A 144,179-nucleotide genomic window follows, 5' to 3' on the forward strand; every position below is an offset into this window, starting at 1 on the left:
ATGAAATAACATGAGATTTTCCTAGCACTGAAGGATAAGAGTTTTTGCAGTGAAAGGACCCACAAAGGAGCCAGCACAATGAAAAGGGGACAATCTACAACTAGATATCTTATTGTAAAAGTTCAGAAACACAAGCATAAAAAAGAAAATTCTAAAAGCTTCCAAAAACATATTGCTTACAAAGGAATAAGAATTAGATTGACTTCTCCTCAGTCACATCAGATAGTAGAAGACCATGGAGCAATGCTTTCAAAATTCCAAAGGAAATTTGTTGACAAGAGTGCACATAACATACAAAAATGGCTTCAAAATAATAATAAATGAACATCCATGAACCCTCCACTCCACTGAAGATACTTAATATCACCAGTACCTGTTATATACTTGAGGTCCACACCCTGATCCTGCTCTTTCCCCACCTTGACTTCCATTATAGTTTCACCACATATGCATGTCTTGATGACCAATATAATTTTGGTTTGGAAATATGTATTGTAAAACATATATTCATTATGTGAAATTCTATAAATATCTTCCTACCCTGTGTACTCTTCTGACTTGCTTTTTTCCATGCGTTTTTGAGCTCACCCATGTGGGGAGAGACCACAGAGGTTCATGCACTTTCACTGCATTATAATATTACTTGTCTCATAGTAATACAGTGACACTAGCTTGCTTTTGGCTAGTTGCCTGGTAGACTTTTATCTATCCCTTGACTTTTAAAGTTTCTGTATATTATGTTCCTGCAAATCTTGATTAGAATGTGTGGCTAGATCTATTTCTTTATTTTAAAAATCTGATCTGAGAACTTTGTGTTTTAACTGAGGTATTTAAAGTGAGTACTACATCTGGGGGGAAAAATCTGCCATCTTATTTTCTGCTTTCTATTTCTCTTTTTCTAGCTCTCTCTTTTCCCTCTTCTTTCTTGCCTTCTTTTGGCTTGAGTCTCCCCTTCCACCTCATTCCTCCTTCCCATAGGGGAATTTATTTTAAACATAGAATTATAAGTCTAGTTGAACTATAAAGTGTGAGGGAAGAGTAAAAAATTTTTTCAGACGTGGAAAGACTCAAAAAATGCACTTCCCATACTTCCTGTCTTAGGAAGTCACATTCAATGCAAGTGAGCTAAATGAGAGAGTGAACCATGAAAAAGGATGACTTAGAATCTGAAAAATCCTGGGGACAAATAAAGAAAAGATTCAGGTGGATAGAAACCCAGCAGGTTTAGAGAACAACTAGCCCAAACTGGGCAAGTAGATAGAGGTTTTTAGGAAGGAGCAATCCAGGGAAAACAGAATTCCCAAGATTTGAAACTGGCATCGAGAAGATGATTAAAGCATGTAATAAGTGAATAGAAACTTCAGAGAAAAAAAAAAAATCCTGACTCTTCAGTTAACTAACTCTGTGACCTTCTGCTTGTTGCTTTTCTGCCTGGCAGTTTCATCACTCATAAAATAAGGTTAATAAGAGTCCTTCCTCATAGGGCTGTCATGAGGACAAGTTAATAACTGCAGAGTGATTAGAAAAGTGCCCAGCAACTAGTAAGGGTGTATCAAATGGATAAAGAAAAATGAAGTTTGGCTCTGCCTTTAAAAATAGTCACAGAACCACAACGCCATGAGACTAGATATCAATTACAGGAAAAGATCTGTAAAAAATACAAACACATGGAGGCTAAACAATACACTACTTAATAATGAAGTGATCACTGAAGAAATCAAAGAGGAAATTAAAAAATACCTAGAAACAAATGACAATGGAGACACAACGACCCAAAACTTGTGGGATGCAGCAAAAGCAGTTCTAAGAGGGAAGTTTATAGCAATACAAGCCCACCTTAAGAAGCATAGAATAAACAACCTAACCTTGCACCTCAAGCAATCAGAGAAAGAAGAACAAAAAAAACCCCAAAGTTAGCAGAAGGAAAGAAATCATAAAAATCAGATCAGAAATAAATGAAAAAGAAATGAAGGAAACAATAGCAAAGATCAATAAAACTAAAAGCTGGTTCTTTGAGAAGATAAACAAAATTGATAAACCACTAGCCAGACTCATCAAGAAAAAAAGGGAGAAGACTCATATCAATAGAATTAGAAATGAAAAAGGAGAGGTAACAACTGACACTGCAGAAATAAAAGAGATCATGAGAGATTACTACAAGCAACTCTATGCCAATAAAATGGACAACCTGGAAGAAATGGACAAATTCTTAGAAATGCACAACCTGCCAAGACTGAATCAGGAAGAAATAGAAAATATGAACAGACCAATCACAAGCACTGAAATTGAAACTGTGATTAAAAATCTTCCAACAAACAAAAGCCCAGGACCAGATGGCTTCACAGGCGAATTCTATCAAACATTTAGAGAAGAGCTATCACCTATCCTTCTCAAACTCTTCCAAAATATAGCAGAGGGAGGAACACTCCCAAACTCCTTCTACGAGGCCACCATCACCCTGATACCAAAACCAGACAAGGATGTCACAAAGAAAGAAAACTACAGGCCAATATCACTGATGAACATAGATGCAAAAATCCTCAACAAAATACTAGCAAACAGAATCCAACAGCACATTAAAAGGATCATACACCATGATCAAGTGGGGTTTATTCCAGGAATGCAAGGATTCTTCAATATACGCAAATCTATCAATGTGATAAACCATATTAACAAATTGAAGGAGAAAAACCATATGATCATCTCAATAGATGCAGAGAAAGCTTTTGACAAAATTCAACACCCATTTATGATAAAAACCCTGCAGAAAGTAGGCATAGAGGGAACTTTCCTCAACATAATAAAGGCCATATATGACAAGCCCACAGCAAACATCATCCTCAATGGTGAAAAACTGAAAGCATTTCCATTAAGATCAGGAACAAGACAAGGTTGCCCACTCTCACCACTCTTATTCAACATAGTTTTGGAAGTTTTAGCCACAGCAATCAGAGAAGAAAAGGAAATAAAAGGAATCCAAATTGGAAAAGAAGAAGTAAAGCTGTCACTGTTTGCAGATGACATGATACTATACATAGAGAATCCTAAAGATGCTACCAGAAAACTACTAGAGCTAATCAATGAAGTTGGTAAAGTGGCAGGATACAAAATTAATGCACAGAAATCTCTGGCATTCCTATATACTAATGATGAAAAATATGAAAGTGAAATCAAGAAAACACTCCCATTTACCACTGCAACAAAAAGAATAAAATATCTAGGAATAAATCTACCTAAGGAGACAAAAAGACCTGTATGCAGAAAATTATAAGACACTGATGAAAGAAATTAAAGATGATACAAATAGATGGAGAGATATACCATGTTCTTGGATTGGAAGAATCAACATTGTGAAAATGACTCTACTACCCAAAGCAATCTATAGATTCAATGCAATCCCTATCAAACTACCACTGGCATTTTTCACAGAACTAGAACAAAAAATTTCACAATTTGTATGGAAACACAAAAGACCCTGAATAGCCAAAGCAATCTTGAGAACAAAAAAAGGAACTAGAGGAATCAGGCTCCCTGACTTCAGACTATACTACAAAGCTACAGTAATCAAGACGGTATGGTACTGGTACAAAAACAGAAAGATAGATCAATGGAACAGGATAGAAAGCCCAGAGATAAACCCACGCACATATGGTAACCTTATCTTTGATAAAGGTGGCAGAAATGTACAGTGGAGAAAGGACAGCCTCTTCAATAAGTGGTGCTGGGAAAACTGGACAAGTACATGTAAAAGTATGAGATTAGATCACTCCCTAACACCATACACAAAAATAAGCTCAAAATGGATTAAAGACCTAAATATAAGGCCAGAAACTATCAAACTCTTAGAGGAAAACATAGGCAGAACACTCTATGACATAAATCACAGCAAGATCCTTTCTGACCCACCCCCTAGAGTAATGGAAATAAAAACAAAAATAAACAAATGGGACCTAACGAAACTTCAAACTTTTGCACAGCAAAGGAAACCATAAACAAGACCAAAAGACAACCCTCAGAATGGGAGAAAATATTTGCAAATGAAGCAACCGACAAAGGATTAATCTCCAAAATTTATAAGCAGCTCATGCAGCTCAATAACAAAAAACCAAACAACCCAATCCAAAAATGGGCAGAAGACCTAAATAGACATTTCTCCAAAGAAGATATACAGACTGCCAACAAACACATGAAAGAATGCTCAACATCACTAATCATTAGAGAAATGCAAATCAAAACTACAATGAGATATCATCTCACACCAGTCAGAATGGCCATCATCAAAAAATCTAGAAACAATAAATGCTGGAGAGGGTGTGGAGAAAAGGGAACACTCTTGCACTGCTGGTGGGAATGTGAATTGGTTCAGCCACTATGGAGAACAGTATGGAGGTTCCTTAAAAAGCTACAAATAGAACTACCATATGACCCAGCAATCCCACTACTGGGCATATACCCTGAGAAAACCAAAATTCAAAAAGAGTCACGTACCAAAATGTTCGTTGCAGCTCTATTTACAATAGCCCGGAGATGGAAACAACCTAAGTGCCCATCATCGGATGAATGGATAAAGAAGATGTGGCACATATATACAATGGAATATTACTCAGCCATAAAAAGAAACGAAATTGAGCTATTTGTAATGAGGTGGATAGACCTAGAGTCTGTCATACAGAGTGAAGTAAGTCAGAAAGAAAAAGACAAATACCGTATGCTAACACATATATATGGAATTTAAGAAAAAAAAAATGTCATGAAGAACCTAGGGGTAAGGCAGGAATAAAGACGCAGACCTCCTAGAGAACGGACTTGAGGTTATGGGGAGGGGGAAGGGTGAGCTGTGACAGGGCGAGAGAGAGTCATGGACATATACACACTAACAAATGTAGTAAGGTAGATAGCTAGTGGGAAGCAGCCGCATGGCACAGGGATATTGGCTCGGTGCTTTGTGACAGCCTGGAGGGGTGGGATAGGGAGGGTGGGAGGGAGGGAGACGCAAGAGGGAAGAGATATGGGAACATATGTATATGTATAACTGATTCACTTTGTTATAAAGCAGAAACTAACACACCATTGTAAAGCAATTATACCCCAATAAAGATGTTAAAAAAAAAAATAGTCACAGAGCCACAATAATATTCATATTGATTTTTTAAACAACTAATTAGATTCAACGATTGGGCAATGTACACGTTTCTTAATTATGGGTACAGAACAGGATGTGAGTTTTATCAATTTCAAAACACAAAAGTAAAAACAGAGAGGTCATCTGAGTGCAGTGGGATGCCAGTGAAACCAGAGACACACAACTCAGTTCCTGGGTTCCTACTGAGTCATCACACAGGGACCAAAGGACACACTGGGTCAATTGTGCCCTCCTCTTCAGCATGCTTCTCCCAAGTGCCAGGCAAGCCTGTGATAAAAGAAATTTTCACATATTGAGATATACGGAAGTCATTCTGGCTTATGCATGAGTTAACTTGAATTTTATGCTAACTATAATAGCCTGTTTATGGCCTATCAAACATACATTGTACATCTGCTTTAATTAGTATAGAAAAGGGCACACTGACCAGTAGTAAAGAATGTCCAAGTGAAAAATAAAGATTAAATGCCTCTCTTCCTGGAACACTAACCGTGGTACTCCTTTGATGATAAGACTCCCTTCCCAGGGGCCAAGGCCATGCTGACTTGTGCTGATCTATGTGTTTTGTTTTGTTGTTTTTATATGTGCTGATCTATGTGTGTTTTTTTTTTGTTTGCTTGTTTTTGAAACCTTGAAGATATGTATCCCTAACTTGTTTAATGTTCTTTGTTCTGACAAGATATAAAACTGTGCTGGAAACCATGCTTCTCCGGAGCAGCTTCTCAGAGTAATCCGGGAAGCTGGCTTCCAGGCTAATCCTTAGTTTGGCTCAAATAAAACTCTTTTGTTATCAGAGATTATTTATTAATTATTTTCATTAACACTGTGCTACCACAGGTTGAATCTTTGCAGTTTCCACTCCAGCCTGTCAAGATGAGTCCCATCATTTTATATGATTTTGTCTATCCTGAGGCACACACCCACTCCCTATTTCAGACAAGGACAGTCTGCAATAAAGAAGAACAAAGATGAGACAGAAAGAGATAGCAACCCTATTCAAGTCCCTGGTTCCAGTCATTTTGAAGAGCTCTTTATATCCCTGCCCTCAGGCTCTTGCTTTCTTATTTTTATGTTTCGTTTGGGAAAAAGGGGCAGGTAAGTGGGTTCTGTTACTTGTAGCCTATACACAGCCTCTCCCTAATGGAAGTTACTACATTTCATGAAGAAAGCTGGGCCTGTCTACAAGTCTGTAGCCACTGAGTATGCAGACAGGGTCACTCCAAGAAATGGAGAATCTTCCATCTAGCTGCAGAAGGACAGGAATTTAATCTGCAGTTAGGATTCCCACAATAATATATAGGGAAACAAATGTCACAACTTCTTCCATAGCACCTCCTCATTATCATAAAACTGTGTTCTCAGTTGCAACCTTCTGGAAAGGTATTTCCACCAGATATAAACTGACGAGTTGCTGGCATGAGCTGGGGCTGAATGCGCATCTAAGCACAGAAATAGATTTCCACATATATTGGTTTTGTAATATTGATCTTCTCCTTTACCAAGCGTGTTGTAAATCATCTGGTCTTTATTGGTTCATTATCCTTCCCCAGGAGACAATGTTTGGTTAGAGAAATAACTACGTGAGCTGGACCCCTTCTCTGTGCTGCACTTACTGCATGAGCCAGCTCCTCCCCGTTTAGAGGTAACAGACTCTTAGTCTTCTCTCCACAGGAAGGTTAAAGACTTGTATACTTTAACTAAAAAACAAGAGCTCATAAACCAAAATGATCTTTGGCATCCGTCCTGTTTCGTACAGGATATGACTTCTTCTGCAGAGCTGCCAAGATTTCTAAGAACTTTTATAACAATGGGCCCAGAGGACAAGCAAAGGAAATCAAGATTCATTTACACGTGACCTGATAAAAGCCTGAGACAGAAATGTTTTGCCCTCATGTGCATCTGGAAATGCTCAATTTTCTTGAAAATTTTTATATCATGGCCAGTTTTCTGGCTAGAAGAATATTAATTATAATTTCACAAGAAACTGGCCCTCTATTCGATATGATAGCTCCAGTTATTCTAGATGCTGATTAGAGAATGGCATTGAACACAGAGCTTAGCTCCAGCTGTTTCCTTTTTAAGAATAAAAAGGATTTCTAACTCACGGCTTTTTAAAATTTGACATATGACTCACATACCATAAAATTCACCCTTTTAAAGCACAATTCAGTGGGTTTTGGTATATTCACAAAGGTGTGCAAAGCTGGGGCTGTGGGTTGGGTCTCAGTTCCTCTCCACATAAGTACAAAATAGATAAAGGAAGATAAACCAGAAACTAAAAAGACAGGGGATGGATAGGAAAGGGGGGTGAGGGGATGGTAACAGGACAGCAGAGATGAAGAGGGAGTGACCTTTTTCTGAATAGATCTTACATTACCACACCAAAGGGGACAGGAAAGAAAAGAAGTAACCTAAGTAACTTTGGAAAACAGTGTTTTGACTTGATCCTGTAAAGCTAAAAAAGCAAAAAGAACTGTACACAACACTGTAATCTAGTTGGTAAATTGGTTTCTTACAGAGGTGTCGGTTAGCAATTCTGAAAGCACCATGTGTACATAAAAGGGTTGGATTGAACAAATAAGTAAATATATTGTAGATAATGAAAGCTAAGTTTTTTACTGTCTGAAAAAGAACTTAAAATAAGGCAAGGAGGAAAGCTAGAATTAAACCTCATGGAATTGGATTAGAATTAGAGGTATCAGTGTAAAGTCACAGTTTTGATTGATAATGATGGGCATATGTATGCATATCCATATATGTACATGTACACACATTCATTCATGTGTATGAGTAAATATACATATATCCCCTCTCTTTACTGAAGGAGCCTAAAAGCAATGAGAACCCAACAGCAATGAGCCCGCCTAGCACCCAGATCTTTTCTAAATGCTGTTCTCCAATGAAAAGACCCAGGGCTCCTTGGAGAAGAGGTTAATTCCACATAGGTACTCTTCAAACATGTCAAAGTCATGAAAAGCAAGAAAAACCTGGGGCACTTCTCCAGATAGGAGGAGACTAAAGAGAGAGATGACAACTAAATGCAGGGTGGAATCCTGGATTGGATCCTTGAACAGAGAATGGAAAAACTATTAAGATTCAAATAGTTTTGTCTGTGGTTGAGTTAATGCTCTTGTACCACTGTTAATTTTCAATTTTTGATCATCTTACTATATGAGATGTTAATTTTAAAGGAAGCTAGGTGAAGGGCATATGAGAACTCTTCTATTTTTGCAACTTTTCTGTTAAGTCAAAAATTGTTTCAAAATTTTAAAAAAGGTTTACTTCACATAGAATTCACTGTCGTTGAGTGTTCTTCTCCCACTGCCCCCAGTGTAGCTCAAAGGGGTAGACTATGTAGTTAAGCTCTTTTATCCCTTACTCTGGGTAGCATAGCAGGCTAAACACAGACTTGACATGATTTGACCCTTTCTTTCCTGTATTCTTTCAGGCCTGGGACCAGGGTGAGGTAAACAAAATGCCTATGAGCACAGAATTTAAGAAGACACTCACTCTTAGTGAAATTGCTGGGCCAAAGGATAAATCTATTTTTTGATTCTGCTATGTATGTATAGCCAATACTGACTGCCAAAAAGAGAGTACCATTTTATAATGCCACCAAAAATCAATGAGTCTATCATCCATTTTGCAAAACCTTGTCAATACTGGATGTCACCTGGGTGGGAGGTGTGCGGGGGGATCATTGTTTCAGATTATAGTTGGTATCTCAACAGTCTTTCAGTGATATCAGCTAACATACATTGAACATTAAAATGGACTAAGCCTGACTTCCCTGGCGGTCCAGTGGCTAAGGCTCCACGCTTCCACTGCAGGGGGCTCGGGTTCGATCTCTGGTCAGGGAATAAGATCCCACATGCAGTGCGGCGTGACTAAAAAAAAATTTTTTTTAATTTAAAAATAATAATAAAATAAAACAGACTAAGCCTTATCAATGACACCCAATGACTTTGGTAGGTAAACCTTATTTTTCTAATTTTAGAGGTAAGGAAACCAAAGTTTAGACTTTTTAGTTGACTTTCCAAGTCCACACAGATAAGAGGTTGAACAACGAGGATTTTATCCCCTGTCAGCTCAGCTACAAACTATGGCACTTTTTACTACATCGCACCCAATCTCTTTATACCGTTTCTTTTACATTTGAATTTCTTCCTTTTGAAATACCTGTTCAAAACATTTTGATTTCTGATTCCGTAATTTGAGCCTTTCAGGCATGAAAGTGGCCAGCCTTCTCACTCCCTCTGAGGTTGTGAGGAACAGCGGATGTTTCCCACTAGAGCGAGGCTAGCGTCAGACTATAGGGTGAGAACGTGAGGCAGGATGTGGTGCAGACCTCAACAGACACAGATTACAGTCCCTTTTCAGCCAGTTCCTAGCTGCCAACTTGTAGCCACTTAGCATTGCTGTGACTCAGTTTCCTTGCCAGTTAAATGGGGATGATAATACCCCACAGACTTGTGAGGAGAATTCAATAAATTAATACATGAAAAGCATTTAGTACAGTGCCTAACACTTAGTAGGCATTTACTTAACCAATGTCAGGGAGAACAAAGGAGTCCAAAGAGGCAGAAGAAAAAAAGAAAAGTGTCTGATTAGGTATGGAATTCCAGATAGCCTGTTTTCTCCTTAACCCTACCTACAAGCTCCCCAATTTAAAAATGGCAATAAATACACACTAAATCTTATTTATTGTATTAAAGGGAAAAAGTAAAATTTAAAAATTGGTAAGCTCTGCCAGACATGTAAAACCAGTCAAATTATATAATGAATCAAATCTTCCCCCCGCCCAAAAAAAAAGATACATGAGTGTACTTAACACAATGTAGGAGAAGGAACACAATTCTGCAGGCAAGAAATGCTTTCACTTTCAAAGTAACAGAAACATACCTTGAACACTCCTCTGCCCAGACTGCACTGGCCAATGAAAAATCACTGATTATGTACTTTGTACTGCATACTGCGATGGAAACATACTTCTCTCTTTTCTGTATCTTTCACTTCTAGTGAGATTCTCTCTCAAGCCACAAGATACAGCCTGCCCAGAACCTATTTCTTAACTGTAAGTACTTTGAAATGAAGCACTTCTTTAAAAGCTTATCTAGCCCTGGGGGGGGAAAAAAAGTTTTCTTTAATAGTATTTGATTTTCTTGTTATTATTTCTAACATGCAATATTTCGAGGTCCAGCCGAAAGACCAATGTTCTCTTATCTAATTGCTTTAAATTTAGTTAAGTTAGTCAAATTCAACATGTACCAGGCATGTGTGAGATGCCATGCTTTTCATAAAGTAGTCTTGAATCCTCATCAACTATTGCTTTCAGCAGGATACATATATTAGGCATTGTGTTTATAACTTTATCATTAATTTCACTCTTTATTTCATACATAGGCATGTTTACTCGTGCTAGTCTAATTTCTTTTGAAACTATTTTGCTTGATTTTTTTTCCATTAGAAAAAGAAGACGGAATTTTATAGATTTAGCTAATGAATCATGAGAATCCTTGAATTTTTGGTATGACAGTAAGAAAAACACACTAGAAGGCTTCAAACTTAAATTCTGGTGCTTTATTTATATGTATAAAGAAAGAGACCCTTCTCATCTCACATTTGTTAACTTCTGAGATGAGAAATTAGGAAATGGAAATGTTTCAATCAAAGCAAAAAAAATTAAAATTTAACATTGATAAACACTAGAAAGAAAAGGAAAATCTAAGTGATATATTGATTAATATTAACGTAATTAATGTAGTAGATTAATACTAATTAATATTAATAAGATAGGGGCTGTCCTTCTCAAGAGTGAGGTTTTCCAGGGCAGGGAGACAGGTATAAGATTAGTTGTAACTAAAACTAATGGATGAAATTAGGGTGTTTAAAATGTGGGCCAAATCCTGCAAGGTTTCTGGGCATTGAGGTCATTCCATGAAAGGGGTCTTCTAAAGAAAGGGGTCTCAGTCTCTCTTCAAATCTTGTCCACCAAGATTCCCATTTCAATTCCTCCTGCCTCCATTTTTCCTTTTTCCGGAGTGGCCCCCACCAACTTTTTTTGTCACCTGTCTGCTCTGTGGCATCAAAGACAACATGAAACAGCTGTGTGGTCCCTCAGTGATGGGCAGAGCTACCGGCTGTGGAGAGGAAACTACAGACTCTCCTGAACCCCTACCATATCTAACACAAGCGCTACACACGTTGGGTGTCCAGTAATGTTTGCTAATGTGGGCTGGATCTGCAGTTATTCTTAACAGAAGAGAAATAAAAATGCCTAGGGCCATGGGTTACCAAGTGTCCTCTGTAAGGGCACTGATGCTGGAATCTCCTGAGACGCCAGGCCTCTGCATGGGCAGGCAGCCCAGGGGTGAGTGGGGCTAGTTCAGCCTGTGCTCCTCGGGGAAGCTGGAGGCCCTGGCATGGCTACATCTGCCTGGAGAAAGGGATGGTATTTTTCTAATTCTCACCAAGCTGTGTCTATGCAGAGGGGCCACATTTCTCTACATGACAGCACCCTATGCCATAGGGGCAGCAGCCCTGAGGGTGCTCAGTACAGATTCCTGGACCCCAGCCCATCCCACCTAAACACAGTCTCGAAGGATAGTGCCCAGGAATCTATATCGTAAACAAACTCTCCAAGTGGTTTTTACGCACAGTAAGCATTGAAAAGACGACTGAACGGAGGAGACAAGCTTGTAGACAAGGTCCCAGAAATTCTTGGAAACATTACTGGGCACTAAAATGATTTCAGGGAAGTTGTCTTTTGTTATCTTCCCCTTAACTCCTGCTGTCGATCTTTCACCTTGAATGGTTAAGGTTAAAGACTTGGGTATTTAATGGCTGAAGCAAAGAGATTTGCAACCGTTTAGGATATTTTGAGTTCGTTTTTATTTTATATTTTATTGTAACCTAAAGGATGCCTAGAATTGTGAAATGATATTTAAACCACAGAGCTGCACGGAAGTAAGTGTGCTTGTTTTCTCTTCTGTTTGATAGCTACCAGGGAGCTCTTTCTGGAGTAAGAAATCTCATGTGAGAAGTTACAAAACCTCTTTCAGAATAAGCCACATTTGTCAAAAAGAAGTCTGGGGCGCTGGTTCCTAGTGCTGTTGTTCTGGGCTGGGCCGGATAGAGTAGCCTTCCCCCCTGCTGTAGGTAACCTTCACTAGAGGTGAACCTTGAAACCTCCTGGGGCCCCCAATCTCTGCTCAGTTCTAGGTGCTAAAGTCCACAGAAACACCTGGGGTGCCCCAGTTTTCCGTATTCAAAAGAGGAAGTCAAAAGTAGTGAAAGAAACAGAGAGCTTTTGACTTTGGGGCTAAAGACTGTTGAGGCCACTACACTGAGAAAGTAAACTGTGGTACAAACTAACTGGCAGTCAGCACATGGATATTTCCCATGAAGCTGCTGGCTACAAAATGTGCAGATTACCATTGACTGAACTTCAAAGGCACTCAGAGAATGCTCCAGTCTCTGCTTTAAGGGCTAACAGCAGCCAATCTGAATACACAGATATATAAAGTATGTACAGAGTGAGGACAGTTAGGAAAAGGAAAGGATGGTTAGATAATTGCAGGCAAGTTTTTATTTTGAAATCTTCAGATCATTCTATTCAAAATCATAGCATAGACTTCTTAAAAAAATAAGCAAGTTAAATGAATATGTTTTTCCTGAGAGAGATCATGGGAAGGGTATAAATTCATTAATTCAGCAATTGGTTACTGAATGCCAACTTGTGCCAGGTACTGGCCAGGGGCAAAGGAGAAAAAAATTCAGACAGCTATAGGATAATCAGCACAACCCTTTACTTTCTTTTTTTGTTGTTGTTTTTTGTCACTGCATTTGCTTTTTGTTTCCAAAATGGGTATTTCTTGTGTTGATTATAAAAGGAATAAATGCTAATTGTAAAAAATTTTTTCAGACAATGCTCAAAATTATAAAGATAAAAATATCTACCAGCCAATCACCTAGTGATAACCACCAAACATTTTGTATAGACTTTCCTGTTTTTTTCTGATATTTGATTATTAAAAAGAAATACAAAAGAAAGTTTGAATTTCCTTTTTTTTTTTTTTTTTTTTTGAGGTACCCGGGCCTCTCACTGTTGTGGCCTCTCCCGTTGCGGAGCATAGGCTCCAGACGCGCAGGCTCAGCGGCCATGGCTCACGGGCCCAGCCGCTCCGCGGCATGTGGGATCTTCCCGGACCGGGGCACAAACCAGTGTCGCCTGCATCAGCAGGCGGACTCTCAACCACTGCCCCACCGGGGAAACCCTGAATTTCCTTTTTTTAAAGCATTTCCTGCAACACCTCTTCTTCCCAGGCCCCAAATATGGGAAGCTATCACCCAAAACTATGGTTTCTGTCATGTGAGTACTGGGGTTTGGGATATAGGATGTCTGGCAGTCTAAAGGAGTTCTAGGGAGAACTGCCACTGCGTTTTCAGGGCTGAGCACTAGCCTGTGTCTGATGTGCACCGGCTCCAGCGGGCATCACTAAGACCGCGGTAGCGGGCGTGTTAATGGGCACCTACTGTGTGCCAGGGCCTGAGCTAAGCTTTTGCGTTACATCAGAGAACACAGTCCCCCAAAATTCCCTGCCCTTGTAGAGCTTACGTTCAGGACTGGAAGCTTTCCCCCAAACCAAGGTGATTATTGTAAAAAGGGTGAGCAACAGAAATGACACAATTGCAATTTCTTTATCTCCTTTTTCATGAATCCACAGAACGAGTTTGTTTAGAAAGCTGTGGATGCGTCTTACTAAAATGAAAAACAGGCATGCGCACTAGAAGTAGAATCTGGGGACCACCTAAGAGGTGTTAAAATCATTGGGGCCAGGGGCAGGGGGTTGCTGATGATAGTTTCCTTCTGTATTACTTCCTGATCAGAAGTGAGCTAATCAGCCCATTCATCTGATGAAAACTTTAAAAAATGTATTACAAATGCCTGGTGAGATTGAGCGGCCGCGGCTGGCGGAGCGGCAGGGTGCCGGGCAGCGGCACCCCGACCCTGTCCCAGACCCCGGGCTCCCTCGCGCCTGCCCGGCCAATCTCGGCTCCCACCAAGTCCGGCAGGTCCAGCCGCGTACGGCGACAGGGACCAGCCCGGGTCTCAGCCTCGCGGACCCTCCCCGCGTCCGCGAGACGCAGCCGCCTGGAGCTGGCCGCGCCCCGACTGCGGCCGACCCTGCCCTCGGGCTCCGCGCTGCCTGCCCGGAGGGATTCGGGGGCAAAAAGTCGGGTCCCAGCAGAGGAGACGGCCGGGTACACAACTCACGTACTGGGAGGCGGAACGTGGGTGCCTGGCGGAGAACACCTTCTGCGCCGCAGCGCTGCGCGCAGTCACCATCCTGAGGGGCGAGAGGTCACGGCGGTGAGAAGCCCACCCCACCCTCCGCCCCGCCCTGCTGAAGCCCCGGGCCCTGCTCCTGCCGAAGCCATACCACCCGCGTGCGCCAGAAACGGGGAGCGAGTGGGCTCTCCGCCCCAAATGGAAAAGCGGGGGCTGCTGATGGGCCCGGATGCTTTGATAACTTGGTTCAGCCTGACACCGGCGCGCCCCGCCACCGGCGGACTGTCCTGCCCTTGTCCCTTCTCCCTGCAAGGGAGCCAGAGCACAGCCAGAGGCAAGTTCGCTTCGTTCCATCACCTGGTGATCCTACCCTTCAAGATAGACTCCTGCCTACAAAGACACCCACAGATAACGCAGGCCCCGAATGATCGCCCCCCCCCCGCCACCTTCCCTCCTCCCCCCCATTTTTGTTCACTTACTAAACCTTCTTTCGCAGTGTTTTCTGTGAGATCCACAGTGGTTAGCCTCTCATTGTAAAGAGCAGTAAAAAGCCATTATGGCGCATTAAAAAATAAATAAATAGAGCAAAAACCAAAACAAAAAACCACTTTAATGCATATAAAAGGACAAACCTAATAAATTTTAAATAAGTTTCAGCTATTCTGAATGCATTTTATGGTGTTTTATACAAAAAAGAGAAATTCTTTAGGATGGTTCCTAAGAATTATAAGTGGGAAATGCAACCACAGTTCAAAAATCTTCTTATGGCTATGTTTATATTATATACCACTTGGATTTGGGAATGTACGTTTTACAGCTTTTGTAACAGATTGCTTTTGTATTTTTCACTCTAAGTCCTATGGGGGCTCTCCTCTTCCCATATTCTCTTTTGTTTTCTTATTTTTTAGAAATAATTTCAGATTTATGAAAAATGTTGGAACAATAACACACAAAAAGACAAACAATAACAAATGTTGGCCACAATGATGGGACCCGCAGACAAAATGCAGCAGTTTTGGAAAACAATGTGAAGCAGTTCGAAATGCTAAACATGGCCTTGGTGGTATAGTGGTGAGCATAGCTGCCTTCCAAAATGCAAAACATAAAGTTAGTATTTTGACCCAGCAATTCCACTTCTAGATAGACACCCAAGAGGAATGAAAACAAATGTCCGCACAAAACCCTGTGTGGTACGCAGATAGTAATAGGAGCGTTATTCATAATAACAAAAAAGTAGAAGTAATCTAAATGACCATCAGCTGATCAATGGACAAACACAAAATGGTATATCCACACAATGGAATATTATTCAGCAGTAAAAAAAAAAAAAGTACTAATGCATGCTGTGGTAAGGATGAACCTTGAAAACATTATGCTAACTCAATGAAGTCAGTTACAAAAAAAGCATATATTCTCTGATTCCATTTATATGAAATGACTAGAATAAGCAAACCAATAGAAACAAAAAGCAGATTAGAGATTGTTTGGACGTAGGGGAGGTGAGAGGAAGTGGGGAGTGACTGTTAATGGATATGGGTGCTAAAGGATGTGTGCTAAAATATTTCAAAATTAGATTATGGTGGTGGTTATGCAAGTATGAATATACTAAAATCACTGAACTGTATCCATTTTAAACAATTGAATTTTATAGTATGTAAAATATTTCTCAATAAGATATTCTTTTAAATAACAGGGACTTTCCTGGCAGTCCAGCGGTTAGGACTGCACGTTTCCATTGCAGGGCGTGCGGGTTCAATCCCTGGTCAGGGAACTAAGGCCCCACATGCATATGGCACAGACTGAAAAATACAAAAATAAAAAAGTAATACGCAGAGTCCCCATACACCCCTCACTGGTTTTCCTGGTTAATGTTTTACATAACAATCGTACAAATACGGAAACCAGGAAATTAATATTGACAAACTGCTATCACCTAATTAATCTACAGATCTTATCCAAATGTTACCAATTGTCCCACTATTGCCCTAAGGAAGAGAAAAGCAGCTCTTGCCATTGTGGAGCTGGCCCAGTGCTGTGAGCTAGGCTTTGGTGTTGCAGCAAGCTGGCCTGGCACTCACACCAGGTCTTTTTTTATTTTTGAGATATAATTGACATATAACATTATATTAGTTTCAGGTGTACAACATAATGATTTGATATTTGTATATACTGTGAAATGATCACCACAGTAAATCTAGTTAACGTGCATCACCACACAGTTACAAAATTTTTTCCTGAGATGAGAACTTTTAAGATTTATTCTTTTAGCAACTTTTAAATATACAATACATTGTTATTAACTATAGTCACCATGCTGTACATTACAGCCCCAGGACTTATTTATTTTACAGCTGCAAGTTTGTACCTTTAGACCACCTTCACCCATTTCTCCCACGCCCTACCCCTCACCTCTAACAACCACAAATCTGTTCTCCGTATCCATGAGTTTGGTTTGTTTGCTTGTTTTAGATTCCACGTATAAGTGAGATCATCTTGTATTTGTCTTTCTGTGTCTGACTTATTTCACTTAGCGTAATGCCTTTAAGGTCCATCCATATTGTCCTTCCCACTGGGTCTTGATGTTCCCCTCTAGCACATGAACAATTTCACAGAGCATCAACATCAGATAAGACCATGATGGATCAAATAAAAACACTAACACTCTGTAATCATATTTGAACACAGATGAATTTTAAACATTATCCAAGCCACAAAATACCAGACATTTCCCTTTCCTGACTAATATGAGTGATTGCTGTTTCTTTACCTGTTGCAGGGTTAGGCTTGCTCTAGTCACCTTCATTCCCATAGTTATCTAGATTTATTAGTTAGCTAGATTTATTAATATACCCAGTCATAGCATTGTCTCCACTTTCTGGAGCACATCAGTATGTCCCATTACTGATAATATCAACTTTGGTCACTTGACTAAGATAGTGTCTGCCAGATTTATCCACTAGAGAGTTGCTGTTTTACTCTTTGTAATTAATAAGTAGCCTGTGGGGAGATACTTTGAGATGTGTAAATATGTTGTTTCTCATCATACTTTCAAAGTCTAATTTTAGCATCCATCTGTGAGTCTTTCCTATAACAATTATTACTGTAGTGTTTGCCAAATGGTGATCTTGTATTTCCATCACTCCCTCTATATTCATTAATGGGAATTCTCCCTCATTTTATTTTTTATTATTATTATTATTCTGGCCGTGCCGTGTAGCCTGCAGGATCTTAGTTCCCTGAGCAGGGATCGAACCTTGCCTCCTGCAGTGGAAACGTGGAGTCTTAACCTCTGGGGACCACCAGGGAATTCCCCCCTTCTCCCTCAGAGTAAATAAAATTTACTCTTTTATTTATATCAGTAGAGAGTTACGTATAGTTTAGTCTATGAATTATAATCAGATATTAACATTATTTGGTTACACAAATTGTCCCAGATTTAGCCATTGGAAGAGCCATCAAGTTGGCTCTGAGGTCCTATCTCTAATCCATATTTGCACCCTTTTTTACTTTTTGGTACACAAGATGTTCCAGGCTTATCTTGTACTTCCCTTTCCCAGCCCTGGAATCATCCATTTCTCTAATGAACTCAGGCTCTTTTTTTAATTGGAAAATGGTATTTAGAAACCAAGATTTGGGCACAAGGTGTGTTCATTGATAGTGGGTTGTTGTTCCTTCTAGGTCCTCTCAATGGAGAGGGCTAGGAAATATTTATGTATTCATACACATTTCTATATCTCTCTGTGTGTATGGGTGTGTGTGTGTGTACTGTAAAGTTGTTGTTTGTTGCCTCAGTGGCTTTCTAAGTGCCTGTTTTGAACTTTTACCAAGTTATTGCCCACTTCTAAGTACCCATCCCCAGTACATGTGTTCATAAGCCTTATAATGACTTCCCCATCTTACCCTTTTCCTACTTTCCACACTGACCAAGTTACATTTAAATTACCCAGTGAGAATGCTTCCTGCATGCCACAAGCTACCCCACTCATGACCCTCAATAAAGGCATTTGCCCATGAGTCCTGGCTCTGCTCTCTCGACGCCTGCTGTTACCAAACTTCAGGCTTTTAAGGGGCTTTGCATGGCCCTCTGGGCATGTCATGCCTCCCCCTTTAGGACTTGTGAGTAGAATAAATTCTTTAATTTCATATGCTTGTCTGAATGGGATTTCCGTAGCTGTGTTGGAGTGACCCTTAAAGACCCCACAAAGGAGTCTTACCCCCTCATTTACAACTGTGTGTGTGTGTAAATAACCATGAGTTCATACCACTGATTCCAACTCAATAGGACTCATACTAGCTGTCCTCCCTTCCTTATTTGTAATTTCTTTCTCTGACAGGGAAAAATCTCAATCTCATTATCCACAGTATATTATTCAAGCCATATATAGATAGATAGATAGATAGATTTCGGAATTGCTAATTCATACCTCTGTGAAAAACAAGTTTAGTAACTAGAGTATAATATTTGTCAGGTTTTTTTATAGCTTTATGTTATATAGTCAAAATACTTTCCAAGGTTATTTAGGTTACCTTTTTCTTCCTCAGTGTGGTTATAATATTAATTGTAATACAGTCAGGTCTATTTGTTACTGTTTATATAGCATTTTGGGATCCTGCCACATTCTCTTTGATTTTGACTATCTATTTATGCGTTGACTTGATATGTGAAATATTAGCATGGTTGGAAGAGTCAGAGCCATATGAAAAGGTACACTTAAAGAAGTGTTGCCCCCAGCCCTGCTACTCCATTTCCATTCTCTCATTCTTTCCACATTTACCCTGAACATAACAAGTTTCATTTGTGTCTGGTTTATTCTTCCTGTATTATTTATTGCACAATTGAACAGATACATGTGTGTTTTCTTATTTCCCTTTATCTCTTACATGAAGGATATCATACCAAAAACATTCTTTTGTGCATTTTTTTCCCACTTATATATATCTTGGAAGTTACTTCATGTCAGTTTATAGAGCTCGTCCTCCTTCTTTTTTTGATAGCTGCATAACACTCCACTGTGTGGGTGTACCATAGTTTATTCAACCTGTCTCCCATATAGTGCTTACAATTATTTTGCAAAAACAAACAATGCTGCTAGGAATAACCTCATGCATATGTGTTTTTGCATTTTTGGAGGTATATCTTCAGGATGAATTTCTAGATATGGGATTACTTGGGCAAATGGTAAGCGTAAGTGTAGTTTTGTTAAGTATTGCTAAAGTTCCTTCCAGAATGGTTGCACCAGTTTGCATTCTCACCAGAAATATATGAGTACCTGTTCCTCCACAGCCTTACCAAAAGAATGTGTTGCATACTCTTTAATTTTTGCCACCTGACAAGTGTTTAATTTGCATTTCTTTAATATTGAGTGAGTTTGAACATCTTTTTTAATATACTTAAGGTCATTTTCATGTCTTCTTTTGTGAATTATCTGTTCCTGCCTTGTCATTTTATCAACCTTGGGGCTTTTAAATTTCTCTCATTTTAAAGATTTTTTTTTAATACTTAATGTCAGATTTTGTCCTCTCTTTGTGTACCTATAATCATTTTATTAAAACTTAGAAAAATATATGTTTGCAGACCACACTCACTAATGGGAAGGGAAATACCTAGAGCTGTTTTCTGATGGTGATAAAGTTCAACAGACAGAAACCTTTAAAAAAACGTTTTAAAGCTTCTTCCTTCTTTCTAAAAAAATAAAAATAAACTCGTTTAATAGTCATCCAAAAACACTGTGTCCTTCACATGAGGCTGTTTGCTAGGACTCAGGGGACCATTTATAATGATTGACCTGGTTAATTTACAATTAGCTATGATGAAGCCTGGGCAGATTTAGACATGTTTGAACCATTGTTGATACGCTTTCAATTGTGTGGAAAAACATCCAAGATGTTGCCTTGTTTCATATACTGCTCTCCCTTTTTGTCCATGGGAACTACCAAACTAGCCAGGCATTACTGGGCAATGCAATCTAGAAAGAAACCCAGTTAATTCAAGAAATAGAAAAAGTGTAAAGTAATATGGAACAATGGAGGTAATTTGCTTGTTTTTGACACTGCCCTATGAGGGAAATAATACAAGAAAGCATTAGTATAATCACATTGCCTGAGTATCTCAAAGCACTGTATTTTCAATTTTAGTGTTTTTCTTTTGTCCTGAATTCTGAAGTGGAAATGTATTACATCTCAGTGTCTAGCACACTGTGAGTAAATCAAACATATAATAAGTACTTAATTCAAGAAGACAAGGAAAAGTACCTTCTATTAGACTACATTGAAGTTGGTGCTAAAGGAATAAATATGAAAAGAGAGTTCCAGTTCTCAAGGAGATCACAACAAACCAATGAAAATGCTACCCTGTAATAAGTGCTGTGATGGAGCAGGGCTCTAAAGCTAAGGGGCAAAGGGAGGGACAGGGACTGTGGAGTGAGCCAGAGAAGGATTTGAATTTCATAATTTACTTAAACTCTCTGAGCCTCCATTTCCTCATCAACTCAATAAATATAATAATTCCTACTTGGCAGGGCTGTTGCAACATTAAGTAGACAGTGTGAGTCTAGCACAGTGACTGATATAGGGTAGAATTTCAATGAATATTAGCTGATATTATTGCCAACAGATATTTGTGGAAATCATCAAAAGAAATTTCCTTGCTGCATTTTTGTACATTTTAGCCGTACTCCCTGATACTAATCTGATTTTTTTTTATTGTTTATTAAATTCATCCCTAGACTTTATCTCATAGAAGGTACTCATAGAAGGTAATTTTCCTTGTCTTCTTGAATTAAGTACTTATTATATGCTTGATTCACTCACAGTGTGCTAGACACTGAGATGTAATACATTTCCACTTCAGAATACAGGACAAAAGAAAATACTCTCAATAAGCACAGAAGGTGGATAGATCAGAAACCATTTCCATTTTTAAAGATTAGTAAGAGGAAATTTAAATGATTAGTTAAATAACTAGGCTGATCAATGACTAGTCCAAGATCACACAGTTTAGGAAACCAGAATTTGAGCAAAGATATTCTCACTTCAAATCAAATCAATGTTGCATGATCCCACACTGCCTCTCATGATGGAGAGAAATTAGGACTAACCTAACAAAATGTACTTCATAATAAACGTTGCTGGGGCACACCATCAGGGCTTGCCCCTAACACGTACCAAGGGTCTGTCAGCACTGACAGTCTGCACTGTCAGAGGGATACAGGCTCCAGGTAAATTTGAAGTGAAGGACCAACTTGGATGAAGGAAGATTGGAGAGGACTACTGTGATGTGGTTTTTAATAAGAAATACATATTTGGTCTTCATTCCCGTTCATGGCACAGAGCTCCTAAAATCTTTGGAATTTCTTACATGGTAAGAGCAATAAAGGTGTCTTGTTATTCACAACAAGCCCCTCTCAACTACAGAGGAGTTTATGCTAATGAAGTGACTTTTTTGAAAGCCCTTGAGGGTGCTGGTTGCCAGAGAAACCAATCTTTGTTTAGAGGGTTGGAACTTTTTGCGAAGCTCTCAGACTTCCAGGGGAGGGGAGAGGGGTTTGGAGACTGAATTCAATCACCAATGGCCAATGATTTAATGAATCATGCCTGTGTAATCAAGGCTCCATAAGAACCAAAAAGGACAGGGTTCAGAGAGCTTTGGGGTTGGTGTACTGGGAAGGTGGCCCACCCCAAACTCCACAGGCTCTGAACCTCACCCTCTGTATCTTTTCATCTGGTTGTTCATTCTTATCCTTTAATAGCCTTTGTAATATATCAATAATCTAGTAAGTAATCTATTTTCCTGAGTTCTGTGAGCCAATCCAGCAAATTTATCAAACCTGAGGAAGGGGTCATGGGAATCTCTGATCTAGTTGGTCAGAAGCACAGGTGACAACCTGGTCTTACAATTGGCATCTGAAGTAGGGGAGGGAGGGCAGTCTTGTGGGACTGAGCCCTTAACACATGGAATCTGACACTGTCTCCTATAGACAGTGTCAGAATTGAGCCAAATTGTAGGACACTGTATGCGCAGGCTCCTCAAGATGTCTGTTCTCTTGTTCTCTGTACATTCTCTGCTTACCAGTCCCTGCTTAACCTACATTCTATTCAGATGACTGACCTTCCCTAATCAGCAAATACCTACGTACTTGCCCCCTGCCCCAGCTAGTGATTGTTCTAAGCTTTAGATCAGAATATCTCCCCTGTGATAGCTTATCAAAGGGGTGGTGAGAGGCTGTGCTCCTCTGCTTGTTTCCCTGGTAACCAGTGAGCCAACCTGATGTCAATCCCCCCTAAAACTGGTAACCTCCCTCTCCCCCCATCCCCTGCCCTGGGAGCGAAGACTGGTGGGCTGTCACTCCAGGACCTTGCTTCAGAAATGTAAGATCCCCCTATCCATTATACCATTGATGTTTCTGTCACTGACTCTGGGCTCTTTCTTCGGTCTCCGGACAAGTACAGGGCTCGCAGGCCTGCAGGGTGCAATCCAATGGACCCCCATCTGGTGTTGCAGAATTTCTTGGTGTGGAAAAAAGCTACCACACATTTGGTGATCACAGGTGACAGTGTTCTGTGAGTAGACAGAAAACAGGGGAGTTTTTCCTTTACAACTGCTCATCAGAAACAAGTCCACAGCAAAAGGAAACATAAAAGAGGGGCAAGAGGAGAAAGGTTGCAAGTACACAAAAGCTTAGGATGGTGCAATTTTACAGAAGTCCGTTTCCGTAATTCACTATTCCTTCTGTCAACTGAAAAAAAATGCACAACGTGAGTGTTGTGAGTTAAGTTTTATTTGGAGCCAAATGAGGACTATAGCCTGGGAGAACAGCCTTGCAGATAGCTCTGAGGACCTGCTGCGAAGAGGTCGGAGGGGAGGTGAGTATGCACGTGATTTTGGTGAAGGGGGCACGTGCGTCAAGCACACATTTTGGCAGAAGGTTGCTGCTGGTCACGGGGAGCAGACGCCTCCGTTAATGATTTTAGTGCTTTTCTAGATATGAGAAGATGTAAGAAATGGGGCTCATAAAATCTTCTCCTAAAAAATATCTAACTCTCTGAAGGCCTGTTCTGCCAGTGTTTCCCAGAACACACAGTGCCTCATTCCTGATCACCGTGCTGAACTCCTTTCAGGGTGTGTTGAAGGTCAGCGACTGCAGTGGCGGGTGACTTCGTTCTTGTAGAACCAAACAGCGTGCAACAATTTTTAGTTGGCATGGTCATTATCACGGGTTTTCTAATTTGTTTCCCTGTCTTGTGTGGAGACCAGGCACCTGTTTAAAATAGTTCTTACAACCCTGTTACGTTCCCTAACACCAAGAGAAGAATCTGTACGTTTTACCAGTTCAGTGAATCCCTTCCCCCAGGGGCCTCTGCAGAAATTCTGTTCTTCAAAGATCAACAAGTCACTTGGTTTAAATTTCCTCACTTGCCCATGAAGCAGAGTACCTCAAAACAGGCTTCCAAGAGCAACCTCCAGGCTACTTACACCAAGTTTTTCCTTTCAGACCACTGCCACGTAAGACCCTGCATCGAAAATGCAAGCTCCATCTCCAGTGGTCATTGTAACTCAGCCTGGAGCTGGTCCGGTTCCTCAAACCTCTAACTGGCAGACGGGCATGTGTGACTGCTTCAGCGATTGCGGCGTCTGTAAGTGCTGGGGAAAGTGCGCCCGTAACTGATGCGGAGGTGAATTACCAAAGACCGAATCCTTCCCTCACTCCTCCCTTATTGTGTAGTAAACGTTCCCCACTGATGCCAAAGTACCCTGTGTGTCAGGCAATGCTTTGTTAACAGAAAAAACCTGTACGGACTGTAAATTAATTGTTCTCCACCCTTCGAAGAATAGTCTTACTCCTAAAATAAGTTCTGGAGTTAAGATAATAGGCAAAAAGCTGATAACTCTAACAGTGAACAGACTTGGCCTAATGACTATAAATAGACCATACATCATATTAAAAGAGACATTTCAAGTTTTACTTGATTAAAAAAAAGACTGCTCTTGTTACACATAAATTAAACTCATTATTTTATAGTTACACTGTGCCCAGTAAACAAGGGATAATTTTCATCCATGGTTTCAGCATGAGCTCAGAGAAAAATTATTTTATTTGTACATTTAGCTTTGTTATACACCTAAGAATAAAGAATTCTAAAGGCAATTAACTTCTCTTTGGGTAAAATATCTCTGACCCTCCTTGTTTTCTGTTTTGTTTCTTTTATGAGAGCTCTCTAAGTAAACTTGGGAGAGAGGAAGTTTGAGAGAAGATGGGGGTGTCAGAAAGGTCAAATGCTTAGTTCTCAACACCAAGCAGGAAACAAGCAAACCTGCCTATATAACAAATTTTGCTCTGAGGTTTTTGGTTTTGTTTTCCTGCCTCCTTGAAGTCTACACAGTGTTCTGAGACAGGAAAGGAAAATTTGTTAACCTCTAACTTATCACTGGAATTGAAATTTGAAATCGAGTTAATAATTACATTGAAAAGCCTAAAGGGGGGCTTCCCTGGTGACGCAGTGGTTAAGGACCCGCCTGCCAATGCAAGGGACACGGGTTCAAACCCTGGTCCGGGAAGATCCCACATGTTGCAGAGCAACTAAGCCCATGCGCCACAACTACTGAGGCTGTACTCTAGAGACTGCAAGCCACAACTGCTGAAGCCTGTGCGCCTAGAGCCTGTGCTCCGCAACAAGAGAAGCCACCGCAATGAGAAGCCCGCGCACCGTAATGAACAGTAACCACTGCCTTCTGCAAGTAGAGAAAGCCCGAGCGCAGCAACGCAGACCAAACGCAGCCAAAAATAAAGATAAATAAAATTTTTTAAAGTAGATTGTAAAATAATATTTAAAGTAATATTAGATATTAAAAATAATATTTTTTAAAAAAGCACAGAGGGAAAGAATTACCTAGGAAATGGAACAGTTGGGTTTATTGATTTGCTGTCATTGTCCTACTGGATGACCTGGGGTGATGACTTACACTTCTCGGGACATTAGTTCAACATCTGCATATCATAGTGATAATGAAACCACAATAATAAAACCTTCTAAAGATGAACATTCTAATCCCCTAACCCCTAGTATTGTTACTCAAATAAGTGAATTACAAGTCCTAATATGAGCTTAATATCTTCATACAGAATTTCTTAATTGTAGATCTGACCAAATCATTCTCCCTTCTTAAAATATTTCAGAGGTTCCTCATGACTACCATGACCCATTCTGAGCACTCGTACTTCCTCTTTATCCAGTCTCCAACTCGCCATGGGTCCAGCTTCATCCCCGTCCCATCCCTGGCTCCAGCCATGTTGAATGAAAACCAGCCATTGCCTAGACATACCATGTTATCTAAAGAGGGTCTTTTCCCTTTCCTCTACCTATAAAATTCCTAATCATCCTTCAATATTCAGATCAAGCAACATTTCCTTCCCAGAGCACTGGAGGCCCCATTTGTGTGAGTGACTCCTTGGCATCCTGAGTAGGTTTCTGTTGGAGAATTTTTCATATGATCTAACTTCCCTTCTAGACTTCAGACAGAGGTATTGTCAGTACTGAGGATAATCTCTGGAACATGGCTAGGTTTCAGTGAATCATTCAATACATGGATGAAGGCAGTACTACAAAAAGAATACAGACTTTCCAAGGTGTGGTTATTCCAGAAATGATTGGGTGGAGAGAAGGGAGAAGCTGATGCGTTGCTGAGCAAAAGCAGTGAAGATGGACTTGGCAGCAGGATGTGTGACAAAGGCCCCAGGATTTGGACCGCCATTCATGAAAGCACACTAACTTTCAGCTGTGGTGGGGGCAGAGTGGAGTAATTTGTACCTCTGATTTCATGTGTCCAGGTCTCTGTGGCATATTTTGCTTCACGTGTCTTGCATGTCAAGTTGCATCTGATATGAATGAATGCTGTCTGTGTGGAACAAGTGTTGCAATGAGGACCCTCTACAGGACTCGATACGGCATCCCGGTGAGTCTCTTATGACACTGTATCATTCAAGTATGCGCCCACGTTCAAAATAATTGTCATAAACATGGAGACAATTTGATGGTACCCATCATCATACGAATTTGATTAGTAGGAGTTTCCTAGCATCTGCAACCTTGTATTCCATTACTGTAGCAATAGATCCTCTGGTTATGGGACCTCCTTCTATGTTTCTGTGAAAACCTTAGAAAATAAACAACTCTTGTATTTGCAATGTATGTCATACAGTGGAAGAGGAATGTTCAGAGCCTACTATGCCCCAGGTATATTACATATGTTACATCATTTAATCCTTACACCAACCCCGTAAAGTAAGTAGGCCCACCAGGCAGAATTCCTTCTTACTCAGGGGAAGTTGTTCTTTCTCTATTAAGGCCTTCAACTAATTAGATGAGACCCACCCACATTATGGAGGGTTACTCTAAGTCTACTGATTTAAATGTTAATCTCATCTGAAATATTATCTTCACAGAAACATCTAGAATAGTGTTTGATCTAATATCTGGGTACTATGACCTGGCCAAATTGACACATAAAATTAACCATCACAGGAAACAAATATCAATAAATAGACAGAGGGCTTCCCTGGTGGCGCAGTGGTTGAGAGTCCACCTGCCGATGCAGGGGACACGGGTTCATGTCCCGGTCTGGGAAGATCCCACATGCCACGGAGCAGGCTGGGCCCAGTGGGCCATGGTCGCTGGGCCTGTGCGTCTGGAGCCTGTCCTCCGCAATGGGAGAGGCCACAACAGTGGGAGGCCCGTGTACAGCAAAAATAAATAAATAAATAGGCAAAATATTTTAGGAACTTATCTTATTCCATTGAAATTATTTTATTTTTTATTTGAAAATATTTCTTACTTTTTTAATTATACAAGATAATACATATATAGGTAATTTTATGACAAATCCAAACACAGAGGTATATAAAATAAAAAGTGAAAATCTCTACTCAGTGATAAATTCTATTAGTAACTTGGTGGTCTCCTTCCTCAGGTTTCTTTTTCCTATGCCTATAAGGCATATACATATAGATTAGATGTAGCTATAGCTATAGATCTAGACATATGGGGTTTGGGATATGCAGGGCTAATTTATTGCTTTTTTTTTTTTAATGAGTTCATACTATATTGTAACCTGTTTTTTCCACTTAATATATGGTAGACACCTTTTATGTCTGTAATACAGATTCTTTTTAATATCTGCATAGTATTCCATCATAGAGATAACATACTTAATCACTTCCTTATTGATGAAAGGTTAAGTGATATTGCAGTTTAAATAGTTGTACGTATATGATTTTGTACATGCACTGGTATTTTTGTAGGATAGTGTACTAGATTAGATTGACAGATCACAGGATATGCATATTCAAAATTTGAAAAATACTGTTAAGTATCCCTTCAAAAAGATTATATCAATTTATAATTTATTAATATTATACGTGTGCCAATATAATATTTTTTCATGTTGCCTGTCAGAGAGGAAATGATATTTCCTTGTCGTTTTAGTTAAATTTTTATTAGATAGATCAAGCAACTTTTTGAAAATTTATTGTCCTTTTTCATTTCTTCTATAAATTATCTGTACATATACTTTGTTCATTGTTTTATTGAGTTGTTTTTCTTTTCTAATTGATTTGTAGGAGCTCTTTATTTATTACGCTATGACTATTTAACATGAAAGTTATCAACTTTTTTAAAGGCTTAGTACATAATCAATTTTTTTAAATGCTCATTAGGAGTTTGAAAAATTAATAACAGTCTAAAACTAAAACTTTAGTTGGTTTTGACAAAATTTGGAAGATTGGAAGGAAGAGGAAGAAACTAAGATATTCTAAAGGCTTTGTCTGGCATTGATAGATAAATACACATTTTTTTATAAAAAGAACATTACTGAGGTATAACTGACTTACAATAAACTGCATATATTTAAAATGAACAATTTGATAAGTTTAGACATATGTATATACCTGTGAAACCTCACAGTCAAAATAGTGAACATATTCATCACCCCCAAAATTTACTCACATCCCTTTGTAATCTTTCCTTCTTTCCCCTCCCCTCTTCCCCAAGTAACCACCAATATGCTTTCTGTCACTATAGATTAGTTTTCATTTTCTACCATTTTATATAATAGAACTATACAGTGTGTAGCTTCTTTCACTCAGTATAATTATTCTGGGATTCTTCAAATCGTTGTGTTGTGTAAACTTAAATGTGTTAAGAGGGTAGATCTCATGTTAAGTATATATTTTTAACCCAAACAATAAAATTAGAAAAAAAAAGAAAACATTTGAATGGCAAATAAGAACATAAGAAGATGTTCAATATCATCAGTCATTAGAGAAATGCAAATTAAAACCACAATGAGATACCACTACACACCTATTGGGATAGCTAAAATTAATCAGCCTAAACCACACCAAGTGTGAGCAGATATGGAGGAACTGAAACTCTCATGCACTGCTGATTGGAATGTAAAATACAGTTTCTTAAAAAGTTAAATATACACCTACTTTTTAGCCCAGCCATTCTGCTCCTAGATATTTACCCTACAAAAATATATATCCATACCAAGACTTGTACACAAATGTTCAGAGCAGTTTTGTTTGTAATAGCCAAAAACTAAAAACCACCCAAATGTCCCCCAGCAGGTGAATGGATAAACAAATTGTGATCTATCCATTATATGGATACTACTTAGCAATAAAAAGGAATGAACTATTGATACCCACTACAACGTTGATGAATCTCAAGATAAATATAATGTTAATAGCCAGGACATGGAAGCAACTTAAATGTCCATCAACCGATGAATGGATAAAGAAGATGTGGCACATATATACAATGGAATATTACTCAGCCATAAAAAGAAGCAAAATTGAGTTATTTGTAGTGAGATGGATGGACCTAGAGTCTGTCATACAGTGAAGTAAGTCAGAAAGAGAAAAACACATACTGTATACTAACATATATATATGGAATCTTAAAAAAAAGAAAAGAAATTGTTCTGAAGAACGTAGGGGCAGGACAGGAATAAAGACACAGATGTAGAGAATGGACTTGACATGGGGAGGAGGAAGGGTAAGCTGGGACAAAGTGAGAGAGTGGCATGGACTTATATACACTACCAAATGTAAAATAGCTAGTGGGAAGCAGCCACAGAGCACAGGGAGATCAGCGGGGTGCTTTGCGACCACCTAGAGGGTTGGGATAGGGAGGGAGGGAGGGAGATGCAAGAGGGAGGAGATACGGGAACATATGTATATGTATAGCTGATTCACTTTGTTATAAAGCAGAAACTAACGCAACATTGTAAAGCAATTATACTCCAATAAAGATGTCAAAAAAATTTTTTTAATATATAATGTTAAGTTGTGGGTAAAAATTTAAGGGTCATTGCTAATAAAAATTAGTTGTGGAACATCTAAAACTACTAAAGGGAACAAAAGGAACCAGGAAAGTTCTATTCAGCCAAAAATGAAAAGAAGGAAAAAAATACCATTTGATGAATACCAAACGTAAAATAATTTGGCTATCTCCTGGGTGGGAGTGATTTAGATTTATCAGCTGTGCTAAAATGTCTTTACCTTTTATTATTTCTTTTAGTGTGTTTGTGGTGAGTCTTTGAGAGTCTGACCTCTTATGTGATAGGTGAATAGCTGCCCCACTTATCTCACCCCTCTTCTCTTCTGGGGCCCCAAAGCCCACATTAGGGTCATCTGTTAAACTGCTCTGCAGGCTGTGTTCCAGGCAAGGCCACAGCTGGCAGCTCTGGGCTGGCCCAGCTGCTCAAGCTGGCATCAGTTAACCACTCATCTTTCATTCCCCAGCCCATTCTTCCTCCTTTCTGAACTGAGAGTTTTTGGTTTGGGGTTTATCAAATACCGTGCCTCTGACTATGTTAGGTTTCATGTTCCTTAGCTCTGTTTTACTTTCTCCATCAATGTAATCCCATCTGCTTCATTTTTTTTTCCAAAAATTGCTCATGATTTCTGGCTCACTAAATCCCCCCATCCCTGTTTTCTAGTACAGCTTTCATTTTAGTTAACAAAGCTCTGCAAGCACATAGTTTTTAAAATTATCTAATTTATAAGGTTTGTTAAGGAAAACAGTACTCCCCAAAATTCTCTCCCCTACTTCCTCTTTCCAAAGGCTGATCTTTGGGTGTTTACCTCCATATCTCCAAATAGTAGACTTGTATTGCTACTTTTTGACTTTGCAGTTTGGGGCATTGTCTCTGGACTTCTTACTGTGGAAGATGAGAATTTAGTTCTGTTTTATCCCCCTTCCCCACCATGGACATGCACCCTACCCCTACCTCACTCCTTCCAATATAGTTATATATAATTTTGGTTAAATCCGTATTTAGTATTTATATTATGATAGCTCTGCTTGCTCTTCAGAGTTGAGTTGAATCGTGTAATGAACTATGATTGCCTTTTCTACTAAACTTTGTTTTCCTACTATTAATAATGCTTGGCTTTTTCATTAGGAGTTTTTCATTTACTTAAGAGTAGTGCAGTCCCAAACTCTTTCCCAGTTTTCTAAATCTCTTCCCCAAACATTCAATACATCAGACATTCTATCATTTTCGTCTCCTTGATGAAATCACTCCCTGACCCGCTACCCTTTGAACTAGATGCTTTTCACTCCTGGTGCTCTGCTTTTGCCCTGAGATCTCCTTCGTCATGACTGGAGATTCCATTAACCGCTCCCCCATGTTAGTCTCTGGTTTCTTATACCTTTCTTGGTTTGCTCCTTCACTTTGGTGGAGACATCCTCTAGTAGCTTCCTGAGAAAGAGAGAGGGTAGAGGAGAAAAGAGATTTTACTTCATGAAACTCCTTATTTTACCCTCATATTGATAGTTTGGTTAGATATCTTCTATTTTCAATATCACAAATTATAGGAAAACATTTGATTTCATAAAAAGAGACAGGAGCTATATAGAGAAATCAACTAACATTTTCCTAAATGTATCCATCCAAACTCCAAATTCAAAGGATCAATGCCTTCTGCTTCTCTTCAAAATGTCTTGAAAATCCACAAGTCTTAATTCCCAAATAGGTGGATTTTACATTTCTGTTTCTTTTATATTTTCAAACAGGGATCCATTTGTGATGACTATATCGTGACCCTTTGCTGTCCTCTGTGTTCTCTTTGCCAAATCAAGAGAGACATCAACAGAAGGAGAGCCATGCATACTTTCTAAAAAAACAATGGTAAGTCCCAGAATCTGTGAATGTTGAGAAATATAATCAAGGGCTTTGTAAACTCAGCATTATTTTGAATAATAATTCAATAATAACAATTATTTAAGTCTCTCAAATGTTATCTTAATATAAAGATTGACTTTGATTTCTTCAAATGAAGAAAGCTTGTTTGGGCTGCCATAACAAAGTAACATAGCTTAAACAGGTTAAACAACAGGAATTTATTTCTCATAGTTCGGAATGCTGGGAAGTCCAAGATCAAGTATGAGCCAGTTCGGTTCCTTGATGAGGATGCTCTTCCTCGCTTGCAGTTGGCCACCTTTTTGCTGTGTCCTCAAATATTGGAGACAGAGAGAGAGTTTTTGGCCTTTCTTCTTATGAAGACAGTATTCCCATCATGGGGCCCTCACCTTCATGATCTCATCTAAACCTAATTACTTCCCAAAGGCTTCACCTCCTAATACCATCACACTGGGGGTTAGGGTTTCAACATATGAGTTTTGTGGCTGGGGGGACACAAACATTCAGTTCAAAAAAATAACTCTATATTTTGAAACTATATTTTAGCAAATAAAGGGATGGTGACTTCTCTAGACTTCTCAGAATTCTGATGGTCTATTAATGAAGCACCACTTGCAAAATACAAGAGTGTGGTGAGATACAAAAGAAGTGGAAAGCACTTTCCCTGCTAATACAAACAAATTGATGAAAGAAACTGGTAAATAATTATAAAGTAGTAGAGCAAATGAAAATTATGCTATGTAATATTTGGATTAATTGTGGCATAATGCATCTATAAATAATGAAGTGAGGTTAAACAGGAAAGAGAAGGTGAACTTTGAAAGAGGTGGAATAGAATACAGAATATTTGGAAATGTTCTGTAGAATGTCATCATCTGAAATTCAGTCAAGTCATTTCCAACTCATTTTTCCAAGATTCTCAGAATTAGCTATTGAGGATATAGTAAAGTAGAAATCAACATGATTTTGTCAGTATTCTATAGAACGTATCTTGAGTATGGGAAGAAAACATTAATTTTCCCATTCTTTGCAAAAATCCCACTTCCTTTCTCAAGTGAATGAGAACTTTGTGTAAGTTAACAAACATAACTCTTGGAAGATATGTTTTCAAATATTCATGCATTTAGCAAATAATGCCTCACATACCTAGTACCATGCAGGACACTGTTAGGGACTGTGGGGAATGAAGGGAAATAAGCTGGTCCTCTTCCCCTTAGAGACTTTATACTCAAAAAGAAGGCATTAGAAAATCCCTCAAATAAAATGCAAACTTTGAATAATGCCTTTAGATGAAGTGCTATTTTATGCTCAGAGGAAGGAAAGATGATATCCTGTGAGAAGTGTAAGTGAAAGTTTCTTGAAAGAAGTGGTTTTAATTCTAAAGAAGAAGTGAGCATCAGGGTCACAAGAGGAAATAGATGGCACTCAAACTGTGATAATACAAGGATTTAATGAAGACCATTTACAAAGGTGTGGGTGGGAGGTACAGGGAAATGACAGGGGATTGTGCAGCAACAGCTGAACCGTTACCATCCCTAGGCCTCGGGAGGATGGGAGGGAGCAGTTACCTGCATCCCAAAGGAGAAAGCTGTGTAACGGCTGCCCTGAGAGGACCTGAGCAGCCTGGGGTAACCCCTCAGGAAGGAAACAAGGGGAAAACTACCCTGACCTCATTTTCTGATGTCCTTCTGGGCTTGCCATTGGTTGAACACACCAGGAAGGCAGAGAGAAGAACAGTATTGCTGGGGACCACAGGTCAGCCTCCCAGACCACAGGGCAGGACAGACAATGGTAGAAATGGATTGGATGGGGAAAAGGGAAGATTTTTGACACAAGATGAATAGAAATGGGTGTTGCTTCCCATCAGCAACATTAGTGAAACTATAGAGGCAAAAAACGGAAAAAACATCTTTATGAGCTTAGGTTCGACTTGGCAGGGACATATGGTATAAGTAGGAAAATAATGAGAAATGAAAGATTTTAAAAACTGATTTGGGACCTTGGCATGCAATGTAGTGAATACTGGGCTAATGATTTGGCCTTTTATTTGGTAAGCACTAAGGAGTTATTGCAGGCTATAAAGGAGTAACATATGTAGACTTATACTTTAGAAAAATTAACCCGGTAATGGCAAGTGGCACAGACTGGACAGGATGAGGTCAAAAGCAAAGATTTGGCCTTACACCATTTCAACACTTTACCTAAATAAGCACATGAGACTGTTTGGAAAAAATATCTACCCACACATATACAATAATAAATCCTGGCATTTGAGCTTTTTTTTAACCTCAAGGAAATTATCTCACTGAAATTTTGAGCTGGTTTGACATAAAATATCTTGGTGGTCCCGACTCCTGCTCATCAGCTTGGACCCTACATTATTCATTGACAATAACACTTTAGATATACAAATACCTGAAATGGGAGAATAAAGAGATAAAGATAAAAGAATAATGTGATTTACGTTAAAAACAGATTGAGACAAAGGGATAAAAGAACGAACTGAAAAAGTTCCCAGTAGCCAAAACTGGAACAACTTGAGCAACAAAATAAGGTAGTATTGGATTATAACCCAAAGTATAAAATAAGTATCTGAGTATCAGTCCATACTGATATGTATGTAATGGCAATATTATTCATTACTGTGACCAACCTATATGTAAGAATAAGTTTTCTTCAAAAATACACTAATGCAGGGACTTCCCTGGGGTTCAGTGATTAGGACTCTGTGCTTCCAATGCAGGGGGCACAGGTTCGATCGCTGGCTGGGGAACTAAGATCCCACATGCCATGCAGCGCTAAACAAACAAACAGATCAGTGCGGGAGACCTTCAAGATGGAGAGGAGGAGTAAGACGCGGAGATCACCTTCCTCCCCACAAATACATCAGAAATATATCTACACGTGGAACAACTATAGAACACCCACTGAATGCTGGCAGAAGACCTCAGACCTCCCAAAAGGCAAGAAAGTCCCCACGTACCTGGGTAGGGCAAAAGAAAAAAGAAAAAACAGAGACAAAAGGATAGGGACGGGACCTGCACCAGTGGGAGGGAGCCGTGAAGGAGGCAAGGTTTCCACATGCTAGAAGCCCCTTCGCGGGCAGAGACTGAGAGGGGCGGAGGTGGGAAGCTTCGGAGCCGTGGAGGAGAGCACAGCAACAGGGGTGCGGAGGGCAAAGCGGAGAGATTCCTGCACAGAGGATCGGGGCCGACCAGCACTCACCAGCCCGAGAGGCTTGTCTGCTCACCTGCTGTGGCGGGGTGAGGGGGTGCTGGGAGCTGAGTCTCGGGCTTCGGTCACAGCGCAGGGAGAGGACTGGGGTTGGCGGCGTGAACACAGCCTGCAGGGTGTTAGTGCACCACGGCTAGCTGGGAGGGAGTCCGAAAAAAGTCTGGGACCTGCCAGAGAGGCAAGAGACCTTTGTTTTGGGGTGTGCATGGAGTGGGGATTCCTTCCCAGTGTGCCCACAGAAGGCAGAACACTGCCTAAGCGAGCTCCAGAGATGGGCGTGAGCCACGGCTATCAGCTCGGACCACAGAACGGGACTGAACTGCTAACACTGCTGCCGCTGCCACCAAGAATCCTGTGTGCCAGCACAGGTCACTATCCACACACTCCCTGGGAGCTTGTGCAGCCCGCCACTGCCAGGGTCCCGGGATCCAAGGACAACTTCCCCGGGAGAATACACAGTGTGCCTCAGGCTGGTGCAACGTCACGCTGGCCTCTGCCGCCTCAGGCTCGCCCCACATCCCAATAATGACTACCGTACCCCTCCCTCCCCCTGGCCTTAGAGAGCAAGAGAGCCCTAATCAGCCGCTGCTTTAACCCCCAGCTCTCTGGGCAGGGAACAGACTCCTGAGGGTGGCCTACTCACAGAGTTGGGGCCAAAACCAAAGCTGAACCCCAGAAGCTGTGTGAAAGAATAAGAGAAAGGGAAATTTCTCTGTGCAGCCTCAGGAGAAGCAGATTAAATCCCCACAATCAACCTGATAAACCCTACATCTGAAGGATACCTAAATGGATAACGAATGTTCCCAAAATTGAGGCAGTGGACTTTGGGAGCAACTGTACACTTGCGGTTTGCTTTCTGCATTATTTTTTTTCTGGTTTTATGTTTATCTTAGTTTAGTATTTAGTGCTTATTATCATTGGTGGATTTGTTTACTGGGGTTTGGTTGCCCTCTTCCAATATATATATATATATATATATATATATATACACATACATATATATTTTTTTCCCTTTTCTCTTTTTTGTGAGTGTGTATGTGTATGCCTCTTTGTGTGATTTTGTCTGTATAGGTTTGCTTTTACCATTTGTCCTAGGGCTCTGTCTGTTCGTTTTTTGTTTTTTTCTCTCTTCCTTTTCTTCTGAGCTGTATGGCTGGCAGGGTCTTGGTGCTCTGGCCGGGTCTCAGGCCTGAGCCTCCAAGGTGGGAGGGCTGAGTCCAGGACATTGGACCACCAGAGACCTCCCGGCCCCACATAATATCAATTGGTTAGAGCTCTCCGAGATCTTCATCTCAACACTAAGACACAGCTCCACCCAATGGCCAGCAAGCTCCAGTGCTGAACACACCATGCCAAACAACTAGCAAGATGGGAACACAACCCTACCCATCAACAGAGAAGCTGCGTAAAGTCATACTAATTTCACAGACACTCCAAAACACACCACCAGACACAGCCCTGCCTGCCAAAAGGACAAGATATAGCCCCAACCGGCGGAACACAGATACCAGTCCCCTCCACCAGGAAGCCTAAATAAGCCACTGAACAAACCTCACCCACTGGGGGCAGACACCAAAAACAATGGGAACTACGAACCTGCAGCCTGCGAAAAGGAGACCCCAAACACAGTAGGTTAAACAAATAGGAAAACAGAGAAATATGCAGCTGATGAAGGAACAAGGTAAAAACCCACCAGACCAAACAAATGAAGAGGAAATAGGCAGTCTACCTGAAAAAGAATTCAGAGTAATGATAGTAAAGTTGATCCAAAATGTTGGAAATAGAACGGAGAAAATCAAAGAAATGTTTAACAAGGACCTAGAAGAACTAAAGAGCAAACAAACAATGATGAACAACACAATAAATGAAATTAAAAATTCTCTAGAAGGAATCAATAGCAGAATAACTGAGGCAGAAGAACGGATAAGTGACCTGGAAGATAAAATAGTGGAAATAACTGCCACAGAGCAGAATAAAGAAAAAAGAATGAAAAGAATTGAGGACAGTCTCAGAGACCTCTGGGACAACATTAAATGCACCAACATTCAAATTATAGGGGTTCCAGAAGAAGAAGAGAAAAAAAAAGGGACTGAGAAAATATTTGAAGAGATTATAGTTGAAAACTTTCCTAATATGGGAAAGGAAATAGTTAATCAAGTCCAGGAAGCACAGAGAGTCCCATACAGGATAAATCCAAGGAGAAATACACAAAGACACATATTAATCAAACTGTCAAAAATTAAATACAAAGAAAACATATTAAAAGCAGCAAGGGAAAAACAACAAATAACACACAAGGGAATCCCCATAAGGTTAACAGCTGATCTTTCAGCAGAAACTCTGCAAGCCAGAAGGGAGTGGCAGGACATATTGAAAGTGTTGAAGGAGAAAAACCTGCAACCAAGATTACTCTACCCAGCAAGGATCTCATTCAGATTTGATGGAGAAATTAAAACCTTTACAGACAAGCAAAAGCTGAGAGAGTTCAGCACCACCAAACCAGCTCTACAACAACTGCTAAAGGAACTTCTCTAGGCAAGAAACACAAAAGAAGGAAAAGACCTACAATAACGAACCCAAAACAATTAAGAAAATAGGAATGGGAACACACATATCAATAATTACCTTAAATGTAAATGGACTAAATGCTCCCACCAAAAGACACAGATTGGCCGAATGGATACAAAAACAAGACGCATATAATTGCTGTCTACAAGAGACCCACTTCAGGCCTAGAGACACATACAGACTGAAAGTAAGGGGATGGAAAAAGATATTCCATGCAAATGGAAACCAAAAGAAAGCTGGAGTAGCAATTCTTATATCAGACAAAATAGACTTTAAAATAAGGACTATTAAAAGAGACAAAGAAGGACACTACATAATGATCAAGGGATCGATCCAAGAAGAAAATATAACAATTGTAAATATTTATGCACCCAACATAGGAGCACCTCAATACATAAGGCAAATACTAACAGCCATAAAAGGGGAAATCGACAGTAACACATTCATAGTAGGGGACTTAAACACCCCACTTTCACCCATGGACAGATCATCCAAAATGAAAATAAATAAGGAAACACAAGCTTTAAATGATACATTAACCAAATGGACTTAATTGATATTTATAGGACATTCCATCCAAAAACAACAGAATACACATTTTTCTCAAGTGCTCATGGAACATTCTCCAGGATAGATCATATCTTGGGTCACAAATCAAGCCTTGGTAAATTTAGGAAAATTGAAATTGTATCAAGTATCTTTTCTGACCACAACGCCATGAGACTAGATATCAATTACAGGAAAAGATCTGTAAAAAATACAAACACATGGAGGCTAAACAATACACTACTTAATAATGAAGTGATCACTGAAGAAATCAAAGAGGAAATCAAAAAATACCTAGAAACAAATGACAATGGAGACACGACGACTCAAAATCTATGGGATGCAGCAAAAGCAGTTCTAAGAGGGAAGTTTATAGCAATACAATCCTACCTTAAGAAACAGGAAACATCTTGAATAAACAACCTAACCTTGCACCTAAAGCAATTAGAGAAAGAACAAAAAACCCCAAAGTTAGCAGAAGGAAAGAAATCATAAAAATCAGATCAGAAATAAATGAAAAAGAAATGAAGGAAACAATAGCAAAGATCAATAAAACTAAAAGCTGGTTCTTTGAAAGGATAAACAAAATTGATAAGCCATTAGCCAGACTCATCAAGAAAAAAAGGGAGAAGATTCAAATCAATAGAATTAGAAAGGAAAAAGGAGAAGTAACAACTGACACTGCAGAAATACAAAAGATCATGAGAGATTACTACAAGCAACTCTATGCCAATAAAATGGACAACCTGGAAGAAATGGACAAATTCTTAGAAAGGCACAACCTGCCAAGACTGAATCAGGAAGAAATAGAAAATATGAACAGACCAATCACAAGCACTGAAATTGAAACTGTGATTAAAAATCTTCCAACAAGCAAAAGCCCAGGACCATATGGCTTCACAGGCGAATTCTATCAAACATTTAGAGAAGAGCTATCACCTATCCTTCTCAAACTCTTCCAAAATATAGCAGAGGGAGGAACACTCCCAAACTCCTTCTACGAGGCCACCATCACCCTGATACCAAAACCAGACAAGGATGTCACAAAGAAAGAAAACTACAGGCCAATATCACTGATGAACATAGATGCAAAAATCCTCAACAAAATACTAGCAAACAGAATCCAACAGCACATTAAACGGATCATACACCATGATCAAGTGGGGTTTATTCCAGGAATGCAAGGATTCTTCAATATATGCAAATCAATCAACGTGATACACCATATTAACAAATTGAAGGAGAAAAACCATATGATCATCTCAATAGATGCAGAGAAAGCTTTTGACAAAATTCCACACCCATTTATGATAAAAACCCTGCAGAAAGTAGGCATAGAGGGAACTTTCCTCAACATAATAAAGGCCATATATGACAAACCCACAGCCAACATCGTCCTCAATGGTGAAAAACTGAAAGCATTTCCACTAAGATCAGGAACAAGACAAGATTGCCCACTCTCACCACTCTTATTCAACATAGTTTTGGAAGTTTTAGCCACAGCAATCAGAGAAGAAAAGGAAATAAAAGGAATCCAAATCGGAAAAGAAGAAGTAAAGCTGTCACTGTTTGCAGATGACATGATACTATACATAGAGAATCCTAAAGATGCTACCAGAAAACTACTAGAGCTAATCAATGAATTTGGTAAAGTAGCAGGATATAAAATTAATGTACAGAAATCTCTGGCATTCCTATACACTAAGGATGAAAAATCTGAAAGTGAAATCAAGAAAACACTCCCATTTACCATTGCAACAAAAAGAATAAAATATCTAGGAAGGTTCCTTAAAAAGGAATTTTTTAAGGTTCCTTAAAAAACTACAAATAGAACTACCCATAGTTCTATTATAGACCCAGCAATCATAGTTCTATCAATCAATGTGATACACCAAAATCAGAGAAGGAAAAGAAATAAAAGAAATACAAATCAGAAAAGAAGAAGTAAAAGTGTCACTCTTTGCAGATGACATGATACTATACATAGAGAATCCTAAGGATGCTACCAGAAAACTACTAGAACTAAACAATGAATTTGGTAAAGTAACAGGTTACACAATTAATGTACAGAAATCTCTTGCATTCCTATACATTAATGATGAAAAAACTGAAAGAGAAATTAAGGAAGCAATCCCATTTATCACTGCAACAAAAAGAATAAAATACCTAGGAATAAACCTTCCTAAGGACACAAAAGAACCGTATGCAGAAAACTATAAGACACTGATGAAAGAAATTAAAGACGATACAGACAGATGGAGAGATAAACCATGTACTTGGAGGGGAAGAATCAACATTGTTAAAATTACTATATTACCCAAAGCAATCTACAGATTCAGTGCAATCCCTGTCAAGCTACCAATGGCATTTATCATAGAACTAGAACAAAAATTTTTACAATTTGCTTGGAAACACAAAAGACCCTGAACAGCCAAAGCAATATTGAGAAAGAAAAATGGAGCTGGAGGAATCAGGCTCCCTGACTTCGGACTATACTACAAAGTTACAGTAATCAAGATAGTATGGTACTGGCACAAAAACAGAAATATAGATCAATGGAATGGAATAGAAAGCACACAGTTAAACCCACACACCTACGGTCACCTTATCTTAGACAAAGGAGGCAAGAATATACAATGGAGAAAAGACAGCCTCTTCAATAAGTGGTTCTGGGAAAACTGGATAGCTACATGTAAAAGAATGAAATTAGAACACTCCCTAACACTGTATACAAAAATAAACTCAAAATGGATTAAAGACCTAAATGTAAGGCCAGACACTATTAAACTCTTAGAGGAAAACATAGGCAGGACACTCTATGACATAAATCACAGCAAGATCTTTTTTGACCCACCTCCTAGAGAAATGGAAATAAAAACAAAAATAAACAAATGGGACCTAATGAAACTTAAAACCTTTTGCACAGCAAAGGAAACCATAAACAAGACGAAAAGACAGCATTCAGAATGGGAGAAAATATTTGCAAATGAAGCAACAAAGCATTAATCTCCAAAATATACAAGCAGCTCAATATCAAAAAAAAAATAACCCAATCCAAAAATGGGCAGAAGGCTTAAATAGACCTTTCTCCAAAGAAGATATACAGATTGCCAACAAACACAGGAAAGGATGCTCAATATCACTAATCATTAGAGAAATGCAAATCAAAACCACAATGAGGTATCACCTCACACTGGTCAGAATGGCCATCATCAAAAAATCTACAAACAATAAATGTTGGCGAGGGTGTGGAGAAATGGGAACCCTCTTGCACTGTTGGTGGAATGTAAATTGATACAGCCACTATGGAGAACATTATGGAGGTTCCAAAAAACTAAAAATAGAACTACTGTACAACCCAGCAATCCCACTACTGGGCATATACCCTGAGAAAACCATAATTCAAAAAGAGGCATGGGGCTTCCCTGGTGGTGCAGTGGTTAAGAATCCACCTGCCAATGCAGAAGACACAGGTTTGAGCCTTGGTCCGGGAAGATCACACATGTCTCAGAGCAGCAAAGCCCATGTGCCACAACTACTGAGCCTGTGTTCTAGAGCCCGTGAGCCAAAACGACTGAAGCCTGTGCGCCTAGAGTCCATGCTCCATAACAAGAGGAGCCACCACAGTGAGAAGCATGCACACTGCAACAAAGAGTAGCCCCTGCTCGCTGCATTTAGTGGGAGCCCATGCACAGCAGCAAAGACCCAATGCAGCCTATAAATTAATTAATTAATTAATTAATAAAAAGAGTCATGTACCACAGTGTTCACTGCAACACTATTTGTAATAGCCAGGACATGGGAGCAACCTAAATGTCCATCAAGAGATGAATGGATAAAGAAGATGTGGCACATGTATACAATGGAATATTACTTGGCCATAAAAAGAAACGAACTTGAGTTATTTATAGTGAGGTGGATGGACCTAGAGTCTGTCATACAGAGTGAATTAAGTCAGAAAGAGAAAGACAAATACCATATGCTAACACATATATATGAAATCTGACAGAAAAAAAAAGGTTCTGATGAACCTAGGTACAGGACAGGAATAAAGATGCAGAGGTAGAGAATGGACTTGAGGACACGGGGAGGGGGAAGGGTAAGCTGGGACGAAGTGAAAGAGTGGCATGGACATATATACACTACCAAATGTAAAATAGATAGCTAGTGGGAAGCAGCTGCATAGCACAGGGAGATCAGCTCGGTGTTTTGTGACCACCTAGAGGGGTGGGATAGGGAGGGTGGGAGGGAGGCTCAAGAGGGATGGGATATGCGGATATATGTATACATATAGCTGATTCACTTTGTTATATAGCAGAAACTAACACAACATTGTAAAGCAATTATATGCCAATAAAAATGTTAAAAACAAACAAGGAAGGGAGAATAGACAAATCTCCCAGAAATACAGAATTTTAAATAATTTATGTAGGTACACCTCCCCCAAGGAGATAGAGCATAATTCCCCACCCCTTAAGTGTGGGTTTGCATAGCAACTTTCTTTCAAAATGTATAGTATGAAAAGGAGGGAAAAAACTAACTTCACAGTGGAAAAACCTGACAAAACTACCTCAGCCAGTTAATATCAAAGTTAACATCATCAGTGGTGTCCTGTTGATAGCACGTACCCCTAAAATGATGTGATGAGATTGGCACCTTACCTCTAGGGTTTTCCTCTCAAAACCCCACAACTCCAGTCTAACCATGAGAAAAACATTAGACAAACAAAAATTGAGACCCATTGTACAAAATACAAAAATTGAGGCAGATTCCCCTCAAAAGTGTCAAGATCATCAAAAACAAGGAATGTTTGAGAAACTATTGCAGTTTAGAGGAGCCTAAGGAAACATGATGACTAAAGGTAATACACCAGCTAGATGGGATCCTGGAACAGCAAAGGAACATTAGGTAAAAACTGAGGAATCTAAATAAAGGATAGGATTTGATTAATAATCTATCAACATTGGTTCGTGGTCAAAAACTTAACACAGTAAGATGTTAACCAATAAGGGAACTGGTGCAAGTTATATGGGAACTCTCTGTACTATCTTTGCAACTTTTCTGTAAATCTAAAATGATTCTAAAATTAGACCTTTATTAAAATTTAAAAAGTAGATTGAGAAAATTTAACCCTATTTTTTGTCTGTCCCTTATAGGTGAAGAGCTCTTTTTTTTCTTTCCTTTCTCCTGTGGTCTCTCTCCTGACCTCGTGAAGAGCTCTTACTGAAGCAACTAAAACCAGCTCTACACCTCTTCAGCTTGAGTGCTTCTCCACTTTTTGCAATTGAAATATGATTGGTATGTTTAATCACAATCAATGGGGTAAAAAAAAATTGAACTTTGATTTATTTTAAAGGAGTGTTTTCCCTTAGTTTTTCTAAATGGTCCAGCTTAGTTTCTCCTTGCTATTAAATTTTCTGGCTTATAAATTTTGTATTACATTTAAAATATAAACCAAATAAAAGATTTTACTAACATGAATCTTTATGCTTCTTTGCTCTCAATAAAATGTCCTTACGTCATTAGTCAATTTCAGGGGTCAATCTCATAATTTGGTTCTCATAGTTTGGTTTCCTAACAGGAGATTTCGGTCCACAGCTACTCAGCTCTCTTTCCTCTAAGAAGTTTAAGAGATAGAGAAAACGGCTACAGACAACTATTCTAAGACACTTATGGTACATTTAGCCAACACTTTTGCTCCTTTTCACGTAATCTATAAGCATTATCAATGCTGACAAAGCAACAATGCGCTATGCTCTGCTTCCCAACTGCATACCTGATGGTTTCATTGTTGTGTTATTGATTTTCTTTCTCTTTTGGATATGAAGTATCAGAGCAAGTAATAAAAATTCAATTCAATATGATTCAATTTTGGTTAAATATTGATGCATAAATGTATGAAGAAACTATTTTTTTCACATTTCTCAACCTGTTTGATCCTCCGCAACATTGTACCCTGATGAAAATCTCACTTCCTAATTTCCTTTCGTTCTCCTCCTACACTTCTGAGTCCATTTCATTTGTTGGGGTGGGGGGTTGAGGGAGGCAAAACTATCTTCTATAATTAGATATTTCACTATAAGTATATTGTGAAATTTCAGTGAGATAAAATGTAAAAGCACCTGGAACTTAAGACGCATTCAACAAACTTGAGTGTTTTGCCCTTCTTTACTTGCCTTATAGATGTAGGTACTTTGCAATGTTCTTTCCTGGGTCCACTCCTTTTACAACTCATGTTCTTCTTAGAGTCCTCTACTCCCGTGTCTTCAAACACCCCTATACACCAAAGAAGACTGTATTCCTAGTTTCTCCCTTACTATTGATCTTCAGAATGTCTCTTCAGCTGCCTACTAAACAAGTCCATATGGATGTGCCCTACCCCTTCTCTACACAACAGGTCAAAAGATATTACCACTCAGTTGTTTAAGGTGAGAAATCTAGATATCAGTGAAACCTGAACTGTCTCAGCATACCATTCTCCCTTCTCACATCTAATCCAACACCAACTTCTGTCACTTAAACTCCACTTAATACCCCCAATGGATGATCTATTTTGTTTGTTGCTGTATCTGTGGTGCCTAGAAGAATGCCTGACACCTAGTAGATACATACTGAAATCATTTATTGAATGAATTAATCTGTCCTCTCTTCTTTGTCTGCACTGCCATGGATGTAGTCCAAGCCCTAATTATGTCTTTGGAGACTCACATTCATAGCTCCTGAATTAGTGTCTCTGCCTCTAGTAACTCCAGCTCCCATTGCCTTCTCTCCAGTCCATCCTATACACAGCTTGCCATGAGTAAACTGTAAACATCGTAAAAAAATTTGCCTGGTGCTTCACAGTATAACCTTAATCTACCTCGTTAGCCTATTCTCCCACTATTTTTTCACTCTACAAATTCCCTATTTTCCCTACTTTGAACACACATACTTTTTTCAAATTTCAAATTCCAGCTCTTCATTGTTATATATATAGGAAAGAAACTGACTCTTGTATATTAACCTTGTATCCAGCAACTTTGCTATAACTGCTTATTAGTTGCTGGAAATTTTTTTTTGTTTTTGATTCCTTGGGATTTTCTACATAATCATGTCAACTTTGAATATAGTTTTATTTCTTCCTTCCCAGTCTGTATTTAAAGTTTAATTTCCTTTTCTGGAGTTATTGCATTACCTAGGACTTCCAGTACAAAGTTTAATAGGAGTGGTGAGGGAATTCCCAGTGGTTAGGACTCCACACTTTCACTGCCAAGGGTGTGGGTTGGGGAATTAAGATATGAAAAGTCATGAGGTAAGGCCAAAAAAAAAAAAGTGTGGTGAGAGCAAACAACTTCACTTTGTTCCTGATCTTAGGGGGAAAGAATCTAGCAATCTAGTTTCTCACCATTATGATGTTAGCTATAGGTTTTTTGTACACGTTCCTTATTAAATTGAGGAAGTTCCCCCCGTATTCCTAGTTTGCTGAAAGTTTTTATCATGAGTAGGTGTTGGATTTTGTAAAATGATTTTTCTGTACCTATTGATGTGATCAAATGATTTTTCTTCTTTAGCTTTTAGATGTGATGGATTACATTAACTGATTTTTGGATGTTGAGCCAATTTACACACCTGAAATAAATCCCACTTGGTCATGGTGTATACTTCTTTCTCTGTACTGCTGGACTTGATTCGCCAATATTTTGTTAAGAATTTTTGCATCTATGTTCATGATAGATATTGGACTGCAGTTTTCCTTTCTTGTAATGTCTTTATCTGCTTTTGGTGGAAGGGTGATGTTTGCCTCATAGAATGGATTAAGAAGTGTTCTCTGCTTCTATTTTCTGAAAGAGATTATAGAGAGTTGGTGTGATTTCTTCCTTATATGTTTCATAGAATTCACCAGTAAACCCATCTGGGCCTGGTGCTTTCTGTCATGGAAGGTTATTAATTATTGATTAAAAATTTTTAATAGATATAGGCCTATTTAGATTATTTCTTCTTGTGAGGTTTTTGGTAGTTATGTCTCTCAAAGAAATTGGTCCATTTCATCTAGGTTATCAAATCTGTCAGCACAGAGTTGTTCATATTATTCCTTAATTATCCTTCTATTCTTCATAGGATCTGTAGTGATGGCCCCCTTCATTCCTGATATTAGTAATTTGCCTTCTCTTTTTATCTTAGTCTGGCTAGAGTTACCAATTCTATTGATCTTGTCAAAGAACCAGACTTTGGTTTCATTGATTTTCTTTATCAACTTCCTGTTTTCAAGTTTCACTGATTTACACTCTATTATAATTTTTATTATTTCTTCCCTTCTTCTTACTTTGGATTTAATTTGCTTTTTTTCTAGTTTCCTAATGTGGAAGCTTAAATTATTGACCTTGGATCTTTATTCTTTCCTAAGATATGCACTGCTTTCACTGCAACCCACAAATTTTGATAAGTTGTATTTTCATTTTCATTTAGTTCAAAATATTTTTAAATTTCTCTTGAGATTTCTTTCTTTTCTTTTCTTTTTTTTTTTTTTTTTGCGGTACACAGGCCTCTCACTGTTGTGGCCTCTCCCGTTGCGGAGCACAGGCTCCGGACGCGCAGGCCCAGCGGCCATGGCTCATGGACCTAGCCACTCCACGGCATCTTGCCAGACCGGGGCATGAACCCGCGTCCCCTGCATTGGCAGGCGGACTCTCAAACACTGCACCACCAGGGAAGCCCGAGATTTCTTCTTTAATCCATATGTTATTTAGAAGTATTTTGTTTATTTTTTATTTATTGGCTGTGTCAGGTCTTAGTTGCAGCATGTGGGATATTTGTTGCGGTCTGGAGGATCTTTCGTTGCGGCACGAGGGCTCTTCACTGTGGCTCACAGGCATCTCTCAAGTTGTGGCACACAGGCTCCAGGGTTTGTGGGCTCTGTAGTTTGTGGCATGCGGACTCTCTAGTTGAGGCACATGGGCTTAGCTGCCCCACAGCATGTGGGATCTTAGTTCCCCGACCAAGGATCAAACCCACGTCCCCTGCATTGGAAGGCAGATTCTTTACCACTGGACCACCAGGGAAGTCCTGAAGCATGTTGTTTAATCTCCAAGTTTTGAGGAAATTTCCAGGTATCTTTCTGTTATTGATTTTCAGTTTCATTTCACTGTGGTCTAAAAGCATACATTTTAGGATATCTATTTTTTTTTTAACTTGTTAAGGTGTGTTTTATGGCCCAAGATGTGGTCTACCTTCATGAATGTTCTATGTGAGCTTGAGTGTACTCTGCTGTTGTTGGATGAAGTGGTTTAGAAATAACAATTAGATCCAATTGATTGATGGTGCTGTTGAGTTCAACTATGTCCTTACTACTTTTCTGCCTGCTGAATCTGTCCATTGCTGATAGACGGGTATTGAAGTCTCCAAATATAGTAGTGGCCTCGCCTACTTCTTCTTGCAGTTCTATCAGTTTTGGCCACATGTATTTTGACACTCTATTGTTGATGCTCTGATTTTAACTGAGCAGTTTATGATTACATTTTCTCCATCCTCTTAGCTATCAACTATATTTTTAAAAATTTTACAGTTCCGAAACTTCAGTTTGTCTGCTTACATTACCCATCTGTCCTTGCATGTTGTCTACTTTTTCCATGAGAGCCGTTAGCAAATTAAACATAGCTGTTTTAAATTTCTATTCTGTTCTGAGAATTTCAACATCCCTGCCATATCTGAGTCTGGCTCTCATGCTTGATTTGTCTCTTCAAATTGTGCTTTTTCTTGCCTTTGATCACCCTTTGTAACTTTTTGGTTGGAGGCCAGACATGATGTATCAGGAAATAGGAACTGAGGCAATTAGTCTTTTAGTAGAAGGTTTTATGTTAATCTAGATAGGAGCTAGGCAGTACTTAACATTTTCTGTAGCTCTAAGTGGCAGAGGCTTGTTTCCTCTGTTTTCCTTGTTGTTTTGTCTTCTTCCCTGTTGTGTTTTTTCCCTAAGAATTCTTTGTTAAAGAGTCTGTCTTGGAGCTCTCAGTCATACTGCACAGATACTACACTGGAACTCTGTTGTCATGGTGGTAGGGTATTTGGGAAGCATTCAATAATCTTATATCTCTGTCTTTTATTTGGCCTGGGTCCCTGGGCTGTGATTTTCAGAAGTATTTCTTAGACTTTTTTTTCTCTTCTCCCATGATATAAGAAGGCTAAAGGGGGCTGAGATTGTCTAACTTGCTTTTCCTCAGGTGAGATAAGGCTCTGGTAGAGTAATTTCCTTCAGAGGGCAGGACTTTGTCATGGAAAATGATATGGGTGTATTTCAAAATAGTTATCTTCTCCTCCCCTGAAACACAAGGGGATCCCTGATCTTAATCATGAGAACTTGGTGGGGTTCCTGGGGATAAATCCTATAAAGTGTGGAGGTTCTCCTAAGAGTGGGGTTTTTAACTGTCAAGCCAGTTAGCATCCAGTAACTTGTCAAAGTTACCATTTCACTGTTCATATCAGTTACTGGCCCAAGCAGGTCTGCTCCTGGTAAGCTGATCTCTAATGTGATTCTATCTGGCTGTTTCTCCAGTTTGGGAGTGGTGGTTTGCCCTATGACCTCAATTCTCCTTCAGATCTAATAAAAGGCATTGATTTTTCTGCCTGTTCAGCCTTTTTCTTACGATTCCATTTTCTCCATCCTCTCTTAGCATATCAACTATATTTTTTAAAATTTTATAGTTCTGAAATTTCAATCTGTCTGCTTACATTATCCATCTGTCCTTGCATGTTGTGGGATATGTCTTGCTGTGAGGATGGAGTGATGACTTCAGCTCCTTATATGCTGGAGCTGAAACTGGTAATTGCCTACAAACTCTTTTATTTTTTATTATTTTTATTTATTTATTTTTTTTGTGGTATGTGGGCCTCTCACGGTTGTGGCCTCTCCCGTTGCGGAGCACAGGCTCCGGACGCGCAGGCTCAGCGGCCATGGCTCACGGGCCCAGCCTCTTCGCGGCATGTGGGATCCTCCCAGACCAGGGCACGAACCTGCATCCCCTGCATCGGCAGATGGACTCTCAACCACTGCTCCACCAAGGAAGCTCCCAAACTCTTTTTTAAAAGTTCTTCCCTGTTTTCACTATAAAGCAAGGCTGAAATAATCCTGAGGAGTCTTCCCTGATCTCTCTCTGCTAAGTGAAAAGCTCCTGCCTATGTACTCTAGTACTTGGTACAACTACAAGTATTTCATATATTGACTCTTAGCTCTGTGACTCTGTGAATGCCTGGAGAACAGGCTTTTTGGCTTATCTTTGCATTTCTTGCATATGGTATAAATAAGTGTCTGCTTAATTGAAAGGAAAAAGGAACAAAACACTGTTCACTAATTAAAAACAAAGTACTACTTTTATTTGGCTCACTTCTCCATTTATTAGATAACCACATGTGGAGAGGCACAAAGCACTTAAGTTTTACATAACTACAAAGTTATCACAAATCCCAAACTTTTTAGCCACAGATACTTCACTTACTCTGTTTAAAGAAAAAGCTTTCAAAACATCTGAGTTAGCCTGATACAGAGACCCTGAATAAATGGGAACTACATATTTTTAAATGCTTGTACTTCCTGCTCTAATAATGTCTTCTTTAAATTGAATCCAGCATAAAAGGGATTGAAATATGTAAGGTCATGATGCAAATGCTTTTGAGAGATAGTGAAATTAATCTGTACAACATGGAAAAAGATGTAATGTGCACAGAAGGTCTGCAAGGATTCACTGAGCCATCTGGGCTTCCATGGCTTGTGCTGTCCATTCTGGTGCTGTCTGACTGATTTTCTCCAAAAGGTTATTCACTTGGAAACAAAGCGATTGGATCTGTTTGTCCCATGTTGGCAGGGCTTCTCGTGCTAAAGAAAAAAGGAATAATGTACAAAGTTGAAATTACTCCTTTGCAACCACAGTGAATGTTGAGTTAGAAGATAAACACAGTAACATTGATTTTTAAAAGTTTACTCCAAAAATCTTAGTTAATGAAATTAAGCTAATTAAAAAATAGTTAAGAAAAGTACCCCAATCACTGGTACAAAGTATAAACAAAACAAAACAAAAAACACAAAATAAAACCAAACCACCTCAACTGCAGCAGTCAGACAGACAACTTCACTGAGGCCACCTGTTCCCTCACCAATGTCTACTGCTTCGTACGACACTGCCACCAACTGGGGAAAGTGAAACTTGAAAACACTACGATCAGTGAAAGAAGCTAAAAGGTCACATATTGTATGGTTTCATTCATATCAAATATCCAGAACAGGTAAATCCATAGAGACAGAATAGAAATTGGTTGCCAGGGGTTGGGGAGAGAGGTATGAGGAGCAATTGCTTAAGGGGCATGGGATTTCCTTTTGGGAAGATGAAAATGTTCTGGAACTAGGTAGAGATGGTGGTTGCATAACACTGTAAACATACTAAATGTTACTGAATTTTTCACTTATAAATGATTAATTTCATGTTATGTGAACTTCAACTCAATTAAAAAATAGTAGTGGAGGAATAGGTATTCCTTTATTAACAGTAAAATTTACTATATATTATTACCTAATATTGTTACAGATCAATGGAACCAAATAGAGTACAGAAATAGATCCGAACATATATGTGGAACCTAATATACGCCAAAGATCAGAAAGGATATTTTATTTAATAAAAGATATTTGCATAATTGGCAATCTATCTTAAAAAAAATAACTAGACCATGCCTTAAAATTATACACAAAAATGAACTGCAGACAGATTAAATTTCTAAATATAAAACAGTAAATAAAATATTAGAAGAAATTTTAGGAAAATATTAATTTTATCCCAAAATGAGGGAGACTTTCTTTTTTTTTTAACATCTTTATTGGAGTATAATTGCTTTACAATGGTGTGTTAGTTTCTGCTTTATAACAAAGTGAATCAGCTATACATATATCCCCATATCCCCTCCCTCTTGCGTCTCCCTCCCACCCTCCCTATCCCACCCCTCTAGGTGGGAGGGAGACTTTCCTAATCAATACAGAAAACACAAAAGCCATAAAATTAAAAATGGACATATTTGGCTGCAAAAGAGCTTTTAAATGTGTTTATGGCATGCATTGCATTACAGAAACACAACTGACAGAAAGAGAAAAATATCTGTAACAGATAGGAAAGGTGTGGAGGGGGAATGAAGGAAATAGACAAGAAAAACTAACATGAATTCACAGAAAAGGAAATACTAATGGCCAATACATGGAAAGATATTAAACTTCACTAGTGCCAAGGAAATGCACAATAAAACAATAACATAGTATTTTCCCTCAACAATTGGCAAAAGATAAAAAGAAGAAGAATATCCAGATCTTAAAGATTCATTCTCTCATATTGGTGGAAGTGTAAATGGCTACACCTTTCTGGAAAGCAAACTGGCAGTAGCTATTAAGAATCAAAATATGTATATCCTCTGATGCAAAGTATGCAACTTCTGAGACTCTGTTCTATAGAACTAAGTGTCCCAGTATATAAAGATACGCACAAGGAAACCACCTGAATGTCCATCAACAGGTGAATAGTTGAACTCCACGAAATACTATGCAGCTATTAAAACAAATAAATTAGATTTATATCTAGTGACTTGCAAATATATTCACGGTACATTAACTTAAAAAAAAAAAAAAACCACTTTGGGACTTCCCTGGTGGTCCAGTGGCTAAGACTCTGAGCTTCCACTGCAGGGGGCATGGGCTAGATCCCTGGTCGGGGAAGTTCCATGTGCCAAGCAGTGTGGCCAAAAAACCCCCCAAACAAACAAACAAACAAAAAACAAAAAACACTTTATAGAACACTATGTACTTTAAAGTATAATGCCACTTTAAAAAATCTCTACATGTTTTTACTTATCTATATAAGCATGTAGAAAGGCACACGAGACTTTAGACTGACGTTAGTTATGCCAGGCAGCTGGGATCAGAAGAATGCAGGTGAAAGTGGAAAGACATTACGGACTCTTCCTTTATTCATCCTTGTAATGTTTTACTTCTTATTATGAGCAGATTTACCATTGTAGTTTTTAAATCTAAGAAAATTAGAAAGTAAAATATCCCATATTCTATCAAGTTGGTATACGTTAATTTAAATTGTGTTTACTTTGTGACGCTTCTGCTATACTCTTCATCATACACTGTGTTTGCTCATTCAATAATTATTTATTTCCCACTTACAACGTGCAGGGCACTGGAAAAGATGTTGGATATACCATGGAGAACAAGAGACACTTAATATCTATCACTAGGAAGCTGAGCTTGGTTAACAGAAACAGACATTTAGACAAATTCAGAAATTCAGGGTGACAAGCATGTATGACTTAAAGCCATACCTAACCTGGGAAGTCAGGAAAATCATTATTGATTAACATTGTTCAAACTAAGACATGGGGACAAACAGAAGATGGCTGGAGAGGCTGCTTGTGGAGAGGGATGACTATTTTGGAATGTTTCAAGTGGGAAAGAATTTACAATGCTGGAAAAAACAAAAAGTCCTGTGAGCTGGATTGGAAAGAGAAAACCATAAAGGATCATGCAGGACCTTTTGGAGACTTTGTAGAATCTTACTCTACAAGCAATGGGGAAGCCATTCATCAGCATGTCAAGGAAGAGAGTCACATTTAATAATTTGGTTTTTATTTCTTTTTTCTGTTTGTTCACATTTTTAAAAGATCACAATCCCTCTGGCTCTACTAGGGCAACTGGACTAGAAAGGAGCTATTGTAGATGTGAGAAAAAAAGCTAAAAGGCTATTTCTTAAGCCCAGAAGGGGTTTCAGGGGTTCAGAACAGGCTGGTGACAGTAAGAAATGAAGAAAAGTACATGGATTCCAGATACACTACAAGGTAAAATTCGAAGGATTCTGGGCAGTGAAGAAGAGAAGGGGTCAAGGATAAGGAATGCTGGAGAAAGCGAACAGTGTAGTTTCTGGCTGGCTGGCTGTTTTGGGAGGCAGGCAGTGGAGGAGATAGTGAATTCAGTTCTGGGTATATTCATTCTGAGAAGCCCACGAAGCAATCAGGTGGGAAACACCTATTAATCAATTAAGGCCGCTGAACCTGGGACTCAGAAGGGAGATTTACACTAGAAATCTAAGCGCTGTCTGCATAGTGATGGTAACTGAATCAATGGGAATAGGTGAGATTACCTAGGGTAACAGTAGAGGAGAAAAAGGCCGAGGAGTATGTCCCAAGCAACCCCAATATTTAAATTTAAAGCACTATAGAATCTACAAAGACAACTGGGAAGAATACCTGGAGAAATAGGAGGAAAAACAGGAGAACAGGGTGAAGGAGATGACAGAAGTCAAGAAGGGGCGGGGGCACTCAAAAAGGAGTGAGTGATCAACCCTATTCAATATGTGGAAAAGTCAGGATGAAGCCTGAAAGATAAAAGGATTTTTGTTAAAATGGAAGAGACCTGACCATGTTTAAATATTGATAAAAAGAAGCCAACAGAGAAGAAAAGGATGAAAATAGACAAAATAATTGCTAAGCTCAGGTTCCTAAAAAAGATTTCTTTTGGAGCAGGGAGTGGCAGAGTTCAGAGAAGGGATCCAAAGTACAAGAGGAAGAACTGGAGAGAGAGATAGAAACCATCTCCCATAAAACACGGAAGAGGAAAAAGACAGAATTAGATCTATATTGAACAGAGAGTGAAGGAGGAGAAAAGTCAGAGGTTTAGGAAAATGAAATTTGAAATAGTCATTGCAGAGTAGGGAAAAAGTGGACTAGAGAAAAGTATCAAGAATCCCAGGCAGCGTCGAGAATTCAGGACCTTGAATTTTGCAGTGGTATCAATCTGTCTGGTGCTCTGACTCTTCTCCAGCAACGTTAGTTAGTTACTTAAGTACAGGCATGGAAAAGATGGAGAATGGGTTCATTCAAGGTGAAGTTTTGCTGGACAGCAGGAACAAAAAGTTCGCAGGCAAGTGTTCTGGGGCATCTGTAAAAGAAGTAACTGAATCATGAAAATGATTGAAATCCTGATTTCATGATTCACGATGAATCATGAAATCTAAGCTGGATAGGAAGAACAGTAAAGGTTAAAAAAGGGCTGAGCTGACTGAAAGAAAGTGAAAGCAAATAGACCAGAGGCTCCAATGCAGTCAAGGAAGAGGTGAGGTAGAAGTACCTGAGAAAGACCACTAGAAAGGCTGGGAAAAGGTCATGGTCAGAGTGGGATACTTCAAATTAAAACTGTACAAGTGGAATGGTTCTGGGTAAGGTCCAGGGCATAAATGAGGTGGGAAGAAGGGCTGAGGAGGTATTAGACAATGAGAAAGACAAGAGATCTACTTACCTGTCTGTCTTCATCAGTTTAGTGAGCTGCTGAACAGGAAATGCAACTGTCATTTCTACATGCCCAATACACGGTATGTGGTCAATAAATGTTTGGTGAGTAAATGAGTGAACTAACATAACAATTCCAATTTCAAATTTTTCCACGGCATAGAAAATGCTGCATTAATTAGATTCATGAATATAAGTTCATAAAAATTATTTTAAATTATTTCTTTGGGAAATAAGCTCATTCCAGTAGTAAGATTCTGGGTCAAAGGAAATTGCTCAACATGTTTTAATCACAAATATACAACACTTCACTGCCATTTCATTATGATATAAACAAGCAAAACTTCTTACTTTCAAAATGAACTATTCCATCAATCTGATCAATAAATCCATTCATACGTCCTTCTGTTATCATTTGCGATGCTATCTTTTCTGCCTGTTTAAAAAAAACAATAAATTCTTAGACACTTTAATTATCATTTCTAGTTATTCACATATTCTCACCAAGAGAACTGAAAGCTCTTGGTTTAGCTACCCGTCACTAAACTTTACGTATGTGTTCATCTGCCAATCATTACAAGAATAAATCCTGTAAATCTGCCTGTTATATCCCCCCAATTCTTTCTGGGTACAATCCATTATTTTAAGTTAATTGGGATCTGTTTTTCTTGTTGTAAGATTTTAAGCAAGAATCTAGCCTTCTAACCAACTTTTCTCTCTGCTCAAAATCAAACTAACAATTTTTCCTCTCACTGGGATCCACATCTCAAAAAAATCCCTAGCTTTTCTTATTTTATTTCATTTCAATTTTCACAGTATTTATCACCCCCAAAACTCTCTAAGACAGTAATATTTTTGAAGAAAATATTGAAAGGAGGAATAATGTTCAAATTTAAATGGGAAACGAAAGGATTTAAAAGACAATTAAAGGGGAGCAAAAGGTCCTCTACCTAATTCCTAAAGAAATACTTCATGTTTACTGTCTGTTTAGTAAACTGGGTTGTGACAGTCATTTTAGTAACTCTGACCATCTTCACAATCAACCCTAAATCACTCTTGAACAGACTGTGACTAGCATTTATTGTTAAAAATATATTCACTTCCCTTAGTCTCAGCAAGGGATCAATACGTCAAAGCCTAAGAAGAAAGCACCTTTTAATGGTAACTGAAGCCTTGGTTCCGAAATTGTTCCACGTCCTTTACTGTGTGTTGAATGTGTACACGTAAAGGAATTGTATTAGAAAATACTAAATTTAAATTTCAGTAACAGATAAAAGGGGATGTGACCATAACTACATGACTCTAAGCTCTACAAGTTTTGTAGTGAGGTGGATGGACTTGGAGTCTGTCATACAGAGTGAAGTAAGTCAGAAAGAGAAAAACAAATACCGTATGCTAACACATATATATGGAATCTAAAAAAAAATTGTTCTGAAGAACCTAGGGGCAGGACAGGAATAATGACGCAGACGTAGAGAATGGACTTGAGGACACAGGGAGGGGGAAGGGTAAGCTGGGACAAAGTGAAAGAGTGGCATGTACATATATACACTACCAAATGTAAAATAGATAGCTAGCGGGAAGCAGCCGCATAGCACAGGGAGTTCAGCTCGGTGCTTTGTGACCACCTAGAGGGGTGGGATAGGGAGGGTGGGAGGGAGACGCAAGAGGGAGGAGATATGGGGATATATGTATACATATAGCTGATTCACTTTGTTATACAGCAGAATCTAACACAACAATATAAAGCAATTATACTCCAATAAAGATGTTAAAAAAAAAAAGTTGTACAAGTTAGGTAAAAGTAAGGTTGATTGCTTGCTTTTACTGTTACTTAAAATTAAGAGAATGTTTTATAGATGTTACGTGAAATACCCTCTACATACGACCGGTACTTTTTGGGAATTTATACATAGCCAACCAAACGTTACCATGACTAAGAATAAAATTAACTCCCTAATAACTCAGTCAACTTCTTAAGTTAAATCAAGCACAGAAGTTACAATAGAATAGCCCAGAGTACTACCATAGTCATTCTCTCAAAGAGATGAACTTTTTAAACTTTGAGTCAATCTAGGGCAGAAAAAAGAATTAAGGCATAGATCAAATGTTAGTTAAAAATCAGAAACCACTATGAAGTGGATTTAAACAGATACTAAACAAAGATATTCTTATAAAATGGGTATCATAACCTGGAACCCCTTTAAGACTTCCATTCTAGGTCACTTTACCATAAAATACAACTTAAAAAAAAAACCAAATCAAAGACAATTCCATTACAGTACTATTTTGACATTCAAATAATTTATTTCCATTTACCTTAGGCTTTTAATGTATATTTTTGTTGCAACTGCCAATATTTATCAATTACAGTCGTCTCTTGGTATCCATGGGGGATTGGTTCCAGTAGCCCCCATGAATACCAAAATCCATGGATGCTCAAGACCCTTATATAAAATGTAGTAGTACAATGAATACAGTTGGCCCTCCAAAATATTCCTCCAAAATATCCACAAATTTTGTATCCGCAGATATGGAGGTCCAACTGTATATATTTTATTTTCTCTTTATGTCAATAATTTAGTCTCTTAACTTCCTTTTATGTATTGGAAATAAGAAAATACCTTAGCTGCAGGAATCTCTAAAAGGGCTCCAAGTTCCTCAAAGGTAATATTATTATATAATTTGCTTGCAGACAATAAATTGTGTTCAATAACAGCTCTGTCCAAGATGCTAGAACCTTAAATATAAATAAGAATGTTATAACTTTGAAACTAGTTTTACACTCTTAAAAGATGCATCTTGTTAAAAATTTTCTAGGCATGTCCTAACTCATAATCATTGCCTTTATTCTTATCAAAAATTTAAAAGTAACCAAAATCCCTTAATACATTTTGAATAACATGCAGTTAAATACAAATAACATTTAGAAAATGATTGGCAAGTATTTATTAACTAGCTGAACAGATTTAATCCTCTGGGTTTGGGGTTTTGCTTCCTCGGACTAGCTACCACCTTCACTAACTTTTCTTTTCTTGCTATAAGCACATACTTTTATTAGCAAGCAGCAGCAAAACAATCATGCAAACAATCATGCTGTTTGTAAGTCTGATAAGTCAAAAAATACTGCTCAGTGGAAATATCTCTATTCCCCTGGGCACTTCACAAGCACTTTACTCTGAGGCAAACGTGAGAAATGTTTGGAAGGCAGGATCCCTTCATGAGATATCAGGCATAGGATCCTCCCTTAAGTAAGATAATACAGGGCATGACAAAGTTATGGACCTCAGGCCCCATCCTGAAGGTGTGGCTCACCCACTTCTTTTTTTTTCCTTTCCAGTTTTATTGAAATATAATTGACATATAACATTGTATTTATTTAAGGTGTACAACATAGTGAGTTGATATATGTATATATTGTGAATTGATTACCACTATAAGTTTAGTTAATTAACATCATCACCTCACACAGTTACAATTTTTTTTCTTGTGACAACTTTTAAGATCTACTTTTTTAGCAACTTTCCAATATAAAGACCTAAATAAACAAGAAAATATGGAAGACTTAATATTGCTAAGATGGCAGTACTCTCCAAATTGATCTACAAATTCAGTGCAATCCCAACTGGCTTCTTTGCAGAAACTGACAAGCTGATCTTAAAATCTATATGGAAATTCAAAGGACCCACAGAAGCCAAAACAATTTTGAAAAAGAACAAAGTGGGAAGACTCAAATTTTCTGATTTCAAAACTTACTACAAGGGACTTCTCTGGTGGCACAGTGGTTAAGAATCTGCCTGCCAAAGCAGAGGACGTGGGTTCGATCCCTGGGCCAGGAAGATCCCACCTGCCGCAGAGCAACTAAGCCCGTGTGCCACAACTACTAAGCCTGCGCTCTAGAGCCTGCAAGCCACAACTACTGAGCCCACATGCCACAATTACTGAAGCCCGCGTGCTGCAACTACTGAAGCCTGTGCACCTAGAGCCCATGCTCTGCAACAAGAGAAGCCACCGCAATGAGAAGCCTGCGCGCCACAATGAAGAGTAGCCCCTGCTCGCTGCAACAAGAGAAAGCCCGCGCGCAGCAACGGAGACCCAACGCAGCCAAAACTTAAAAATTAAAAAAAAAAAAACTTACTACAAAGATACAGCAACCAAGACAGTGTGGTACTGGCATGAGGACAGGCATACAGAATAATGGAACAGAATTTAGAGTCCAGAAATAAACTCACATTTACAGTCAACTGATTGTCAACAAAGATGCCAAGGCAATTCAGTGGGGAAATAAGAGTCTTTCCAACAAATGGTGCTGGGACAACTGAATATTCACATGCAAAATAATAAAGTTGGACCCCTACTTTACACCATATACAAAAATTAACTCAAAATGAATCAAAGACCTAAATGTAAGAGCTACAATTATAAAATTTACAGAAGAGGGGCTTCCCTGGTGGCGCAGTGGTTAAGAGTCCGCCTGCTGATGCAGGGGACGCGGGTTTGTGCCCCGGTCCGGGAAGATCCCACATGCCGCGGAGCGGCTGGGCCCGTGAGTCATGGCCGCTGAGCCTGCGCGTCCGGAGCCTGTGCTCCGCAACGGAAGAGGCCACAACAGTGAGAGTCCCGCATACCAAAAAAAAAAAAAAAAAAAAAAAAATTTACAGAAGAAAATAGAACAACTTTTCATAACCTTGGATTAGGCAATGGTTTCTTAGATACAACACTGTAAGCACAAGCCACAAAAGAAAAAACATAAATTGGACTTCATCAAAATTAATAACTTTTGTGTTTCAAAAGATACCATCAACAAAGTGAAGAAACAACACACAGAATGGGAGAAAATATTTGCCAATCATTTATCTGATAATAAGATCTAGAATGTATAAAGAATTCTTACAATTCAATAATAAAAGCATAAATAACCCAATTTAAAAGTGGTCAATAAGCATATGAAAAGGTGCTTAACACCATTAGCCCCCAGGGAAATACAAATCAAAACCACAATAAGATACCACATTTCATACCCACTAGGATGACTAAATCAAAAAGACAGATAATATAACAAGTGTGGGAGAAAATATGGAGAAAACGGAACCCTCACACACAGCTGGCAGGAATGTAAAATGGTGCAGCCACTCTGGAAAACAGTCTGGCAGCTCCTCGAAAGACTAAATATAGAGTTACCATATGACCCAGTACTTCCACTCCTAGATATACATCCAAGAGAATTAAAAGCTTATGTCCACGCAAAAACTTTTACATAAATGTTCACAGCGGTATTATTAATAGCCAAATAGTGAAAATAACCTAAATGTCCACTAACTGATGAAGAAATAAAATGTGGTTAACAGAATGTTATTTGGCAATAAAAGTGAATGAAGTACTGATGCACACTACAACATGGATGAACCTTGAAAACATCACGTTAAGTGAAAGAAGCCAGTCACAAAAGATCATATATTGTATGATTCCATTTATATGAAATGTCCAGAACAGGCAAATCTCTAGAGCAGAAAGTAGACTAGTAGTTACATTGTAAAACTCTGAGAATATACTGAAACCACTGAATTGTAATAACAACAACAAAAGTATGTCTCAAGGTTGCTAGCCTTAGGGTTGTAATGACAATAAACAAAGATGTCCAAGAAAGATAAATAAGGAAGGCAATAAAGTCTAAAATGGAAGAGGAAGAAGACAAAATGCCTGTCCTATATATTGATACATAGTCTCCTATGAGAAATTTGAAAATCATTTGCATTCTCTGAGATCCTAGTGAATAGCCCTCATTTGAGAAAAGAATTATCTGATGTTATCTTTTTTTTTTCATGGCCAGAATGCTCAAAGTCAAATGTGAAGCTCAACTACATCAATTCTAGAAACTCTTTCTTATTTATCTAGCTTTTGTTTGTCAGATATCTTCTTGCAAAAGAATTTATTTAAAGCTGCTCAGAAAACACAGAAGACAAGAAAATTTTAAAGTTAAAAAGAAAAAGAATAACAACAATCAAAACACACACATTACAGGTGGGCTACAAGTTTAATTTTTTAAACTTTCTAGCAGCCCATCAAATTAAGAAAGCTGGGACTTCCCTGGCGGCACAGTGGTTAAGAATCCGCCTGCCAATGCAGGGGACACAGTTGGAGCCCTGGTCCGGGAAGATCCCACATGCCATGGAGCAACTAAGCCCGTGCGCCACAACTACTGAGCCTGTGCTCTAGAGCCTGTGAGCCACAACTACTGAGCCTGCACTCTAGAGCCCACAGGCCACAACTACTGAGCCCACATGCCACAACTACTGAAGCCCGTGTGCCTAGAGCCCATGCTCCGCAACAAGAGAAGCCACCGCAATGAGAAGCTCACAAACCGCAACAAAGAGTAGGCCCCGCTCACTGCAACTAGAGAAAGCCCAAGCGCAGCAACGAAGACACAATGCAGCAGAAAATAAAAATAAATAAATACATTTTTTTAAAAAAATTAAGAAAACCAACCAGTTTATCAACTCACAGTGTTTAAATAAGATAAAAATCAATTGCTCCGGAGAATCACAACTAATCCTAAGACTGAAAAGGAATTTTTCTGAGGATCTGCATAAAGAATATCCTATAGAATAAATATCTCCTTTAGACAGAAAGATAATAATCAATTGATTTGTTTCTTAAAGTACAATTAAATAAAAGAAGTTCTATAGGTCAATATAATTGCTTCAATAATCTGTAACTCAGGGCAGTAAGACTGGTGAGGTATATACCTTTCAGCCAAATCTTACATAAATAATTCTTTACAGCTAGATTCTCTTCAATATGGGATGACAGTGAATCCAAGGCAATGAGTCTGACAGCTCTGCACGTTTGTCTTGACCTTTTCCATGTTTCTGGTGGCCTACATCTGTATTTTTATTATCATGTGTGTTACTGTTATAAGCTACTTTAAAACCTCTGTAGATAAACATACATAAAATAATTGATGTTATGAACAAGCATCTATTACAAAATTCTTTCCCAGCAAAGGCAGTCTGACTTAAGCAAATACCTAGGAAACATGACACCAAGTTCTATTCTTATTGGAAACACTTTCCCCTCAGTAACCTTGGGCAAGCTATTGTGCCAAATTTTGCTCTAAAATAGGACTGGATAATTATGCTCTGTTACAAATTGATGTTTAAGATTAATTAAGGTACTTATCAAATGGTTTGAGTCTTTAAAAAACCAGGCGCTATAAGCCTAGCCTATAATTCTTCTGCTCTTAGAGTTTCCAAAAAATGCTTTATTCCATGAAATGCTTTCCAATAGAGCTACTCTTATACTTCAAACTCATATCTGTGTATAATATTCATCTTCAGTCAATACTTCTTTTATCAAGTGTTACATAAAAATATTACAGAAAGATATCAAGATGCTTCAAATTTAACATATGTTCTACTAGTGTGACCTCAATATTTACTACCACATACTTATAAGAAGTAATCATTACCATCAGCTGTAGTTGCTTTCTGGTGAGGCATCAGCATGGCAGCAAATTCTTGAAGTTGATTTCCTCTGATGATCCTATCTAGGTACATTTTCTCGAGGATTCCATAAGCAGCAAGTTGCTGGCACCTTTCATCCTTAAAAAGAGTAGCAAGCATCCGAGAACGCTGCTGTCCTAAGGGGAACAAATGAGCATCACATATTCTCACAATCTGTTTTTTCAATGAAAAGCAATCTTTTTTATGACCCCATTTTTGCCTACTAAAATATGCAGGCTGATTCTCGTTATTTCTGGTAGTTATGTTCTATAAATTTGCTGCCAACACTGTATTAGTGAATACTCAACTCCTGCTCCTAGGGGATATATGGGGTTAGGTTCCATGAGCCTCTGGTCACAAAATTTTTTTCAGCTGGTCAATATGTAACCTTGTTTTGTGTATTTCTGTTTAAAGGCACCACATTCAATACGTATTGTTGATTCAGTAACATTGAATTCATGGCTTACACTATAACTCATGCCTGAATTAAGCTTACCTAACTTAACACACATCGTTTCTCCAAAAGGCACATCACAGACTTCCCACACATAAGTACACAAGATAGTACTTCAGCACTATGCTAGGGGCCATTTTAGACAGCAAAACCACCAACAAAATGCATGAAAATGTGGAGAATGTGGTATTAAATAGACCACAAAAAGGACACTTGTTTATAGTATGAGAGCTGAAACAAGGTAGAGCATTGCCTTGTTCGATCCCGGCTAGAAACATAAACAGGGAGACTCAAATTTTTTGCTGCTCTGCACATGTCTGCAAATGACTGTGAAAGCATCATATTTTGAGTACTGATTTGGGGGTGATAAATTTTAGGAAGCAGGCAAAGTCACAAATGTGGAATCTGTGAATAATGAGGATTAACTGTATATTCATTTGTGAAGACTATGATATACAATCATTCCCTCAGTATCCAATGGGGATTGGTTCCAAGACCACCCCCCCAACAAATACCAAAATCTGCAGGTGCAAAAGTCACTTATGTAAAGTGATATTGTTTTTGCATTACCTTCATACATCCTCCCCTATACTTTAGATCATCTCTAGATTATGTATAATACCTAGAGATTATCTATCTATGTAAATGCTATGTAACTCGTTGCTGGCACATGGCAAATTCAAGTTTTCCTTTTGGAACTTCCTAAAATTTTTTTTCCCAAAATATTTTCAATCCACAGTTGGTTGAATCTGCGGATGAGGAACCCCTGGATATGGAGAGCCACTATATGCCAAAATGTTACATGTGGTTCCAGTTATAGTTGTTATTTTCTTCTTCTTGCTTATCTGTACTTCTACAATGAACATGCATTCTTCCCCTAATAATAAAAAATTTATAAAAGATGAACAAACATTTCTCAGATGGGAAACTTGATTTTCATAGTTTCAATTTATACCTTCAAGGACCTTTAAATGGTGAAAAAATACATGACAACTGATGACATTAAAAACTGAACTAATGGAAATAATATGAACAAACTTTTTCTTTTTAAATTTATTTTTAGCTCTATATACTGAAAGAGCCTAATGACAACGATACCCAGCATCAATGAGCATATCTAGTAACCTGATCTCACTATCCTCATTAAAAGGAACTAGAGATCCTCAAAAAATAGCTGATTTCATGTCTGAAACAGGGAAAATACAAAAGGAGCCTGAAGCATCTTTTTATGCTATTGATACATTTCAGGCAAGTACTCAAAGACTAATGGGGCTGTGTCAAAAAGACATAATTTGGTCATATTTGGGACAAGTTGAGCATCAAAAAGAATAACAACTATAATTTATTGTGACACACTGAATAAATAAAAAACAGAGTCAAATATACAAGAATGTTCACAGCAGTACTACTACTAATAGCTAATAAGAAGGCAATAGGATAAACAAATTGTGGTATATTCACATAATGGGATACCACATAACAATGAAAATGAAGAAACTGAATGTAACAATGTGGATAAATTTCATAAAGCTGAGCAAAAGAGGCAAGACAAGAGTATATATACTATATGATTTCATTTATATAAATACAAGAAGCGGGCAAAATAACAATTGCTCTTGGGGGATAGGGGTTGGGGCCAGTGGTTAGGAGAAAGCAGGACAGAATATTTCAGGGTGCTGGTAATATTTTGTTTCTTGTTCTGGATGTTGATTACGTGATGGTATTCATTTGTGACAATTCATCAAATTGTACACTTCTGATATGTACAGTTTTCTGTGTGTATATTATACATGCAGAAAAATAAGCTAAGAAAAAATCCACAGTGATATTTGGGAAAAAAAAAAAAGGAGAAAAAAGGAAAGCTCCTGAAGAATACTATCTAATAAATACAGAAGAAAAGAATTAGTAAATCAACATTTTTCATTTTTATTTTATATTACACATATAATGAGTGATCCAGGCAAAGATTATTAATAGATATTAAATTATGGAAAGGAATATGTGAAAGGAATTTGGGGAACAGGATTTTTGTAGTGTCAAAGCAGCACCCCATGAATTATTTACAAAATACACAGAGGACAATGTACCTTTACAATGGAATTTCTACCTTAATCAAATGAACAAACTCAGCATCACTAACAGTGGGACCAACCTGACAGTGTGTGCTCTCTGACGTGATTCAACAGCAAGTACACAGCATCATTATAAGGTATTCTTGCTAGAAAAAAAATAACCTGAATCTAATCTCACCTCTGGCTAACTTCCATTTTACAGGAAATATAGGGGATTAAGGAATAAAAAAACAATATATATGTATCAAAAAATCTAGGATGAAGGACATTTTACCTAACAACTTCAAAGTCAGTATTTTTTCTTTTTTTAAGTGAGGCAACTATACAGTGTTGTATGTCAACTATATCACAATAAAGTTGGCAGGAAAAATAAGGAAACTACTCTAGACTAAAAGAGTCTAAAGACTAAAGAGCCATAATCACCAAATGCCACACATGAAGTTGCTCCTTGTTCAAGGGGAAAAAGGCAGGTATAAAAGATATTCTTGAGCTAACTGGAGCAGTGATAACATGGACCAGCTGCTAAATTCTACAGTGGAATCACTGTTAATTTTTTTAGGGATGATGATGGTATTGCAGTTATGTAGAAAAATGTTCCTGTTCTACAGAGATACATAATGTATAAAGAGGCAGTGTCATGATGGCCTACAACTTACTTTAAAATGATACATCAAAAAATATGTGTGTGTGCGCATGAGAGTGAGAGAGAAAGCAAATATGACAAAAAGCCAGGAAAGTTTAGAAAAAGAGTAATGAAGGGGAAGTAGATCTGCAAGATAATAAAACACTATAAAGCTATAATAATTTGAAGAGCATACCACAAGTATATTCATAAATAGACAGGCTAATTAACGGAACAGAATATTATGTCCAGAAATCTACTACAGTGTGCTTCAAATCAACAGGGAAAAAAAAGACGGATTATTCAATAAAGAATGCCAGGTCAAATAACTAGCCATTTAGAAAAACAAACAAACAAACGTTAATTTCCTATCTCATTTCTTACACTAAAATAATTCCAACTGGATTAGGATTTATAGGTAAATTTAAGTAGGTGAAACTAATCTATACTAGTGATTACTCTTGGGGGGCAAGGGTTAGAGATCATGACTAGGAGGAAGCATGAAGGTAAAAAATGAAACCCTGAAGCAGCGATTCTCAAAGGCGGTCCCCATGACCTTTTCAAGGGATCAGTGGTTGACACTAAATTTAGAATAACAAAGACATCCTGTGCCTTCTTCATTGAGTTGACATTTGCACTGCTGGTGCAAAAGCAATGGTGGCAAAGACTACTGGCACCATAGCACAAATCAAGGCAGTGGCACTGGCAACAAACTATATTATGCCACACACTCAACAGTCAAAAGAGATAGTTTCACTTAAGAATGTCCTAGCAGCAGTAAAAAATTATTTTCATTAAATCTTGACACTTGAGAACATACCTTTTTAATATTTTGTGTGACGAAATGCGAAATGTACTTACAGAACTTTTGCTATAAACCAAAGTATAATGGTTGTCCCAAGGAAACAGTGCAAGCTGAACTAGTCTCTCTTTCATGAAACACATTCACTTAAAATAACAACTGACAAATTATGGTTTCCAGACTTAGGTACTTGGCAGACATTTTCTTAAAAATGAACAAAGTGAGCCTGTTACCACCAATCAACAGCATTTGCTGCCCTTCATAAAATTTGAGTTTTAAAGAAAAAAATTAAAATTTCTGAAAATTTCTATCTGCCACTATGGAGCTGACAACCTTCCAATACTTAAAGGTTTTTCTGATGAGATCAGTGGTAATACATTGGATATTGGATAATAAAGTACATCAATATTTGGAAGCTCTGCATAAATCAGCAAACCAACATTTTCCAAACAACAAATACATGATGGTACAAAATCTTACATGGGTAAAAGATCCATCAATGTTGAAGACAGACCAAGATTTTGACATTATAGAGTGCAAAATGTTCACTGATATGGTTTCAGATGCCACATTCCAATTAACCCATAAGAACTACACTACTTGTCAAGTTATAGTATCAAAGATGAATACCCACGATTATCTGAAAAAATCACTAAACATGCCTCCTTTTTCCAACTACATATCTGTGTGAGGCTGGGTTTTCTTCATATACTCCCACCAAAACATCAAAACAGGCTAAGCACAGAAGTACATTTAAGAATTCAATTTCTGTCTATTAAGCTAGACAATGAAAAGACTTGTAGAGTCAAAAGTAAAACAATTCCAATTCTCTAACTTTTTTTGTTTTAGAAAAAACAGCTATTTTATAAAAATGTCGGGAATTCCCTGGCAGTCCAGTGGTTAGGGCTGTGTGCTCCCACTGCCCAGGGCCTGGGCTGGATCCCTGGTCGGACAACTAAGATCCTACAAGCCGTGTGGTGCAACCAAAAAACAAATAAAATTAATTAAAATGTCATTTACGTTTATACCTAAGAGATCTATTATTGTTACTTTTAAATGAATTAATAAATATTTTAAAATTTCTCACTTCAATTTCTAATTCAATAATCAACAGATATACCCTACATAAACAAAAGCTCTCTAGGGTTCTCAATTATTCAGAGTCTAAGGGGGTCCTGAGTCCAGAGGATGTGAAAACTTAAAGTACTGGAAGAAAACATGAAGGAATTTAAAATATGTAATTTCACAATAGAGAAGACCTTTCTAAGCAAGTCAACAAAACCCAGAAACCATAAAAGATTAAAAAATATTTAACTATACAAAAATTTAAAGTTTCTGCATGGCAAAAATTTCATAAACACAGCTAAAAAGGGGACAATAAATTGGGAGAAAAAAACTTAATTTCTTATATACATGAAGAGCTTTTATTAAAAAAAAGATAAAAACAAAAAAATGGCTAATGGACATAAACAGATAATTCACTCAAAAGATTGGGTTTTTCAACGACTTTTTTAAACACATGAAAAGATGTCCAAGAGTATTCATGATAAATGAAATGCAAATTAAAACTAGAATGAAATACTATTTTTCTTCTACCAGGTTAGCAAGGACAAAAAAATTTGGTAATGTGTGTGTGAGTAATCAGGTTCACAAAGATATTGTTGTTTAGAAGGTCTAACATTAAAGGGCAACTTATAATTTCTATCAAAATTTTAAATGTATGTACCCTTAGATTCAAGAATTTAACCTATACATATATTCACATATGTGTATAATCACTACAGCATTGTTTATAATTGACTAATTATGATACAGCCAAACAATAGAAAATCAAAAAGAATGAGCTTTATGTAATGACATATAAAGACCACTGTGATGAATATCCACATAAAAAAAGAAAGTTGTAAAAGTGTATTTATCATGCTATCATTTGTGTATAAAAAAGAGGATACACACTTTTATATTCAAGGAAATAAAAGAATCAGTAATAGTTCTTCAGAGTACAAGCAGTCCATTTTATGTACTGCCTTTTCAGTAACAAAAATAAAATAAATAAGATGACTGCTACAAAGAGAATGAAATGTGTAGTCTGAACATGTCATTAGGCTCTCAACTAAACACAGTTCAAAAATAGACATTCTGGGCTTCCCTGGTGGCGCAGTGGTTGAGAGTCCGCCTACTGATGCAGGGGACATGGGTTCGTGCCCCGGTCCGGGAAGATTCCACATGCCGCGAAGCGGCTGGGCCCGTAAGCCATGGCCGCTGAGCCTGCGCGTCCGGAGCCTGTGCTCCACAACGGGAGAGGCCACAACAGTGAGAGGTCCGAGTACCACAAAAAAAAAATAGACATTCTAAAATGATTTAGAAAAGCAAGCCATGGCTTAGAATTATCAGCATTTCCTCTCAATGCCCTTTCCTGCTTTATAAGTTGAATGATTTACATGTTACAGTTTAGTAAAAAAGAATACAGAATAGTTTATTATTTATATTTATGGAAGAAAAAGATAAGCACCAGGTCTAAAACTGAGGCTTGAATATAAAAAAAAAACAAACCCCAAAGCAGTACATTATCACAGCACTCATTTCTAGATTTTAATTTTCATTTCCCTTTGTCTAATTCTCAATTTAATATCCATTTTTTCAGTGATATTTTAGGAGAACTAAACTTCAGATTACCTCTTAACTACTCCTAATACCTGACAGGCTGATAAATGCATATTTTAAAATGTCTTAAGTTAGCAATGCGCTGTTTTTAACTGTTTAAATTTATCATAATTTTATTAACAAGACATCCTCTTAAAGAATAGCTCCTTGCTAAATCCTCAAATAGTAATGAACCTGAAATTATTAAGCAAAGATAACTTACTGTTCATTAAAGTGTAAATGACATATTTACCTGCTGATGCTAAGATGGTACAGTGCAGAGCATGTTTTAAGGCCTCTAGTCTTTCACTTTCGTGCACTATTGTCTTGTAAGAGAGCTCGTTGTACCTTTGTGCAGCTTCAATGAATTTTCTTCTATAATCAAGAACACGTGCATAGCAGACCTATACGAGGGAAAATGTTTCAATTAGGGAGAAAAATTAAAAATAAAAAGCAAAAGAAAATTTCTATTATATAACAGCATTTATCAGATATTCTGGAGCACCTTATTACTGAAGGATTCTCCAATACAAAATTAATTTTCCAAATTAGTTCATCTGTTACCTTATAATGTATCTGTAACTGTTCATTGGTTGATTCATTCTGAAGCAATGATGCCCGATTTATGTAAGCCTCTGCCTGGACTGGATCATCATCCTCCAGATATAGCCTAGCAATCTTCAGGTATGTCTCCAGTTTATAATCTACATTGTACTGTCTAGGGTATAACAGAAAGACACAGAATAACTAAATATTTCATCAAGAAAATTTTGGGAGTGGTAGGAAATACATTATTTTTTCCTTATATATATTCTGTTAATATAAGGGAATCATACTTTTATTGCAGTATATTACGTAGACAAGCTAAAACATATTTCCAGAATAAGATTTATTGAATTTTTATTATTTTTATCATTGTTCATGTTTTATTTTAGCTTCTTCTAATCCTCAGATAATCTCACAAATCAAAGATCTTAAAAAAAAAAAAAAAAAAAGCTCAGTTCAGGGACATATCATATACTACCAGGGAAACTATGAACATGTACAACCATCCTGGAAAACAATTTGGCAGTATGCTCTCCAAACATCCTTTGAATGCTTTAAAAATGCATATCCTCTTTACCTACTGTATTTTACCTCTAAAAAATAAATCCTTAAAAAAAAATCATGGTTGTACATACATATATATGTACAGAATATTCATTTGTAAAGTTATTCATAAATATCCGTAATAAAAAAAATGGAAATCACCCATAATCATATTTGTGGTAATCAATTAAGTTGTGGTACATAAAGATGGTAGATGCTATACAGTTATTATAATAATTACTTCTGATAATAGTCATAAGTTTTTGCTAAGTGAAAAAATTGGATAAAACAGTACATAAAACACCATCCAAATGTATTTCTATACATGCATATCAAGATAGTAATAGCAATTATCTCTGAGAATACAGGTGGTTTTCATTTTTCTTCTTTATCCCAATAGTCACATTTTATGCAAAAAATGTATAACTGAAGACCTAACATAATTCAAAACTCACATAATTCAAGATTAATCCTCACAGAAAAATTAATTCTATTTACCAGTAAAAGTGGAGCCACCATTTGGCAAGAACAGAGTTTACAACTGACTTGGCCCAGCTTTGAAATTAATTCTGCAAAAATTTTTATATCGAGCTTCCCTGGTGGCACAGTGGTTGAGAGTCCACCTGCCGATAAAGGGGACACGGGTTCATGCCCCGGTCCGGGAGGATCCTGCATGCCGCGGAGCGGCTGGGCTCATGGGCCATGGCTGCTGGGCCTGCACGTCCGGAGCTTGTGCTCCGCAGCAGGAGAGGCCACGGCAGTGAGAGGCCCACGTACAGAAAAAAAAAAAAAAAAAAAATTTTATATCAATTCAAAATTTTCCATAAGTCATATATTATTATTTTTTATTATATTATTTCCATTCACAACTCATATTTACATAAACTGCTATAAATAGCACCATATTTTTTGCATTTCCATATTTTATGCCAAGATATCTATTATGTCCATTATTTTCAGAATCAGAGTGAATCATTTTTTAAAGAAACAGGCTCTCAATAATTTACCCAAATCACTTTAACTTGTTTAGAAAAACCACTGAATTTTCAGTTCTTGGTATCCTCACAGATAATGTTATAGTACTCTCAAAATGATAATTACCACCACTGCAAAGAACAATATCTATTTTATATTTACATCAACTACCAATGAAAATAAATCATTTGCTCTGTGCTAGGGAGAAACTGTTCCAGACAGAATAAGACCAAAGCAATTAAGAAAGCCTCCAGCCTTTTCAAACTATCCAAGAAAAAACCCAAATTAACAAGAGGCCTTAGAAAACAAAATTCAACATCTGCGTATGAATGAAGGCTTTTTAATATACTGATTGCTTTTTCAACGGGCATCACTGTCTAACAATTTCATAAATGCACAAAAGGCAAGATGCCTGAAGTAGTGTTTGACTTATGATCACAAATATTAATGAAGACAAAAAAAGAATCCCTTATTCACCTGGTAAAAGAGTAGAGAAGTAACTGAAAATATTTTTTGTCATTCAGTTGGTATTTTTATACTTGCCAACTGAAAGAGGAAGTGTGTTTAATAATACAACCAAGAGTTTCACACCTTTCAACCTTCTATACAATATACTTTGGAGGAATGTTTCATAAAGAACTATAAATATTTTTTAAAATACATATCAAAGGTAAGACTGGCTGGATAACAGTCATCTTAATTTTTTCTAATTGTTTTTCCATCTCATTTTCTCTAGTATCTCAAACCTAACAATCCATTGAACCCATTGTGACTCCAAACCACTGATCCTACTACAGTTATTGTATTTTTCCCCTTAAAGGCCTCACTTCCTCCTTACCTGGCTTAATTCCTATGGTCAATCATTTCCATCACTGAATTGCACGTGCGCTCGTCTCCCTTGCCCCTCTCATGCTGTCATACTGGTTGGGCGAAATCATAATGCTGGTTAAACCTAATAGTTCATCTACTCCTTTCCTGCAACCATGTAGCCGAACTCTGATGAAGAAAAACACCCAACCAATCTGACTGATCCCATTTTAGTGACTACGACCTTTAAATGAGCCTTAATGCTGTACACCGTCTCACTCTCCCAGAGAATTTTTTTTGATATTCTTATATCTCCTCAACCTCACAACTCTCACCCCCATCCACACTTCAGCTGATGACTCTGATTCCAACTTCACTAAGAGTATTGAAACAATCAAAGAAAACAGTACTTGCACAAACTCCATCACCACATTACTAATATCTGCACCCATATACTCTGTGTTCCTGGCTGTTACCATAGATCACTGGGACTATTCTGCCCACCAGGGAACAATCTGCAATGTTTACAGACATTTTTTTCTTTTTTCGGTATGCGGGCCTCTCACTGTTGTGGCCTCTCCCATTGCGGAGCACAGGCTCCGGATGCACAGGTTCAGCGGCCATGGCTCACAGGCCCAGCCGCTCCACGGCATGTGGGATCTTCCCGGACCAGGGCACGAACCCGTGTCCCCTGCATCGGCAGGTGGACTCTCAATCACTGCGCCACCAGGGAAGCCCTACAGACATTTTTGATTGTCACAACTAGGCATAGTGGTGTCACTGGCATCTAGTGAGTAGAGGCCACTGATGCTGCTAAACATCTGCAATACACAGGACAGCCTCCAGGACAAAGAATTATCCGATCTAAAATGCCAAGAGTGCCCAGGCTGAGAAACTCTGCCACAAATGAACTGTCCATGCTCCTATCTGAAGCCTATCCCTCCACTGGATTCCTTCCCCTCTAGGCTACTCCTGCAAGAATCCTCTCCACTACTCCCCTATGTCAAATTTTTGCTTTCCACTGAATCATAAAAGAAAAAATAATCTCAGCCTAACCTCCGCTGTCATCTTCTACCCTACTTCTCTGCTCTGTTTTATGAAAACTTCCCCAAAGAGCTGCCCATGCCCACCATCTCCAATTCTTCTCTTCCCATTCTTTTTTAAACAGCTCCAATCAGGCTTTCACTCTCACCATTTCAGCAAAACAGCTTTTGCCAAGGTCACCAATGACCTCCACGTTACTATCTTTTACGGTTCACCTTCAACTCCTCATCTTACTTGGCCATCAACACCATGTTGATCCCTTGCTCCTTCTTGATACATTTTCCTCATTTGGCTTCTGAGATATCACACTCCACATTCTTCTGGTTTTCCTCTTACCTCAATGGACAATCCTCACTTGCTGTATCTTCCTCCTGCCCCTGACCTCTTAATGTCAGAGTGCTCAGTACTCAGTGCTCTTCTCTACCTATATGCCCTCCCTTGGAGATCTCGTCCAATCTAAAGGCTTTAAGTTCCATTTATATATCAATGACTCCCAAATGTACATCTCTAGTCCAGACCTCTCTCCTAAACTCCAGACTAATATATTCAACTCCCTACTAGATATTTCCACTTAGTTATCACATGTCCAAAACAGAACTCTTGATCTTCCCTCAAAATCTATTCTTTACCACTCAATAGATGGCAACTTTATTTTTCCAGTTATTCAGACCGAAACTCAGGACTTATCTTGGCTCTTTTTCTTGTACTCCATGTCCAAGTTGTCGAGAAACCCTTAGCTTTACCTTAAAAACACATCAAGGGTCCAACATTTCTCACAATCTCCATCTCACCTGCAGTAGCTCATAAGCCTCTTAACTAATGTCCCTACTTCTATCATCGCATGTCTACAGTTTACTCTCAACTCGGTAGTTAGAATGATCTAACATGATCAGATCATGTCAGTCCTCTGTACAAAATCCTCCAATGGCTCCCCACTGTTTTACTTAGAAAAAAAGCCAAAGGCCTTACAATGGCTTACAAGACCCCATGTAATCTGGTACCCAATACTCTCTGATCTCACCCTCTATCACACTCCCCTTTGCTCACTCCACCCACAGTGGTCTCCCTGCTCTTCTTAAAACACTCCAAGCATGTTCCAGTCTTAGGGCCTTTGCACTAGCCATCCTCTCTAAGAGGATCTACTGATAACTCTTCCCTCAGGCAGCTCATAGCTACTCTGTTACCTCCTTCAAGTGTTTGAAAAGGTGATATCAGGACTACCCTACCACTCTAATCGCCCTATTTAATAATACATCCTGTCCCCACTTTGCCCCTTTTCCCCTTAGCATTTATCACCTTCTAAAATAGTACAAATTTTACTTATTTATTTATTAAATTGTTCATTATCTGTTTCCTGTAACAGAATGTAAAAAAAAAAAGTAAGTGAACAATTATACATGTTTTATATCCACTATTTACTATACTTTTGTCCTGTTTCCAAAGGAATTCCCACCAACACTTGGGCTGCATTTCTCCAATCTTCTTCTTTTTCATATATGGATGCAAGATGCTGTCTTATGGAAGCAACCTGGAATAGGAGGTATACATGTTAAATTACTTCCGCTGATATTAGTAAACTAGTTAAAATAAATAGATGATAATCTATTGTGACAATGCTCTCATTCAACATATTATGCAGGCAAGTAAATAGTAAAAGTTTACCTAGACTACCCAAATTTTTAATGACTTTTGCATTTACAGAATATCAAGAGTGAACTAACACATTCTGCAATGTGGATTATGGCAATAATTTAGTTGAAATATTAAGTTTTGCTTTTGTGTCACTGCATATATAATGCTGGAGTTCTCCTATGTTCTTAGCCTAATCAACAATTTTACTGATTTTTAAAAATTATCTAGGGACTTCCCTGGTGGCACAGTGGTTAAGAATCCGCCTGCCAATGCAGAGGACATGGGTTTGAGCCCTGGTCCAGGAAGATCCCACATGCTGCGGAGCAACTAAGCCTGTGCGCCACAACTACTGAGCCTGCGCTCTAGAGCCCACACGCCACAACTACTGAAGCCCGTGCGCCTAGAGCCCGTGCTCCGCAACAAAAGAAGCCACCGCAATGAGAAGCCCGCGCATCGCAGTGAAGAGTAGGTCCCGCTTGCCGCAACTAGAGAAAGCCCGTGCGCAGCAACGAAGACCCAACGCAGCCAAAAATAAAATAAATAAATAAATACATAAAATTTAAAAAAAAATTATCTAAAGAGTAATATTTGGTTCATAAAACCAAATTATAGTATATGAGCAAATGTCAGCTGGACTTAAAATATCATGATATTTATTTGATCTTACATTGTAAAATGCTGTTTGGCATGCTGTTTGGCACACTGTTTTGTAAAAATGAAGTTGAATGATTACCTACTTTAAAAATTTAATAGTATCTCTCAAAATAACTGCTGCTATCTCAAGTTTAAAAATCGCCACTCTAATAGCCAATATTTTATAATAACTATAAATGGAATATAACCTTTAAAAATCGTGAATCACTATGTTGTACACCTGCAACTTATAATAATATTGTACATCAATTATATCTCAATTTTTAAAAAAAAGAAACACATAATAAACAGAGTCCTAAAAACAAAACAAAAACCACTGCTCTAGGTTTTTACCTGCTCCTCAAATGAAATGACTCTAGGCTGGATCTTTTCCAAGGTGAAATGATAGATTTCTTTGGCTGTGCTATCAGGTAGGTTAGGGAGATGTGTGCAGAAATCAGTCAGCAACTGGCGAGAGATCACGAGGCTGACATTCTCATTTACCACTTGTTAAAAAAAGTAAGGGATAAGAAAACATGAGTAATTTATGTTTTCATTAAGCAATCAATTTTCACCTAAAATTAATACTAAAAATAATATATACCAGTGTACTCTTCAAAGCATTATTTAGGGATCTCCACACCCCTGTGACCTTATATTATAGAACCAGTTTTCCTTATGCTGAATTATCTGATCACATAACAACTACAACAAAACAGTAAAAATACCACAACTTTTCTAAGAACCAGAAATGGCTGGGAAAAAGTTTTAACAGTTGAGAATTTTAAGTCATTCTTTTCTCTTCTTTATTTTTCTACAAAGTGAAGGCACAGAAACACTTAATATTTTTATTTATGTTCTTATATTCTACCTAGCTACAAAAAAAGAGTTAAAGAAGAAACAGTGAAATAATTTTCACGAAGTTTAAATAAAGCGAGTAGTGACAGTCACTGCCACTTGTACTTTCCTGATAAAAACAACAAATAAGAACTTAGGTCAGCACTAGATGCATAGACATATTTTATGACACTGTTTATAAACATTTATGAGGTATTATTATATATGATTAAGGATGAAAACTCTGGAGCCACACTGCTTCCAAATCCTCCTGATTACATGCCCTCAGGCAAGAGACTTAACTTCTCTGTGCTTCTCTTTCCTCTTCTGTAACATGTGGATAAGGTTGCTGTGAAGCTTAAATGCAATATACATAAAGTGCTTTAAACAATACCTGGCACATAGCACTCAGCAAATGTTAGTTATTATTATCACTATTATTACATTTAAAAAAGATGCATCATGCTTGTGAACCACTCCTTAGATAAATTAAGTTTAAATCAGTAGTTACTGGGGAAATAAATGACAGTTCAAAACTATTCAGTTGATGCAAATGATTTTAACAGTAGACTGCTTTTTTTTTTTTTTTTTTTTTTTTATGCGGTACGCGGGCCTCTCACTGTTGTGGCCTCTTCCGTTGCAGAGCACAGGCTCCGACGCACAGGCTCAGCGGCCATGGCTCACGGGCCCAGCTGCTCTGTGGCATGTGGGATCTTCCCAGACTGGGGCACGAACTTGTGTCCCCTGCATCGGCAGGCGGACTCTCAACCACTGCGCCACCAGGGAAGCCCGACTGCTTTTTTTTTTTGGTGGTTCATTGGATTCAAAGTTTATATAAAGATCAAAGTTTATAAAAAGCACTACTCTTTTGCTACTAAGTGCAACGGTCTTAAAAAAGCCACTAAAAGAGTTTTTCTGAAACCATTGCCAGTTTGTCTCACATTGCAGGCCCCAATTTTTTGAGGCAGTAACTGACAGGCCTTGTAACTAATCAGTTTATAGTATATTAATTGGAATTGGATGATACTGGATGTGACTGAGAACAGTTTCATTACAAGTGCCATTAGGTACCTATAACTGTTAGAAATTACTATACAAACTAGGACTTCTCAGGGAAATATAATTAAATAAGAACTATAAGTAAGAAAACTTAGTTTCTAGTCTGGGCTCTGTCACTGACTAACTGAATGTCCTTGGGGGAAAAAGTCACTTAATCCTGAGACTCATTTTATAATATATTATATAGGGCTATCTATACCTGCATTGTTAGTCACAAGGTTATGAAAAGGAGCCTGTGTGATGGATAATGTGTATGAAAGCACACTGTAAACTGTAAAGCACTATCAAGTATCATTAATATTGTGAACTCAGGATAAATTCCAGCCTGAATGTTGAGTAATTTTCCAGATAACTGGATATGTTAGAAGTCAGGGAATGGGGAAGAGTGTCTTAAAGAATGTAAATTTCTAGTTCCCATTCAAAAGAAATGTTCTTAACATTAACAACAGCTAACACTTATCTAGTACTTATCATGTGCCAGGTACTATTCTAAGCACTCCATTATGGATATTAACTCATTTAATCTCCCAACAATTCTACAGGGTAGGTATCATATCCCCATTTTATAGACAAGGAAAAGGAGGCACAAAGAGGTTATATAACCTACCCAAGATCACATAGCTAATAAAATAGCAGACCAGGATTTGAATCCAGACTATTCTTTTTTATCATTTGCTATATTGTCTCTCCATCAGTTGCTTTATCAATAACTATACAAAACCTTAATTGTAAATGTAACAATGGCTTCACATTGAAAAACAATTGAAAAACAATCAAATATCAAGTTGTAAGTAGTTTAAATTCTAAAATCAATCAAGCTCAATGCATATTTAATTTAATCTCAATGTAAATTATACTGACAATCTGATATAAAACAAGGCTTGAGCAAGCTTTTAAGTCCTAACTCAGTAATACAAGGCAAACACAGAATTTTCATTCCACTTACTTGCTTCCACAAAAGCTTTTAAAGCTTCTAGCTGTTCTGCCCCAGATAACTGAATGGCTTTTTCCAGTATCTGACGATACCTAAAACAATACCAAAAAGAAAAAGTGTTTAGAAGGCATTATATAGTCTAATGCTAACTTTGATGTTTGTTCATTTCTATTTACCCTGGTTTCTTTCATAGTGCTCTAGTTTGTGGTTTTCTTCATAGTACACTACAGACTTTTTTTTTTAAGTTTCTAGTTCATCACAAGAAACACTAAATCTGTAATTCAAAGTGCTACTTCTTCTAGTTTTCTTTACAGTATATCACCATTTTTTAAGTTTTCATGTCTATCACAAAAAGAGTAAATCTAAGTTAATGGATCTAAGGTGCCACTTTTTCTTTCAAGTTTTAGTTTTGAATTTGAAACGTCAATTTTCTTTCAAGTGCCTCAAAAGATAAGCTATACTTCCTTCACTAAAGTACACACAAGAACATTACTTGAGGTGGCCCAGAACCTTTTCCTTATGGACCTAATGAATCTAGGTTTACCAACAATAGGATAATGTTGACTATGCAATGAAGCCAAATATTAGAGATTAAATGTCTTAGTGTGTACAAAATACATTCCACCAAGCCAAATGTGCTGACAGAACATCCTTCAGTGCCTATTAGTTCTTTATTTGCATTCAGTTCCAATAACCATTCTGCCTAATATTCATGATCACACAAAATTCAAATCAGCATTCTACAAATGATGGGGAAATGTTGAAAACAAGAACACTAACAATTATTAGGCAATGGTAAGTTCCTTCCTAAACTGTAAACTCCATGAGGACAGGGATTTTTGTTTTGTTTACTGCTATATATACAATGCCTAGAAGAGTACTTGGCACATCATAAGGACTCAAAGATACAGCAGTATTAGTAACATTTTATTTCTTAAATTGAGTGGTTGGTACATTGGTATTATACTATCCTTTATCCCTTTTGTTTGTCTCAATCATATTTATTAAAAGCATTAGTTAATGCATTTTACAAACCTAACTGCAATTATTCAGAGCATTATCCAGAATATAGTCAAGAAATAAAAATATACAAATAGGGCCCAAACTCATTCAAATTTATGACTTGTATTTGTAGGGCACACCCTCAAGCTACAATTCAGCACTTACTGATTATCAGCTCATACAATATTCTCACAGCCTTGGTGATACGATTTCTCAAAACAGCAGTGAATCAAACTGGCTTTGTAAGAAAGCAGGTATACTGACAGAAAAGATAGCTAACTCCAAAAGAAGAGACAAACAATTCCAAGAAAGCAAGGAAATATTATCAAGCTTTAAAATAAAAAATTGTCATTTTAAAAACTGCTACATTTGAGGGATGAAATACAGTTATCTAAAAATTTATTTACATTAAATATCTCATTCTCGGGAGTTTACCAGTGGCCTAGTGGTTAGGATTCGGCGCTTTCACTGCCGTGGCCTGGGTTCAATCCCTGGTTGGGGAACTGAGATCCCACAAACTGTGCAGCACAGCCAAAAAACAAACAAACAAACAAAACTCATTCTCTCTCTCTACATATATACATATATACACACACATATACACATATATTTTCCATATCTATATTTATACATTTACTTTATTGCCCTGGGCATGGTTCTAGTTAATGCATTCAATGGTTTATTATTTCTTTTTTAGATTGGCTTGTTTTTCATAATCAATTAAATGAAGACTATGGCTAAACCCTCTTACTCTTAAATCCCAGTTATTTTATACTAACAATATTGTATTCAACGATGACAATGTCTCACTTATAAAAATTTGCTAATAATTTAAGTTTTAATATATAGTTTCATAACTTATCAATCAACTAATCTGTATTGAGAACACCAAAAAAAACCCAATCGAAATCAATGGAAAAGATGGAAAAGTGACTGATGTGGAGAACATGACAAGTACCAAATATTTTTTCATTAAAAAATACTATGGAGGAAAAGAAAATTAATTAAGGCAACTTGCATCTGTCCTATCCATTCATCATCATCAACAAATGTTTATTGAGCATCTATTATGTATGTGAACTAAAGTTCAGTATGTCAATTTCTGATTTCTTGGCACTTGAAAGGAATCTGGAGGTAAATAAAACATACACACATGAAACTGTACCACAGTCACTATCTATGCTCAAAATTAGTGTAACAGGTATGTATTCACAGATTTTTCATTTACAGTAATGGTGAAATAGATATTGGACCAATCCTGCCTCCAAAACAACATAAAAAGTTGAAAGAAATGAAAAAAAATTTAATAGCATAAAATCCTAACAAGAAAGAGTAAAGAGAAGAGACTAAGCGCAAAGACGTGAACCATAGCTTCTGTCTGAAAGCATTTGCTGACTGTGGAAAGAGAGCTGAGAGGCAGAGAGGCACTTCTGCTGGGGAAAAGTGGGCTCGGCTCTGGGGTGTTCTGCCATCTGCTGGAAACGCTGAAAATCAAGTTGCAATTTCCGGCTGACTGATAAAACTAGAACAGGAATCTAAGGTGTTTTACCTGCCAAAGGAGGAAACACTAGCACTTTGGAAGTATGGTTACAAATTCTATTCCAAGGATCATCTAGTAAGAAGACCAATAAATTTGGAAGCCTTGGTCCTAGACTCCTAACCCTGTCAGGTGTCCAGCAGAAGGAAATGAAAATCCTCCCTGAAAGGTAATATCATAGACCTCCAGTTGTTTCTAAAAATACATTTAAAAATAATTTGCCCAACAACAAACATTACAATGCATATGACAATATTAGCTGGAATCAACAAAAACAACAGTCAATAGCAACAAACAGGGACTCCAGATACTGGAGTTACCAGAAAGACTGAAATACACTTATGTTTATCAAGTTTATAGAGACAAAGACAGGCTTTTAAAAAGTTTCAGAAGAAACTAGGAACCATAAATAGTGTCATTTGAAAAAAGAATCACCAAAAGCTATAGAACTAAAAAATAATATTACCAAAACTTGAAATTCGGTGTAGTTCTTAACAGCAGACTAGACACATTTGACGAACTGACAAACTAGAAAGTAGGAGAACTTATCCAGAATAAAGCCTTGAAATGGAAAGTACAGAAGACAGAGTAAGGGGCACAGAGGTCACAGTAACAAGGCCTAACAAGGGTTTCACCCGGGGCCTAGAGGAGAAAATAGAACGGGACAGAGGCAACATTTAAAGAGAGAGAGGGCTTCCCTGGTGGCGCAGTGGTTGAGAGTCCGCCTGCCAATGCAGGGGACACGGGTTCGTGTTCCGGTCTGGGAAAATCCCACATGCCGCGGAGCGGCTGGGCCCGTGAGCCATGGCCGCTGAGCCTGCGCGTCTGGAGCCTGTGCTCCGCAATGGGAGAGGCCACAACAGTGAGAGGCCCACGTACCGCAAAAAATAATGATAATAATAAAATAAAATAAAGAGACAGAGAGCTGAAAAACCTCTCAGAACAATGAATGATCCAATCCATTGATTCGAGAAACAAAATGAAGCTTAACCAGGATAATGTGGTAGAGCAGTGGTCCCCAACCTTTTTGGCACCAGGGATGGGTTTCGTGGAAGACAATTTTTCCATGGAAGGGGTGTGCTGGGGCGTGGCGGTGGTTTAGGCGGTAACGCGAGCAACAGGGCGCGATGGGGGGCGGCAGATGAAGCTTCGCCCGTAGCTCACCTCCTGCTCTCTTCTGCGGTCCGGTTCCTAACAGGCCTCGGACCATTAGCGGTCCAACGCCCGGGGAGCTGGGGACCCCTGCGGTAAAGCACTCACAAAAATTGCCCACATTTCTTTTACTCTCTGTATCTATGCCCCTTTCCAATGTGACTTCGTAACTCTTCACATCAAGAGGTACAGTTTATCTCCCTACCCTTTCATCTGGGCTTGTTTTGACCAATAGAAGGCAACAGAAATAGAAGTAAAGTGCCCGTTCCAAGCCTGGACTTTAAGAGAATTTGTCTTTATCTGCTGGAACGCGGCTTTGCCACATGAATGGGTCCAGGCCGACCTATTGGATGATGAGATATGTAGCCCAGTCACCTGCCACCGCCACAGCCAACAGAGAAGCAGAGCTGCCTACCTGACCTGACTGCCTACATGTAGCTGACTACAGGTGCACCTGGAGCCCCTGTGGAACCAAGACCACGTGGAATAGGGAAGAATCAACCAGCTGGGCCCAGCCCAAAGTACAAAACAACAGAACTATGAGCTAAATAAATGATTGTTGTTTTAAGCCGTGAAGTTCTGGGGTGGTTTATTTCACAGCAGAAGCTAATTGACATAAGTAAAATCAAATCCACAGACACATCATAATGAAGTTGCAGAATATTAAAGACAAAATCTTACAGCTAAGTGCTAATATAATTTTTTAGAATTTTAGAATTAATTTTTTAGATCAACCTAATGAGGTTGATCTTTTTTTTTAACATCTTTATTGGAGTATAATTGCTTTACAATGTTGTGTTAGTTTCTGCTGTATAACAAAGTGAATCAGCTATACGCATACATATATCCCCATATCCCTCCCTCTTACATCTCACTTCCACACTCCCTATCCCACCCCTCTAGGTGGTCACAAAGCACCGAGCTGATCTCCCTGTGCTATGCAGCTGCTTCCCACTAGCTATCTATTTTACATTTGGTAGAGTATATATGTCAATGTTACTCTCTCACTTCATCCCAGCTTACCCTTCCCCCTCCCCCTGTCCTCAACTCCTTCTCTATGCCTGTGTCTTTATTTCTGTCCTGCCACTAGGTTCATGAGAACCATTTTTTTTTTTTAAGATTCCATATATATGCGTTAGCATATGGTATTTGTTTTTCTCTTTCTGACTTGCTTCATTCTGTATGACAGACTCCACGTTCATCCACCAATGAGGTTGATCTTTAAGCAGTCTAAATATTTGGACTTAGTTAGTGTTAAATGGGAAAGAGTAGGAGAAGACAGAAATTCTAGGCAAAAAAAAATTTGTCTGAAATGCAGTCCAGTTTGCTGAAAGTAATATAAAACCAAAAGGTAGGTAGGTGTTTCGAGTTAAGGGCTCTGAGCCAAGCAGACAGACTGTATGCTGGCTTTGTCACTAGCTATGTGACCCCAGAGCAAAGGGTTTCACCTCTGTTTTCTCACATGTAATGTAAATACTATCACCTACTGTTTAAGATTTAAAAATGTAAGTAAAGTTGTGCTTGGCATATGGTAAACACTAGATTTTAGGGAACTCCACTCTTCAGATGGGAACCGCTGAAACTTGTGTGTGGGAATAACAGAGAACCAGAGAATCTGCATTAGAAGAGGACTTTGAGGTCTGACCTCTGTTTCGTGTGTGTGTGTGTGTGTGTGTGTGTGTGTGTGTGTGTGTATCCTCTATTTTTTGACAATTCTATTCCACTGTATTACTAGAAAGCTGTGATCCAAAGTCTACCTCTGTGAGGTAGAAAAGTCTATTTTCTTTTCTGCAAAACAGCTTTTTTAATAGTCAAGGGCAGCTAAAAGGTCTCCCTTTCTCTCCTTTCTCCAGATTGACAGCTTTTTGTAAAATGAAGCATTTAGATTTCAAAGGCCTGATATTTTCCTCTGAATACCCTCCATACCACAGAACTGGGAAGGAAAAAAAAAAAAAAGGTCATATTTATATAGGATTGACTCAACAAAGACCTATAATCCATGACCTCAAACCTGCCCTCAAAGAGATAACATTCTAGTTGGAAAAGCAAGAAGTAAAAAGACAAAACAAGTAAGTGCTATCATAGAGGTAAACATAGGATGCCACTGGGCATGGGAAGAGCAACTAACCAGGTCCTCCATGTGTTGATGGTTGTTCAGAGAAGGTTTTTTGGAAGAAATAACATCTGAACTGAATTTTGAAGAATCACACAGGTTTTAGCCAAGTGAATAAGATAAGCTATCACAACAAATGCTCCCTCTCTCAAGGCTTTTCACTTCTTCTAAAACTTTATATGAGATAACGAACACAATGCATAATATGTACAAAAGCAGTCTATATAATTTGCAAAAATGCTTCTCATGTGATAATTTCTTACATCAATTTCAGACTGTTGTGTTATTTCATAGTTATGGGAAAGCATTTCTAATTGAAGTTTTGACAAGAAAAGCAGTGTAGTCTGATGGGTTAAAAATGAGCTTTTTAGAGTAGACAAACCTGGTTTCAAATATATGCTCTGCACCTTTTCAGCTATTCATTGAGTCAACCAATATTTATTGAATAACTACTGTTATAAATATTCTGCAAATTGCTGGTAACACACAGTATCAGTATTTTAAAAAGGAATTTACTCCATTACTTCTTAATATGGAATCCTTTGTTACTCAGCTCCTAACATAAAGCCTAAAACCACTGATATGTTCCAAGAGTATTCCTCTCATAAAGCATGTAGCTGGCAGAACTGTTTTCTTATGAAAATAAATATGACACGTTCTTGCCCAGATAGGACCAGATATGTACCCACAGGCAAGGCCAAGACTTTCCTCAGGAAGCACTGGCTATCAGTTATCAAGCACATTATTTTATTTTATTTAATCTTCATAATAATCCTGTGTACTAGATTGTTACAGTAATGGTATCCAGTGTAACTTGGCCACTCTTCCCATAAAGAGGTAGACTCCATTTCCCCTCCCCTTGAATCTGGCCTGGTCATGTGACTTACTTTGACCAGTATTTGAGAACTGATGTTGTGAGACTTCCAAGGGTAGCTTTAAGAGACCTCGCAGCTTCCACTCTCACCCTCTTGGAACACTCCCAAGGCCCTGTAAGGAATCCTCAGCTAAACTACTGAATGAGAGGCAGTGTGGAGAGAGACCCAGCCAACAGCTAGATGTGTATGTGAGTCCATTTTAGCCCCACCAACCCCAGCTGAGCTGCCAGTTGACTGCACTTGTATGAGTGGGCCCAGACAAGACCAGCAAAATAGCTCAGTAGACCCAAAGCATATTGAGAAATTATAGTTGTTTTACACCACTAAGTTACTGATTTGTTTACAGAGCAGTAAATAACTAAAGCACCCAATAAGGTGGATACTATTGTTTATCTGCAATTCCGAGCAGAGGAAGTAAATGCTTAGCTTAAGTTTCAGAATCCCGCAAATACATGAAAACTTTATCTCTTCTGATAACTAATAAACTTTTTTTTTTTTTTTTCTGTACGCGGGCATTTTTTTTTTTTTTTCTGTACACTGTTGTGGCCTCTCCCGTTGCGAAGCACAGGCTCCGGACGCGCAGGCCCAGCGGCCATGGCTTACGGGCCCAGCCGCTCCGCGGCATGTGGGATCCTCCCGGACCGGGGTACGAACCCGTGTCCCCTGCATCAGCAGGCGGACTCTCAACCACTGCGCCACCAGGGAAGCCCTAATGCACTTATTTTTTTCACCAAAACAAAAAGGAGAGCAGGCATGGAAAAAATATATAAGCTAGTTTTACTTTCATCCAAATCTATTAAAATTACATGCAAAACGGATTGAGCTACAAGACATATTCAACTTATTTCCAACCCAGGGATTATTACGTCCATACGTATTTACTAACTGCTTAATAATAATAGTAACAACGACAATCCTATGGCTGTTTCTAAGTGTCAGGTACTGTTCTAAGTGATGTAAGTGTGATATAAGTGCATATACACACACATACTCATTTTGTCCTCAGACAGGATATATATGATCATCCCATTTTCCTGAGAGGGAAATTGCCCCACAAAGTAGTTAAGCCCAAGATACACAGCTAAATTTCCCACTGATAAAGCAGATTACATTTACCACCAGACAAAAACATAAAACAAAGTCAAGGTTTCAGCGGCCAGGTTAGAGCAGTCGTATCCTATTGAATGGATCAAAGTGATCTCAGCCGTCGGGATGTAAATTGGATCAACTTGACAAGCACACTTTAAACAGAATGCATGTTCATTACAAAAAAAACAAAAAAAACAAAAAACAGTGCTGTGAAATCTACAAAGAGAAAACTGACATCTTTCTGTAACTAACACCGCTTGCAGGGCAGGCGCATATCACAAATTTTAAGTTGGAGTGCACCTAAGCCTTCCACATAAATTCCGACCAAATTCCTAAACAATCCAGATCCCTGCAAACATCACTACTCTAGACATCCCGACCCATGTTATGGTGACATGCCGCCTACGTGCCCTTCTTCAGAGTTGGTGGCGGAGAGTACCCAAAACACAACCCACAGAAGATGGTTCAAGTGGCTCTGAACGACATGATAGCGGCCATACCTCCTCAGCCCTCTCAGCCTCAAGAAGCCATCTCCCCAGAAAACTCTACACCAAGGTCCCAGAATATAAATTTCCCTTCAACCAAACGAAAAAAGGGGGGAGCAGGGGCAAAGAGAGGCCACGATTCAGTGTGAGAGGCCGGCAGGCGATGGGAAGGGGCACCAGGGAAGGCTTAGAAGGCCATGGAAGCAGTCGTCCCACAAACCGCGCTTCTAGAATCTTAAGATACAGGAAAGGATGCCATCAGGGACTGCAAACGTTGACAGTCACCCCAGATCTACGGTCCTGAGGGCTCCTTACACAAGGTCCCTTCCAGTTTTCTGCTGCTCCCAACATTTGCCTACACAACCGACCTCAGGCCCGCCCCCTTGGTCATCAGGCCCGCTCCTAGCCTCACATCCGAAAGCCGCCGTCAATCCAAGGAGAACAAGTCTCTGGCTTTACTCTCCACCTCCCAGGCCCCTGGGAAATACTCACTTGCCCGCCAGATCTTTATGAGAGCCGCTCGAATTCATGAGCTGGGCCAAATCCTGTCGCACGGCTGCCGCCATCTTTCTCCCAGCTCAGCGAAGGCTGCGAGGCCTCTCACGGCCAAAAGAAAACGAGTGTAGGCCTCCAGAGTGCGGCTAGAGGGAACCCGAGATGCCACAGAGTAGCGCCTGTGTGGGCCAGACCGCCGAGAGTGGGAGCCTGCGTTAGGCCCGCCCCCAGGGTTGAGTGACGCGAAGCTCCACTCCTCAAGTCCGAGGCCGGCCCGGGCTTCTCTCACAGGCTCAGGCTCGCACGCTCCCACTTCGGATTGGCGGATGAACTCCAAGAGGCTGTGTCGCTTGTGCAACCCCAACAAATGCCCGATACGCAAAACTACCGGATTTTCATCAAGTTCCGTGTTTCACGTCTGTGGTTTACCGTTCCTTGTTCTTTAAGGCAGCCCTTAACTACCCGTGGTAAAGAACGAGTTGTTTTTGGTTACAATTCACCACAGACCGGTACTTTTTGTAAAGTACAATAAAAAAGGTCCCCATTCCCCTTCCCACTCTGCCCCCTTTATATAGGTTGATCATACCTCCCAATTTGTCCAGGACAGTGCCATTTTCCATCTGTTGTTCTGGAGTAATTATTAATAACATGCCCTTTCACTCTACCAACTGTTCCATTTGGATGACAAATTATATGATCACCTTACCTTGATATGTAATTATATTCATTACTTATGTATCCTTGTAGAATTTGCAATTTTTTTGTCCTTTCTAGCTTTTGCAAAAGATAGCACATTCTGCTCTTGATTTTTTTCTCTTCTTGAAGATTTTACCATGTAAGTCCAGAGAGCTTCCTCATTTTTTAGAGCTGGAGAGTATTCCATATAATGAAGGGATGCCATGGTTCATTTAATCCGTATAGCTAGACACTTAAGTTGTTTTTAATCAACCAACCAATGCTGCAATGAATAACCTTGTATGTACATCATTTTATATGTGTACAGGTAGAATACATTCAAGAAGAGAGTCAAAGCTTAGATGTACTTACAATCTTGAAAGATATTACCAAATTGCACTTTATAGGAATGGGACCATTACAAGCAGCAATACATAGGAGTGCAAATTTCTATAGCCTTGCCTACAAAGGATGTTAAACTTTTGAATTTTTGCCACTTTATATGTGAAAAGAAGCATGTTCCCTCTTTTGGGAAGGGGAAAGAAAAGAAGACCAGAACAGGGAAATCCTTTGGGAAAGTAATGTGGTGATTACCCACATCAATTCAGATCTCACTCCATTGTTAAGAACTTAGTCAAATCACCATGCCTGGCAACAATGAGACTGGAAACTTAGTTTCCTTTTCCAGGGGAAAAGGAAAGGATGGTTTTGGAGGGACAGTAGGCAGTCTTTACTGCCATCTGTCCCTCTGACCATAATATCTGTGTGTATCCTTCTTGTAATAGAACACTCATCTCTAAAGAAGAGTGTTCAATTTCCCAATTCAGTTTCTCTAGCAGCTTAAAATCCAGGATGTCTGATGATGCACAACCCTCTCCATCAGATTGGGATGAAACTTTTCATGGCACTGTAAAACAAATTATCTGCCTCATGCACAAACATGTAATACAAAACAATAGTGGAGCAAGAACAGGAGGAACAGCATAACCACAGTTACAATCCAGAAAAAGTAAGAGTGGGAAACACAGCAGTTACTTGTCCACAGCAATGGTAGAATCCTGGGCAGAAATTATGAACACCCACTACCCTGGTTAGACCCTAGTAGTGCATTTTGAGAGGATCATTGCATTGTTCATTGTATTCTGTGAGCCTGAGCTTTGCCCTCTGAATACAAGTTAACTGGGTGTTGGAGAGTAGTCCCTCTTTAGGGAAATGTTTTAGAGCTTGAACAAGTGAGGGCATTTGTAGGCCAGGTTTATCAGTGTTTTTTTTTTTAACATAATTTCACTGAATAGTCAGTAAACTCTGTTCGCTTATAGACAGTTTCAGGGGCCAATAATCACACCCAAAGTTTTTTCTAGAAGTAGTCGTTAAATATGCCCTATTTCCTGACTTCCACATGCAGCCCATTCTTAACATCTTAATCATGGCATCCTTGAAATCACCTGAAACAATAAGATTAGGTGTAAAGAGGACTCTATTAGTTTGATTTTTGCTTCAGTTTATCTTTCTTTTCTGATGCTTTTTTATTTACTTGCATTTGCAAAAAAGTCATAATGGGCTCTGAGAGATCTTTAAGCCAAGTCTTCTCTTCTGTTATTTAAATTTATTTATTTATTTATGGCGGCGTTGGGTCTTTGCTGCTGCGCGCGGGCTTTCTCTAGTTGCAGCGAGCTGGGGCTACGCTTGTTGTGATGCGCGGGCTTCTCATTACGGTGGCTTCTCGTTGCGGAGCACAGGCTCTAGGCACGTGGGCTTCAGTAACTGTGGTGTGCAGGCTCAGTAGTTGTGGTGCACGGGCTTAGTTGATCTGCGGCATGTGGGATCTTCCCAGACCAGGGCTCAAACCTGTGTCCCCTGCATTGGCAGGTGGATTCTTAACCACTGCACCACCAGGGAAATCCCTCTTCTGTTATTTAGGTTTACACAAGCAGTTGGCTTTTTCAACTTAGTGAAGCTCCAGAATATCTGGACATTCTGTTCCCTTTTTACCCTGACTTCAAACTTTACTTGTAATACCTTGCTAAAAGACAAAAAGAAGCAGCCACATACACAAACTGGCTCTTTCCAGATATCTCCACTAGAGCTACAAGCTAGGGAGGGAGGTTGTCTGCCTTTCTAGTTATTGTAGGCAACAATTTTACTAAATTTTTTTGACATGACAAGGCCTCCCCCTTCCAAACTCTTTATTACCCCTGCCCAAGTTCTAAGGGAATACTACATATTTTTAGTTTTTGCTCATAGCATTGAGAAAAACAAACCTGGATGGCACTGGAAGCTTATTCTCTCCCTCTCTCCAGTTGCTTAGCAGGAAAGTTACTAGGCACATCCGAGTTAAGGGAAGTGCACTGATGCTAGTTCTTTTTTACTAGGTAAAAACTTGGATCCTAGCCCCAACATACTGAGTCAAAATTGCCATGTTAACAAAATACCTCTAGTAATTTTGCACATTAAAGTTTGACTAACAATGCTCTAGCAGATGTCACCACTGGTATATGAGCTCTTCTCATTAAATGCTTATTTAATAAGGCCATTTCTCTGGCCAGGGATCTCCCATTTTCACATAATCAACTAGATGATCTCTACCCCCTCACAATTTCCCTACAAATATGCAAAGGGAGACATCCTAACATCTTTTTCCTAGCACATCTTCCACTCAGCATCCCATGTGCCCAGCTCAAATATGCCTTGCTATAGAAGTAATAGAAAAAAAAAGTATAAGTGAGTGTATGTAGTGCTGTTTTCTGAGCACCAATTGCTTCTCTGAATTTGTTCCATATGTTGTTAGTGCTGTTATCAAAATTGTTCTATAGTCATCTTGTGTGTTTACCAGCCTAGTCCCTGAATCAGCCATTTCTCCAAGAAGCCCTTGTTCCTTTAGTTCCTTTTAGGAATGATAGTTACAGATAACAACCTGTGTGCTAGGGATGCTTACTGCTACTGTGTTGGTCATTGGGAACCTTTTCATAGGATGGATGTAGGATATATAGATATAGATATAGATATAGATATATATCCTACATATATATACACACATACACACACATAATTAAAGATAAAATAACTCATGAGTTCATAGTGATACTTCCAATTCCAATTTAGGTGATTTTACTTAACCTCTTCTGTATTACATCTGTATCTCCTTAATTCCACATCCAAAGTCCTGGTTCACAAGTACATAGAGGATTACAGAATCAGAAAATTCCATAATTATTCATTTAATTCATCCCACATTATACACACAACAATTTCAGAAAAACAATACTAAAACTAACACCCTCAATACGATTGCTGAGAAGAGTTCAATCTTCTGCTAATCCTCTCCCATTTCCTTTCATTTTTCATAATTGTACTGTAACTATATGATAAGCAAATACAGCCAGTACAAATGGTACTTTCTTCCTTTTAATCCTTATTTAGTCTTAGTTCTATAAATAATACATATTTAATGCTCACTGTCAGCTCTTATATTGATATCTCTCTAGTCCTTTTTGTTGTCTGAAGGTAGTTCTTTAACAGGTTTCTCAGGAAGGGCTCATAGAAGGCATATTCTCAGTAACATCTTCTGCCTTTTATGTTTGAAAGTCAGTTTTGTTAGATATAATCAACCTTGGCTCACTTTTCTTGAGAATCTTGAATGTGGTACTCTATTTTCTTGGGGCATAAAGCATTGCTGAAAAATATCTCATGAGAGTCTAATTTTCTTTTCTTATAAATGACCTACTCTTTTTGCCTAGATGTCCCAAATTTATTTTCCTCTAACACCGAGTAATTTTACTAGACTAAGTGTTGGTATTGGTCATTCTGGGTCAATATTCTCAGGTACACAGTGTGCTCTTTTAATATGTAGTTTTAATTTTTTTCAACAACATTGTCTTTCATTACAATCTCTTGTACCTGCTCTATTTCTTTGGTTTCTTTCTTCAGAAACTACTATTATCTATATGTTAAAACAGAAGATCTACCTATCTTTAGTATTAGTCACCCATCCTCAAAATCTTTTTATTCCTTTTTTCACATCATTTTTATTTTAAAAAATTTCCTCCTTTTCATTCTCTATTTCTCTTAAGGCATTATTTTTCCTTTTTATTTACTCCTGGTTTCCTTCTAGTCTAGTTTTCATTTTGAAAGTAATATTTTTACTTCTAATTCGTTCCTGAATTCCACCACTCATTCTGGGTATATCTGATTTTATTATGGTATCCTGTCATGTCCTATATCATATTCTTTTCTATTTAGTAATTACCTTCCCTTTTCTGACATTCACTATCAAACACTTTTTCTTTAATAATATATGAGAACAAGTTTTCAGCCATTTCCTTCCTTCTAGACACTTTAGTTCCCCATTACCTGTTTATTATACCTCAATAAATGAGACTTTTAGAATATTTTCTCTGCTATACCCTTCACTCCTAGTGGAGACTTTCAGAACCTACAGTATTTACTTCTGCCCCTTCTACCTCCACTTAATTCCTAGGTTTTGCTGAGAAAAGTTGGTACTTTCTTTCCATTTCACCAAGTTTTTTGTTTTGCTTTGCGGTATGTCTCTTCTATTTTAGGAATCCTTAATTTACCACTGTGTTATAATTCCCACATTGTCATTATTCACTTACATTACTATATAATAAATTCAAGGTGAATTACTCACCACAAATTTCCTTTCTCTTCATCTTCCCTATCTTGATATGAAGTGTCTGTTCTGATTGTTTTATTGTTTGGTAGTATTTACTATTTTTTATTTTCTTTTTTCTTTTTTTTTTTTTTTTTTTGCTGCACCTGCGCAGCTTGTGGGATCTTAGTTCCCTGACCAGGGATTGAACCCACGCACTCTACTTGGCAGCAAAAGCACAGAGTCCTAACCATTGGACCGCCAGGGAATTTCCTGTTCGTATTTACTCTTAAGTAGTCACTCAGATGCTGTGCATGGCTAACAAACTTGTGAATCTGTGTACATTCACAAATATCTTTCTGTCATCCTGACAGTTAAATGGGATTTTGTCTGAGCTGCCGTCCTTTTCCCTCAGTGACCTGCAAATGTTATTCCACAGTTTTCTAGCTTCCAGGATTTCAGATAAGTTCAGTGCCAGTGATTTCTCTCTCTCCCTCTCTCTCTTCCCCTTCCTCTTTTTTCCTTCCTTTCTCCCTCCCTCCTTCCCTCCCTCCCTCCTCCATTCTCTCTCTCCCTGTTTTTCCCTTTCTCTCTCTTTCTTTCTTCTCTTTGAGAGACTAAATATGCAAACCGGCAATGGCAAGACCATATATGAAAATAAAACTCTGACCCACAATCTGTAGCAACCAGTCCAAAAAATCAACTCACTATCTGCAGCAACCCTTCTAGGATCCAAACAACAACTCCTGTAGCCATCAGCCCAAAACAGCCACTACCTGATCAATAACTACCAGATTCCCGAGTAATTTAATTTCTAATTTAATTTCTAATTTAATTTAGTTTAGTAATTTAATTTCTAATTTAATTTCTAATTAACTTCTAATTTATGACTAACCAGAGAAGGACAAATATGCCCCCTTACATGGGATACCCCACTTCAAGCTAGGCTGATTACAACTCCCTCAGGTCCACAGCCTCCAATCAGGGAACATTTAAATTCCTTTTTTTCCACTATAAAGCTTTCTCTGCCTGCCTCTGACTCGCTGTCAAACGCAAGTGATGGTGACCAATTCCCTTGCTATAGAAAGTTCTGAATAAATAGCTTTTACTTGTTGTCATCTGGTTGGTCTTCCTGTCTATTTCCAACTTTCTTCCTCCTTTTTCTCCCCTGCCCCTCCTCTCCCTCTTCTTCCCCTCCCCCACCTCCGTGTCCTCCCCATTGTTCTTCTTGTTTTTCCTATTCTTTTTGTAGGAAACTTGTTCTTTCCACCTGGAAGTTTTTAAGATCTTTTCTTTACAGGAATTTCCCTCAAATGTGCCTAGGTGTGTCTTTTTTCATTGATCTTACCTGAAATTCAGTGACCCCTTTTATCTGCAAATGCAAGTCTATCTTCAGGTCAGGGAAATTTTCTAGTATTATTTGTTTAATATTATCTTCCTTTTATCGTTTCCTTTGTTTCCTTCTGGAACTCCAACTAGTCATATATCAGGTCTCTTGGGTTTATCTTCAAAGTGACTTGCCTTTTTCTTCATAATTTCTCTCTTTATATTTTCGCTCTGTTTTGAGATATCTTTTCCACTTTTCAGGCCACTTAGCAAGATTCAGTTCTCCTTCAATATATCTTCAACGTTGTATTTTAAAAATCATGATTTTCATATGTCTACTTGTGTAAAAATGTTACAGCTGCTTTATTTATAATAGCCCCAAGTGAAAACAAAAAAAGTTGTCAGGAAAGTGGGTAGACAAAGTGCGATATATTCATTCAATAGAACACTACTCAGCATCAAAAAGAAAAACTGCAGATACATGCAACAATGTGAATGAATCTCAAAAACAATATGTTGAGTGAAAGAAACCAGACGTTAAAAAAATACATGTAATAAGGTTCCATCTCATGAAGTTATGAATTAGAAAAAACTAATCTATGATGATAGAAAATCAGAAAGTGCTTGAGGAGGAGGAAATGGAGAAAGGTAGGAATTTACTGGGAAGTAGCAGGAAGTGGAGGTGACGGAAATGTGCCATATGTTGGTAGGCGTGTGGGTTACATGGGGTGTATGGATTTATCAAAGTTTATCAAAGTATACATTTACGATCTATGCATTTCACTGAGTGTAAAACCTTAATTTAAAAAGGGAACAAAATCATGCTTTTTGTTCCATAGTCTTGTGTGTATGTTTTGAATTTAGTCTTCTTGAATGCTTTTATTTATGTATTTTTTGTATTTATTTACAGTTAAGGTGTCTTCTGTCTTCTCTACTAGTTTCAAAGGCTAGTGCTCTTCCAGCCTCAGAGGAAGAGATGCTCAAACACAACTGTTATGCTTCCCCAAAACTCCCTCTGGTATCAAGATGACCAACAGATCCTCTTAATAATAGTGTCCAGGTAGGTCTTATCCTTCCACTTGGAGGTCCATGCATCTTCACAGGCTACACTCTCTTCACTATCTAGTGTGTTCTGATACTCTTACCTTGCTATCTCTAGATTCCCTGTAACCTGAGGCTTCATTTGTGCCATCTAGTGCCCACCATGTCTTTCTGCTTGTTCCCTTGTGTTCATATTTCAAGTGGGCTCATATAGTTGAAAGTGAGTGAAAGAGATGTGCTAGCTTGATTGACTTCTATAAACCACCCAGTACCCAGAACTATGTTCTTTGTATTAAGTAATCACTCAAAAAATACTTGTTAAATTGAGTAAAGAACATAGTTGGATAAATAGGAGACCTAGAAAATCCCAGCATCATTGAATGTGCTGGTGTTTCCATCTAAATCTCCCTTCTCTGGAGGTGGCACTAAAATCAAGGAGTATGAAATCCAAAGGCTGAGTAAGAACTAATGTGGGTAAGGTGGAGAAGATTATCCAAATCTGCCACCAACTGTGGCAACAACCAGAAGCAGATATTAAACTCGAGTCATAAAGCAAGAGTTCTGAGAGCTAGTAAGACAAATAGGAAGGGGTGGGTTAAGAGAGTAAGTAGAAGGACTATCCTGGGTAAAACTTGTGATAAGCACTGTGGTCCAACAATAGAGACCGTCTGACTCTCTTAATAAAATAACACCTGGAGGACTTCCAGCTTCTGCCTAGCTGGAGGGAGCTGCAAAAAAGCATTGCTCCCTCCACACAACAATAATCTAGGTAATCTATAAAATCATAATTTTTTATTAAGCCAATCAAAGATCTGAGGTCATAGAGCAACCCACTAACTTGAAATCTAAGGAAAGACAGGTGCTTCTAAACACAGATGAGATGCAGGCACTGTGTCATCTATGGCAGAGCATGGGAAGGAAGATGGGGCAGCCATACAAACAGGAAGGAAGAATTCTGCTAAATTTTTAAATAAATTGCTAAAGACTGAGTGTGGGCTGGCATGCTTGTAGAACACCATAGAAGCCACAGTCATAAAAGGAGTCACAACTATTCACAGGCTCTTCTCCAGAGACCACCACTGGGAAGCCAGGACAAAGACTGGGGGCAGGGTGGTAGGTAAGGAAAAGACTCCTGGGTCCTTCAAGCCTAGAGGAGAGGAGTGGCTGCCATTGCAGGAAAGGCAGGAAGAAACCCAGACACTTCTCCCCCAAGGAACAAAAGACTTAAATTGATGGGAGAAGGCAGCAAGCCCTGTTGTTCCCCAAGGCACCAGTAAAGATCCATTGCAGCTGGAAGAATAGGAAAAATGAAAAGAAAAGAAAAAAAACCCCAAACCTCTAATCCCAGGGAAGAGACTGGAAACTGTCTACTCTTAGAGGTCATAATGCTCTGGGAGGGTCTGGATTACCCAGACCCAGGGACACAGAGCCTGTCTAAGAATGAAGTTGGAACAGGACCACAGAGACACTGTCTTCCTTCCCCATCACTACAACCATTCTAGTAAGCACCAAGTAACAAGCAGGTTACTGCTGGGAGAAAGGCATGAGCTTAGAGTGACCCCCTCTGAGTGGTAAGAGCATAGAAAGCCTAAAGCTGAAAGTGGAATATCAGCACTGAGAAAAAACTTTAGCAAACCCGCCCCAACTCTAAGCACAAAATAACTTTAGAGGAATTTGAAAATGATGATGCACTGAAGGTAACCATAGCAACAATAAAACCCAAGCCCAGTTCAACTCCTGACTAGAATAACTAAACCTCTTACACTAACAGCTTAGCAGAAAAAGATGCATGCCCATTTTAAAACATAAATAATATTTATCTCCATCTCTCCTGTCTGCACACAAGGTCCAGCATCCAATCAGTAATTATGAGAAACACACATACACACACACACTCACACAAACACACACCACTTTGAAGAGACAAAACAATCTAGAGATGTTGAAACTATCTGACAGGGAGTTTAAAATAATTATGATCAATATGTTAAAGTCTCTAATATAAAATGTAGGTAACATGAATGAACAGATGAAGAATGAACAGAGAGGTGGAAAGTAAAAGAAAATATAAAAAGGAAATGCTAGAAATAAAAAGACATGTCAACAAAGATGAAGAATGCCTTTAATGAGCTCATGAATAGACTCAACACAGCCCAAGGAAAGAATCAGGGAACTTGAAGACAGATCAATAGAAAGAACCCAAAGTAAGAATCAAAGAGTAAAAAGAATGTGTAGGTAGAAGAGTGTGGGGTGGGTAGAGCATCCAAGGACTGTGGGACAAAGTGATCCAAAGTATGTATAACTGGAATCCAAGAAGCAGAAGAGAGAAAGGATAGGCAGAAGAAAAATTTGAAGAGATAACAGCTGAGAATTTTCCCAAAACTATGAAAGATATCAAACATATCAAACCGTACATCCAGAGAATCTCAGAGAGCTCCCCAAAGGATAAAACACTTATACACACACACACACACACACACACACACACACACACACACACTCCTAGACACACAATATTCAAACTACTGAAAGCCAAAAATAAAGAGAAAAATCTTAAAGGTTTCTGGGGGGGCACATTACATGCAGAGGAATTAAAACAGACTTATAGTCACAAATTATGTGATTCAGAAGACAATGGAGTGACGTGTTGGTAACGTAAGGAGTCTGGACTTTACATTTTAATGGTTTTCCCTTGAGGTGTACCTTCCCTTTGGGGATAATTCACTAAACACTATCATTCCCATAAAAGAGAAATGAAAAGCCACTGCTCCCCCATAACATTCTGACACCCATGTGGACACTGACTTTGCCTTTAATTTACCTCAGTGAATAATGGAACTATTCAGTAATGGTTAATAAGATCTTACTCAAGGCTTGGGGAGAGCAGAAGGAAATTACACATATGTGATATGGTGGACCTAACACTGGTATGGTGCTCAGGGAAGGTAGGCCTTTCTTCATCCCCCAAGGTATATCATGGTTGATCTAGGCAGGAGTCTGCAAACATTTTCTGTTAAGAGCCAAATAGTATTTTAGATATCGTGGGCCACATATGGTATCTTTGCTTCTTCTTCTCCTTCTCCTTCTTTTTGCATTTAAAAATGTAAAAGACACAAAAACATTCTTAGCTTGTAGGCCTAACAGAAACAGGCCATGGGCTGCATTCAGCCTGTGAGTCTTAATTTGCTGACCCCTACTCTAGGCCATTTATGGTAATTCCATTTCCTTTTGCTAGTGAATGGTTTAAGAAGACATATATGGTCTGGGTCTGACCAGTGCATCATGATGGGAAGTCTTCTTGGGGACTTACCTTGCAGATAAAAAGTGGTGCATGGGAAGAAATACCCTTCCTCTGTGGCTGATATTTGTGTGTGGTGTGTATTATGTCTATGTATGGTACTAAGTGACAGCCACTGGAAGGCAAGCCTACAATCTAAGACAACACCCTGAGACTGGTGGTGTGGAAAGGAGGAATGAGCCAGGATCTTTGATAATATCTTTTCTCTGCTGAATTATCCTGGGAAAGCCTATTTCTATACTATTTATTTTATGAGCTGTGCAGACAGTTATGAAATATATAAGCTACTTTTACTTGCAGCTGAAAGCAGCCTAGTTAACTGTAGCTAGTAAGTTACAACTATGTTGCAGATAGCTTTGTGGGTAGCTTTGTGAGTTCACAGGTCCCAGGCCAGAGCCAACTCTAGAATTTTTACATTGGAAGAAAAAAGAATAGCAGTTTAACTGGAATAAGGAGGTTAATGCTGTATAGGTATAGCAATTTACAAAGGACTGAAGAGTCATTTGTATTTGTTTTTAAAAAGGGTGTTTTCATGGAGATTGTAAAGTATTAAAGCATTCTGATCTCCTCCCTAAACACCTGTTTAGGCCGATGTGCAAGGTGTCTTCTTGTGCTGGTTTGGATCAATACTCCCAATTCTTTATTCCCTCTTTGTACTAGAATTTGTACTACATCTACACCCTGTGCCATGTACCTTTGCAGTACCTCTCACTAGAGTACCAAGGAATACATATCCTCCATCTCATTGGTGCTGGGCTTGGCAGTAGACTTGTTTTGGCCAATGAAACATAAGCAGAAGTGACAGTGTGCCAGTTGGTTGAGGGGGAGGGGTAGCCTTAAGAAGGATATCATGTTTCCACTCATTTTTTGTTGTGTTCCTGTGATCGACTAGAAGAGCATGCCCTAGGTAGCTAATGCCCTATCAGCTTGGGCCCAGAATTAAGATATGGAATAGATGGGAACCCAACCAAAAGCCTGGGTTCCAACCTGGCCTACCTGAGCCCAGCCTAGATCAATTCATACAAATCATGAGAAAAATAAATGCTTGTGGTTATAAGCCATGAAGAATTTTAAGATGTTTTACAATTAAAACAAAAAACAGAACATCAAACAGTCCCTCTGGAGGCAGACTTTTCTTTCCCCGACTAGGTGGAAAGGTGGGCACATTCCTTCAAACACATTAAACTCTTCGTGTCCAAGTCCAAATAAGTAAGGCTGAGAGAAAGGAAGTACCTCCCTTTCTCCGTGTGAGCCCTTCTTGCAAGTTCCCATATGCTGTCTCAAGATGTGCCTCCTAGGATGACTGATACTGGCAATATCTACTTCCTCCAAGGGAAAACCCTGCTCTTAACCACAGGGATGGTTATACCCCTAGCAGGACAAGTACATCAGAACGTTACAGAGGAGCCCCTATTTCTATCCTTTTAATTAGAAAGACAAAAATGACTATTAAGGAGGCCAAGAAATCATAAAGCCAGAGGAAAAGTAAATGAATGCTGCCTGACACCAACAGATGATTTTAGTGGTTAATTTTATTTTTTTAGGTGGTTTGACATTATTAATCACATCCTGCACCATAAGTGAAAAAACTTGGAGTGTGTTCAAAGTGATACTGATCTACATTTCCTTATTCCAAACCCTTGGGTACCAATGTGTTTTGGAATTGAGGATATTTTGGATTTTAGATGGCACATGCACAAATTTTAAGAATTGTCTTTTTTTTTCTTTTAAAACCAACTTTAGGGACCTCCCTGTTGGCTCAGTGGTTAGGAGTCTGCCTGCCAATGCAGGGGCCACAGGTTCGATCCCTGATCCAGGAAGATCCTGCATGCTGCAGAGCAACTAAGCCCCTGTGCCACAACTACTGAGCCTGCGCTCTAGAGCCCGCGAGCTGCAATGACTGAGCCCGTGTGCCACAACTACTGAAGCCCACACTCCTAGAGCCCATGCTCTGCAACAAGAGAAGCCACCGCAATGAGAAGGCCGTGCACCACAACGAAGAGTAGCCCCCACTTGCTGCAACTAGAGAAAGCCTGTGCTCAGCAACAAAGACCCAATGCAGCCAAAAAAACAAAAACAAAAACAAAAACTTTAATGGCGTATAATTTACATACAATAAAACACATCCGTTTTAAGTGTACCCAATGAGTTTAGGCCATTGTATATATCCTTATTATTTTTTCAGGGTGGAATAGTTTTTTTTAATTAATTTTTTAAATGTATATACCCTTATGTAACCAATACCACAATCAAGGTCAAAAACATTCCCATCACGAAAGATAGGATCAAAAGAATGTGTGTAAATAATGTTAAATTAAATATATACACATTCTGGGACGGGTACCTGCTGGGGAGCAAGCCTGAGTGGGAGATTACTTTGGCTATGTAAGGTACTTTTTTTGTTTGTTTGTTTTGCCATATTGATGTGTAACCTTTATCAAAATAAAAATGTTTAACTTGTAAAAAGAAAAAATTCCCATCACCTTGGAAAGCTCCTTCCAACCCCTTTAGCCTTTAACAAGCTCCATAGTGAAACACACTCATGTTTCTGCACTGATATATATTCACACTAAATGTTCTAGAGACTATTAATACCTTATGTCATATTGATTTTCCTACTGAGTTTGTCATAAGCTTCCAGAAATTTTTCAGTTTTCAAAACATTTTGTATTTTAAAATTGTTGATAAGGGGTTATGGATCTGTTACAAAAGAGTTATGTGATGATGAAAAATAAATAAAGGTGATAAGTACACTTGTATAGATTTATACATGATAGTTGCTTTACAGAGACATCCTGGATTTATGACAAAGGAACTAAAGAGCAAAGGAACGTCTAAATAATCTTTTGGAACTAATATATTTTAAGAAAATTTTATTAACTAGTGTGTACTTTGTATCTAGCAGTATATCTGGCACATAATAGGTGCCCCATAGTACATTTTGTTTTTTCTTCTATGCAACTCATACCTCTATACAATCTTTTTATTTTTTGTATTGATATCTTCTTCAGAAACTCTATTTATTTAAAATCTCTAATTTTTTCCTACTAGTTTTTGACTGTCACATCCTATAGAACTGTGCTGTCCAATGCTGTAGTCATTGGCGACATGTGGCTATTTATTTTTAATTAATTTATTTTATTTTATTTATTTTTGGCTGCGTTGGGTCTTTGTTGTGGTGTGCGGGCTTCTCACTGCGTTGGCTTCCTTGTTACGGAGCATGGGCTCTAGGTGCGCGGGCTTCAGTAGTTGTGGCACACGGGCTCAGTAGTTGTAGCTTGCGGGCTCCAGAGCACAGGCTTCAGTAGTTGTGGCGCATGGGCTTTGTTGCTCTGCAGCATGTGGGATCTTCCCTGATCAGGGCTCCAACCCGTGTCCCCTGCGTTGGCAGGCGGATTCTTAACCACTGTGCTGCACCACCAGGGAAGCCCCGACATGTGGCTATTTAAATTTAAATTAATGACGATGAAATGAAATGAAAATTTCGTTCCTTATCCACACTAGCCACATTTCAGTTGCTTGACAGGCACAGGTGACTAGCGGCTACTATATCAGACAGAGTGGATATAGAACAGTTCTACCATGGCGGAACATTCCATTGGATAGAGCTGCTCTGTCTTGTTTACCACTTTATTCCCAGTGTCTTGTCAGTGCTTAGGATTTGGTAGATGATCAACAAATACTTGCTGAATAAATGCTTTTAGTTCATCTAGGAAAGCTGTCATGCAAATATAAACAGATTCTGTTTTGTTTGAACAGCAGTGGTTCTTAGGGGCTAAAAATGCTCTCCTTGAAAAAGTAAAAAATTACATTATATTTTAGACTGTATTGTAGCTTAGATTATTATTAGTTTTCAGTCATGAGCTCTTACCATATACCAGGCACTATTCAAAGTGCTTTACACATAGTACCTCATTAATCTTCACAACAACCTTATGATGATACTTTATTCCCAATTTACACATGAGGAAACAGAGGTTCAAGATGAAAGTAACTTGCTTAGGTTCACACAGCTATTAAGTGGCAGGGCCAGAATTTGGATCCAGGCAGTCTGGCTCCAGAGGCCAAACAGTTAACCACAACACTGAGCTCTTTGTGATTATTTTTAATAAGGACAATTTTGTCTCTTCTTTCCACTATTTCAAGCTTTTTTTTAAACGTTCTTATTTAATTGCATTTAGCTAGGACGCCCTGAAAAATGTTAAATAGCTACTATAGCCCTGCATCCTTGTGGGTCCCTGATTTTTTAAAAAGAATATTCATTTATTTATTTATTTGGCTGCACCGGGTCTTATGCGGCACTCGGGGGCATGCGGGATCTAGTTCCCTGACCAGCGATGGAACCCGGGCCCCCTGCATTGGGAGGGCAGAGTCTTTATCGCAGAACCACCAGGTTAGTCCCTGGATCTGTGATTTTAACGAGAGTACTTCTGCCATTTTACTCTAATGTATGATATTACTGTCATTTTTTTATAATTATCTTGATCCAATTAAGGAACTGTTCTTTTATTTCTAGCTTACTAAGAAATTTTTAAAATTCAGAAATGGCTGTTGAATGTTATATGGTACATCTCTAGAGAATATCATTTGGCTTTTCTCCTTTACTTTAATAAATGTCATGAGTAGATTTCTTAATGTTAAACCACCATTCTTTGTTATGGTGTGAATTCTTTTTACTACCACGTTACTGGATTTTATGTCTTAATACTCAATTTTGTCTTTTTAACAAAGTCATGGTGAGAATAGAAGAATTTTCCCTTTTTTTTGGTGCTCTTTGCCTTGGGTTTTGGTAACCGGTTTATGCTAGCCTTGTGGAATAAGTTGAGAAATTTTCTCCTTCTGAAGGTGATTCTTTGTTTCCCTAGATTCCAGCCGGATTTGGGTACCCCATCTCACTCTCTTCTTCCTTCCAGAGGTGCCCCACAAGTACCACCCATCATTTAACCACTTTTTTTTTTTAACTGCCAAGGCCCTTTTCTTTTCTTTCTTTCTTCCTTTAATTTTTGGCCGAGTGGCTTGTGGGATACTAGTTCCCCGAGTAGGGATGGAACCCAGGCCCCCTGGAGTGCAAGCATAGAGGCCTAACCACTGGACCACCAGGGAATTCCCACCACCAGGATGTTTTCTTACACCAGCTCTCAAAGCTTCTCATAAACTGGACTCACCTACTGATCCTCAATAAAGCCTGTGTATCATGCAGGTTTCTCACATTCCTTGCACAGGCTCCAGACCTTCCGGCTACCAAGCCTTTGCTAATTTCATGCCACTTGCCTTGCTAAATCCTAACCATAGAGTTTGAGGTGGAAGGTATGGGGTGCTGTTGATTATGGTAAAATAGAACTAACATTTGAGGCAGAGACTGTGTGTAGCTGCTTGACACCTCTCACTTTATATGATCCTCACGATCTTGGAAAGCTATGTTATTTTTCTTTTGTAGATGGGAAAAGAAACTTGATAAATGTTATACACTTTAGTGGAGGTGCCAGAATTTAAAACTAGGACTGCTTAACCCAAAATGATTGTTGCTTCCACTACAGCATGTCTCACCTCCTCCTTTGTGTTCCCAGGTTACAGTCTCTCACGTTGACCTGCAGGTCCTCCGTGCTTCACTAGCAATTACAAACTGTACCACACCATTTTATACTACGTATATACTCTTTTGTATTTTCTATTGTTTCCTCTGTAGTCTTCTCATACAGGGCAGTTATTCACTGAATCTCTGCCTGTTTATCCGACTCCAAATTTGGGCATCTTTTCTTACCTTATAAAAAGAATACCGGGAAAAATAAAAGTAAAAGGTTACCAAATACAAAGAATTTTGATTGTGTTAGTCTTGACTGTATACCGTAAAAAAAAGTCCCTTTCAAAATAAGTTTAACTCTGCGTGGTCTTCCAGGGGCTTTTTTAGCGACCCCCGCAAAATCAGTGCCTAAAAAACAAAGAGATTTGGCATTTGTGATTACTGATCACTTCCCCACCCAAGAACATCAAACAACGGCAAGATGCTGGAAATCGCACCTACAGCACAGACTTCCTAACAAGGAAAGCTAGAAGATAACACACTCCCTCCCAAGCTCGTGCGCGACCCTGCCTTCCCCCTCCCAGCTTCAGCTGGATGGAACATTCCGTGCGAAAGCTTTGACAGAGCGCACACTCGGAGTCACGTGGAGCAGGAGCGTACTCGCGGCCGCCTTGCGGGATGACGCTAGCTAGGGTTGCCAAGGGGCGGGGCAAGGCGCCGCGGAAAGGGCGGGGAGAAGGAAGCCGTGGAGGCGGGGCGGGCAGAGTGGAGGGGCGGGCGGAGAGGGGCGCGCGGGAGGGGAGGGCCCAGCGTATTATGGGATGCGGCGGTGGAATGGCGCTGGGCGCGTGATTTTGAACAAACCCGGGTCTGTGTCTTGGAGGCGCCGCCGCCGCCGCGGCTGCTGGGAGCCCAGAGATCGCGGCGTGAGAAGGAGGCGGCGGCGCCGCCGGCTTTGGTGAGTGTCAGCCCCCGGGGTGGGGGCCTCTGGGCAGGCGGGCGGGAAAGGGGGCGCTGCGGGTGGTGGCGCGGGCGGAGGGCGCCGGACCGCCCCCTCCGGGAGCCCGGGCTAGTGGGTAGTGGCGGAGAGCGGGAACCTGCAGTCTGGGGGACGCCGCGCCGCATCCCTGGGCCACAGGGGGAGGGAGGATCCTCCGGGCTCGGCCCCTTCCCGCCGGCACTCGGGAGGGCGGCTGTCACCCAGCGGGGCCGGCGCTCTGCCGGCAGCCCGCCCTTCCCGGCGGTCTGGAGGAAGGCTCCCGCGGCTGTTGACACGCACACTGCGCGGTCCGAGGAGCCCCCGTGTCGGCCCCGGGTTTCTGGGAACCGGTTTTGCTGCTGTGTCATTTTGTACCAGCTCCTCCTTTCCCTCCTGCCCGCCGCCCCGTTCTTCCTATGCCCCTTTGTATGGTGTCTTCTTCGTGTATGTCCGTTTTCCTCGCGAAGCCCACCAGTCAAATGTCACAATGTTCCCGAGGTGCACGGGGGAAGGGAGCGGGCCAAGACTTAGCTTGGCCAACCAACGGTAAACACCAAGCAGAGTGGGGGTGAACAGGGCTGGCCGTGGGGAAATAAAGTTTAAAGATAAAGAAATTGGGAAGACTTGATACTCTCAGAGTCTAGCAGGCTGCATATAGAAACGGCGACTGGGCTGGGTGATAGTACTTGTTTAAGCCTGAAGCTACCGACTTTTATATGGAGTTGTCATTGAAGCAAGGTAAGGAAATTAAATGCCTTTTTTCAACTTCTGCCTTTCTCTTTTTAAACTAACTTTTAAAAAAGGCGGTAGAGTGGCTCTGTTCGAAACCTTGAAATTCAATTTGCTCATTTCAGACAGGTCTTTTAGAGCTTATGCTGTAGTTGAATGGTAGGTATAGAATTCAGCTTTTCAATGGGTGGTTATCCAATCTGAAATTAACAAAGGTAGTCAACTTAGTTTTTTTTTTTAAATTCTGTTCCCATCAGAAGCCTTGCAGCTTATGTTTTCCTGATATTTCTTTGATGATTAAAATTTGCGTATATTCTCTTTTAGTTATTTATTAAACTGCATGATGAGAGGAGCTGGTGGAGCTGGGGGGGTAACTCTAGGGTCTTGCTCTGAAGCAAGCTGCTTATTTTCACAGTATCAAATAAACATATCAGCGGCAGATTTTTTTTTTAATTTGGTGACTTAGATTCTAAAAGCATTTGGCAAAAAATTTTAACTTAGAGGTATATTTTCTGTATTTTAGAAATTGTTCACTTATGAATAGGTTCAGTACATTTTAAACCTAGTGGCACTTTGACGTCTTAAACCAATGACAAACGAACTGGAAGTCACAGTGTTTATGGACAGAAATGATCAGACGAAATTAAGTGGAAAATAGTTGAGAAATTTATTTGAAAACTAGACCTTTTGACTACAGTATCTGCGTGAGAATCAATGCCTGTAACTTACAAATGTATCGGAGAGGTCGGACGTGCAGTTGGAAGTAGCCCATTCTGTCAAAAGTAGTGCTGACGGTGGAGGAAAATGTCAGAGCTGGTGAATGGCATTAAAGGTCTTGATCCTGTTTTTAGTGTCTGAGAGGGACACAGTGAATAAAAGGCATTCCGTCAACTCTCTCAAGTTGCTTTCCTGAAAATGAGAGAGTTTGGGCTCTTTATTGCCCTTCTGCCCCCTTCCGCATGTTTTTTGCTCTTCAAAACAAAAATGTGCCGGACTTGGGGCCCCGCAGGTAGCACGACTTGCTTTCGCGTTGCTACCGGGCCCGCCGGAGCACCATCTTTCGTGGCAGGGTGAAAGGTCTCAGCGTGGACTGTGTGTGCATTAGTATCTCCCTGAGCATTTGAAGGTTGGCGGGGCCGGCGGGAGGTTTCCCCGGATATGTGGGTGTGCGCCTCTCCCGAGGGGAGGGCCGGGGAGGGGAGGAGGAGGAAGGGGGAGGTTACTGGCGGCGGCGGCGGCGGCGGCCCGGGCTCCGGCTGTCGGGGAAGCTGCTGAGCTGTGATGGTGATGACGAGGTGAAAATGGCGGATCTTTCGAAATACAATCCCGGCCCCTGACATACCAGAGGCGGCGGCCGCGGCGGCGTCGCCACCCGGGCTCCCTCCTTGGCCCCCGGGATCCCTGTAGCGCTCCAGTTCGTGCAGACTGGGGAAGGAAGCGGCTGGCCGGAGCTACCGTGCACAGGCAAAACAAGCACCGCCCGGGCTCGGAATTGCCCGGGACCTTCTGGAGTCCCCACCTCGGAGCCGGAGGGAGGAGACAGCGGCAGCCGCCGGAGGTAGAGGAGAAGGGGATACCCGAGGGCTGCTCTGTTTTGAGCTCTCTTTATTTGGGGGAGGGGGTGGGTGGGAGAAGAATTGCGTCGTGGGTCAGGGAATGACTAGTTCAGAGGGCAAAGAATCAGTAGCCTCATAATGACATCAACATTATTCTTTGAGTGTTAAGAGGGCTTGAGTTTGCTCTTACACCTAAGGCTGCTGCTGAGGCCTAGATGAACCGCTAGCAGTTATCATGATTACCTGATTTAATATTTAAAATATCCACTCTGGCGGGTGTTGGTTTGATGATGTTCAGCAGTTTATGGGGTTGTATGTTTCTTTAGGGAGGCAGAGCATTGACATTTTATTCTGCATTTAAGCTCTGTGTCTTAGATCATAGTCTGTGACTTGTTGGGGTGTGGATGTTCACATTTTTTGAGCATATGGACCAGTTTTGTAATCATTAAAACTGTTGTCGTTTTCTTTTATGGCTCTGCCATCTATAGAGGACCCCTTGGGCCCTGCCATTTGGCAAATAACAATTGAGATACTGTCAGTCATATTTGATATCCATGTTTTTCCCTGCCTCTCATCCATTTCATGAATTCAGAGAGTAAAGTTATGGAAAATTTCACAGTAGATTTTATGATCCAAGTGAAGTGCAGCTCTGGGCGCTCTATTTTTGTTCACAAGTTTTACCTTCATTGTTGAGAAGGAAGTTGTGATGGCTTGATGCTCGCACTTGATACGAGTCAAATTTTAAGTTGGTTAAAGATAAATTGAGACCTCTGTTTTATTTTACATACTTGACTTGTTAGCCCTTTGTTTAAAGAGCTGGAGAATTGGCTTGATTGACTCTGTGACAGCCATTGTCTAATTTTGTTAGGTTACCTAAAGATTCATGTATGTTATAGATTGTGCTGCAGATCCCCAACAGTAGTGTTACTGAAAAGTTACATGTGAATCAAATTTTTATACATTAATTTGGGGCCCTCTGTTTTTTTCCAGCTTTTGTAGTGGAAGGTTGGGTCACTGGAAGGTTGAATATATGAGTGAACAGAGAGGTGAATGTTTAAGAAATGGCCCCTGGTCATGTTTATGATAGCAGTGATTTTCCTTATCCAAGTTTCCTACAAAGAGATGATGTCATAGTATGTCATACAAAATTATTCACTGAGTGTTTTATTCAGAGAGGAAATATTTGTGTGTATAGCTTGGACATTTGAGTGTCCGAATTCATTCACTAGAAGAATAAGAGACCAAAAAAAATTTTTACGGGAAATAACTGAGAGGTACTCAGAGGTTTTAGTTAATGAATTTTCTAAATCATTTTTTTTCCTGATATTCTCATTTTATCCAGTAGGAATTTGGTTGTTTTTGTTGTTGTTGTTTTTTCTTATAATGTTTATGTTGCAGTTATTTGGGCCATGCCAACCAAGCTGCTAAGTTAATAGTAAAACTAAGAATTTTTAAAATAATTAAAATAAAGAGGGAGATTTAATGCTTTTTCACTGGCTTTCTTTTTTTTTTTTAAATCACCGAGTGCTATTGTCTTTTTGTGATTCCTTGTGATTGTCTTTCAAGACCAGCTTTTAGATTATTGTGGTTAAAACAATTAATAATTAGAAGTGTGTTAGAAAGAAATGAAGAGTTATGCCAGTGGAGGTAGTCGGTCGTCTGTTTTGGTGGAGAGGAGCATTACAGATCCCTGTTACTTTTTTCAAATATTACTATTGGGTATCTATTATGTGTCACATACTATGCTAGGGATGGGCGATACCTCAGTATCTTTGCCTCAGGAAACTTTCACTTTAGGAATTGGAGATAAAGTTGCTAGGTTGGGTAGGACCTTAATACAGAAGGCCTTGAGACTTACAGAAAATTTTTGAGTAGGAGAGTGACAGCCTCAGAGATGCACTTGAGGGAGATAAGTCCTGTAGCTTTTTCTGTAGGAGGTATTGCAGGTGAGAGGAGATAAAGGTAAAAATACGTAGTTGGCTCTGAGCTTTGGAGATTTGGAAACTCTTGGTTATAGTGGGAAGGAGACATTGTGAAGGTGTAATCTGCATGATATATGACAGATTAAAAGTTCTATGGAGAGGGAATTCCCTGTGGTGGTCCAGTGGTAGGGACTCCATGCTGTCACTGTCCAGCGCCCAGGTTCAATCCCTGGTCAGGGAACTGAGATGCCATGTGGAGCTGCCAATAAATAAATAAATTAAGTAAGTAAGTAAGTAAGTAAATAAAATTTTTAAAAAAGGGAGAAATCAGGAGAAGCTAATTTAGATAGAAAAAGAAGAGAAGAATTTTCATTTGAGCTTTACTGTACCGCATAACTGTCTTCCCAGTAACCCTGCAAGTAAACTAGGGCTTAGGGCTTCCCTGGTGGCGCAGTGGTTGAGAGTCCCCCTACCGATGCAGGGGACACAGGTTCGTGCCCTGGTCCGGGCGGATCCCACATGCTGCGGAGCGGCTGGGCCCGTGAGCCATGGCCGCTGAGCCTGCGCGTCCGGAGCCTGTGCTCCGCAATGGGAGAGGCCACAACAGTGAGAGGCCCATGTACTGCAAAAAAAAAAAAAAACCCAAAAAACTAGGGCTTAGAGAGATTATTGCTTAGGGTTACATGATAAGCAACTAGGAGAGTCAAGATTTGGAAGCAGATCTTTCTGATGTGAATCCCCATGTTTTTTCCACCAGGTTAATCTTGAGCATGAATAATATACAATCTCCCTTTAAAGGGAAAAAAATATTGTGGATCCTCAGTATTGGCCTAAATAGTTTTATTTTATTAAAATATTTAATTTTTAGATGTATATAAATTCCTTATGGTTATTGCTTATATGGAAGTATAAAAGAAAAGTAAATTTATAAATGAAATATAAACAAAACTATAAAGCCAGTAAAACCAGTTAAATTTAGGGTGATGGATGATGTTGTTTTGCTGAAATGAAATCTTTCTTTGCATAGTGAATATACTATTGTGGGCCTTGGCTAGGTGTGCAGTTTTCTATATGCTGTATATCCTATGATAACTCAACTCCTACACTACTTTTCTGTGTTTGAATGCTGCAGAGCTTTCCTCCTTAAATCACTGATTAGGTGGTTTGGCTTTCACTTGGCATAAATATATCATTTACCTTGTAAGACCCTTCTATGCCTACTCTAATTCTGGTACCATTGATGGTAGATATGAGGTGGTTATCAAGGTGATCCAGAATATACTTTTAAAAAATATATATTATTGAAATGAAAATATGAACTTCTCAAAATTTCTTCAAGACTCATGTTTTATAGTTCACTGCTCCCACTGTTTGAGAAATGTAGTTTGAGAAATGTAGTTCTGCATCTAGTTTTTGAGTTGTTGATGTTTGATCTTAGAAATGAAAGCTAAAATCCAAGTAGTATAGTTAACCAGATAGTGCTGGTGGTAAGCTCTAGGTACAAAAGTGTAATTCTTAACATTCAAATGTTTCTGTCCCAACATCTGACCAATTACTCACCTATAATATGATGATAGGTCATCACCATTTTATATTAGTATGTGCAAGAATGAAAACAGTTGTTTACCAGGTTGTCCTCCACCTGTAACTAAGGGAAAGAAGAGTGTTTCAGCACTGGTAATATTCTCTAAGAAACCATTTAAAAATGTGAAAGCATAGAGCATTTATCATTTCTATCTTATATTATTTTTTATATTTAACTCATTTCTTTTACTGCCCTAAATCCGTCCCTCCATTTATCTCTGTCTTGAACTAATTACTGTAATAGCCTTCTAACTGGTTTCCCTGCCTCCAGTCCAATAAAATACTGAGATGAAGTTAATCCTCCCAAAGTACAGCTGTGATCATGCCTCTCTTCTGTTGATTTCTGAGGTCTGTCTGGTTAATTTCCCTCCACAAAGTTGGGAAGCAATACATATTAATTAAATGCTGATAAAAAACATAAATAAGTTTAAAACTAAGGCTTTTAGAACTTGATTTTATGAGCAGAAATGTTGGAGGCATGGAGAATGCATTGTATGTTCAATATTCTTTTCTCTCCATACCTTGAAAGGTAACCTTTCATACAGATGTGGTAAACTAAAGCTCCTCAGTCCCATTGGCTTGTGAAGATCCTCTCTTTTCTTGGAGTGGTCCTCAACACAGAGATGATGAGGTTGCATGTGCTAGTACATATCTTCCATTCCTAAGGGATAAAATTAGAGTGATGATTCATGTAACTAGATGGCCAAACCCTTTCCTGCCATGCCCACAAGCTCCTTTTGAGAGTTTCTTTTCGCATAGGCCACCATGCCCTGCATGTGACCCTGACTGAAACAGATATGGATGTCTAATCATAAAGCAGTTATCACAGTCTGCTCAGTGGCCTGTGAGGTGTGCTGGCTCCTGAACTCTGCACAGCCCATACTGCTTAGAGACTGGCCAAACGAATCAGACCTTTTCTTGTTACAAGTTTGAACTTTACTCCTACTTCCAAGGGAGACTCCTAGGTCTATAGCTCCTAGTTCCTTTTAATAGGACAAATAGGAAGACATGTTCTGCCTAATAACAGAGCTTTAAAATATATGAAGAAGCAAAAATGCATAGAAGAGGAGAAAATGACAAAGCCACAATCGTATTTGGGAATTTTAACAGCCTTTCTCAGTAATTGATAGAAAAGGAAAAAGAAAGACTATGGAAGATATGAACAACACTATCAACCAACTTGACCTAATTGACTTTTATAGGGTGTTACCCTCAGCAACCATAGAATACATGTTCTCTTCAGGTGCACGTGCAGTGTTCACCAAGATGGACCATACACTGAGCCTTAAACTAGTCTCTAAATTCCATCTACACATGATGGAAATGGTAATTACAGTCTCTGACAATAGTAGGAGCAAATTAGAAATCAATAATAAAAGGTAGAAAATCCCCAAATATTTGGGAATTAAATAGCACACTTCTTTATTTTCCGTGTATCAAAGATGAAATCACAAGGACTATTAGAAAACATTTGAAGCGAATGATAATAAAAACATATTGAGATTAGTAGAATGCAGTTAAAGTAGCATTGGGGGAATTTTTAACATTAAATGTTTATTTCAGAAAAGAAGGTTTAAAATCTTTATGGTAATAAATTTGGCAACTGAGAGGAATAGACAAGTATCTTAAAAGATACAAACTATCAAATATCAAAGGTTTAAAATCAATGATCTAAACCAAGTGTTGACAGATTTTTTCTATAAAAGGCCAGATGGCAAATATTTTAGGCTTTGTAGGGTAGTGTGTGTGTGTGTGTGTGTGTGTGTGTGTGTATATATACACACACACACATACACAGTGTATATATATGTATGTGTATATATATGTCTGTGTATATATATATATACATATACATATGTATATATATACGTATATATGTATATATACGTGTGTGTGTGTATATATATATATATATACACACACACACACACACACACATATATACTCACTCTCGCCCAACTATTTACAAATGTAAAAATCATTCTTAGCTGCAGAGAAATACATAAACAGACCATGGGCTTAATTTGGTCTGTAGGCTATGGTTTGTCGAATCCTGATCTGTGCTTCCATCTGAAGCTTCTAGAAAAAAATCTAAAGTAAGCAGAAGGAAGGAGATAAAGGTAATAGTTAAGTAAAAAATGGACAAACTGTTGGGAAAAATCAATGAAGCCAAAATCGTTCTTGAAAAGATCAATAAAATTGAAAAATCTCCAACTAGACTGATCAGAGAAAAAAAGGAGAAAAGACAGAAACTACCAAAATGAGGATGGAAGAGTTGCTATCTCTACAGACATTAAAATAAAAGAATATTTTGTATAACTTTATGCTAATAAATTTGGCAACTTAGAGGAATAGACAGATTCCTTAAAAGATACAAACTATCAAATGTCAAAGGTCACTCAGAAAGAAAGAGATAACCCGAGTATCGTATTCAAGAAATAGAATTTATAGTTAAAAACCTCACAAGAAAGCTTTATGTCTAGATGGCTTTACTGGTGAATTCTAACAAACATTTTAGGAAGAAATTGTAACAATTCCATGAAGACTCTTCCTGAAAATTGAAGAGGAGTGAAGACCTCCCAACTCATTTTATTAGACTAGCATTATCCCCAGAGAGCCACTACAAAAAAACTACAGACCAGTAGTCCTCATGAGTATAGACAAAATTGATTAACAAAATATTAGCCAGTAGAATTTGGCAATATGTAGAAAATATGATTTTATACAATTTTATATAATTTTGAGTGGAGTTTATTTCAGGAATGCAGAATTGGCTTAATAAAAAATCAATATAACTCCCAGACTAAAAGAGGAAAGCCATATGATTATCTCACTAGTTGTAGAAAAAAACATATGATTAGATATCCATTTATGATTATGATTGAAAAAAGAAACAACTACAAACTGGTACTATAAGTTAGCTTTCTCAACCTAATAGAAGGAATTTATGAAAAACCTACAGCTAAGGGTAAGTTTGGGAACAAGGTAAAGATGTCTGCTCTTACCACTTTTATTCAACATTTTACTGTAGGTCCTAGCCAGTGCGGGCGGTAAGGTAAGGAAAAGAAACAAAAGACATGCCGATTGGAAAGGAAGAAATACTGATCTTATTCTCAGACACCATGGATTATCTTTCTAAAAAATCCTAAGGGCTCTACATCGAGATTTAGTGAGTTTAGCTAATTGTTAGATACATGGACAATATAAAATAATCAGTTGAATCTCTGTATACTAGCAACAAACAGTTGGAAAATGGAAAAAAAAAAGACCACTTACAATGCATCAAAAAAACGTGAAACACTTAGGGATAAATTTACCAAAATATATATAGAAAGAAGACCTATACACTAGAAGTACAAAAAACATTGCTAAAATAAATAAGTAGAGAGAGATACTTTTGGGAAACAGTTTTCCCTGGGTCTTTGCATTTCTGTACTTCTTACAAGTGAGGCGGTGACAGCCCTTTTTTCTACTTTTTTTTTATTTAAAAAACTTTATTTATTTTTGTCTGCGTTGGGTCTTTGTTGCTGCGCACGGGCTTTTTCTAGTTGCAGCGAGCGAGGGCTACTCTTCGCTTTGGTGCGCAGGCTTCTCACTTCAAACTGAGCTGTTGTTGCAGAGCACGGGCTGTAGGCATGAGGGCTTCAGTAGTTGTGGCACGTGGGCTTCAGTAGTTGTGGCTTGCAGGCTTTAGAGCACAGGCCAGTAGTGTGACAGCCCTTTTAAACAATTTTTTCCAGGATGTTTGTATAGCATAAAGCCTTGGATGATAGTTAGCGACTCCTGCTGTTGTAGAGGGCAGATTTGCTTATTGTCCAGTATAGTAAAGATAATATCGCCCTTTGGACAAAGGGCAGGTGTGCTTCAGGTTATAAATGATTCAGGTTCCTTAAGCTCAGGGTCCCTCAGTTGTGATGCAAACCTGCCTGCACAGTGTCTACCTGGGCTCCTCTCCACATCTGCCCTGTAGGACTTGGGGGCAACAGGGGAACTGATACACGCATGATACTTATGTTCCTTGCTGTGCTTGGAGTAGTAAGTCCTGTGTCTCTGACCTAGGCCTACTGTGTTGTCCGCCAGTATCCACGAAACAGTGACAGGCTACTTTGTTAGCTTGCAAGGAGAGGCTAAAATCTCAGCCCCCTCCCAGTACTTGACAGTTTTAGCCATAAGAATGGAGTGCTGACAGAGACATGGCTTTTTGAAAGAGGAAGGATGAGGACCTTGAGGGCTGGGCTAGGGGATATTGAAAGACTCTCTGGCATCTGGCAGCAAATGCTCTCACCCAAGTGGTGGGCAAGGGTGGCAGAGGCAAGGGAAGTAGGAGCCCTTTGGTGTTCTACCTCTTAATGAATATTTAGGGGCTGAGCTGAGAGATGGCCTGAATGGTTACCTTGGTTGTTGTACACTCAACTCCATGGCCCTAGCAGAAGGGCGGTGGGGCTGTAGCTGCTGAGTCAAGGAGTCCCCAAAGCTGAGAAAATGATGTTAGAAATGAGGATCTGGGTGGATCGAAAACATTAGAAGTTTGTTTGGTTGAGCTGCAAGTGTGGGGGCTTGAAACTGAAAGTAAATGCACCGTCTGACCACTGTCTCCTTCCGTGGGGTGACCTCTCCTCCTCTTACACCTTGACTTCAGGTGTTTTAAGGAGAAAGATGAATAAGGGTTGGGCTGAGGTCTCCCTATCCTTAAGGGAGACCAGAGGCCACACCCATCTGTCTAAACGTGCTGGGGGAACTTCAGGGAGAAGAGGGAGTCAAACTTTTATGGTTGTGTTGGATGCTGACACCCAAGTCATCATCCTACCTTGTTCTATGGGGGATGGAATGTTCAGAGACAACTGACAGGCCTTGGGCAAGGTCCATGGTAGGGAAGGGAAGCTAATGTGGCACTGTGGGTGAGGCCATTTATTGTTGTGTACTGTTATCTGGCTTCCACTGCAGAAAGTATAATTGGTGTTGATGTTTTAAAGAGCCTGTCTGTAAATGCCCTGTTCTGTAAGTGCCAGAGGGGATTCTATTGATTAGGAAGAGCCGCATCTAGAGAAGTGCTCATACTTTGGAAACCTTAGTGATTCCTCTGAGCTACAAGTTACTGTGACTGATGGTTTTGCAATATATGTAAAGAACTCATCTAACTCAACAAGAAGATAAAAAACCCAATATTTTAAAAATTTGGCAAAAGGCTTTAACACAGGCACTTTTTAAAAGAAGATACACAAATAGATAACATTCATATGAAAAGATGCTCAACGTCTTTAGTCATCTGGGAATTGCAAATTAAAACCACAATGAGGGCTTCCCTGGTGGCGCAGTGGTTGAGAGTCCGCCTGCCAATGCAGGGGACACGGGTTCGTGCCCTGGTCCGGGAGGATCCCACATGCCACGGAGCGGCTGGGCCCGTGAGCCATGGCCGCTGAGCCTGCGCGTCCGGAGCCTGTGCTCCGCAACGGGAGAGGCCACAACAGTGAGAGGCCCGCGTACTGCAAAAGAAAAAAACCCACAATGAGATACCACTTCACACCCACTAGAATGGCTAAAGTTAAAAAGACCAACAAAACCAGTTGCTGGCGAGGATGTGGAGCAGCTGGGAGCCTCATGCATCGCTGGTGGGTGTACAAAATGGTACAGCTGAGCTGGGAAGTAGTTTGGCAGTTTCATGCAAAGTTAAAAATAAACTTATTTTATGACCTAGCAAGTCCACTTCTAGGTATTTATTCAAAAGAAATGAAAATATCTATCCATAAAAAACTTGAATGTTCATAGCAGTATTATTCATAATAGTCCCAAAATGGAAACAGTCCAAATGTTCATCCACAGATGAATGGATAAACAACTTGTGGTAGATTCATCCAGTGGAATGTTACTCAGCAATGAAAAGGAACTGAGCTGCTAATAAGGGTAAGAATAAAGATAAATCTTAAAAAACATACTGAGGGAAAAGGCTTATACTGTATATTCCTTTATGTCATGAGTATGTAATATATGATTCCATTTATATGAAGTTCTAGAATGGGCAAAAAGGCAACACTAATCTAGTGAGGTGATAGAACAGACCCGTGGTTGTGTAGAGTAGGATTTTGGGGTAGGAGGTTGACTGTAAAGGAGTAGACTTTTTTTTTTTCTCAATTTAAAAATACCAGTGGTAAAAATTTAAGGCAGTAAATTTTGTGATTAAAATTATGAACTTTGTGTCATAAAACATATCCTGAGTTTGAGTTCTGGCTATCATTTACTGGGTAGCTGTGTGACCTTGGGCAAATAGTTTAACCTTTCTAAGGTTTCCTCATATGTAAAATGGGGGTGATAATGATACCATATTAGAGTTGTCAGGATAGATTAAGTTATGTCAGGATAGATTAAATTAAATTATGCCATCACTGGTAGATAGTAAGTGCTCAATAATGAAGATTAATTTTGGCAGTATTAGTATTTGTCAATGCTAATAATTATAATTTGCTGTTCATGTCTGTTACTCTTAATCTTGGAATGGGTATTGCATGTTTATATTTTTTAAAAAAAGGGAAAAGAAAGAATTACTGATTAGGTTCCTATGGATCTTAGACGTTCTCTGGGCAGATAACTTATTTAGTCAGTCATAAATATGATGAACTCTTTAATATGTGAAGATAATGGTACTGACTCCTTTATTGGAAGTTCTGCATGACCTTTGGCTGAAAGCATTGCAGTTCTAATTTGTTCGTAATCTGCTTTATTATTATTACCATTTTTTTTTCTTTATGGGGCCTAGCTGTATTCCTCTTAAATGGTTCCCTTTGTGACATTTTGAATGGCTGAGGAGGATTTGAGAATCTTCTTTCCAAATAAAGCTTTCTTTAGTATGAAGCAAATTGATCAAACTTGGGCCAGATAAGCCATTTGACCTACAGTTGCTGAGATGGATTACTCTAGAAACTCCTTTAACATTAATTTGAGTCCTTAATGGATTTTTTTTCCTTCACATCTTTATTGGGGTATAATTGCTTTACAATGGTGTGTTAGTTTCTGCTTTATAACAAAGTGAATCAGTTATACATATACATATGTTCCCATATCTCTTCCCTCTTGCATCTCCCTCCCTCCCACCCTCCCTATCCCACCCTTCCAGGCGGTCACAAAGCACCGAGCTGATATCCCTGTGCTATGCGGCTGCTTCCCACAAGCTATCTACCTTACGTTTGGTAGTGTATATATGTCCAGGCCTCTCTCTCGCTTTGTCACAGCTCACTCTTCTGCCTCCCCATCTTAATGGATTTTTATAAATGGTTTAGTAACCTCATTTTAGGACCTCGCTCACTGGAGATTTGAATATGTTTTCTAAAATCTGTTTATATTTAAATCTTTATTTCCTTGTGCAAATCAGCAGTTTTCAAGTTTGTCGGTAGGAAAAAGAAAAACAAAACCCATAACTGGGAAGAAGTAAGATGATCAGACATGTCAAAGATTAAAAGGTTTTATTTATGAGCAGGAACTGGAAAGGAGTTTCCTGTAATTATGTGACTTAGTGTTGCCTGAATGCAGTATACTTTTGGGTTGAGACATGGCGAATGAGAATGTTTGCTTTTAGTTTTGTGTCCCATATGACTTATATTTCAGATTCTTGAAGGTTGAGGATTTGTTAAAATGGTTTAACCCAAATATGCATCAGGAATGTCCTTCATTCAGTTATACATAAGTAAAAATTTTTGTTTTGTCATTTGCATTTTTCTTGAATAATTTTTTTTCTTCTCTTAAATCTGTTTTGAAACCTAGTAATTTATTCATTTTTCAAATTTTATTGCAGTGCCTGATCAACTTTCTAGCAGGAGAACGATCATGGAGGTGGTGCCAGCTGAGGTGAATAGTTTGCTTCCAGAGGAGATAATGGACACTGGTATAACTTTAGTGGATGATGATAGTATTGAGGCTGTTATTGTTTCATCCCCAATTCCCATGGAGACAGAACTGGAAGAAATTGTCAACATAAATTCTACTGGTGACTCTACAGCCACGCCCATTTCCACGGAACCAATAACAGTGTACAGTAACCACACTAACCAAGTTGCAGTGAATACCACAATTACTAAAGCAGATTGTAATACCACGGTGAAACCAGCTTTTCCAAGTGGCCTTCAAAAACTTGGTGCTCAGACTCCTGTGACTATATCAGCCAATCAGATTATTTTAAACAAAGTATCACAGACATCTGATCTTAAACTTGGCAATCAGACCCTTAAACCAGATGGACAGAAGTTAATTTTAACAACTTTGGGCAAGTCTGGTTCACCAATTGTTTTAGCACTACCCCATAGCCAACCCCAGGCTCAGAAAGTTACAACTCAGGCCCAGTCAGGAGATGCTAAGTTACCACCGCAGCAAATTAAAGTAGTTACCATTGGAGGGAGGCCAGAGGTGAAACCTGTCATTGGTGTCTCAGCATTGACCCCAGGAAGTCAACTGATTAATACTACAACTCAGCCCTCTGTGTTACAGACCCAACAGTTAAAAACAGTACAGGTAAAAAAAAAAAAAAAAAAAAAAAAAAAGGGCGCTTACTAGTTAAAATGCATGTTAAATTGATTCATAGTTGCGTGTGTAGGGTGATTAAATGCATAGTTGTTACTGAATTCTTTTGAATGTTGCTTTTAGTAACTGTGTGGTTTTTTTTGTAAAGTTTGATATGTGCAATGCTTTTGAAAATTTCTGCCAGAGAACTTAGAACTTAATTTTGGTTAAATTCCAATTTAGTGTATTTATAGCTTTTTACTCATTTTAAAACAATTTTATTCTCAGTAGTAGTTTGAGTACAAGGATGTTCTGCTGGTATAAAGATGCCAGAGTTGATGTCAGGCTGTCAAAAAATCATTCAGACATGATATTTTCAGCTAACAGATGGCCAGAGTCTAGGAAAACTTGCTGCTCTGAGAAACCCTTCAAGCCAGCAGTAGTGCATACCAGCCAGTGTGTGCCTCTTCTTTGGAATTTACTGTCCATTGCATCGCTCATGTTTGCAATGTAGAATGGCAGTTCCATGTGATGGAAGGTTTAGAATTGGACCAACTGGATTTCAGTCTCTTCTCTGCTGCCCTCCCAGCTGCGGAACTTTGGATAGGCTACTTATTTTCTCTGAGTTTTTGATTTTAGCTGTAAGATGGCTATTTGATCGTGATGAAACACATAAGAAAAGATAACTCTTTGGTATGGTTCTCAAAACATTGAGAATCCTTCAAAATGGTACCCATTGTTAGTATGAATAGAAACCTAAGATAGAAGGTTATAAGAACATATGTTAAGTATTTTTTCATGCCCAATAGGCCTTTTTAGGTCACCACTGCTCTTAGAAATACAATGATCCACTTAAGACCACAAATGCATTTCCTGTTTGAAAGAGTTGGCTTTTAGAAAGAAGGCATGAGTTAGAGAAATAAAGCAGGTGTATAAGGAAGGAGGAAGGTTTGGGGAACTGTCCACTCTCAGCTGATATTAGAAATATTGTTTTGGTTATTATGTTGACAAAATAGTTAGAAACTTATTTTTCACAGGCTTTTTATTTAAGAACTTCATAAGATTTCTCAAACTTTATAATTTGTCCATGTCCCTTCTGCCACTATTAAACATTTAGTGCTCTTTCTTGTTCATTATCATCTCTCACTTAATTCTGACTTCCTTTTACTTTTTTTGGTGAGGATCTCTTGAATGAGATATCCTATCACCATCAAGCACCTTGTCCTCAGCTTGTTTTTTAATCAGTTTTAAAACTTGTTTTTATTGGTTTACCAGAGTTTATCTGGCTTTGGGGATATGGATCATAACCATGTTCGCAAGATACTGTAAATGTAAATCAGAATGTCATTTTTTTTTCATTTACAAGAGCAATGTATACATACTATTTGTAAGATCAGTTTACTTGTATCCACTAGTTTTCTACTATAATCCCCTAAGTACCAACAATAAAAACAAAGACTGGGGTCTAATTCTTATAACTTCTCTTCTTGTCCTTACTTTTACAAAATCTGATTCTATTTATTTAAAAAGACTTCTATTTAAAAACAAAAACAAGGGCTTACCTGGTGGCGCAGTGGTTGAGAGTCCACCTGCCGATGCAGGGGACACGGGTTCGTGCCCCGGTCCGGGAGGATCCCACATGCCGCGGAGCGGCGGGGCCCGTGAGCCATGGCCGCTGAGCCTGCATGTCCGGAGCCTGTGCTCCGCAAAGGGAGAGGCCACAACAGTGAGAGGCCCGCGTACCGCAAAATAAATAAATAAATAAAATAAAAACAGAAACAAAAGAAACCCCATTTAGAATATTGTTCTACTTGTCCAGTTATTTTTAGGCAACTAAATCTTTTCAACTCAAGAGTAGCCTATAAAGCTCTGAAGCACTGAAGCACAGAAAAAACAAACAAAAAGCTACACATCTATCTGTATCCATTTTGGGCAACAGAATATTTGGTTTACTTTTACATGGTGTGTATGATCCCCTGATTTTTTTCCCAGACGGTTCTCAGCATTGTCTTAAGTTTAATCAGAGTATTGAAACTTATTAGGGTGTGGACAATAGGAAAGGGTGGAAGAAGGAGACCCATCTCCAAAGGTGACAGTTGAGGCCAGAGGCAGTAACAAAGAGGTATAGTTACACTTAGTTACAGATATATAAACACTTTCCTGTGTTTCTTTTGCATAGTATATAAGAATAATAGATAATTAGCCATATGGAACAACATAACTCCTTATTAGTTCCTGAATCTGTATAACACAGTGCCCAAAATTACTGCATGTATTATTTGATCACATCTTTGGCAGTCTTATTTGTAAATTTCCTTCTTTGATTCATTTTTGTCTTAATCTGCTAATTAGATACATTTGTTAAAAAATGATCCTTTGGGCTTCCCTGGTGGCGCAGTGGTTGAGGGTCCGCCTGCCGATGCAGGGGACACGGGTTTGTGCCCGGTCCGGGAAGATCCCACATGCCACAGAGCAGCTGGGCCCGTGAGTCATGGCCGCTAAGCCTGCGCGTCTGGAGCCTGTGCTCCGCAACGGGAGAGGCCACAACAGTGAGAGGCCTGCATACTGCAAAAAAAAAAAAAGAAAAAAAGAAGATCCTTTATGCTCTGTTTTATTTAATAAAGTAAATTTGTTCTAGGGTAGTTTAGAATTCATAATGCAAAAAGCCTGGTTCCTTGACAGAATTGGAAATCCTTATTTTCAGCAATGCTACACTAAAGAAACAAAACCACAAGGACAAGTTGAGATTGTTCCTTTGAATAATTAATGTGCTCTTGGTCGTATTTACATTTTTTTTCCTGGTTGGTAAGTATTCATATAGTTTTATGATTGTGAAAATTAGTTAAAAATGGGGAAACACTTTAAATTCCTAAACTCCATAGCTAAGATTATCTATTTCGAGACACAGATTTCCAAGAATATCAATACCTCTACCTCTTGAGATTCTTAATACTAAGTCAATAGACAACATATTCTAACTTATTTTAGAGTTTTAGGCCTGTAAATACACTTGGGAAATATTTTCTCTGTGTGTCTCCCAAATTGCATCAGTTTTTAAAACTACAATTATGGATTTATTTGGGTATATCAGAGTTTTACAAGCTGGATATTTTTTAATATAGAAGAAAATCTCTTTGGTTCGTTTTTTTAAAAGGTGATTTGTGTTTCCTTTACATTTTGTTTTGTCAGTAATATGTTCTGAGTGTAAGAAAGTAATATATTCTAAGTGTAAGAAAATGTTATTAAGTTTAATTTATAGTTTGAGCACAAAGCTGGTATTTACTTAGTTCTGTAATCAGTTACAGCTTCTGGTATGTTTTGTCGTTTAAGTTGGTCATGTTTGTTCATTTTGAGTTATTATTTCCAATAATAGTACTTTCAGGGCCTCAATTTTCAATCTGCCAAAGATAAAATTAGTATTTAATGTCCTTCCTGCTCTGAAAGTCCATGATTTTTATCATAAACTGATAAAAAAGTCTATGATTTTTATTATTGCTAAAGGCTATGATTTTTTATCATTGCTAAATTTCTGCTTCTGACTTTTAGAAAAAGCTGTGCCTTGCATACATTGCAATTTCAGTATAAGGACATTGGTAACTCTACCTTCCTTGACTTGTGGAGAATTTTAGTTTAGGGCAACAGTGTACCGTGTATAACGTAAAAGCAGAGATGAATAAAACAAAGACCCTCCCTTCAAACAGTTTGTAGTCTAGTAAAGTGTATTTTAGTAAATAATATTTCAGAGGCTTCACCTTTAGAATAGTCTGTGTTTTGCCAAACATGTCTCTTTGTATCCTAGGGTGTTAACTTGTGCAGTTCCTTATTTATCTGCCCCTGATATATAGATCTAAAGTTGAAGATATAATCATGAGCCTATCTTTTATGTGTATTTATATTTTGCTTCCAGGGGCCAATGAAATTATATTTATCATTTGCACTATGCTTTCTTAACATACTCTACTCCATCTTTTTATTATTGAATAATTAGCTATTTGGAAAAGGATATTGCTGTGCCATATTTGTGTTTCATTATTATTATTAAATGGTTATTTTAAACATTACTATTGAACATTAAACATTATTTTTACAAATTAATTTGTTTTTCATTATATGCATATGTCCCAGAGACTAAAATAAGAATTTGCAATAAAATCCAAAGGTATTGTTGTATAATGGCCTAAGGATGTGATCATATTAGTATTTTGGTGAATGGCTGCATTTTAAATGTTTTTAACGTCAGTACTTAGATATGTTTTGTTAAATGAGCTGGTTTCACATGTACTTCTGTATATCAATCTTGTCTAATTTTGATTGAATAGGTGTTTTATAGAAACAATGGTCTTTATAGTTATTTATATATTTCAGATTGCGAAGAAACCTCGAACTCCAACCTCTGGTCCAGTAATCACGAAGCTGATTTTTGCAAAACCAATTAATAGTAAAGCAGTTACAGGACAGACAACTCAAGTACCAGCCATTGCAGGTTATATTTCTTTATAGTTTGTTTAGCTAAATATTTACCTTCCTTTTAGGTTTAAAAAAGGCTGTTTTCTACCTTGAAATGTTTTAGTGCTTATTACTGTAAATCAGACTGGTTAGTAAGAAATGTTACACCTATTAAATGTGTCCTTCAAGCAAAATGCCTTATCTCAAAATCAGTCCATTACTTTAGCCTCTTTGGTTTTTGGTATACCTTGAAAGTAGTGAAGTCTCAGACTCTGATAATACTAGCTAACATTTACATAGTGTTTGCTACGGCTTCCACACTATTCTTAGCTCTTTACATAGAGTGACATATATAATCCTCTGGCAATCCTATGCAGTAGGTACTAATAACATCCCCATTTTGCCAGTGTGGAAACAGAGGCACTCAGCTAGTAAATGGCCAAGTTGGAATTTGAATCCAGCTAATGCTAGAGCACATGCTAATAAGTCTGTTAGGTTTAAAGTAATATATGTGAGAGTATCGTATTTCATGGTTTCTGTTTGAATTTTTGGTTTCCGTATTTTAATATTCTCTGTATGCAGTTCTCTATGAAACAGAAAATTACCACAATGATAATAATTACTTAAGTGAGAACAGAATTTTAGTTATATTACTTTTACCAGCAAATTCCTCAGCATGGCCCAATTATTTTATTATATACTTTTAAGATATGTCATCACTAATAACACCTCAGAAATCTTGACTTTGAGTATTTCACTCTTTATTATTCTAGTTGATCTGCCTTTGTACTTCCAATCTAGTAATTCTTTCACTTTGAAATCTCTGATCCATTAACTCTTCCACTTTCTCATTAATAATCCCTTTCCAGTCCTCAAATTCTTCCTTACTCAGCATGGAGTTCATGACCCATCACTACTGCTCCCAGAAAACACCATTGATTCTCTTTTCACTCTCTCTTTCTATAATGGCTTGGTTAAGTCCAGCTCTCTTCTTGCCTGGCAAGCACCTCAGTACTTCTGGAGAAAATCACACAGCTGTGGTGACTGGTCTTTAATTCAGAGCTATACTAACATTACTTCTTTCACCATTTAGGAGCTCATTTTAAATTTCCATTGTTCTAATAGCTTATGGAAGCACCTCTGGGTGGTAGACTTTGACTAGAGACTTTCAAATGCTAATTACCCATTTCTAGAATGTGTATTCTTGATGAAGGTACTTCAGATGTTAATTAACCATCCCTGGGATATGTATTAAAACCACCTCCTACTGTCTTTGATAAATTTACAGACAGTATAGCAGTAGGCAACTCTGAAATCAGTGGCAGTGAAATGATCATTTTCCTAGGCTTTGAATTATAATATATAGGGAGGCTTCTCTGTTTAGCAAGTGAGAGAAGGAATGAGGAGATTGTAGTTTGAGGGCAGTGTTGGGTGAGTGAATGTTCTTTTTCTTTTGGCCTTCAGTAGAGATTTGGGATGGTATAGGATGCTCGTATCTAGAGGGCTGTCATGGGAGATAGGTGTGGCCCCAGAGGAAAAACTGGAAAGGGTTTGGATTTCGAGCTGCTTCAGGAAGTGGGCTTTAGTTGGCTGAAAGTGAGGAAGGCTTGGATATGTTGATGATAAAGGGACCACCAGACCCTTAGGAGTTTGGGTGAGTAGAGGTGGTTTACGAGGAGGGGTGTCTCAGTGCCATGTTCTCTACTGCTTTTGAGTTTGAGAGAATTCCTTAAAACTTTTAATTATGTAGGGGCGAAGGGGAGCTGTATGCTAAAGAATTGTGGTTTTGCAGAAGTGTCTGAGTGAATATTTGGTAATGTCAAGATTTCACCTCTCTTACATTTGACTATAATGGATTTCATTGCTGGGTCTTTGGGTGATTTACAGTGTGTTGCACACTAATCATAGCTTCACCTTTTAATTACAGACAGACTTATTAGCCCTCCCAAAATACATAGAGATAGACTTCTATTAAATTTCACTAGAATTTGTTGGCATTAAGTTCAGTTTGGAGGGATAATTTCTACTGTTAACTAATAGTTTGTAGCTTTTTAAATTCATGTAAGCCAAATTTTAAACCACCAAAGTAGCTCTCCTGCTGAATTGTCTTATCACAAGGAGGTTCCATTATCTTTATATTATAGCTAAGGATCTTTCAAATTACATTTAGACTGCTTTTTAATGACCTTTGGGCTTTTCATGGAAGATGGATATCTTTTTCTGTCTTTTGATCAAGATGAACTTAGTGTTTGTATAAAATCAATTTTTCTAAAATGCAAATATGATTTTGTCACACCCTTGCTTAAATTTTCTTGGCCACATCCATTTCTTGGCCTTAATCCTTCAGGAATAAGTTCAGATGCCAGAGCTTTCTTAGCATTAAAGTCATTTATTATATAACATATACCTTTTTCATTTTCAGCTTGTATTAGCTCCAGACCTACTGATGTAACTTATTTCAAGAGATCACCAAATGGCCCATGTTCTCTCAGAACTTAGGCCCTTGGCCCTGTTGCTTTTACCTGAAATGACTTTTTTTGCTTTCCTTATGGCTGACTCATCCATTTTATCTTTGGATTATCTCCACCTGTCTTGGAAGTTTTTGATCCCTGGGTTTAGTTAGGTTCTCTTTTCTCTGACCATCTCCTATATATTTCCATAAAACTTGGTTATACCTACCAAATACTTAACTTAAATCAGACTTCTGTTAAATTTCACACTGGCTTTTAATGTTTCCATTAGTCATGGTATATTGTAATACTTGGTTTCCTTGTCTGTCTGTCTCCCCTGTTGTCTGTCTGTCTCCCCTATTACACTTAAAATTTTTCTTAATAGTAATTTTGGATTTTGTTTGCCATCTAGTTTTTAAAGATTATTTTTTAAAAAATTATGATAAATACACATAACATAAAGTTGACCATTTTAACCACTGGTGGCATTAAGTACATTCATGTTGTTGTGCAACCATCACCACTGTCTGTCTCTAGGACTTTTTTCGCATTGCAAAGCTAAATCTTTGTCCGCATTAAACAATAACTTCCCAATTCCTTCCTTCCCCCAGCCCCTAGCAGAGACTGTCTCTATCAATTTGACTTTTCTGTGTATCTCATATAAGTGGAATCGTACAGTATTTGTCCTTTTATGACTGGCTTTTTATGACTCTCCAATACCTAGCACAGCTTCTAGCACATAGATGTGGTTCGGTGAATGTGTATTGTTGAGTGAATATGTGTATCACGGAGGCAGTGTGGTGTATGGGAGGAGCTATTAGGAGACTTGGGTTTTAGTTATGGGTCTTCTATTCATTTTCTCTGTGATCTTGGGTAAATATATTTTCTGTTCATCTTACTCCTTTCTGTAAAATGTTGATAACAATCACTTCACATGACTTTTGAGATGGTTAAATGAGGTACAGAGGTCCTCATTATCAGGTCCTCATTATCAGAGCTCCCAAGGTACAAGGTTGCTGCTATAGCAGAGCAAACTCCATCAATGTGAAAATATTCACTAGTGAATTAATCTCTTATAGAATTAGTCCTGGCTCAGATAAGCTAGCTCTCTGCCCCCAGCCTGTCCCATCTGTAGCTTTTTGGTTATGTCTCTTTTGATTCTTGGAGAATACCTGACAGTAGAGTGTAAAATGCTTTGCAAATTGATTTCAAGGTGAAATTGTATAACTTGTATACTTTCTTGAATCTGTCTGCAGAGTCAAGGATAAACAGGGATTTGGAGATTAATCAGGAGAAATGCTATCTGGATGAAAAACAAGTGGCCCTTCAAAAAAGAATAATTTGAATTTTAAAGGATATAGAGGGTTCTTGGGAAAATTGATGAAATCCTAAAATATTTTGGCAGAAATAATCTTCTGTATCATCCTGTTGGCGCCCATCAAACAGAGTCTGTCATTGTAATGTCATTACTAATTTTCAGAAGAATCCTCTCCCCCTCAAACAGTTCATTCTAAGAGATAGTATAGTTGTAATTATAAACTGAATTTTTGTTAAATATAAGCAAAAAAAGTTTTAGTTTTAGGGGTTTTTGTTGTTGTTATTTACAGTGAAATTTTTGTCCTTGTTTTAAATGTAATTCACTTTAACTGGCCTTTTTCTGGTATCAGTTATCCTCACTCAGGAATAGAGGATTTTTATATGTATGTTTTCTGAAATGTATGTAATGCTTAACAAATAAGAAATTATAGTAATAACTGTAAATGATGATCATTTTATGAAAATGTGTCTTTATTGGTAGTTTCTTTTCTTAAAATAATGGTTGTTGGGGCTTTAGGCTTATCCCAGAGGTATTAGTTTTGGAAACCAGAACAGACAAACATGCTACTTCAGGCAGGCTCCACATTTGAGGGTGCCCTTCTAAAAATATTTGATATAGATTCATTTAGTTTATATAGAATTGACTTATTTAGTTATGATGTAATTCAGCCTAAAAAAACCCTAGCAAAACTCTCAACTGAAATTCATTAAGGAATATGTCAATAATATAAAATGTAATCGTGTACTAAAAGGAATTGAAAAAATATATTTAAAATATTTTTAAAATTCATGTGTCAGACAAAACTTGATTCATCTTTAAAAAAAAATACGTTTACTGTCACATTGTTATTAGAAAAAAAACAGCCTTGAAACTCTTACATGCTAGTTCTCTATTTTTGCTTGAAGGGTAAGACCCTTTTTTTTTTCTCTTTTTCCCTTTTTCTCTTCCTCTCTCCCTTTCTCTTTCTCTGACTGTATCTGTAAGTTAAATCATAGCATCTAAAGGGATTTTAGAGATAATTTAGTTATCTACCTTCTCTATTTCTTGAGTGCTTGGAGTTCCTCTTCAGCCAGTGGATTTGATTATCCAGCATCTGTTTTTGAACACCTTCAGTGAGTAGAAACTCACTCATATAGAAACAGTCGTTTCAATTGGAAATTTTTGTTAGAAGTTCTTTCTTACTGCTTAACTAAAAATTTTCTGTTTATATTAGTGTGTGCATCTGATGGATACAGAGTGGTTCTAATCCTTCAACTTGACAGCATGGATCAATCAGGACAGTCTTGGTTCTCTGCCATAATAAACAGTCTTTAAATCTCCGAAATTTAAGAAAACACAAATTTTATTTTGTATTCATACTTCATGGTTATCTACATGTCTACTGTGGGTTAGAAAGGGGGCTATTCTTATCATGGTCACTCAAGGACCCCGGCTGATGGAGGAGCCACCATCCAGACTCAGTGAGGAAAAGAGAGCTTTGGAAGGTCTTGCGTAGGCAGTAAATGTTCTGACCCAGAAATGACACACATCACTTCTATTCATAATTTGTTGGTCAGAACTAGTCATATGGCCCTAATCTAACCACAGGGAGCTGCAGGGACGGGTAGGAAGGGCAGTCCTGCCGTGTGCCCAGAATGGAAGGGGAGGAGGTCGGCGCCAGAATGCTGAATGGCAGCATCACACAGTCTTTCAGGAATTTGGAGCTGTGTCATGTCTTTGTATTCCTCTCTCACCTAGGACAAAAATTCCTAATATTTCAACTCCTTGTGATATGATTTCCAATTCTGTAAGCCATCCAGACACACTATAGTTTTTCTGTTTTGTTCCTGAAGGATATTTCCAGAAGGGAACACAGCATTCTTGTTGGAATCTGGCCAGGACAGCTAGAAGAATTTTTTTTCCCCTTTTTGGCAGACTAAAATGAGACAGTATTAAACCAGTGTTTAAGTTAGTTCAGTGACTATCTGTTTTATAGATGTGGACTTAAATTGTATCCTGAATGGTTTCAGTTCAAAGAGAAGAAGCTGAGGTATAGTAGAGAACAGAGACTGAAGTTTAAGACTTGGATTCAAGTCCTAACTTTGAGGAGCTGTGTTACACAGGACTTGTTCCTTAGTTGTCCTGAGCCTATTTTCTTATAGATATAACCTAACAGTATAGATGAGGGAATTCCCTGGCAGTCCAATGGTTAGGACTCCGCACTCTCACTGCCGAGGTCTCGGGTTCAGTCCCTGGTTGGGAAACTAAGATCCCACAAGCCGAGCGGTGTGGCCAAGAAAACAGACAAAACACAAAGCAGTATTGATGAGAATGTGAGCAGAAGTGTTTTTGTGGACTTTCATAAGGTGGTATTAAGATACTAAGTGTTACTAAGAAGCATTGTTTTGTTTCCTTCTGCCTAGGTTCACCATAGTTCATTAGACCTACTTAAGTGTTTCAGTTCATAAGTGGCTGCGTATGAAATATTGAACATATATATACTACAGTCCTTGTGGGTATAAATCATCATCAAATACATTTTTATACGATTATTGAAAAGAGTCAAACTGATGTGCTGCCTCTCATTTGCAGGTAGGGTTCTTTCACAGTCTACTCCCGGGACTCCATCAAAGACCATAACAATATCTGAAAGTGGTGTTATTGGATCAACTTTAAATTCTACAACACAGACACCAAATAAAATAGCCATCTCACCTTTGAAATCGCCAAATAAGGTAAAAAAAAAATTAGCCACAAAGGCCAAGTATTGTGGTTAATGACTTTATTTTCTCACTAGTCACTTCAGATACTTCAGTTTTAATATATTCCTAAAGAGTTAATAGGTATTTGGTAAATATCGGATTAATTTAGTAATCAAGGATGTACGACAGATAAAAAACTTACCCTGAACGCATAGTTACACAGTTATCATTTTGCATGCTAAGATTATTTTAATGGCCCTTGTGAATGTGGGTACAACATAAATCTTCTGAACGAGGTGCATTATGTAGGTGTTTGGTTCCTCTTCAGTTAATACTTGTGTAAAATTATTGTCTTTGGGTCAGTCACATATATAGTGACTCTATAAATATAAAATGTTAAATGTAACTTTTTTAAAAATAAAATATTTGGTGCCTTCTGCTTAAGCTGTCCTTGATTTTATGGAGAGCTGAGCTTTTGCTGGTAACAGAGTATCCAGAGTACTAGAAATTGCCATCAAATGCTGGTGATCATATTAATTCGGGTTTTTAGGCTTAACACAGCTCATTCAGAGCATCTGAAAGCTTGTCTTAATTTATTTTCTTTTTAAGGGGGCAAAGTACCTATCATTTTAGGTCAAGTTAAGTAGTCTTAGCTCACTTTCCTAAAACATACAGATGTCATTATACCAGCATAAAATTTTGGAACAAGTATGCTTTAAAGGACATATTCAGGTGGAAAGCCAAGCATCATTATTCTGTAAGGTGCCACCCTTGCGATTCTGGAAACACACTGCCCTTTGTACCTGCCTTTTTCCTTAATTTGCTACTATTCATGAGTAGAACAAACATTAAACGTTTGCCTTACATTTTTTAAAAGTCTAACTGTTGGTTTCTGTTTTAATGAGACTTGACTCTAGTGTATAAATACGATGTCTGTTACAGTTTATTAAAATGGGATTCTACCTGCATGATAATACAGATAATTATCTACTTAAATGGAATGAATTCAACAGATATTTGAGTGCTTACTATGTGCTCTGCATAGTGATAGGCACTGGGGATAAAAGCATGAATAAGAAGTTTTAAATTTCAGGTAGCTCAGTAGGGAAGTTAGAGTTAAACATTAAGAATTGCCCTACAGAATCATAACGGTCACAGGTGGATTGAAGAGCCCTGTTGTGTCTGTCAGAGGAGGTTTATACAAAGGGTGCTATTCCTGAAAGGTCTTAACCTTAAAGGTGGTTTAGGCCTTAGCTATGGGTGAGCATAGGAGGTTTCCAAATTGAGATAATACTTTACACAAAAGTGTAAAAGCGTGGCCCCTTGTAAAAGGGTAGTGTAGGGAGCTACCTTTCTTTGGTAGTGTGAGAGCCAAGGGTGCTAAAGTTAGATAGAAGGTTTCATTACCCTCAGGGGAGTTTGGATTTTATTGTTCTTAAAGACTTTCTGTGACTTCCCATTGCTTCTAGGACAGTGGTTCTCAACCTTGTCTGCACGTTGGAATCACCTGGGGAGCTCTAATAAATACCAATGCCTGGTTCTTATCCCTGAAGACTCTGTTTTAATTGGCCTGGAGTTTGGCTTGGTATCAGGATTTTTTAAGGCTAAGTGATTCTAATGAGTAGCCTAGATTAAAAACAACTGCTCTAGGATAATATGAGATTTGCATTTCAAAAAAGATGACTCTGTAGCATAATGAAAGATAGTTTGGAGGAAGGTAAGCCTGGATTCTAGAAGAGACCAGTTAGGTTAGTTATTCTCAACCTTGGCTACACTTTGGAAGCACGTGGAGACCTTTCGAAAAAACTCATGGCTGACCTCCACCTGATCCCACTTAAATCAGTCTCTAGGCTGGGGCCTAAGTATTAGATTTAATATTTAAAAATTTTAAAGTATAGGCCAGGGTAGAGAATCACTAAATTAGATTATTTTAGTACTTCACATTTGAGCTAGACTAGTAGCTAAGGGGTTAGGAAGAAGAGATGTGTTGAAAGAGGTGTAAGACATAATGACTGGATGTCAGGGTATAGGGAGGGGAGAACCTAAGGGATGACTCCTAGACTCCTAACCTGAAGAACACAGTAGTGGTGGCACTGTGGGCTGGTATGTGGGCTATATCTGATGGCATACAAATAAGAACTAGCTTTATTTTTCTCTTATCCTTGACTTTAGCCATGTCATGTTGAATCTTCCTTCTCTGGCTCTTGACAAGACGTCGTTTTTACTATAAGAACAAGCCTTATTTTGATGATTAAATTCAAAGGTATGAAAAGTCTACTCCAAACCTTACATCTAGTTGAATGGATGTAACTCAGACTTAATCATGACTCAGGGACCATGCAGTAGAGGAGTATTATCTGTTTCTTCACTCTTCTACTTCTTCCCTCTTTCTGCTTTTGGCTTCTGATTGGAAGGAAAATTAGAAGAGAAAGGACAACGTTTTATGTGACTGGGACTGTTGTAATCCAACTGCCAGTGTTCTCTGTGTGACAGGTGTCCAAGTGTGGCCTTTTACAGTTGTGCATTTAGGATGGTTTTTGGAGGCCCCCGTGGTATGCCCACATTGCCCAGGTCCCTTTTATGGTGCACACTCCAGCTACCGTTGGCAGGCCTCTAACTATCTCTTCCCTCCTGTAGTCTACCTACAGCCTGTTACTGCTGAGTCTCCTTCCTCAAGAAGGCACATGTCTTTGGCCTACCGAGATGCTTTAGCCCTTCTGCAGCATCTGTTGTATTTGGCTAATGGGAAACCTATAGAACCCAGTGGTAGAAATGTAGCTCATCTAACTGCTGTCCTCTGAGTCCTTGCTCTGCCGTTTTGAAGCTCCATCCAACTTCTTGCTTTCAGAATTCTCCAGGCTGGGACCAGTTTCTGTGTTCACATATGGCCTAAACTCCTGGGGATATGTCAGGTTCTTTTGGGCTTTTAAGAGTTTCTTTATCTCAGTATGTTGCCAGCCAAAGATTCAGATGTCAATTTCCCTTCTTATAGTTATCACCCAGTCTGTCCCAGAGGTTTTCTTGGAGAACCCTGCTTTTGTTCTCACTAAGATTGTAAAGCCCTAGCATTCTCTATGTTTATGAATTCACTTCTGTTTCTAATCTTGTTTTGTTTTGTTTCATTTTCAATAGGCGGGAGGTGGGTGATAAAGATGCTGTCTTTTAGCAACTCTGGCATGGATGTTTTGTTCTTTTTAGAGTGTAGGGGAGTTTATCATTTGTAGTTCTCAGCTTTGGGGGTTTCACTAGAGCCAAATTTTAAGATCGGAGAAAACATCCCATTATCCTTTTATACTAGAGAGGAAATACAGAAGGAATGGGTGGTTTAGGCAAAGAGATATTGTTTAGTTCTTGGAGATGTTTGTCATGGAAGTACCCACTGCTTGTCTAGAGGAGGATGTCCATTAGGAAGCTGAATATAGGCAGTAGCTAAAACTATGTGTACAGATGAACCTAACCAGGGAGCATGAGGTTTTGTGCAGAGTGAAAAGAAAAGCAGGACTGAACCACAGAATATTAAGAGTTAGTAGAAGAAAAGAGCCAATGGAAGAGAAGAAATGATAAGAGAGGAAGTATGAGAAACTTAACAAAATGAGAAGGGAGGATGGTTTCAAGAATGATGCCGGTCAACAATTTCAAATGTCATAGAAATGTCAATTAAGAAAAAGACTAAAGTAAGGATTTTCTGGAGATGTCCTTGCTCCCATTAATCAAAAGTGGTCAAAAGGAAAGAAACCTCAAGCACCCATTCTTCCTTCCCTGCCAGCACTCACAGTCTGACCACCATCTGCCTTGAATCTGCTGGGACTTCTCTCATTATTTGTTCCTATTTATACAGGGTGCCATCAAAACTCCTAGATTACCTTTCATTTCCCACATCTAATCTCCTTGAAGGTGTCAGTATCTTCTGTCCTGTTACCCACCACCCATCCCCAACTCGTAAAGTCCTTCCACTGTGCCCTATTTGGAGTTCATAAGCAAAATAATCCCCCAGTCCTCAACCTCTTTGCTGAATATTCCTTTTATTTTCTTACTCTAATGGATACCTGACTCTTCCCAATGGTACTGCTTCCCCTGCAGACCTCTTAAGTGATGACTCCTTCAGCCCGTATACCATCGAGCCTGGAAGGGGGCCTAGGGAATAAGTGTCTTCCTGGCTTGTTCTCATTACAATTTGCAGACTATACTCACTCTCTTCTCCATCTTTGAAACTAATGTTAACCAGGTTCCTTGTGGAAAGTCGGGCACGTCTAATGTCTTCTCAATTTACTTGATATTGTAGTTGTCTTTTGGGGCAGATTTCTTCCATTATATTTATTTTCTAAATTAATCCTCAGTTTTCTTAAGTATTTATTAGACATGCAAATAAGCATTAAGCTAATGAAAGCATGATTCTGCAAGGTTTGCTTTCTTTTTACTTTAGACTTTAGTAATACTGTTATCTTCTAGTTTCGGACATTTAATGTGTCTTTTGTCCTGTAATCTTATTGTTGCGTTTTAGTATTTTTTTTCATGGCATATTTTATTTTATTTCAGAAGTACAATGGTTTGACATTAAAAAAAATCTATCCATTTAATTCACAACATTAATAAGAAAAAATAATTACATGACAATCTCAATACATGCAGAAAAATTCTGAAAATAGCCAGCCTTCATTCTGGTTAAAACTACTTGAAACAGTAAAAATAAATACTTTTGTAACTTGAAAATGAGGATGAATACATCAAACTTCATGTAATGGTGAATGTTGAACAAAGATACCCACTTTCAACACTTGTTCAGTTCCACTGCAGCTCTGAGTTAATGCAGTAAGGCAAGAAAAAGAAATAAATGGCGTAGAGCTTCAAAATAAAGTAAAAATTTGTCACAATTTACATATTACATTATAATATATGTGTAAAATATAAGAATCTGCTATTGAACTATTAGAATTAACATATAAATTTAATTGATGGTTATACATGTGGTCAGTATAAAAAAGATGATTAGATATGTGGTCAGTATAAAAAAATCAATATTTATAGACTTTTACACTTAATAAAGTTTTGTTATGATTGATTTTAAATCTTCCATCTTTTTTTTTACATCTTTATTGGAGTATAATTGCTTTATAATGGTGTGTTAGTTTCTGTTTTATAACAAAGTGAATCAGTTATACATATACATATGTTCCCATATCTCTTCCCTCTTGCGTCTGCCTCCCTTGGGAGATATACAGTATATGTATATATATATATATATCAGTTATACATATGTTCCCATATCTCCCTCCCTCTTGCATCTCCCTCCCTATCCGACACATCCAGGTGGTCACAAAGCACCGAGCTGATCTCCCTGTGCTGTGTGGCTGCTTCCCACTAGCTATCTGTTTTACGTTTGGTAGTGTATATATGTCCATGCCACTCTCTCGCTTTTTTTTTTTCCCCCGCCCCATATCCTCAAGTCCATTCTCTAGTAAGTCTGTGTCTTTATTCCTGTCTTACCCCTAGGTTCTTCATGACATTTTTTTTTCTTATATTCCATATATATGTGTTAGCATACGGTATTTGTCTTTCTCTTTCTGACTTACTTCACTGTGTATGACAGACTCGAGGTCCATCCACCTCACTACAAATAACGCAATTTCGTTTCTTTTTATGGCTGAGTAATATTCCATTGTATATATGTGCCACATCTTCTTTATCCATTCATCCGATGATGGACACTTAGGTTGTTTCCATCTCCGGGCTATTGTAAATAGAGCTGCAACGAACATTTTGGTACGTGACTCTTTTTGAATTTTGGTTTTCTCAGGGTATATGCCCAGTAGTGGAATTGCTGGGTCATATGGTAGTTCTCTTTGTACTTTTTTAAGGAACCTCCATACTGTTCTCCATAGTGGCTGTACCAATTCACATTCCCACCAGCAGTACAAGAGTGTTCACTTTTCTTCACACCCTCTCCAGCATTTATTGTTTCTAGATTTTTTGATGATGCCCAATCTGACCGGTGTGAGATAATAGCTCATTGTAGTTTTGATTTGCATTTCTCTAATGATTAATGATGTTGAGCATTTTTTCATGTGTTTGTTGACAGTTTGTATATCTTCTTTGGAGAAATGTCTGTTTAGGTTTTCTGCCCGTTTTTGGATTGGGTTGTTTGTTTTTTTGTTATTGAGCTGCATGAGCTGCTTATAAATTTTGGAGATTAATCCTTTGTCAGTTGCTTCATTTGCAAATATTTTCTCCCATTCTGAGGGTTGTCTTTTGGTCTTGTTTATGGTTTCCTTTGCTGTGCAAAAGCTTTGAAGTTTCATTAGGTCCCATTTGTTTATTTTTGTTTTTATTTCCATTTCTCTAGGAGGTGGGTCAAAAAGGATCTTGCTGTGATTTATGTCATAGAGTGTTCTGCCTATGTTTTCCTCTAAGAGTTTGATAGTTTCTGGCCTTACATTTAGGTCTTTAATCCATTGTGAGCTTATTTTTGTGTATGGTGTTAGGGAGTGATCTAATCTCATACTTTTACATGTACCTGTCCAGTTTTCCCAGCACCACTTATTGAAGAGGCTGTCCTTTCTCCACTGTACATTCCTGCCTCCTTTATCAAAGATAAGGTTACCATATGTGCGTGGGTTTATCTCTGGGCTTTCTATCCTGTTCCATTGATATATATTTCTGCTTTTGTGCCAGTACCATACTGTCTTGATTACTGTAGCTTTGTAGTATAGTCTGAAGTCTGGGAGCCTGATTCCTCCAGCTCCGTTTTTCGTTCACAAGATTGCTTTGGCTATTCGGGGTCTTTTGTGTTTCCATACAAATTGTGAAATTTTTTGCTCTAGTTCTGTGAAAAACGCCAGTGGTAGTTTGTTAGGGATTGCATTGAATCTGTAGATTGCTTTGGGTAGTAGAGTCATTTTCACAATGTTGATTCTTCCAATCCAAGAACATGGTGTACCTCCCCATCTATTTGTATCATCTTTAATTTGTTTCATCAGTGTCTTATTATTTTCTGCATACAGGTCTTTTGAAGGTTTATTCCTAGATATTTTATTCCTTTTGTTGCAATGGTAAATGGGATGTTTTCTTGATTTCACTTTCAGATTTTTCATCATTAGTGTATAGGAATGCCAGAGATTTCTGTGCATTAATTTTGTATCCTGCTACTTTACCAAATAAGTTGATTAGCTCTAGTAGTTTTCTGGTAGCATCTTTAGGATTCTCTATGTATAGTATCATGTCATCTGCAAACAGTGACAGCTTTACTTCTTCTTTTCCAATTAGGATTCCTTTTTTTTCCTTTTCTTCTCTGATTGCTGTGGCTTCCAAAACTGTGTTGAATAAGACTGGTGAGAGTGGGCAACCTTGTCTTGTTCCTGACCTTAGTGGAAATGCTTTCAGTTTTTCACCATTGAGGACGATGTTGGCTGTGAGTTTGTCATATATGGCCTTTATTATGTTGAGGAAAGTTCCCTCTATGCCTACTTTCTGCAGGGTTTTTATCGTAAATGGGTGTTGAATTTTGTTGAAAGCTTTCTCTGCATCTATTGAGGTGATCATATGGTTTTTCTCTTTCAGTTTGTTAATATGGTGTATCACATTGATAGATTTGCGTATATTGAAGAATCCTTGCATTCCTGGAATAAACCCCACTTGATCATGGTGTATGATCCTTTTAATGTGCTGTTGGATTCTGTTTGCTAGTATTTTGTTGAGGATTTTTGCATCTGTGTTCATCAGTGATATTGGCCTGTAGTTTTCTTTCTTTGTGACATCCTTGTCTGGTTTTGGTATCAGGGTGATGGTGGCCTCATAGAATGAGTTTGGGAGTGTTCCTCCCTCTGCTATATTTTGGAAGAGTTTGAGAAGGATAGGTGTTAGCTCTTCTCTAAATGTTTGATAGAATCGCCTGTGAATCCATCTGGTCCTGGGCTTTTGTTCGTTGCAAGATTTTTAATCACAGTTTCAGTGCTTGTGATTGGTCTGTTCATATTTTCTATTTCTTCCTGATTCAGTCTTGGCAGGTTGTGCATTTCTAAGAATTTGTCCATTTCTTCCAGGTTGTCCATTTTATTGGCATAGAGTTGCTTGTAGTGATCTCTCATGATCTTTTGTATTTCTGCAGTGTCAGTTGTTACTTCTTTTTCATTTCTAATTCTATTGATTTGAGTCTTCTCCCTTTTTTTCTTGATGAGTCTGGCTAATGGTTTATCAATTTTGTTTATCTTCTCAAAGAACCAGCTTTTAGTTTTATTGATCTTTGGTATCGTTTCCTTCATTTCTTTTTCATTTATTTCTGATCTGATCTTTATGATTTCTTTCCTTCTGCTAACTTTGGGGTTTTTTTGTTCTTCTTTCTCTAATTGCTTTCAGTGCAAGGTTAGCTTGTTTATTCGAGATGTTTCCTGTTTCTTAAGGTAGGACTGTACTGCTATAAACTTCCCTCTTAGAACTGCTTTTGCTGCATCCCATAGGTTTTGGGTTGTTGTATCTCCACTGTCATTTTTTTCTAGGTATTTTTTAATTTCCTCTTTGATTTCTTCAGTGATCACTTCATTATTAAGTAGTGTATTGTTTAGCCTCCATGTGTTTGTATTTTTTACAGATCTTTTCCTGTAATTGATATCTAGTCTCATAGCGTTGTGGTCAGAAAAGATACTTGATACAATTTCAATTTTCTTAAATTTACCAAGGCTTGATTTTTGACCCAAGATATGATCTATCCTGGAGAATGTTCCATGAGCACTTGAGAAAAATGTGTATTCTGTTGTTTTTGGATGGAATGTCCTATAAATATCAATTAAGTCCATTTGGTTAATGTATCATTTAAAGCTTGTGTTTCCTTATTTATTTTCATTTTGGATGATCTGTCCATTGGTGAAAGTGGGGTGTTGAAGTCCCTACTATCAATGTGTTAGTATCGATTTCCCCTTTTATGGCTGTTAGTATTTGTCTTATGTATGGAGGTCCTCCTATGTTGGGTGCATAAATATTTACAGTTGTTATACCTTCTTCTTGGATCGATCCCTTGATCATTATTTAGTATCCTTCTTTGTCTCTTCTAATAGTCTTTATTTTAAAGTCTATTTTGTCTGATATGAGAATTGCTACTCCAGCTTTCTTTTGGTTTCCATTTGCATGGAATATCTTTTTCCATCCCCTTACTTTCAGTCTGTATGTGTCTCTAGGCCTGAAGTGGGTCTCTTGTAGACAGCATATTTATGGGTCTTGTTTTTATCCATTCAGCCAGTCTGTGTCTTTTGGGGGGAGCGTTTAATCCATTTACATTTAAGGTAATTATCGATATGTATGTTTGTATTTCCATTTTCTTAATTGTTTTGGGTTCGTTATTGTAGGTCTTTTCCTCCTCTTGTGTTTCTGCCTAGAGCAGTTCCTTTAGCATTTGTTGTTAAGCTGGTTTGGTGGTGCTGAACTCTCTCAGCTTTTGCTTGTCTGTAAAGGTTTTAATTTCTCCATCAAATCTGAGTGAGATCCTTGCTGGGTAGAGTAATCTTGGTTGTAGGTTTTTCATCACTTTAAATATCTCCGCCACTCCCTTCTGGCTTGCAGAGTTTCTGCTGAAAGATCAGCTGTTAACCTTATGGGGATTCCCTTGTGTGTTATTTGTTGTTTTTCCCTTGCTGCTTTTAATATGTTTTCTTTGTATTTAATTTTTGACAGTTTAATGTGTCTTGGCATGTTTCTCCTTGGTTTTATCCTGTATGGGATTCTCTGTGCTTTCTGGACTTGATTAACTATTTCCTTTCCCATATTAGGGAAGTTTTCAACTATAATCTCTTCAAATATTTTCTCAGTCCCTTTCTTTTTCTCTTCTTCTTCTGGAACCCCTATAATTCGAATGGTGGTGCGTTTAATGTTGTCCCAGAGGTCTCTGAGACTGTCCTCAATTCTTTTCATTCTTTTTTCTTTATTCTGCTCTGCAGTAGTTATTTCCACTATTTTATCTAACAGGTCACTTATCCATTCTTCTGCCTCAGTTATTCTGCTATTGATCCCATCTAGAGTATTTTTAATTTCATTTATTGTGTTGTTCATCGTTGCTTGTTTTATCTTTATTTCTTCTAGGTCCTTATTAAATGTTTCTTGCATTTTGTCTATTATATTTCCAAGATTTTGGATCATCTTTACTATCATTATTCTGAATTCTTTTTCAGGTAGACTGCCTATTTCCTCTTCATTTGTTAGGTCTGGTGGGTTTTTATCTTGTTCCTTCATCTGCTGTGTGTTTTTCTATCTTCTCATTTTGCTTATCTTACTGTGTTTGGGGTCTCCTTTTTGCAGGCTGCAGGTTCGTAGTTCCCGTTGTTTTTGGTGTCTGTCCCCAGTGGCTAAAGTTGGTTCAGTGGGTTGTGTAGGCTTCCTGGTGGAGAGTACTAGTGCCTGTGTTCTGGTGGATGAGGCTGGATCTTGTCTTTCTGGTGGGCAGGTCCACGTCTGGTGATGTGTTTTGGGGTGTCTATGGACTTATGATTTTAGGCAGCCTCTCTGCTAATGGGTGGGGTTGTGTTCCTGTCTGGCTATTTGTTTGGCATAGGGTGTCCAGCACTGTAGCTTGCTGGTCGTTGAGTGAAGCTGGGTCTTGGTGTTGAGATGGAGATAACTGGGAGATTTTTGCCATTTGATATTATGTGGAGCTGGGAGGTCTCTTGTGGACCAGTGTCCTGAAGTTGGCTGTCCCACCTCAGAGGCACAGCACTGACTCCTGGCTGCAGCACCAAGAGCCTTTCATCCACACGGCTCAGAATAAAAGGGAGAACAAGTAGAAAGAAAGCGAGAGAGAGGAAGGAAGGAAGGAAGGAAGAAAAGAGAGAGAGAGGGAGGGAGGGAAGGCAGAAGGAAGGAAGATTATAAAATAAAATAAAAATAATTATTAAGAAAAAAATTTTTTTAAAGAAAAAACAAGCAAACAAAAACGGACGGATATGGCTTTCCTGATGGCGCAGTGGTTGAGAGTCCACCTGCCGATGCCGGGGACACGGGTTCGTGCCCTGGTCCGGGAAGATCGCACATGCCGCAGAGCGGCTGGGCCCGTGAGCCATGGCCGCTGAGCCTGCGCATCTGGAGCCTGTGCCTGGAGCCTGTGCTCTGCAATGGGAGAGGCCACAACAGTGAGAGGCCCGCATACCGCAAAAAAAAAAAAAAACAACGGACGGATAGAACCCAAGGACAAATGGTGAAAGCAAAGCTATACAGAGAAAATGTCACACAGAAGCATACACATACACACTCACAAAAAGAGGAAAAGGGGAAAAAATAATAAATCTTGCTCTCAGAGTCCACCTCCTCAATTTGGGATGATTCGTTGTCTATTCATGTATTCCACAGATGCAGGGTACATCAAGTTGATTGTGGAGCTTTAATCCGCTGCCTCTTAGGCTGCTGGGAGAGATTTCCCTTTCTCTTCTTTGTTCTCACAGCTCCCGGGGGCTCAGCTTTGGATTTCGCCCTGCCTCTGCGTGTAGGTCACCGGAGGGCGTCTGTTCTTCGCTCAGACAGGACGGGGTTAAAGGAGCTGCTGATACGGGGGAGCTCTGGCTCACTCAGGCCCAGGGGAGGGAGGGGCACGGAGCGTGGGGCGAGCCTGTGGCGGCAGAGGCCGGCGTGAAGTTGCACCAGCCTGAGGCCGGCACAGGCTCCCCGGAAGGGAGGTGTGCATAGTGACCTGTGCTCGCACACTGGCTTCTTGGTGGCGGCAGCAGCAGCCTTAGTGTCTCATGCCCGTCTCTGGGGTCCGCGCTGTTAGCCGCGGCTCGCGCCCGTCTTTAGAGCTCCTTTAAGCATCGCTCTTAATCCTCTCTCTTTGCGCACCAGGAAACAAAGAGGGAAGAAAAAGTCTCTTGCCTCTTCGGCAGGTTCAGACTTTTCCCTGGACTCCCTCCCGGCTAGCCATGGTGCAATAACCCCCTGCAGGCTGTGTTCACGCTGCCAGCCCCAGTCCCGAGGCTCAGCTCCCAGCCCCGCCCACCCGGGCTGGCGAGTGCCGGGTCGGCACCTATCCTCTGTGCAGGAATCTCCCCGCTTTGCCCTCCGCACCCCTGTTGCTGCACTCTCCTCCGCGGCTCCGAAGCTTCCCCTCTCCGCCACCTGCAGTCTCCGCCTGCGAAGGGGCTTCCTAGTGTGTAGAAACCTTTACTCCTTCACAGCTCCCTCCCACTGGTGCAGGTCCAGTCCCTATTCTTTTGTCTCTGTTTTTTCTTTTTTCTTTTGCCCTACCCAGGTACTTGGGGACTTTATTGCCTTTTGGGATATCTGAGGTCTTCTGCCAGCATTCAGTAGGGGTTCTCTAGGAGTTGTTCCACGTGTAGATGTATTTCTGGTGTATCTGTGGGGAGGAAGGTGTTCTCCGTGTCTTACTAGTCCGCCATCTTCCCCATCCTCTAAATCTTCCATCTTACTAGTTACTTTTTCTTTTTCCCATCTGTTTTTTTTCTTTATTTCTTTTTTAAATATTTATTTGTTTATTTATAATTTATAAGTTTTTTATTTTGGCTGTGCTGAGTCTTAGTTGCAGCATGCGGGATCTTTAGTTGCGGTACAAGGACTTGTTAGTTGCGATATGTGGGCTTTTTAGTTGCAGCATGCGAGATCTAGTTCCCCGACCTTGGATGGAACCTGGGCCCCCTACATTTGGAGTGGGACCAGCAGGGAGGTACCTCTTTTTCTTTAATTCTTTTTCTGCCTTTTTTGGGGAGCAAATTTAGTATTTTTTATGATTCTATTTTACCTGCACTATTGGCATATTATACTTTAATTTTTTTTTTTGGTTGCACTCGAGTCAAATATAAATTTTTGACTTATCACAGTTTACCTTCAAATTTATATCCCTTCGTGTAGGGTGAGAACCTTATATCGAGTGCTCCCAATTCCTCCCTCCCATCCTTTGAGCTATCATTATTAAACATTTTACTTTTACATGTTATAAACTCCATAATAGATTTTACTGTTTTTGCTTTACACAAAATTACCTTTTAAAATGATTAAAAATTAAGAAAAACAAATCCTGTGTTTATTTTCATTTGAACTGAATCCTACATATGCTTTCTTTATGTAGGCCCCGATCTCTGTCTGGTATCAAACTCCTCCCTAAAGAACTTTCTTTGATGTTTCTTTTAATGAAAGCTGCTTATAAGAAATTCTTTCAGCTTTTGTTTGCCTGAAGAAGTCTTATTTTGCCATTATTTTTGAAAGATATTTCTGCTGGGTAAAAGATTTTTGGTTGTCAGTTTTCTCCATACTTTAAAAATGTCAGTTCATTGACTTCTAGATTGCATAATTTCTGCTGAGAAATAATGTTGTAATTTTTGTCTATTTTCTCCCTGTATATAATGTCTTTTTTTTCCTTTTCCTAGCTGCCGTCAAGATTTTCTCTTTATATTTGGATTTCTGTCGTTTGACTATTATGTGTCCAGATGTCTGTTTTGTTGTTGTTCTTTTCTTTTTAAAATATATATTTGTCTTGATTTTAAAGCTTCTCAGACATTTGATTTATTGTCTTTTATTTTTGGAAAACTTTTGACCATATCTCTTCAAATCTTCTTCTGCCTTGTTTTTTCTCTCTTTTCATTCTAAAACTCCAGTTTAAAATGTTAGACTGAGATAGTTCCGTAGCTCTTAGATGCTCTGTTCTGCCCCCCCCAGCCCCCGCCACTCCTTTTTCTTTGTGTTTCAGCTTGGATAATTTCTATTGACCTATCTTCAAATTAATTGTTTCTTTCCTCAATTGCGTGGAGTCTACTAAAGGGTCCATTGAAGGACTTCTTCATCTCTGATCATTGTGTTTATTCTATTTCTAGCATTTCCATTTGGCTCTTTTTTATAGTTTCCATTTCTCTGCTGCATTTCCCCTCTGTTCATTGCAGTTGTCTTCGTTTCCTACTAGGTCTGTTAACATATTAATCGTAGTTATATTAAAGTCCTTATCTGATGGTTGCAACATCTAGGTTATCTTTAAGTCTGGCTTTCATTTTAGAATGGCCATCTAGGCTATTTTTTTTTTTTAAAGCTTATACATCTAAGGTGGGGAAACTATATTCTATGAAAGATAGATAACTTAGCACAAGGAGTGAAGCTGGGCTGTTGATTCATATCAAATCTGATCAGAAAGACTTCAGAATAGTTAAACTTCTGGATAACTGAAGTTCAAAAATGGTAAAAGTCTGCAGAGCTTGGGTCCTGGAAAATTGGATTAAAGAATTGAGGGTTAGAAACCTCAAAACCCTTTCTTTCTCACTAATTTGGTCTTAGAGTAAGTAAATATTTCAAAATGTCAGGCCTGTCACACTTTATGTAATGTTGATGGGTTCTTTTTTTTCCTATCTTTATAATGAACATGAATACGTCTTCAAAATATACTACTCTTTTAAGAGTCTATGCAAATTATCCTGGACATCCTTGAATACACCTTATACATACTTCTTGTCAGTTTTTCTCTTCTACCCAGGGGAGTGCTCTTCTTTTTTGGCCTTATTTGGCAAACAGATTTTTCCTGTTTGCCCTGCCTATGGTAAGTAATTGAATCATCCCATAGCCATTTAGGATGCAGAATGTACTTAACTCCCAGGGGAGGAATTTCAGAGCATAAGCTATGTGCAAATGGTTTAAGAAAAGTTTCTTACTTCTCTGAAATCTATGACCAATATAACTTATTGAACTCTTTCTACTTCTAGGTCTTTTAGCTTGGTAGAATTCTATAAAGCTTCTATAATTAAATTCTAGATTCAACATTTTACTATAGTTGCTTCATCATTTATTTATACATCCCTCTATCCAACTTTTTTTTTTTTTTCCTCTGTACGCGGGCCTCTCACTGTTGTGGCCTCTCCCGTTGCGGAGCACAGGCTCCGGACGTGCAGGCTCAGCGGCCATGGCTCATGGGCCCAGCCGCTCAGCGGCATGTGGGATCTTCCTGGACCAGGGCACGAACCCGTGTCCCCTGCATCGGCAGGCGGATTCTCAACCACTCACTGTGCCACCAGGGAAGTCCTATCCATCTTATTTTTAAAATGCATTTCAGAGTAAGTTGCACATGTTCAGTATATGTCTCCCCAAATATTCCATCAAGCATACCATTAACTAGAATTCACTACTTGTTTAGAGGGTTTTCTTTTTCCTTTTGAGGTAAAATTCACATATACTGAAATATGCAAATCTTAAACATTTGGATGTTTTCAGCTAAAATGCATATATCTATGCAACAAAAAAAACCTGTTAAGATAAAGAACATTATCACCTCAAGAAGTTAACAATTAAAAATTTTTTTTTCCTATTTCTGAATGTATTAGGGTAAACAGTGCACCTGTCATTTGATAGGTTTTGGTAAAAAGCCTTTATTACCTATTTCCTAGAAACTGAGAAGCAAACAACTGCAGATTATTAATTCTTTTGCTTGTAGTTCAGAGTTTCCCTTTTTTTTTCCCTAATAAATTGAA

At 38.6% G+C, this 144,179-nt stretch overlaps 3 protein-coding genes across 7 annotated transcripts in view; 2 read left to right on the forward strand and 1 right to left on the reverse strand.

The window, feature by feature from the left end:
- The first annotated feature begins 10,115 nt into the window (after nucleotides 1-10,115).
- Nucleotides 10,116-43,401, forward strand: LOC132519256 (placenta-specific gene 8 protein). Its single transcript, XM_060147185.1, has 5 exons — nucleotides 10,116-10,217; nucleotides 23,927-24,068; nucleotides 26,261-26,385; nucleotides 31,515-31,629; nucleotides 43,146-43,401. Exons 2-4 carry the CDS (start codon nucleotides 23,957-23,959, stop codon nucleotides 31,617-31,619), a joined length of 342 nt encoding a protein of 113 aa, XP_060003168.1. The 5' UTR covers nucleotides 10,116-10,217; nucleotides 23,927-23,956; the 3' UTR covers nucleotides 31,620-31,629; nucleotides 43,146-43,401.
- Nucleotides 43,402-49,310: 5,909 nt separating this feature from the next.
- COPS4 (COP9 signalosome subunit 4) lies at nucleotides 49,311-86,383 on the reverse strand. 2 transcript variants are annotated; one of them, XM_060147911.1, is made up of 10 exons: nucleotides 86,133-86,365; nucleotides 77,400-77,479; nucleotides 74,912-75,063; nucleotides 73,717-73,820; nucleotides 68,942-69,095; nucleotides 68,631-68,781; nucleotides 61,751-61,921; nucleotides 56,907-57,022; nucleotides 54,634-54,718; nucleotides 49,311-49,834 (listed from the first exon to the last, which is right to left on the reverse strand). In XM_060147911.1, the coding sequence occupies exons 1-10, from the start codon at nucleotides 86,204-86,206 to the stop codon at nucleotides 49,701-49,703; spliced, it is 1,221 nt and encodes a 406-aa protein (XP_060003894.1). In that variant the 5' UTR covers nucleotides 86,207-86,365; the 3' UTR covers nucleotides 49,311-49,700. The 2 variants fall into 2 exon arrangements, with proteins under 2 accessions (XP_060003894.1, XP_060003895.1); XM_060147912.1 differs by lacking the exon at nucleotides 54,634-54,718 and having other exon boundaries at nucleotides 86,133-86,383.
- A 17,036-nt stretch (nucleotides 86,384-103,419) lies between these two features.
- Nucleotides 103,420-144,179, forward strand: part of LIN54 (lin-54 DREAM MuvB core complex component) — a 76,186-nt gene continuing 35,426 nt past the window's right edge. Inside the window, exons 1-4 of one of the 4 annotated variants that reach the window (XM_060147919.1) lie at nucleotides 103,420-103,563; nucleotides 117,159-117,211; nucleotides 122,225-122,342; nucleotides 128,645-128,787. In XM_060147919.1, coding sequence (XP_060003902.1) covers nucleotides 117,191-117,211; nucleotides 122,225-122,342; nucleotides 128,645-128,787 — 282 coding nt within the window. In that variant the 5' untranslated portion in view covers nucleotides 103,420-103,563; nucleotides 117,159-117,190. Of the gene's footprint in view, nucleotides 103,564-105,554; nucleotides 105,872-117,158; nucleotides 117,872-122,224; nucleotides 122,343-128,644; nucleotides 128,788-144,179 lie in introns of those variants that run through there. The other 3 variants (XM_060147917.1, XM_060147918.1, XM_060147920.1) reach the window with 3 other exon arrangements.

This window comes from Lagenorhynchus albirostris, chromosome 4 (assembly GCF_949774975.1).
Source record: "Lagenorhynchus albirostris chromosome 4, mLagAlb1.1, whole genome shotgun sequence".
Lineage (NCBI taxonomy): Eukaryota > Metazoa > Chordata > Mammalia > Artiodactyla > Delphinidae > Lagenorhynchus > Lagenorhynchus albirostris.

Coding starts and splice junctions, on each gene's coding strand:
- COPS4 (XM_060147911.1), bottom strand. CDS start 86,206: ATGGCGGCAGCCGTGCGACAGGATTTGGCCCAGCTCATGAATTCGAGC. Junction 69,096..73,716: donor CCTTTGGAAACAGGACAAAA/GTATAGTAAATA, acceptor GTTATACCCTAG/ACAGTACAATGTAGATTATA. Junction 68,782..68,941: donor AGTTACAGATACATTATAAG/GTAACAGATGAA, acceptor TCCCTCGTATAG/GTCTGCTATGCACGTGTTCT.
- LOC132519256 (XM_060147185.1), top strand. CDS start 23,957: ATGCAAGCTCCATCTCCAGTGGTCATTGTAACTCAGCCTGGAGCTGGT. Junction 24,069..26,260: donor CTTCAGCGATTGCGGCGTCT/GTAAGTGCTGGG, acceptor TCATGTGTCCAG/GTCTCTGTGGCATATTTTGC. Junction 26,386..31,514: donor GGACTCGATACGGCATCCCG/GTGAGTCTCTTA, acceptor ATTTTCAAACAG/GGATCCATTTGTGATGACTA.